Here is a 139,193-nt window from a genome sequence, read left to right on the forward strand (position 1 = left end):
CAACATCTCTTAAGCCCCTGCTGTACACAGGGCCCCTGCAGGCCTGCAACCTGAGGGTTTCATCCCACCCTGTGCCTCCCCTGGCTGCCTGGCACACACAGGCCATCTTTGGGTCTCAGACATGTCCCACCAACTCAGAAGCCTCAACCAGCGAAAGTTTTGTTTTGAACTAATGGTAGGGAGGGTTGGGTTTTTTTTTTTTTTAATTGTTGTTGTTGGCTGATTTTTTTTAGGTCTTTTTTTTCTATTCACCTTTTTTTTTTCTTGTCTTCACAAAGCCAGGCCATCAGGCCCCCTCTGGGCTTTTGCAGAAAGGTAAGTCTGAGTTGAGGAAAGAGGTTCTCTTTTGTTTGAGGGCTTGGGAGGTGGGGGGAGGAAAAAGGCAAAAGGGTGAAGGGGTGGGTCTTGGCTACTAGGTTTGTACCATGTGAATAAAAAGCCATTTCCAATTTCTCTTCCCTAGGCCTGAAGCCAGTCTTGCAGAGGGGTTGGAGTGGACATTGGATGACAGAACCCTGGGCCATGCAGGGCACTGGGGAGCCGGAGACTGGGAGTCTCGACTGTGGCCTATCAGGAGAAGCCCCTGGAGGCTAGTCTCCTCTGTTGATCATTGGTTGGAGGGGGTGCCCGCTGAGGTGAGGAAATGCAGCCGCCAATTCTTGGACAACCTTAAAACCTCACAAGCTTCAAGCCCCCAGAAGAATCTCCAAATCTCAGAAGCTCCCTGTCATTGCATCCTAGAATTTAAAACCTGAGACGACTGGGCTCAGGGAAACCTGGGGGTTTCAAAGGCCGCCACCAAGGAAGGCAGGGCCCCCACTCACCAACCCTGTGATCTTGGGCAAGTTGCTCGACTACTTCGCGCCTCTCTTTTCCCATCTGTATGATGGCCATGATGACAAGATGGACCTTAAAGGGCTGTGGTGAGGACTGAATGTGATCGTTTGTGAGAAGTGTTCAGCACTGTGTTTGACACATGGAAAATTCCAGATAAATAGCAGCTACGGGGATGATGGCGGATATTTGGAATCTTAAAACCTTGGAAACTGGGATTTTTTGAAGTAGAAAATCGCAAAGGCTGAGGGCCTCAGAAGAATCAGGCCATGGTGTCCCTGACTGTGAGAGGGTTGGGGTCCCAGTGGGTCTCTGGGCTTCGTGAGGATGGATGCATTAATCCTGGGGGCCTGGTTGGGACCTTCCCTGTCGGGTGGCCTTGGGGTTAGAGCTCTCAGGCACTCAGACATGATGAGGTGAGGCTTTTCTCCCTCTTCTCACTCAGTGATGTTCAGTGCATTCTGAGAGCCAGTGATACTCAGACTCTTCGATTCTGTGAATTGGGGGCGGGGGGACACTCCCTGGTTTTTTCTCCGTGAAGTAACTTCCATGCCCCTCACCCTCTGTGGGAAGATGGGTTGCAAGAGTGTCCAGAGCTCCCCCTCCCTGGCCAGTAAGAGCAGTGATGACCATATCAATTCCACCTAAGGGGAAACTGAGGCATGGTGCAGGGCAAAGCCTCTGGAAACTCGGCCCTATTCCGTGTCTTTCTCCGGTATTTCTCGTCCGCACATAGGGCCTCAGTGCTTCTCTTTCTTTCCCCAGAGACCCTCGAATATCCTTTCCCTCACAGAGTGGTGTCTTTGCCTGCCTGGGACGCCCCTGTGATTTATTTGAGTTCTTTTCCCTTGTTTTTTTTTTTTTTCTAACTCTACACACTTTTGTTTAAAAAACCTGTGGTTTCTCATGAGCCCTGTTATCTCATTGATACCTCTCACCTCTGTGGTGAGGGAAAGAAATCATATTTTCAGATGACTCGTAAAGGGCAAAGAAAAAACCCAAAATTTCAAAATTTCCGTTTAAGTCTCATAATCAAGAAGAGGAGAAACAGAGCGAGAGAGAGAGAGAGAGAGAGAAAACTATGAGAACCCCCCCACACCCTGTGATTATCAGCGCACACACTCATCGAAAAAAAAATTGGATTATTAGAAGAGAGAGGTCTGTGGCTTCCACACCGTGGTTTTTCTTCTCGGTATAAAAGCAAAGTTGTTTTTGATATGTGACAGTTTCCCACAAGCCAGGCTGATCCTTTTCTCTCAGTCCACTTCACTAAGGTGAGTGTCCCCGCTCTCCCCCACCAGATGCAGGTCCAGTGGAGGAGATGGCAGTGAGGTAGGTACTGGGCGGTCAGGGGCCCTCGAGCACAGTCCAGACGCACGCAGCTACTGTGGTCCCAGTCAGGTAAGGTATCTTTCACAATAATAATAGTAATAGTAAATGCCAGAAGACTGATAGGTAAAGTACTTAATCAATGCTTGGGCAAAGTTAAATAAATTGATTGAGATGTAGATGGGTAGGATTTTTAAAATATGTCAACTGCCAGTCTTTATTAATTTCAGAGCTTTGAACAACTTGAAACACTGCCCAGGTGTAACTGGAAATTTCAACTACATCTCTCGCATCTCTTCATCTCTTCTCTCAATATCTCCCATTCCTCTCTGCCTCTGTTCGCCCTGTCTCACTCTTTCCGTGTTTCTCTGCCCCTCTCTTTCCCTGTTTCCCTGGCACTCAGACTCTCCATCCCTCTGTCTTTCTCTGGCTCTGACCCTCTTCCCTCTCTCTTTCTCCTCCATCTTGACCACACTCTGTCTGTCTCCTTTCCCCCTCTTTCTCCCACGGTCTCTTCTGCTCTCTTGTCTCACCTTCCCCTCCTGCCTTCTCACCCAGCATCCAGCACAGAGCTTTACACACAGTTGGAGCTTAATAATAGTGTGTTGAGTAACGTCGATGAGGACATTTACATTTTACAAGAATGAGCATCAATTCTGTTTGCTCCAATTGAAGGAGGATTGTGAGCCGTTGGGTCAGGCTGAGCACTTAACTGAACTTGTGCTTGCACCACATGAGAGGAGACCCTTCTGGGGGCACTTCATGCCATTGTCAATCGTGGTTTAGCTGTGTGGTTATACCCACAAGACCTCGTGTGTGTGTGTGTGTGTGTGTGTGTGTGTGTGTGTGTGTGTGGCCAGGGTCCATGTCCAGGAACAGAGCAGGCCATTCAGGACTAGGGTGAGCTTGTCTCTGCAGGCTTAGTAAGTGCTCACTAAGTGCTGTTAGTATTTTTTTAACCGATAATGCTATCTATTGGTTTTGTTTCTGCTTTATTCAATTAGTAGGAGCATTTATGTAGATCAGTAAAAATTGTTTCAACATATGATCTTTCATGGATGTCAAGACTGTCCTCACATTGGCATGAACCATGATTGGTTCGAACCAAGTGCCAATTATTGGACATTCGGGTTGTTTCTAGTTTTTCCCCATAATCATCCCTAATTAGTTCCTTGGATTCCTGAAAATGGAGTTGATGGGGCAAAGGGTATGTGCATTTTTAAGGTTTCTGACCCTCTCTGCAAATTGTTCTTCCAAAAGGTTGTCCTGTTTTATGCTCCCTCTACTCAAGCTAACCCTGGGTGGGTATTACCATTTTTTAATCCTTTTTCAACAGGTAAGAAAAAATATTACCACATTGTGGAAATTTGCATTCTTTGATTACTTATATTGTTTATTGACCATTTGTGCTTTTTTTTTAGTTGTCTGATCACATGCTTAGTCCTAATAGGGTGTTCATCTTTTTTTCTTATTGATTTGTCACAGCTCTTTATTTAAAAGGATATTAACCTTCCATCAGCCATACATATAATAGCAGACATTTTCCCCCAATTCTTTATTTGCTTTTTCTATTTGTTTATGGTGTTTTGGGATGCTTATGATGTTTTTATATACTCAAATAGGTTTTTCTTTTCTTCTGTGGTTACTGTCTCTGGTTTTGTGCTTAGAAAGTCTTTTCCCACTTGAAAATGAGATAAATGTTCACCCATGTTGGCTTCTAATCTCTTTTATGGCTTCATTTTTTCCATTTACTGTAGAGGTTAAGAGTGTGGGTACTGGAGCCAGACTGTCTGGGACAAACCCAGCCTCACCCCAAGCCATCTGTGTGATTTTTAGCCAGGCTTTTAACCTCTCTGTACCTCCATTTCCTCGTATGTACTATGATGGTTATAATAGTACCTACTTAAAAGGGTGGTTGTAAGGATTAAATCTATTAACCATGTTAAGCGCTTAGCATAGGGCCTGACATATAATAAACCCAAGATCAATATTAGATATTATTATTTATCTCTTTAATGGATCTGGAATTTATTTTAGGGTATGTGATGATGGTGACATTTCAAACTGGGCAGGGAGGGGTTGGTGGGAAAATGGACTGATTATTCATTCAATAACTTTATTTTTCCCTTAATTATCCCAGAAACATTTGTTAAACAATCTATCTTCCCCCGTCCCCCGGATTGAAATGCCACATTCATCACAAACTCGACCGAGCTTTCTATTCTGCTCTGTTCCTCAGTGTCTGTTCTTGTACCAGGGCCACACTGCTTTGCTGATTGTTGCTTTGCAATACAATACAATACCCACCAGAGGCCCCGGGCATCCTGCCCTTTGTTATTCCTCGTTATTTCAAGCAGCATCGGTTCTTCCAGCCAGAGACCCACAACTGTTCTTATTTGGGGCATCTCTCTCTCTCTCTCTCTCTCTCTCTCAACCTGTGCTGTTGTTTCTGTCTCTTTTGTTCTTTCTCGTTTCTCTCATCTCTTTCTCCCTCTTTGTGTGTACTTCTATGACTTTCTGCTCCTATGGGTTCCTCTCCCCTCCCCACCCCCCCCCCCACCCCCATCACTGTCTCTCTCTCTCAGCATCTCTATCTCTCTCATTCTCTTTGTCACTCTGTGTGTGTCCATCTCTGTCCCACCTCATGTCTCTCCCATCCCTCTCTGTATCTCTTGTTCTCTGTGTCTCTCTGTTCCCCTATGTCTGTCTCTCTCTCTGTCTGTCTTTGTCTCTATATATCCCTGTCTCTCAGCCAGTCCCCTGGATAGAGGGGCAGTTGTCAACTTGAAGCCCTGCAGACACCTAACAACTCACCCAGACACAGAGCCAAAGGGCCCTGGCCCTCATCTAGTCCACACCTCTCCCCTCTCCAGTGTACAGAAGGGCAATTTGGGCCCAGAGGTGGCTGGGAGGGCCTCTCCCAAGGCCTCACAGAGTTGCAGTGGTGGAGTTGAGACCCAAGCTCAGATCTTAGGACTCTCGGTGGGACCCTGGCTCTGTCTCTCTCCCCATTGTGGGCCTCAGTTTACCCCTCCGCACCCATGAGGGGGACAGGGGGACCTGGGCTGCCCCGCAGCTGCTGCTGCCATCCCCACTTCTGCCTTCTCACAGGTTGGACCCTCACTCAGGCAGGAGGGTCCACAGTCACAGTGTAGGGCTCAGCCTCACAAGAGCTAGGCTGGGTGGGGTCCCAGGGCCCCATGGGTTAGCAGGCCTCATGGCCAGAGGGTGGTGACACTGGAGGGACATAAGTCAGTCTGTCTGTGGGTCTGGCTGTGGACAGAGCTCAGCTGTGTCCCCAGAGCTGGCACTGGTCCCTGGAAACCTCTATCCCAGGGCCCCTCCAGAGAGCCTGGTGCTGGGCTCTCTACTGGCAAAAGCTGGGGCTTGTCCTGCTCCCCGCCATGAGGCCCCAGCTAAAGGCACACTGGCCTCTACCTCCCCCTGCCTCCCTCCTCATCTCTGGCAGAGTGGCTGTGGGTTTGAGATCCTCGTCCCAGAATGGACAGAGATACCGAGGCCCTGCAGGTGTCCATTTGCCGATCACTGGCATTTTCTTAAGTGTTTCGTGTGCATTAACTTTGGAAGATGGGTACCGTTACTGTCCCAACGTACATATGAGCCTGAAGAGAGTTGCAGCTAGTGAGTGGCAGAGCCTGGCCCCAGGCTGGGAAAAGTAGGGGGGGTTCTGACCCTCCCGCCTTCGCAGAACTTAGGAGGGAGGCTGAGGGCAGGCTTGCTGCAATTCCAGGCCTGGTAGGCGAGAGGCACTATGAGTAGTGCGCTTCCTGTCCTTCAGGGAGTTCCAGTGAGTTTGGACACCAGGGACATTGGCCTTCACATACTGAGAAGTTGGACCCACGGACCCCACAGAGTCTGTGAGTTTGAGATTCTGGGATCCTTTGAATTTAAGAAATAATGTTCTATGATTCTGAGGTTCTGGCGTAGTACGATTTGAAGACCCTGAGGGTCCCAGTATCTGTGGGGTCTGCATGGCATTCCCCAAGCATCAAACCTTGGGCCTCTCCATGGCCCAAGAAGGGCCAGGTCTAGTCATGGTGGCCAGATGGACGTCACTCACCACATCCGCCAGCACCCACATCACCCCACCTGGGCCAAGCCGGCTGCAGGACGGGCCAGCCAATTCTCGGAACGAAACCTGTGGGGTGAGGCGTCTGCCTCCTTCTCTTCCTCCTTGGTGCCGATAAAGCCCAGCGCTTCCGGCCGCCATGACGTCAATGGCGGAAAAATCTGGGGAAGTCGGCGGCTGTGACAACAGGGCCCAGATGCAGACCCCGATAGGCAAACACAATCTGTGTCCCAGAAACATCCTCCATGCAGCTTCTGAGAAACAGTCAGAAAGGGACGCCCCAACAGACAGTGCAGGAAGCCAGCTGCCCAGCCCGGCCCTCCAGGTACCCCACCACCAGACAGACCATATCCACGTCCCCTTTCTGAGAATGTATCTATGCTTTCCTGAGTCAGGCTGTTCCAGATGTGTTTGAGGAGATTTCTTATAAGCTCTCGCCAAGTGTCCAGGCAGCTTCAGAAGTGACCACAGGCCAGACGTGTGGGCCAGGCCAGAGTGGTGGAAAACATCCACTCACTCACCAAAATCGGTCTCACTTTACTCAGGCTTCTGTAACAAAGTACCACAAACTGAGGGGTTTAAACAGCAGAAATTTCTTGTCTCACAATTCTGGAGGCCAGAAGCCCTACATCAAGGTGTCGGCAGGGTTGGTTTCTTCTAGTGCTGTGAGAGAGGATCTGTTCGTGCCTCTCTCCTAGCTTCTGATGGTTTGCTGGCAATCTTTGGCGTTCCCTGGCTTATAGAAACATCATCCCTATCTCCGCCTTCATTCATTCACTCACCTCCTCATGGTCATCGACATTCTCTCAGGCCCTTATTCTGAGCCTCCATAGACCTGGGCTACCCCCGAGAGACTGAGGGTTTAATACCTGGATTCTCACACTCTCCTCCCTCAGCAGGACAGCTCTGACAACCCCCATCAGCTGCCAGCAAAGAAAGGAAGGAGCATTGCTCCCCTAGAACCCTCCTTGTACTCCCCGGGGCTGCTATCAGCAGCCGTGTGTCCAACCCAGTGCTGTGGGGTGGGGTGGGGTGGGGAGTTACACACACACACACACACACACACACACAGCCCCACAGCAGGTGGCTTGTGAAATGTGCACACACGCACACTTTCTGGAGAAAGAAGTGGAGCTCTCAAGTCACCATGGGACTGTGCACCTGGGTTTCCCTTCAGTAAAATGGAGATTGGACTAAGCAGTCCCTTCCAGCTCTAGCTTCCCCTCAGGCTGGGATTACAGGATTCTGAGCAACCGAAGCCCTGCCGATTGGGGAGTGTAAGGTTCTAGAGCTCGGCAGAGGGGCCTGGAGCCATTATGTAGGGCTTTCTGGATAGGGGAAGAGGAAGAAGAGCAGGCATTCCAGGTAGGGCAAATAGCATGAGCAAAGGCTTGGAGTCAGGCTTGGGGAGCAGAGATTGGGGTGAACTCTGGTGGGGGCTGAGTCGAGGAGCTCCCACAGGCCCTGGCTCAAGAGCCTGTCTCTCTTCCTCTCTGGCACCTGCCATGCCAGCTCTGTGCAGGGCAGGAGCCCAGAAATGATCAGACCCTGCCCCTGTCTGAGCTTCAGACTCCTGTACTCAGCTGCCCACTTAGCATTTCCACTCGCATGTTTAACATCAGACTCTTCGTGTCCATCCACACCTGGATCATCACACCCAACTCTACTCCCCCCGTCTCCCCCATCTCAGGTCATGTCAGCTCTGTCCTTCCAGCTGCTCAGGTTAATACCCAGAAGTCACCTTGATCCTCCCTCTCTCACCCCCCACATCCAAGGTGCCAGCAAATTTTCCTGACTCCACCTTCAAAACACACTCAGAATCTACCTACTTCTCACCATCTCCACTGCCACCATCCTGGCCTGTGCCACCATCATCGCTTGCCTGAACTGTTACAGTAGGGTCCTCACTAGTCCCCCTGCTTCTGCCCTCACCCTCCTAGAGTCTGTCCCACTCACAGCAGCCGGAGGGAACTTTTGAGTCCATGCCCCCCTCCACTCCCAGATATGCCCAAGTCACTGAGGGAAAATAATGCTGCCAGGAGAGGCAGAGACCAGCCCCAGCGGAATCAGCAAAGGTTGTGTGGCCTATGCAGGGTACAGGGAGGACCGGAGTGCTGAGGCTTGGAGACAAGCCTCAAGTGGGTGGGGGGAAGAGCTGAGACCCGCTCCGGCTGAGGCCCTGCAAACCGCACTGAATTCCCCACTGCCCTCGTGGAGGACTCATCCCCACCAGGGCTGTACCCACATGCGGAGGCAAGCTATGTGCTGGACCCGTGCACATGTGCACATGGGGCATGCATGGAGACACATGCATACCTGTGTTGCTGACACCAATGTGTGTGTGCACACATACATGACTAGAGCTGGGGGTCCAGCTGTGGGGCTCTTTGGGACATGCCCCAGCCAATGCCTGCTCTGACCAGAGGGGGCATCCGAGTGGTTCAAGTGGTTGAGTATTTCGCACCCCCCCACCACCCCCAGTACATGTGTAACTCCTTCCCCCTATGTCCCCACAGCCTGCCCTCAGACAAGGACCCAATGCCCAACCCCAGGCCAGCCAAGCCCTCGGCCCCTTCCTTGGCACTTGGCCCAACACCAGGAACTTCGCCCAGCTGGAGAGCTGCACCGAAGGCCTCAGACCTGCTCGGGGCCAAGGGGCCAGGGGCAGCCTTCCAGGGTCGGGACCTCCGAGGTGGGGCCCATGCCTCCTCCTCTTCCTTGAACCCCATGCCACCATCACAGCTGCAGGTGAGGCCAAGGGCTCAGGATGGGGCAGACAGGGTGGGGTACCTGGGCCTACAGGTGCCGACCTTTACTGTGGCACCGGGCGGGGGGCCCAGCTGGGGCACAGGAAGTGGTTTTCTGGGTCCCAGGCAAGTCTGTGACTTATGCAGATGTCGCAGGGCCAAGAAAGTCCCCACTTAGCAGGTCTCAAAGATTCGAGGCTCTCCTCGACCTCCCAATCCGTCTCAGAAGAGTAGACCCTTTCATGGTCCCACAGGCATGGCCATGTGTCCCCATCCCCATGTGATGGAGGAGAGGAGTGGGGCCCAAGGAGGTGAGGTGACAGGGTTGAGGCCAGGTCTGCCACATATTAGCTGTTTACTCTTGGAAAAAATCACTCAATCTCCCTGAGCCTCAGTTTCCACATATGTAAAATGAGGATGGTCACAGTACCTACCACGTGGGGTTGTGATGAGGAGTGAATGAATTAAACATGTAGAACGGTGAGGATGAGGATGGCATCTCACCTGCCTGCCTTCTCCCCGCAGCTGCCCACAGTGCCCCTAGTCATGGTGGCACCCTCCGGAGCACGGCTGGGTCCCTCACCCCACCTGCAGGCACTCCTCCAGGACAGGCCACACTTCATGCACCAGGTACTGACCCTGAACAGGCAGGGAGGATGGAGCAGGTGGGAGAATGGGGGCGGGGGGGGGAGGCAGGCTGAACCATGGCCCCTATGTGCCCCCAGCTCTCAACGGTGGATGCCCATGCCCGGACCCCCGTGCTGCAGGTGCGCCCACTGGACAGCCCAGCTATGATCAGCCTCCCACCGCCCACTGCTGCCACTGGGGTCTTCTCCCTCAAGGCCCGGCCCGGCCTGCCACCTGGTAACACGACACCCCGCAGCTCCACAGAACCCCAAAGCCCCAAGTCCTTGAACGTGAGCAGTGTAGGCTGCTGAATCGCGGCCCTCAGGAGGTCAGAGGCGTCAGGTCTTATCATCTTGGAAACTCCAACCTCCAAAAAATGTCAGGCTCAGAGCCTTAAAGATGCAGAATGTCAACATCACAGAACTGCAGATCTTTGCAAAGTTAGTCGAAATGTCAGCACTAACAAATGGCAGTCTTTGAGCTGCTCCACCAGAAACCTTGGACGTTAGGGACAACAGAGCCCCCTGGGAGTCAGGGCCTGTGAGGCTCAGCGGGGTGGGAAGCTAAAAATGAGAGGCCTTGTGGACCGAGCTCCAGAGCCCGGCCCGCAGACCCCAGAGGTGCCCTGTCCCCATCTGCAGGGATCAACATGGCCAGCCTGGAGTGGGTGTCCAGGGAACCCACACTGCTCTGCACCTTCCCAAGCCCCAGTGCATCCAGGAAAGACAGGTCAGCGGGCAGGGCTGGGAAGGACCCTTGCCCTGCCATCCCCTCCCCTGACACCCTCTGTCCCCCCAGCACCCTTTCGACCACGCCCCAGGGCTCCTACTCATTGCTGGCAAATGGTGTCTGCAAGTGGCCTGGATGCGAGAAGGTCTTCGAGGAGCCAGAGGACTTCCTCAAGTGAGTGGCCCAAGCCCATTTAAGTCCAGGGGAGTCCCCAGTTTGTGGGAGATCTGGGGTGCAGGTCTCCATGCAGACCTCATTCTGATAGGTAGTAAGATGAAAGAGGCAAAAGCTGAGACTGCGGGTTCAAATCCCTGCTCTATCACTCACTGGCTGTGAGAACTTGGGCAAGTTACTTAGCTTCTCTGAGCCTCGGTTTCCTCATCTGTATAATGGGGCATAATAATCTTAGAGGTGTACTATTATTTACCTCCATTTTACAGACAAAGAAACTGAGGCCAAAGAGGTTAAGTGTCTTGATCAAGATCACCCAGTCCTAAGTGACAGAGCTGGGACTTGAACCCAGGCAACCAGGCTCTAGAATCCACACTCCTAACTGCTTTGCCCTGCTACCCCTCATGCCAACACACCAGCCTGATTCTACTGATCCCCAAAGTCCCAACTCCTCACAATGGCCATTGCTGCCTCCGCTCTGCCCCATGACACACACACACACAGAGACACACACACACAGAGACACACAGACACACACACACAGAGACACACAGACACACACACACACACACACACACACACACACACACTTCTCCAACCATGCCCAGCTATCAGTGGCAACTCAATGTAGCCTATCCTCTTCACCACCAGGCCTTTGCACAGGCTATCGCCTTTAACTGCAATGCCTTTCCTGCACTCACCTACCTGGCCCACTCTCAGCTCACCACCCTTAACAACATCTCCAGCACCCTGGCTAAGCTCAAGCAGTGAGCTCAGGCCTGGCGCACAGCAGACGCCAAGTAGCATGTGTTGAAGGAATGACACGTGCAAGAGGGAGACCGAGGTAGAGAGAGTGGAGGGAGGCTGAGACTCTGAGGAGGGACCTCCCAGAGTCAGGCCCTCCCCACTGGGAACACTGAGCCAAGAGGCCAGGCCCACCATGTTTGGACCCTTCCCCCTACTCAGGCACTGCCAGGCGGACCATCTCCTGGATGAGAAGGGCAGGGCACAGTGTCTCCTCCAGAGGGAGGTGGTGCAGTCTCTGGAGCAGCAGGTGATATGGTTGGGGGAGATGGTGGGTGAACCTTGTCCACCCTATGCCAGGGGCCAAGCTCACCTGGGATGGGGGTTGGCATAAAGGGAGGGAGGGGGCAGGGCACTCCCGGGAAGACCATAGCCTGGGCAAAAATGTGGCAGAGACAGGCCAGGCTGAGGCCTCACTTTGTGCCCGTCCTCACAGCTGGTGCTGGAGAAGGAGAAGCTGGGTGCTATGCAGGCCCACCTGGCCGGGAAGATGGCCCTGACCAAGGCTCCGTCTGCGGTGAGCCACCCCAGGCCTGTAGATGGCACAGACTACTGGTGGGCAGGGGAGAGGCCCTGCAGGGAGCAGGGGACCTATCCTGGCACCCAGGCCCTGGGATCTCTGGGCCCCTGTCCCCAGCTCCAAACACACCCAGACCTGGGAATCTGTCCCCCTCCACCTACAAACCCTCTGACCCTAAGATCTCGAAACATTGTGATCTTGAGTTTTCAAAGCAACAGCAAATAGCCCAAGACACTGAATGCAGACCATGTGCTGCTGGTAGGACCTGCTATGTAATGCACAGGGCCCAGTGCAAAATGAAAATGCAGGGCTCATATTTCAAGATAAGGTCCGCAGTGCATTAAACAAAGTGTGGGGCCCGGTGCAACTGCACAGGTCACACACCCATGAAGCCGGCCTGGGTGCCAGGCACCATTTCTGAGCACTTGGCTGGTGTTAATTTATTTAATCCTCATGATGCCACAGTGAGGTATTACTATCATCCCCAGTTCACAGATGAGGAAAATCAAGGCCAGGGAGGCTTAGGTGACTTTCCCAAGGTCACAGTTAGGTAGTAGAGGAGCCCAGTTCAGCCCCAGCTTGTGGCCGCAGCATCAGTACGCCACACAAGCTAGTGTCCACACCCACAGTCTAACAAATATGGCTTATGCTGCTTCGTGGGGTTCCACATCAGACTAGAATTGAGAACAGGGCACCCCTGCTTTTAAAAAGTTACTTATTTAAAATTACAGTGGAGGGGCCGGCCAGGTGGCGCAAGCGGTTAAGTGTGTGCGCTCTGCTGCGGCGGCCCGGGGTTCACCAGTTTGGATCCCGGGCGCGCACCGACACACTGCTTGGCAAGCCATGCTGTGGTGGCGTCCCATATAAACTAGAGGAAGATGGGCATGGATGTTAGCCCAGGGCCAGTCTTCCTCAGCAAAAAAAGAGGAGGATTGGCAGATGTTCGCTCAGGGCCAATCTTCCTCACAAAAAAAATAAATAAATAAAATAAAATTACAGTGGAAAGTTTAAGCCTCTGGGTCACCAGCCTCTCCCTCCTCCCGCAGGCATCATCTGACAAGGGCTCCTGTCGCATCGTGGCCACTGGCACCCCGGGCACCACCGTCCCAGCCTGGCCCGGCCCCCAGGAGGCCCCCGATGGCCTGTTTGCTGTGCGGAGGCACCTCTGGGGCAGCCATGGAAACAGCACCTTCCCGGGTAAGGATGGTCCAGGCACTACACGGTCCCCCCAAGCCCCTAATCCCCCTGAATGGCACTGGGTGGGGGGACAGAAAGGAGCTCCATACTGCTCTTCCCCACCTGCCACCCAGCCTTTGGGAAAACGCATCTGCTTGCAAAAGCTTCTTCTCAGGATTTCCCTGGCCTGCAAGCCCCCATTATGGTCTCAGCTGTTGACCCTATCTCCCCTGGGGTTTGGGGTTCATTCACCCCGGGCTTCGGCTATTCCATTTGGTCATCAGAAGGGAGGGAACTAGCTAAGTAATTCCCAGGGACTCTCCCTTCCCCCGCAGGTAAAGTAGGGTGATTCACCCGAGCTCACCAGTCCCCTACTACCTGCAAGGCCTGGCCTGTGGGCTTAACAGGGATCAGGACCCTCGAGTGTCATCCTGGCTCAGCCACTTAACCAGTTACATCCCTTTGGTGTGCAAGTTACTTCACTTCTTTTAAACTTTGGGGAGAATAAGCCCCATTTTGGTGGGAGAGGTGCAAAAAGTAAATGATACAATTTATGTCTAGTGCTCAGCAAACAGTACCCGTGACATGGAAACCGGTGTTAACAGTGGGATTTCAGGCGTGCAGACAGGATGTTGTAGAGCGGAGGGGAGGGGAGGGAGCAAGGAGTTCCCAGATGGGGCCTGATTCTCCCCCCGCCCCCACCAACAGAGTTCTTCCACAACATGGACTACTTCAAGTTCCACAACATGCGGCCCCCTTTCACCTATGCCACCCTCATCCGCTGGGTAAGCAGGGCAGCTCAGGCCGCGGAGAAGGAAGAGAAAGAGGGGGTGGGGACCTGCCTCCCAAACTCCCAGCCCCCCTCTGACCACCCCCCCAGGGCAGGCTCCTGCATGAACAAACCCATAGCTTCAGATGTGATCCCCCATGCTGGCTTTACCCTCCACCTGCCCCGGAACCCAAACCTAAACCACCATCCAGGCCAGTGCAAGCCAGATTCTGGCCCTAAACCCACCCCTTTCCTGATGTCCATCTCAACTTCATGCTTAACCCCCTCCTGGACCTATAAATAGCCCGAAAATGAACCTGATTTCTGCCCCTGGCCCTAAACCCACCTCAAGTATTACCCTAACTCCTTCCCCAGCATGTCAACACATCCCCCAGCTGGATCCCATCCCTAACTCCTTCCTTGTAACACCTGACCCTTAACCTCACCCCATCCCATCCCCTTCATCTGAATCTCCCTAATGCCTTCCCAGAACCTTCACCAGAGCCCGCCCGGACCTTCATCCTAGGCCCACACCTAATTCCTACACAATGCCACACATTCCCCTACCAAGGCCCACCCTGACCTGGAACCTCATTGCAGCCATAACCACTGACCTTGGACTTAACCCCAATCTTAAATTGAAATAGATCAAATTCCCTGACCCTTGGCCTCACTCCACACCTAACCCCCGCCGTGCCCCTTAACGACCACAAACAGCTAACCTTAACTTCACCACAACTAACCTCATTTTTGACCCTGAACCTAACCACATCCCTGACACATAAAGTAGCTAGATAACTAGGCCCATCTCTGACTCCTGAACTAATGCCATCTCATCCCTCGACCCTCAACTCACCCTAGTCCATCCCTAGCCTGACCTTTAACCAACCCCTTCCCTGACTTTGAACTCTGCCTGGCCCCTACCCCTTCCAAATCTATAACTTGATCCCACTCCTGGCCCTTAACCTTCCAAACCCTGAAACCTCATCCCTACAGAGACCCCCAACTCCAGCTCTATCCCAGACCTGTAACCTAACTCCAGCCCTAACCCTTAACCAGACCCCACTCCAACCTCAGCCCTGGTCCTTTACCTAACCCTATCCTGGCCCCACTCTCACCCCATTTCTAACCCTGTCTCTGACCCCACACCATCTCCCTCCCTCCCTTCCCCTGCCCCCACAATTCCACCCCATGTCAGATGGCCCAGGGCGGGATACTGCCCCTCTCATCCCGACTTTAGGGGAGCAGCCCCCTTACCCCCCCACCCCCTAACCTCCACGCCATCTTGGAGGCTCCTGAGAAGCAGCGGACACTCAACGAGATCTATCACTGGTTCACACGCATGTTTGCCTTCTTCAGAAACCACCCTGCCACCTGGAAGGTGAGCTCCTCTGTAGGTGGCTGTACCTAGGAGGGCCTCAGAGGCCTTCACGGTGCTGGGCCAAGCTGGGTGGGCCTGGAGCTGGGCTTGCAGGCATGCTGGGTAGGGGCAGGAGGTCAGTTTTTGGTGGGGACTGCTGACCTCAGAGGATGACTGCCTGCCCGCTTCCCCGCCCCGGCCTGGCTGGCTGGTCCTCCCTCCACAGAACGCCATCCGCCACAACCTGAGCCTGCACAAGTGCTTCGTGCGGGTGGAGAGTGAGAAGGGGGCTGTGTGGACCGTGGATGAGTTCGAGTTCCGCAAGAAGAGAAGCCAGAGGCCCAGCAGGTGTTCCAACCCCACACCTGGCCCCTGACCTCAAAACCAAGGAAAGAAGGAAGGACGGACAGGGGCCAAAACGGGGGGGTGGAAGTGGCCGGGGCAGGGGTGATAGGCCCTGGACATGCCCGCAGGGACCAAGAAGTGAGGTGTGCACTGTCTGGCCTGCCGGGGACCCTGCTCCCCAGCTGACCACCCTCCTGGATCATATGCTCTGCACCAAGGCTGCTCAGAGGGGCCCCAGCCCTGCACCCCCGGTCCAGCCCCCTGCAATGGGCTTTCCAGCCAAAGTGAGCTTTCACAACCAACCACACACACAGCCTGCCTCAGTCACTCTCACCGATGACCTTGGGAGTGGAAAAGACACACAGATGGTCACAATCCTGTCCCTTGGACTCAATACAAACCCCAAAACACAAAGAGCCTGCCTCAGTACACTCAGATGACCTCAAATCTGCATAGTCACACAGACAATCACACCCAAGCATAGTCTTGTCAACCCACATAGCCCAAAGCACACACCCCCAGCCAGCCTCTGGGCCCACAGGTGCAGTGTCACACGGGCCGTGCCCAGACACCTGCACAGAAGCAGCCTCAGTACCTTCAGGATCTCAGGTCCCAGAAAGCCACACAGACACATACCAGTCACGCACAGTCTCACACAGCTCCCAACACATACTGTCAGTCACACAGCCCTTTAGAACTCACCCGCGGATCTTGCACATACGCATACCCACACAGTGCCCCAGTGCATCTCCTGAGCCCCGGACGGACATGCATGGCCACACACACTGACTCGCCAAAACGCACCTGTGTCCCACCTGCCACCCACCCCTCGCCCCCACCCTGAGCCCTGTGCCCCCGTCCATGGCTCAGCTTAGACTGCAGTCAGAGTCCCTCATTTATTTGGGATCCAAGGCCCCAACCCCCAGTGCTCTCCCCAATAAACTGCAGCCGAGCTCCCACACTCTGGACGATCACCCCAGATAAGAGTTGGGGTCAGGTGGGTAGGAATCTGGTTTAAGGCCACAGCAGAAGAAACTGGACAGTAAATAGAATGGCTAGGGTAAGTGCTTGGCCATCGCCCGCAACATCCCAAATCCCTGTCTGAGCTGGGGGGAGACCTCTGCCGGGGGCTCCTCAGGCCTCACGGACCCGCCCCAGGAGGCCAGCGTTCTCCTGGCGAAGGGCTCGGTAGTCCTCGCGGATCTTCTCCAGGTTGCTGAGGGTCTTCTTGCCCATCTCTGTCTCGATCTAAGGCAGTGTAAAGCACGCCCCTTCAGCATGCAGGGCCCCTTTCCCAGCTCCTGCTGGCCACCTCCCTCCATTACAGCCACTCAGGGCCCCTCTGGTGCTCCTCCCACCCCCTCCAACAACAGCCTGCTCCATCCCACCACCAGGCCTTTGCACGTGTCATCCATCCACGTAAAGCATCCTTTGCTACATGGCAGGATTACCCACCGTATACTCAAGCTAATGCCTCTGCCAACGGCCCTGGGAGGCAGAGGGCCCTGTGAAGACCCTCAGGACGGAAGCTGGGGCTCAGAGTAGGCTACTGGCAGGTCACACACACAGCTACTAAGGGGCAGGGCTGAGACTCCAGCTGTAGGCTGTGTCTGGTTCCACAGCCTCTCTCGGCATAAACCAAGGAGCTGTCCCCTGGCCTACCTTGGTTTCCTCTCCTACCCCCAGGCCTCACCTGCTCCTCAAGGTCACGAACCTCCCGCATGATAGTGCCTGTGTCCTCGATGGTCTGGATGAGCTGGCTGCAGTTCTGGGGACAGCAGGAGCAGAAGGCTTGCACCCAACCCGGCCAGTCCCCAGCCAGCCCCTCGGCACGCTTCTCCCCTCACCTCATGCAAGGCAGCTAGATACTTGTAGGCCTTCCGAACAGCATCATCCTTCTTGGCATCCTGACCAGAGAGAGGGGACCTCAAAGGTATCAGTGGGCTGCCCTTGACCCGCTCCCCATACACACACAACCCCCAGGTCCCCACAATGCCACCCTCCCCCACTCCCCTGACTTCATCCTTCACGGTGCAAAGCTAGGGCTGAGCATTAGTGTACGCACAAGACTCACGCAGGACCTAGGCCCAAGCCAGCCCATGAGCAGATGGGCAGGCAGCAGCCCAGCCCCACCCCACCTCCCATCTGGCCCGGCCTGCCCCATACCTTGAACACGAGCTCATCAGTCACCGCAAACGTCCGGTCCAGCTTCCCAGACAGGGAGTTGATTTCCTTCTGAAGCTCCTTGGTGTCAGACAAGATCTGGCAGAGACCAGGGTAGCCATGAGCCCATGTCTGGGGCGGGGTGGCCAGCCAGCTGAGGGCTTTCATACATCCAGACAGGGCCTGTGTGTCACTGCATCAGGGGTGGCTGGAGTGGACCGTGTGGGACTGTTCTGTGTCAGGGTGTGGCCAGATAGCTCTGCCTTTCAGAGGGTGTAAGGTCCCCGTGTGGCCACGCTCCACACATCTGCCGCTTGGGCATGTCTGCCTGTATGACCCACCCTCCACAGCCACAATGGCGCACCTTAGTAATCTCTTCCTTCTGCTTCCGGATGTTGCCCACAATCTCCAGGATGCGCTGGGTGTAGGCCAGCCGGGACACGTCTCTGGGCAGGGTCTCCAGCTCCGATACCTAGGCAGGGACACAGCAGGCACTCCCCTAGGACCCACACCCCACCAGCTCCAAGCCACCCAAGGCCCCTGCACGGGCCTTACCAACTGCTTATAGATCTCCTCCTTCCTGCGAGCCTCTTCGGCAGCTGCCCGAACACTCTGGTGCAGCTCCTGGATCTCTGCCAGCCTTCGAGAAGATTCCAGCTGCCAGGACCCCACAGGTAGAGGACAGTGAGCAGAGCACAGGGATGACCACCTAGGGAGGGACCGAACCTGCCCCACCCACAGCCCAGGACCCCACAACCTACCTCTCTGCAATCCTGGAGCTTTCGGAGGTGGCGGTACTCAGCAAGGAGCGGGACTCGGTGTTTTTCCCACTGACCCGCCAAGTGGATGACCCGCTGGGCACTACTTTCTACCACGAGCTAGGGATGGTGGTAGGGAGGTACGTGTCACACAGGCTGGGCCCTTCCAACTCCAACCCTCCCTGCCCAGCCCCAGCGCCAGCCCCACCTGCAGCTTGGCGAGGTTGGCAGCCCCGTCGGGCAGCAGCTCCACCGCCCGGCTCTTCAGGCGCAGGCCCTGCTCACGCTCCACCATGCTGAGCTCACTCTGCCGACACTCAGTCTCCACCTGGCATCCGGGACCCCCACTCCCAGTCAGTGGGGGAGTCTGGCCACACACCACAGGCCCCCAGCCCTCGCTGAGCCTGGAAAGCTCTGGCCTAGCCCAAGCCCCCACAGATGACAGCCCACCCCTCTAGCTCCTATAGGCCCCTCGACCCCCTCTGATAGCGACAGAGACCTATAAGCAGTGGTGGGCACCCGCAGGCCCCTCTGAGCCCTCCATCTCCACATTGACCCCCAGGAGCCCTGAGAAGCCCCACAAGCCTCTGCCCATACAGACCCATCATGCCCTCACAGATGCCCACAGACACCCACAAGGCCCGACTGATGCCCATGGGTGCCTCTAAGCCCTACAGTTCCAAGCCCCACACCCTACATCCCCCTCTTACCCCCAACGAGTCCCCTGAACGCTTAAAAGCCCCACACGTCCCCAGTGGTCCCCACGAACCCTTCTGACATCTGCAGACCCCTACAGAGTACCTCTTAGCCCACTCAAGTCCCTCTAAACCCTCTAGGCCCGACTTGTGACCCAACCCCAGGTGAGCAGCCTCTCCCCTACCCCCATGCCCCACCTGCACAAGGCTGATTCCCAGCATCTTCATGTTGGCTTCAACCTCCTCAATGTTGTGGTTCACTCCCTCCAGCTGCTCCTGAAGGGACTCCAGCTCCTGCTCTTGAGCTGCCCACATGTCCTGGGAGGCACAGGCCAGTTAGGGTTGGGGGTGTCAGGCTCAGTAGACAGGCAAGGGCCCAGGGCACCCCCCTCTGCTCTGCTCACCTGTTCAGGCCGCCGGGAGGTGGCTGGCACATCTGACACCTGGGCTGCCTGGGCCTCGGGCTCCTGGGGAAGTGAGAAGGGAGCACCATGGCTGTCGGGGAAGGCCCTGCCCCTCATAGCCCAGCCCTCCCAGCACCAGACCCGTGCCCACTCAATGGCTAATGGCTGTCAAACTGTGAGTGTATGAGGGTTAAGGCACTATCTGCGACCTCAGACTAGAGTGTTTGCTCATAAAGAAACTTCCCTGACCCTGACAAGCTCCTGCCCACCTGCCCCATCTATGAAGCCCCAGCTGCCCACGAGAAGGATGAGGGTCCCTCTGGGTGACTATCCAAGGAGAGAAGATATGTCCAGAGGAAACTGCCTAGGGAAGGCTGGGGTTTTGCACAAAGAGCACCCCTCTACCCTTTCTCCACTAAAGTCCCTGAGAAGCCAGGGGACCCCTCCGGGTACCCACCCCGGGTGGGGAGAGGGCACGCCAGTGGCAACACAGGAACCTGTGTGGATAAAGTGTAGTGTCTGTACATAAAGCAACCCTCTGAGCCTGCCTCAGCCCCATCAGCATGCCTCATGTCCACTCAGGCCCACCCACCAGATGGAAGGTGAACTTCTCTGAATGCGTGAAGCGGGAGCCCTTGGGAACACCAGTCCTGGCCCCAGCACCCCAGGCCTGCAGCAGCTCTCCCAGGTCTCGAGCTTGTGGGGGGGCCCCTGGCCGGCCCCAGGTCTGGCGCAGATGCTCAGCCAGGTGCTTCTGCAGCCGCTGCCGCTGAGCCCGTGTATCTTCCTGGAAATGGGGCAGGGAGACGGGAGGGTGTAGAGGCCTGCTGGGCACCCAAGGCCCTGCCTCCTCCAGGGAGCTGCCTGACAAGGTGCTACTGACAAGTCACACCCACCCTCCAGCCTCTGCCACCAAGGGGTCCGGACCCACACTCCTGGCCCATCGGTCTGGGAGCTCTGTGAGGACGGAGTCTCCTCTTCCTCACAGCCACGCTACTCTCCACCCACTCACTCCCCGCACTGGAGGAGGCTGTGGGAAGGGAGCCCCCAAATCAGAGAGCAACACTGAGAGGATAGGGGCCCGCCCAGTGGCGCAAGTGGTTAAGTGTGCGCGCTCCGCTGTGGCAGCCCGGGGTCCGCCGGTTCGGATCCCGGGCGCGCACTGATGCACTGCTTGGCAAGCCATGCTGTGGCGGCGTCCCATATAAAGTGGAGGAAGATGGGCATGGATGTTAGCCCAGGGCCAGTCTTCCTCAGCAAAAAAAAGAGGAGGATTGGCAGATGTTAGCACAGGGCTGATCTCCTCACAAAAAAAAAAAAAAAAGAACACTGAGAGGATGTGGGGACAGAGAGAGACAGAGAGTCAGAGGTGCTGGGCAAAGAAGGAGGTGGAAGCAGAGAGTGGAACTGAGAGGGAGAGAGACAAGAACAGAGGCGGTCTGGAGACAACCGGGGAAATCTGATTATGAACTCAGTGTTAGACAGTATTAAGAGATCATTGTTAATTTTGTTAGGTGTGAAAATGGCCCAGGGGTTACATGAAAAAGTGAACACCCTTATGAGTTAAGAGATGTATACTTAAATATTTAGAGTTGAAATGACATGATGTCTGGGATTTGCTTTAAAATAATACAGAAAAAAAAGTTGGGGGAGAATAGAGGAAGACAGACTGGCAAAATGCTTATAGTTGACGGTGGGTGACAGGCACGTAGGATTCATGAGAATGTTCTCTCTACTTCTGTGTTTAAAAATTCCTATGAGTTTAAAAAAGAGAGACAGGTAAAGATGGAACAGATGGCAGTGGGGGAGGCAGGGGCAGACAGAGGAGACAGTTAGAGGTGGACAGAGAGGGGAGAGACAGAGCCTGGAAATGAAGACACAGAGAGGGGGGCGAGAAAGAGGGGCAGCAAAACCACAGAACGAGAAAGACAGTGGACAGAAGAGATGGTGCAGAGCTTGAGACAGAAAAGATGAGCATCGGTAACAATGGCAGAGACAAGGTGAGACATTCAGGGGCAGAAAGGTGGCAGAAAACGAGGAAGGGAGCAAATCCTGACTGCTCGGGTTGCTAGGAATGTCGTGCACGTTATTCAGTCGAATGCTACCCTGAGAGGAGAACACTGCCCCCACCCGTGTCTCCGAACAGGAAACCGAGGCTCTGAGGGGGGAGACTGACTTGTGCAAGGTCCATAGTCTTTCTGACTCCAATGTTCTTTCAGGTGGGGAGCCAGGGAGGTACATGCAGAAGGGAGACGATGAAGAGAGGGCCAAAGTGGGGAAAAGAAAGGGACAGAGGACCAACAGGAGACAAAATGGGAGCAGTAGTGAGCAGGGGCCTTGGCAGCAGGGAGCCAAGCACTGGGTGGTACCTGGGCAGGGAGGCGGGGTGCCCGGTGGACCCAGTCCTCGTCCCCAGGGTGGTCCCGGCCCATGTGCTGGCAGAGCTGGATGGCATGGCGTTCGAGGAGTGAGGCTGCCCTCCCAGCAGGCTGGGGCACCTGGGTGGGGGCTGGTAGCAGCAAGGGACTTGCCTGGAACTCCCGGGGCTCTGGAGGCAGAAACAGAGTCAACTAGCCCTCCCACCTCCCCGCACGGTCAGGCCCACCTCTACCCTTCTCCCCAGCCCCTCCCCACAGGCTCACGCTCACCTCCTCTGGAACTCAACTCAGGCATGACCAGCCTGCTGGCGTGGAAAGGCTTCTGGGGGGCTGAGCCCTGGTGGGAAAGCAGAATCAGAGCTTCCAGGATGAACTGTGATGGGGGGCATCGGTGGGAGGTGGCCAAAAACCTGAGCACCCAGATGGGGAAAAGGAAGGCAAACCACGGACAAGTAATATCGACATGAGTTGGAGGGTCCCACCTGGAGGTGCTGCAGCTTGGGAGTGCGCAGGAGTGGTGGGACCCAGGGCACGGCCAGCTGGTCACGGATTTGGCTCCCAATGGCCCGGAGAAGGATAGCTGAGTCACCTATGGGGGGTGGGGAGGGAGTGTCAATCAGGTCACAATGCCACAACTCCAAAAATGCATCCCTCACTCCTGACTCCCCTCCCAGAGATGCATATCTATCTAGCTACCATTCTCACACTCGGTCATTCAACACTTATTGAGCACCTACTATGTCCCAGTCACTATTCTAGACTCTCGAGATACCTCAGTGAACAAACTGATGAGTAGCCTTGCCCTCCTGGTGCTGGCCTTCTGGGAGAGCAGATCATGACTAAGATCATAAGGACAATACAGAAAACTGTCAGGTGGTGATCAGGAAAGGAGGATTGTTGAGAGGAGGATGTAATTTTAAATATGGCAGCCCAAGGAAGGCCTCCCTGAATGACATGTGAACAGGAACCTCCACGAGGTAAGGGAGTGAACCATAAGGATATCTGAGGGAAGAATAATCCAGCAAATATGAAGGCCTGGAGGCTGGAGTGGCCCGGCGTGTCTGAGGAGCATCAAGGAGGCTGGTGTGGTTGGAGTGGAGTGGGCGAGGAGGAGCAAGCAGGAGGTGAGGCAGAGAGGCCCCTCCCAGCACCGACTCACCACCTGGGTTGACCCTAGCCCTGGCCCCTTCCCCCTGCCCTGCATCCCCTCTCTCCCCGCCTAGCTCTCCAGAAGACACATACCTCCACACCTATCTGTCAATGTTTTCACCACCTCCACCTCTCTCAGCCTCTATAACACCCAGGAAGGCCACCCTCTGCCCTCACTCTCACCACGCCCCAGGCACCCCCATACCCGCAGGCTGGTCTGCATCCTCAGAGGCATCAGTGGGCAGACGCTCAGCCAAGAAGAGAAGCAGGTCCCGGAGGTCTGGCTCACTGGGGTAGAGGAAGTTCTGATAGCCAAGCTCCAAGGGATAGCCCAGGTCCTGGGGGTTGAGGAGGGGGCCCCTACCAGTCAGGCAGGCAGGATCCTCCTACCCTGGGAGCCCTGGACCTAGACCACAAACGCTCCCACTCTCTCACCAACCACCACCCTCTGAACCTCCCCTGGGCTCCCCAAGGCCTCTAGGCCTCTGCGGGGAGCCACAGAGGGGTTATAGTCAATGCTACAGATAGCAAGAAATAAGAGCAAAGCTCTGGCCTTTCTAACTATAACTTAAACTCCAGAGGCCATAAAAGAGAAGACGGGTATTTCTGAATACATGAAATGAAATAAAGATTTTAAAGAAAAAATATAAATGAGCAAATTCAAAAAAGAAAAAAGCTGAGAAAAAATAACTGGCGCTCATATCATAGGCAAATAGCGAATCTTCCTGGTATATAAAGAGTGCTTAAAACTAAACAAGTAAAAAAGACCAGCAATGTGACAGAAAAGTAGGCACAAGATAGGAACAGACAGTTCACAGAAAAAGAAATGAAAACGGCTCTTAAACATATGCAAATCTGTCCAATCTTGCCTACAAGAAAGACACGAATTGAAAGCACACCGAGAGACTGCACACAAGCATCACCGTCCCGGGACCACCTGACGGTCCATTCTCCTGAGGTTCACGTGCATGCGGGGAGGGAGATGCTATCATTCGTGTGGTGTTCCTGCCCCAAACCTGAATCTAATCATGAGAAACCAATCAGACCAATTCAAATTGTGGGGCACTCCATGAAACAGCCAGCCTGGACTCTTCAAAAACATTCATCGTGAAAGAAGCAAAAACAAGGGAGGACTGTTCCAAAGGTAAGATTAGAGTCGTAACAGTGAAAGAAAATGTCAGATCCTTGAGTGGACTCTGGTTCGAAAAAGAGCTATCAAGGATATTTTTGTGACAACTGGGGAAATTTGACCGTGTACTAGATATTAGATACTATTATTCTATCAATATTAAATTTCATGGGTGTGATCATGGTATTGTGGCTATGCTGGCGAAGGGCCTTTTACTGAGGAGAGGCACACTGAAGGTTTTAGGCGTGAAGTGTCAAGATGTCTGCCACTTTCAAATGGTTCAGCAAAAACGTGTGTGTGTGTGTGTGTGTGTGAATCTATAGAGAGAGAAGAGAACGGAGCAAAATGTTAACAATATAGGAAGCTAGGAGAAGGGTATACAGGTGTTCACTGTTCTATTTTCATTTTTCTCTAAATTTGAAAGTTTTTCAAAGTACAAACAGGGGAGGGGGGGAACTATACTGAAATACCACTCCTCATCTATTGAATGGGCAAAAATCTGACAATAACCTCAGTGGGTGAGGCTGTAGAGAAACAGGCACTCTCTCATACACTGTCACCGGAAAGGCAAAAATTAAACAATCCCAGCGAGGGCAATTTGGCAAAATCGAACAAAACTACATATGCATTTACCCTTCTACCTAGCAATCCTACTTCTAGGAGTTTACCACAAAGATATGCCTCCAACAATTCAAAAATACATACACACCAGATTATTCATTACAGCACTCTGCAAAATACTGGAAACTCCCTAAATGTCCAAGCATAGGAGAGTGGTTGAATAAATTATGGTACCTATATACAGTGGACTACGATGCAGCTGGAAAAAGGAAAAAATGATTTAAGATCTCTATTGTCTGATATGAAATGATTTCCAGGAGACATTGTTAGGGGAAAAAAAGGTAAGAAACTAGGTATATGCTTTCTTTTGTGTAAGAAAGGGAGGAAATAAGAATATACGTTCATATTTGCTTATATCTGCATTTAAAAAAATTGGAAAGATACACAAGAAACTCATCAGAGTAACTGTCTTATAGCAGACAGGTAAGAGTATGGGTGAATGGTGTGAAGTGCCAGTAAGACTTCTCAAGCTATCTTCTGTCATACCTTGGAGATCTCTTTCATTAAATAGTTGGTGGTTAAATAGTTAAATGGTAGTTAAATAGTTAACCACCTTTTACCTAGCTAACAATTCTTTATATTAAAATTTCCCTGTTCATATTACTGCTGGGGTTTCTGTCTCCAGACTGGACCCTGACTGGTAAAAATGACCTACTCAAAACAATAAGTTTTGTTTTTTTTTTAAAGAGACTACAAGCTTTGGAGTAAAAAAGATCAGGGTTGAAATCCAGCCCGTGCTACTTACTGGGTCAAAGGCCTTGGACCGGTTATTTAACCACCAGGAAGCTCAGCTTCCTAGCTGTAAAATGGGGCTGACGGTACTTTCCCCCTGTGGCTGCTTTAGGGATAAAAGGGCCCACTGGGGTTCTGGATGGGGACTGAGAAATGGGCCTAGAGAGAAAGAAAGCCTTTTTCTGCCAGAGTTGCTGTTGGTCTGGAGTTGCGTGGACTCTGAAAGCAGTCTTTCTGGATTTAAATCCAAGCCTTTTCTCAAACCAACTGTGTGACCTCGGGCAAATCACTTAACCTCTGTGTGCTTCACTTTCCTCATCTGAAAAAAGGGATACCAACAGTACCTTCCTCAGAAAGTTGTCATGAGAATTGAATGAGTTAACACCATGTTACCACAGTACCTGGCATAGAGTACACACTCAGAAAACATCATTATCATATGCATATGTGTGTATTGGGTCACACTGTAAGATATATTTATTTTGGAGTCAAAAAAGTGTGAAAACCACTGGCTTTTAAGCTACTTTACTTTGGGTTTTTTCCAACACCTGCAATCAAAGAGTTGTGACTGATACAGAAACTCATTCCAGGAGGGGGGTGTGTGAAGTGACAGACACCAAAAAATGGAGGCGGCTGAATTGCAGAAAGTGGTGCCAGGAGTAGGGCGCATGAAGAGGCAGACACCGGAAGGCGGCGGTACTGAGCTGATGTGGGCCACAGCGGCAGCACACAGCTGGGGTAAGAGACACACTTTCTGCCTCCTGCAGGAAAACTGAGGCTCTGGAGCCAGACAATCACATGAACCTCTTGATCACTGGAAAAGCCGTACTCTCTGCCCGACACTCAAGTCAGTGTGAGCAAAAGTAGGTCAACACCAGATCCAGTGGGAGACAGCACTGAGAGAAGAAAGCAACAGAGAACTGGGGGAGGCCCGAGCCCCAGCCCCTCCTCAACAGAGGACATAACTTCCCCCTTATAAAGTGCCATCCTTGACGATACAGCCCTGGGCCAGGGGACAGCCCCACACAGAAGAACCTGAGAACTCCTGAGAGGTAGGTGAGCCTGAGAGCTAAGGGATGGGCAGAGCTCTGAGGCCCATTGCTAAGAGACAGAAACTGCGCAAGCAAGGTACAAATTCAAGAAACTTGACCACCCTGTCCCCTGGGGCTAAACAGAAGTTTTCACTGTAGTTACTCTATTGTCCCTCTACCACCATATACTGGGTATGTTGGGCGTGTTTACATTCATTATGTAGCCACAGCTTGCTGGAATGCAAGCAGCCAGATAAGGCCTATCTAATAATAGTAATACCACTTACATAAAGCTTATTATATCCAGCTTTTCATATTATAACTTGTTTTCAATCCTCATAGCAACCCTACGTGGTAGGTACAATCCTTATGCCCATTTTACACATGAGGGAACTTAGGCCAAAAGAGCTTAAGAGACCGGCCCAAAGTCACAGAGATAGTGAGCCAGAGAAATGACATTACTCAGAGCCCTTGGATATAGTAACGACACAGCTCTGTACTGGGGAGGCGTGAGTGCTTTGTCAGAAGGCACTTTATCTGTGAGAGAGACAGTGTGGGAATCATTCTCATGAGAGGCGGGACATGTGTGGCTGCCACAGGGGGAATGCAGCAGAGACAGTGTTGTAGTTAACCAGCTTATCTTCCCCTGGGTAACCCTCTCTCCTCAACTCCATGTGATCCTGAAGGAGCAGCCAATCACAGGGCCCTGTAGGGATGATCATGTGATCCAGGCTGGGCCAATCAGAGTACATGGTGGTTAACTTAGGGGTGAGCATGTGAACCAAGAAGGGCCTTTTCTGGAACTGGTAAATGGATACTATAGGGGAAAAAATTCTTGGTGCTAAGCTTAAAATGTGGGAGCCAGGGGCAGCCCAGGCACAAACTGGATCAACTCATTTAATGCTCAGAGCAACTACTTTTATCATCTCGATTTCACAGATAAGGAAACTGAGGCCCAGAAGGGTTAGGGTCACCCAGTTAGCAAGTGGTGTAGCGAGCGTCTGAACTACTCAGGCAGTTTGGCCAGAGAGCCAGCAGCCTTAAATAATGACAACTAAGCCATAAGGGGAGGTGGCAGAGAGGAAAGGCAAGAGTTTCAAAAGAGCTTGGAGACTTTGTGAAGGAGGAAGGAAGAGGCTGTGTGTATTGGGAGGAGGAAACTCACCATGCAGGCCTGAGCCAGGCTCATGGCCAGGCGGAACCGGGCGGACATGGCAAGAGGCAGCAGGGGGCTGAGGCCAGAGCCCACAGCAGGGTTGATCACACGCAGGCAGCGAACCACAGCTTCTACGACCAGCTCAGTGGTGAAGGCTCGCAGGGTCTGCACATCTGGAGGAACTGCCCTGAAGAAGAAAGTGGCAGGCTCGACGGGGAGAGCAGTCAGGAAACAAGGATCAAGCTAGGCCGTGCCGCCTTCTGGAAGCCCTAGTACCAGGGTGGGGGTGGGGAGGATGGCCACAGTTCAGACAGGTCCTGGGTGTTGATGACTGTGCCTTCCATTTGGAAAACTAAGAACTGGAGAAGTCCTCGGGTCCTAACACCTTGGTGTAAAAGTGTGGTGTATAGAAGGGATCTGAGTTCAAAAAAAATCTCAAATTTCCCTATGTTTAAAAGCCCCAAATTTCTGGGGTCTGAGAAGAGCAAGAGGCCCAAGTGGCATGGTGTCTGGGTTTCTAGGTCCCCAGATATCATGTTCCCTGCATTTCAGGGGCCCCTAGACATTGAGCTGCTAGGGTTTTAAGACTAGATGTTGGGAGGCTGGAGTTTTCAGGAATTCCAAATGTCAGCATCCCTGGATGTCAAGATCCATGGATATCAAAACCTCCTAGATTCAAGCAATCCAGAAATCAGGCTCCCTAGATGTTGGCATCCTGGGTTTTTAGGGCCGTCAAATGCAGGAGTCCTTGTGTGTCAGGGTCACCAAGTGTTGAGGCCGCCAGAATTTAGGGTCATGGGGTTTTAAAAGCACCAGGTGTTGGGAAACTGGGTTTGAAGGTTCCCAACATTCAGTCCCAGGGTTTCTGGAGTCCCTGAGTGCCAAGGTCCTGGGGTTTTAAGTTCCCTGGTTCTCAGGATACAGGTATCGTAGGATCTCCAGATATCAAGGTCCCGGGGTATTGATATCAAGAGCCACAGATTTTAGGGTCCCGGGTCTTGAGGTTCCTAGGTTTTAAGGTCTGGAGGTGTCTGGGTCCTGGAGTTTGGGATTTCTCAAGTGTCGGGCTCAAACGGTTTGTGAGGCCCCTGATGTGTGGGGGGGTGAGAGGGGGAGGGGAGGGGGAGAGGGGAGAGAGTGTGTGTGTGTGTAAGGGGAAGAGGGGGTCTTAGGGTCCTGGAAGTTGAAGCCCTAGATGTCAAGGTCTGGGGTTTTAAGGTTCCCGGGTGACTGGGTCCTGAGTTTTCAAGTCCCAGATGTGGGCATTCCGGGGTAGGCGGGGGCTGTGTCCTTACGTGCCGGCCTGGCGCAGGGAATGGATGAGGATTCGGTCCGCCTCCTCCATGGTGGAGCCGTGTCCGAGGCCGGGGCTGGGTCCAGGGCCGGGTCCGAGCAAGAGAAGCGCAGCTGTTGAAATTCCGCTCAGCACCCGCCGTCCAAGGAGTGTCACGGGCTGCGCTGGGAGAGCCGGGAAGTGTAGTTCCGAGAGTGCGTGCAGCGCACGCCGGACGCCTGGTGTCCGGGTGCGAATGTGCACGCTCAAGCTTGAGCGCGCAATGGCTGCTGGGAGTTGTAGTTCTTCCGCCTGCAGTCCAGTGGGCTCTTCTAAGTGGGCAAAGGGGTATAAGGCGCGCACGCGCGTGCGTATGCGTGCGTGTGTGTGCGTGCATTAGGGGGAAGAGGAGGGTTGGAGAGTGGCTTGACTCATTCATTTAAGGCGGCATTCGTCTTCTAGATTGCAAAAGCGTACAAGTTAAGTGCAAGTTAAGGGCAAGGGCTTTAGCACAAAGCGGCTAGGGTTGAGTCTCAGCTCTTTAGCTCAAGTCTTTAACTCAAATTGCTAAATGTGCAGCCGTGGGCAGGTTACGTAACTTCCCTGCGTCTTAGTTTCCTCACCTATAAAATGAGACTATTAATAGTACCTGCTTCCTAGGATTAAAACAGGATTAATTCATGTAAAACACGTTGTACTATGTGCCTGACACATAATACAGTAAAAAAGCACTATGTAACTTGTAGTTACTAGTATTCAGGCATTCAATAAATGCTTTATTTTAATGTTATACATATGTGTAAACTCCAAAGAATAATTACATAGTAAACACTCATTTAACCACCATTCATTAAAAAGACCACTCTGTCTTCATTGCTCAGTAGTGCCACATTTGTCATAAATCACGTGTACATATATGTGGGGCTCAGTTTCTGAACTCTGTTCTTAATTACTGTAGCCTTATAACAAACCTTGATATCTGATGCGGCAAGTTCTCTCCTCTTATTCTTTTTCAAAATATCTTGGCTTTTCTAGGTCCCTTGTACATTGATATACATTTTAGAATCAGTTTGTCAAATTCCAAGGAAAAATCTTTTGAGATTTTGTTTGGGACTGTATTGAATCACTAGATTACTTTAGGAAGAATTGACATCTTCACAATATTGACTATTTCAATTAATAAATTTAATATATCTCTCCATTTATTTAGGTCTTCTTTAATCACTTGATAATTTTTTCCATGGAGATCTTGCACATATGTTAGATCTATTCCTATGTATTTCAAATTTCAGATACTGTTGGGAAATTATATCATTTTTCTTATTATAGTATCTGACTGTTTGGTGCTGGTATATATTTTGTACAAACATTTTTTAAAAATCAGTGCCTTTTCGGTTGCCAGGCTCTGGCCCACAAATGTCCCATCTTTGCCCCCGATCACCCTCCCATCCGACCCTGTTATGGCCCCACCCTGTGACCTTAATCCCTCCAAAGCTGGGGGAAGAGAGGGGGGCTGTGTGCAGATGGCTCTTCAACCTCGAAAGGAGGATGTCGGCATCTGAAGGCGGGAAAGGTGAGAGCAGCCTTCCACCCCTACAGACCCTTGGAGCAAGCCTGGGCTCTGCTCCACCCTCAGCCCCTCTGACCTGCCCACCACCCACTAGGACCCCACGCCGGAGAGCCTCTGGGGGACCAGAACCACATCACCCTGTTCCCATTCCAGCCAGCCTCAAACACAGCCTTACCACTACCGAAGCCTGACCCAGACACTGTCCACTGTGGCCTCCCAGCCCCACCCTCAGCCTTAGTTCCCAACTGAAACACAACCCCAATCCTGGCCCCAAGCCTTATCCTAGTGCCCACCCCAACTCCAACTCCAAATCCAGCCCCAAGCTTAATCCTAACACAAACCTTACCAACCAGAGGGCAAACCCCTGTTAGAGCCCAAACCCCAACGTAGATACAGACCTTACCGTGAGCTCTCAGGTCACCTAACCTCAACCCCAACCCCTGGATGTCAGTACTCTTAGGGAGTGGGTCTCTGACTTTCCAGAAAGAGCACAGATCCATTTTTAAGGACCGAAAAAATAAATAAGTAGAGATAGAACACACACTTGATGGTGGTAGTAGTTCATGAGGGCTTGGAGTCACAGACTGCCTGGGTTTGACTCCCAATTCAGCCTCTTCATCAAATCACTTAAACTCTTTGCATCAATTTCCTCACCTGCAAAATGGGAATAATACCATGTGCCAGACATTCTTCTGAATGCTGAATTCATTTAATCCTCACAACAGCTATAATATAGGTACTCCTCATCCCTTAATACAGATAGGGAAATTGAGGCTCAGAGAGCTTACCTAATTTGCTCAAGGCCACACACAGCCACCAAGTGGTAGAGTAAGTATTTAAACTCAGTTTGTTTCCTCCAAAGCTGGGGATCTTAACCAGGGTAACCTACTGGCCCTGGAGGCTGAAACAAGGCCATGGGAATGGCCTTAGCTGAAAACCCCAATGCAAAACTCAAATCCCACCCAAACTCAACTTCAACCCTAACCTTGATCCTAATTCTAATCCCAGCTCATTCAAATACCCAGTCCTAACCCTAAATCATATCTCAAGCACACTCCACTCCCACCTGTATTTAAACCCAACCCAAAATCCACCGCTCAAATTTAACCCTAAAATTGCCTCCAGCTATAAACTTAATCCTACCCCATGCCAATTTAAACTCTACCCTCAAGTCTAACACAAACCCTACTTCACTTGGAAGCATAATTTCACCCTCACTTCCCTATAAACTCTCATTCTACCCCCAATCAATTCCAGTACCAACTCTTACCCCCCAATCCTTAACTCAGGTACCCCCAACTCTCCCTAATTTTACGTGCTCTTCTCTCCTCTCAGACAGAGAGATGAGATCAGGTAGAAGGCAGCCATGATTGCCCCAATACCCTGTCCCTCCCTGACTCAGTTTCTCCACACAGACACCACCCCAGAGCCCAGTCCAGCCAATGGGGCAGGCCCTGGTCCTGAATGGGGGCTGTGCCCTGAGCCTCCAGCATCAGGGGGTGAAACTGGCGGGGCATCGGATCTGGGGACCCCTAAGCGAAGGACTCAGCACAGTAAGCACAAGACAGTGGCAGTGGCCGGTGCCCAGCGGTCACCCCGGGCGCTCTTCTGCCTCACCCTGGCAAACCCCCTGCGGCGGTCCTGCATCAGCATTGTGGAGTGGAAGCATCCTGGAAGGCAAGGGCAGGGTTCCAGGGTGATGGTCACCAGGGTACCAAGAGTCAAGGTTTGGGTCAGGGCTGGACTGGAGGAAGGGTGAGGTCACCAGGGATCAAGGGTCAAGAACTGGATTCAAGGGGGAGTTGAGAAAGGTGAAGGTTACCAGGGAGGATCAAGAGTCAAGGACTAAATCACAACAAGAGCTGAGGATGGCTAAGGTTTCCAGTGGGGTCAAAGTCAAGGCCTTGGTCAGGGCAAGGGTTAGGAATGTCAGAGCTGGTCACTTTGGGGTCAAGGGTCAACATTGGGTGAGGAGGGCCCCAAGAGAATGTGGAGGTTCTGAGACTACTCTGCCTGGGTCCTTGACTGTGTCCACCTGAGGCCCTTCGACATCCTCATCCTGCTGACCATCTTTGCCAACTGCGTGGCCCTGGGAGTCTACATCCCCTTCCCAGAAGATGACTCCAACACTGCCAACCACAACCTGGTGAGGCTCGCCCAGCCCCGCCCTGCTCCCAGCCAGGCCCTGCCCCTCTCTGACCCAGATGACCCTCTCCTGCCCAGCCCCACCCTCGGTCCGACTATACCCCATTCGCCTGGCGCCCACCCCCGTCAAACCCCACTGCCAAATAACTTCCCGATCTCCCGCCCTGCCCCCGGCTCCACCCCCAGGAGCAGGTGGAGTATGTATTCCTGGTGATTTTCACTGTGGAGACTGTGCTCAAGATCGTGGCCTACGGGCTGGTGCTCCATCCCAGCGCCTACATCCGCAATGGCTGGAACCTACTCGACTTCATCATCGTCGTGGTCGGGTGCGTTTCTGCGGGAAACATCCCCACACCCTAGTTCAACATCTCACCCCGGGTCTGCTGAATTCAGGGCTCAGGGAAGCAACCGCTTCAGACTGCCCCCATTGGGCAGCCAGAATCAGGAATATTAACATATTTTAAACCTATTTGCATTTCCAGTTACAGGGACTTGTGCTTTTCCAGGGAGAAGGGAGGGGTGGAGGAGGGGGCCCCAAGGCCTGATCCCCGCCTCCTCGTCCCGTGCTCCCCCATCAGGCTGTTCAGTGTGCTGCTAGAGCAGGGCCCCGGACGGCCGGGGGACGCTCCGCATACCGGGGGGAAGCCTGGGGGCTTCGATGTGAAGGCGTTGCGGGCGTTTCGGGTGCTGCGGCCACTGAGGCTGGTGTCTGGAGTCCCAAGTAAGTGGCACGGCCCCTGGGATTGGAGGTGGGGGAGGGAAGTGGGAGGGGGGGTGAGATGACCCCGCCCCTACTTCGCTCGCCCCTCGCTCCCCACAGGCCTGCACATAGTGCTTAATTCCATCATGAAGGCGCTGGTGCCGCTGCTGCACATTGCACTGCTCGTGCTCTTCGTCATCATCATTTATGCCATCATCGGACTTGAGCTGTTCCTTGGACGCATGCACAAGACGTGCTACTTCCTGGGATCTGGTCAGTCATCCCACCCCTCCAGGGACAGGACACTCTCCCTCCATTGGCTCCTAGGCCCCACCCTGTTCTCAAGGAAGCCCACTCAAATTCACAAGACTCTGCCCCCAGGTTCAAGCTCCACCCCCGGATAAACAAGCCCTACCCCTATATTCAAGCTCTGCCCTCCATCCCGGGCTACAATCGCCCCCCTTGCTAATAGCTCCGCCCTATCACGAGACTCCACCCACAGGCCAAGGCCCTGCTGGGCGCTTAAGACTCCGTCCTCCAGGACTGGCCCCATATACTCCGGCCCTTCATCCAGACCCCAGCCCAAGCCTTGCCCCCACCCTTTTTTCAAGAGACCCTCTCAAATTCACAAGACTCCACCCCCAGAATCGTGCTTCACTGCTCTTTACAAGACTCTGCTCCGAGATTTACAGTCCCACTCCTCTGATCCCTGTGGCTGGGACTCAGCTTCCCAGTGGTTCAGAATCACGACCCAACAGAGTCAGGGACTAAGGGATGCCCTTGATTTAGAAAAATCTAGAACCCTGAGTCGAACTTTCCAGGTGGGCGGGGCTCCAGGGTGGCAGCGACTGTGGGTGGGTGTGTTTCGGAGCCCAGAGCTCCAGTCTTCCCGCAGACGTGGAAGCGGAGGAGGACCCATCGCCCTGTGCGTCTTCGGGCGCGGGGCGTGCCTGCACACTGAACCAGACTGAGTGCCGTGGGCGCTGGGCAGGGCCCAATGGAGGCATCACCAACTTCGACAACTTCTTCTTTGCCATGCTGACGGTCTTCCAGTGTGTCACCATGGAAGGCTGGACTGACGTCCTCTACTGGGTGAGGTGAACGGTGGGCACACAGTGAGGTGGCTACACCTGCCTTTCCTCCCTGAGCTCAGATGGGAATGTCTGCGTACCCTGAGAGATGCATTCCCTCTCTCTCCCCAGATGCAGGATGCCATGGGGTATGAGCTTCCCTGGCTATATTTCGTGAGTCTTGTCATCTTTGGATCCTTTTTCGTCCTCAACCTTGTACTCGGCGTCCTGAGTGGGTGAGGAGCCTAGACACCCACCTCATCCTGCCCCTCAGGCCTGTCCCTTTTTTTTTGTTTCTGGCAAACTCCTAGGCATCCTTCAAAACCCATCTGAAATACCCTTTCATTCATTCAATCAACACTAAGCGTCTACCAAGGCGCCATTTTAGGAATGGAACAAGAGACAAAAATCCCTGCCTTCCTGGATACAACATTCTGGTGGGGAGAGACAGACAATAGCAACATACAGAATAAATAAGTGTATGTGTGTGTGTACATACACATGCACACACATATATATGTAGTGTTTTATGGAATATGTTCTATGGAAAGAAAGGAAGGATAAAGATAGGAATGGCGAGATCTTGCAGTTATAAATAGGGACAGTCAGGACTGGCCTCCTTGAGAAGGTGTTAACTGAGTAAAAATGTGAAAGAGATGAGGGAGTGAGCCATGTGGATATCTGAGGAAAAAGTGTTCCAAGGAAAGGGAACAGCCAGTGCAAAGGCTCCAAAGCTAGAATGTGCTTGGCATACTCAAAGAACAGCAGGGAGGCCAGTGCAGCTGGAATGATGCAGACGAGGGAGCCAGGGTGGTTCCCCCACCTAGCCCTCTACCCTCCTCCCTCAGGGAGTTCTCCAAGGAGAGGGAGAAGGCAAAAGCCAGAGGGGACTTCCAGAAGCTGCGGGAGAAGCAGCAGTTGGAGGAGGACCTGCGGGGCTACCTGGACTGGATCACACAGGCGGAGGAGCTGGACATCGAAGACCCCTCAGCTGATGGTTCTGTGGTTGAAGAGGGCCTGGCCGGCCATCGTAGGCAACCCCAGTCTGGCCCATTCCCCGCTCCCTGCATGCCTCAGATGTGGGCTGCTCTCCTGAGACCCAGCCCCAACCCGCAACAACTCTAGGCCCAGCCCCCAGTTATGGCCTAGGACATAGAACCCAGACCCAGACTCAGATACCCTTCCTGGACTGTACCCAGAACAAAGACTCCGAATAACGCTCCCCACACACCCTAACCTGCCCCAGGCCATGCTCCCCAACTGTCCTCCCTGTCCATGCAGGGCCGCAACTGGCAGAGCTGACCAATAGGAGACGAGGACGTCTGCGCTGGTTCAGTCACTCCACCCGCTCCACACACTCCACCAGCAGCCACGGTGGGTCCAGCCAGGTGGAGGAGGGAGGCGGGATGGGTAGGCAGAGGAGAAAAGCCAAGGGTGGAACTCTGGGGTCTTCATGCACTGACCTCTATTCCCACCCTGTCCACAGCCAGCCTCCCAGCCAGTGATACCGGCTCGATGGCAGAGACCCCAGGCAATGAGGAAGAGGAGGAGGGGGCTCTGGCCAGCTGTACACTTTGCCTGTAAGGACTCCCAGCCCTTGACCCCTGACCCAGTGCAGAACCCAGTCCAGAGCCTGACTCCAGTCCTGACTTTAGCCTCAAACTTTGACTTCAGCCACTGACCTCCGACCCCAGCCACTGACTGCCCTTCAGCCCCTTTTGACGCCAACCTCCCATCCCTCTCTTTTCCAGAAACAAGATCATGAAAACCAGGGTCTGGTGAGTTGGGAAAATTATGTGACACCTGGACCCCATGATTTTGTGAGCCCCACCTCCAAGGCCCCCATGACCGCCGGGCTCCCCCACCTGAGCCCCCCAAGGCAGGCTTAGGTAGGCAATCTCAGCCAGTGGGCTCCCCCTTCGCACCCTAGTCGCCGCCTCCGCCAAGCCAACCGGGGCCTACGGGCGCGCTGCCGGCGGGCTGTCAAGTCCAACGCCTGCTACTGGGCCGTGCTGCTGCTCGTCTTCCTCAACACGCTGACCATCGCCTCAGAGCACCACGGGCAGCCCATATGGCTCACCCAGACCCAGGGTGCGCCCCTCCGCCTGCCAGCCCTTTTCCCCAGCCCCCAATTCCCTCCACCCCTGAAACCCAAATCCAAGATTTCTAGGGTGCCTCAGACCCCCAGACGCTGCCTTCCCACCCAAATAAATGCATAAGCCTTAGCCTGTCCCATCCCACCTTGTAGCTTATGCTTCTGTAGTGCTCGTTGTGTGCGTCAAGCTGTTCTCAGCGCTTTACGCGTACTAACTCAACTTCTCTTCACCTCAACTTTCTGTGAATTAAGTACTAAAGCACAGAGTACTGAGCACCAAGGTACTGAAGAGTTAAGTGACTAATCCCAGGACTCAGCTAGTGAGTGGCAAACCCAGGCAGCCTGATTCCAGAGCCCAGGCTCTTAACACCACACTGTCTGGACAAGTTAACCCCCTCATGCCTCAATTTCCCCATCTACAAGATGGTGGTAGTAATAGTATCCACTTCATGGGGTGGTTGGGAAGATTAAATGAGTTAAAGTGAAAAGTGCTTATAACATTGCCTGGCCCAAATAAAGCTAACACTTGATAAGTGTTAGCTCCTAATATTATTCATTTTAACCTTAACCCCAACCTGAATTCTGAGCACACTTCTAACCCCAACCCTCAAACCAGCCCCAGTCCCAACTAAACTCCAGACTCTAACTCTACCATTGAATTGGAGTTCTTCTGGACTCAGAGGCTGACTGAGGCCCCCACACCAACTCTGTCCCTCACCCCAGCTCTAAGCCCCTCAAAACCTCGCCCACTCTGACCTACAAGCTCACTCCAATCCCTAACCCTAACCCCACCATCAGCCTGTGCCTGGTGCAATACCAGCTACCCCAGACCGCCCCATAGTCCCTACCTCCTCACATGTCACCACAGAAACTGGCTAGCCCAGTCACCTCTACCCCTCTCCCCACAGAGTATGCCAACAAAGTGTTGCTTTGTCTGTTCACGGTGGAGATGCTTCTCAAGTTGTACGGTCTAGGCCCCTCTACCTACGTCTCCTCCTTCTTCAACCGCTTTGACTGCTTCGTGGTTTGTGGGGGCATCCTGGAGACCACTCTGGTGGAGGTGGGCGCCATGCAGCCCCTGGGCATCTCGGTGCTCCGATGTGTGCGCCTCCTCAGGATCTTTAAGGTCACCAGGTGTGTGTGGGGGGGCGACTGGGACCCCCAAACACAGCCCCAACAGCCCACATCCCAGCTTCAATTATAGCTTAATCTGTATCACCTTTCATTTAGCAAATATCCATTGAATGCCTACTGTGTGCCAGGCACCCTCCCAGGCCCTAGGGAAACACCAAGGAATCAAAGCAGACACAAGTTCCTGCCTTCATGGAGATTAAAGTCCATTGGGGAGGATGTCTACTCCATTTCCATTCCCTTCCTCAACCTCAATCTTTGAACTCAACTCCATACTCATTCCCAACCCAAACCCCATCCCCAACCCCCAGTCATTACACCATCTCTAACCTCAACCCCCAACCACTCATCATCCACAAGCTCATTTACAGCCCCAACACCCAATCCCAAGCCCAACCCCATCTCCAATCTCATCCCTAACTTGCAGCCCCATCCCCATCACTAACCACAACCCCTACATCCCTAACTCCTAACCATTAGCCTATCTCCAACCACAACCCCATTCCCAGCCTCAGCCCCAGCCCCAGTCACATCCCCATCCCTTCCTCTGTTCCAACCTTCAACCACAACCTTATCCCCAATTCAGTCATCTACAACTCCCAATATTCCCCAATCCCTAACTCCAAACCCAGTCCCAGTCCCAATCTGAAACTCAATTCTAGCTTCACCAACTTCTATATAACCTCTATCCTAACCTCATCTCCCATTACACCCCTGATGCCAACCCTAACCCCAAACTCAACCTTCCCCTCATTTCTTATTCTCACCTCACCCCAACTCCAAAATCACTTCCAACCCTGACACCAAAGCTCATTTTAACCCAGCCTGCCCCGTTGCATCCCAACCTGGAGCCCTGCCCTGGCTCCTGACTCACCACTGGACATGTCAACCCTGCCCTCTCCATCTCTGCTGCAGGCACTGGGCATCTCTGAGCAATTTGGTGGCGTCCCTACTCAATTCAATGAAATCCATCGCATCCTTGCTGCTTCTCCTCTTCCTCTTTATCATCATCTTCTCCCTGCTTGGCATGCAGCTGTTTGGGGGCAAGTTCAACTTTGACCAGACCCACACCAAGCGAAGCACCTTTGACACCTTCCCTCAGGCCCTCCTCACTGTCTTTCAGGTGGGGCCTGGATATCACGGGATGAGTGGGTTGAGAGGACCCTAGGGTAGGGGGAGAGTCCCCAGAGCTTCACCGTGACCTCCCACCTCCAGATCCTGACGGGCGAGGACTGGAACGTGGTCATGTATGACGGTATCATGGCCTACGGTGGCCCTTTCTTCCCAGGGATGCTGGTGTGCGTCTATTTCATCATCCTCTTCATCTGTGGCAACTGTATCCTCAGAGCCTTGGGGGGCTGGATGGTGGCAGGGTGGGGAGTGGATAGGGGGACCTAAGTGGTCCACAGGCAGGCTGCTTCTCCATCCTTTGCAGCCTGAGCTCACCCCAGACATCCTGTTAAACGTGTTTCTCGCCATTGCTGTGGACAATCTAGCCAGCGGAGATACAGGCTCTGAAAAGCACAAGGGCAGGTAAGATCTGGCTCTGCCCTCAAGACAATATCTCCCTGGAATGCCTGACTGGGACCCCTCACACACATCCCATGGCACCAGAGATGCCTCGGTCACCCTAGCAATCCCTAGCCCCAGATCCAACCTGCCAGTCTTCATTCACTTGACATGCGTTTGTTGAGCACCTACTTTGCACCAGGCCCTGTTCTAGACACTGAGGAGACAGCAGGGGTCAAGATAGACATTCTAGTTGGGGAAGGCAAGCAAAACACAAACAAATGAATATATAATTAATTTAACTAACATATGCTAGTGATATGTAATGAAGAAAAAGAAAGAATAAAAGAATCGAAAGAAATGAAGATTGCTATTCGAGTGAGGGTCATCAAGGAAGGCATCTACCAGGGGGTGACAGTTGAACAGAGACCTGAATGAAGTGGGGGAGTGAGCCATGCAAATATCTGGGGGAAGAGTATTGAAGGCAAGGGGACAGCAAATGTAAAAGTCCTGAGGTGATAATATTCTTAGCACATTCAAAAAAACACCATGGAGACACCATGGAGTGGAGTGAGCAAGGAGAAGAGTGGTAGGAGGTGAGCTCAAATGGGCAGAATAAGGGGCCAGATTGAGGCAGGCATTCTGGGCCACAGTGAGGACTTTGGTCTTCGCTCTGAGTGAGTGGGAGCCATGGGAGGGGTGTGAGCAGAGAAAGGATGTGCCAGACTTAGGATTTAACAGGGTCCCCCTGGCTGCTGTGGGAAGAACAGACAGCGGAGACGAGGGCAGAAGCAGGGAGGTTCTAAGAAAAGTCTGTTCTGACTGCAATGCCCTCCTCAGCCTTGCTCATCTGCCGCAATCCTTAGCAATCACTCCCCATTTCCTCACACAGGGAGAAGAGCACTGAGGAGAACCCCCCACAGGAGAATGGAGAGTTGGTGAGTTAGAAGCCTGGGGACTGTCTATATCTCCCACTACCACCAATACCTGTCTGTGTGTGTTTGTCTTTAACCTCCATCCTCTATTAATTCCTTCATTATTGCATCCCTTCCGTGCCTCCCCTGTGTCCATCCCCTGGTGTCTCCCCCGCCATCGATGACCCCCATCTTCCTGTCCCCAGGTGCCTGGTGGAGAGAATGAGGAAGAGGAGGGTGCAAACAATGAAGGAGCAGGTAAGTGGGCAGGGCCAGGTGGAGGAGGTGTGGGACCTTAGGGACAGCACCCAGGCAGAGCCCTTGACCCCTGAGACCCTCTTCTCTGGGGAGCAGCCTTTCCTGAAATCATCTTGAAAATAATGGGCTTGGTGTGTGGCCAGCAACATTTGGGATGTTGCGATTAAGGAAGAGAAACACGTTTTGTTTTACTGCAGAACTTCTCAGAGCCTTTATTATAAGACGGTGTGTATATAATGGAGAGGATGGTGATATTCATTCAACAAGCATTTCCTGAGCTCCTATTCTGTCCCAGGCACTGTTCTAGAAGTGCTGGGGACACAACAGTGAACAAACAGACTAAAAGCCCTTCCCTGAGGAGCCGACATTCTAGCAGGGAGATGGGAAGAATATACTGTGTGACAGGAACTGTTCTAAATGCTTTACATACACTTTCTCAATTAATGCTCTCTCTTTTGATCTTCTTCTGGTGCCAGACATGGAGGAAGAGGAGGAGGAGGAGGAGGAAGAGGAACAGGAGGAAGGGGGTGCAGGGCGTGTGGAACTCCTGCAGGAAGTTGTACCCAAGGAGAAGGTGGTACCCATCCCTGAGGGCAGTGCCTTCTTTTGCCTCAGCCAAACCAACTCGTGAGTGCTGGGAGTGGGCGGGGGCCAAGGCAGGAGGGGCTGGGGCAGGTGGAGGGCCAGGGAGCAGCCAAGACTACCGGGTGCATGGCCTGATGCAACAGGGCCTGAGCTGTATCCCTCGGACTCCCCCAATCAACTCTGTGGTGCTGGGTTCTGACTGTGGCCCATTCCCTACTCCCCAGGCTGAGGAAGGCCTGCCATGCCCTCATCCACCATCATGTCTTCACCAATCTTATCCTGGTGTTCATCATCCTCAGCAGTGTGTCCCTGGCCGCTGAGGACCCCATCCGAGCCCACTCCTTCCGCAACCATGTGAGCCTTTGGCTGGTGGCTGGGAACTGGGGGGACACTCCCAGGGGTGTCCTACTGGGCACAAGCCCAGGCCAGGGTGGAAAGAGGGAGAAGAGCCCTGGCTGGGCAGAGAGAGAGGAGTAATAATGGCAGTTGCTGCAGGGCCAGCCTTTCCTGTGTATGCACCACACTTGAGGAAGCGCCATGGAGGGCAGCAGGATTTGAGGAGGAAACTGCACTCAGAGAAGTTGGGCAGGCTGAGGGCAGCCACGTAGCTGGGTAGAGGCAGACAAGCCCAGATTTGAACCCTAGTCTTCCTGATGGCCAAGCCTTGTGGCTTGTAGAGAAGTCCCTGATGGTGATGAAAGAGGGAGACAGAGAGAGAGGGAGGGAAGAAGGGAAGGAGGGACAGCAAAACTTACAGAGAGGTACACACGCATGTGCACACACACACACACACACCCAGGATCCCCTTCCACCATGACTCAGTGGCTCCCCCTCTTTCTCGCCCTCCAGATTCTGGGGTACTTCGATTATGCTTTCACCTCCATTTTCACTGTGGAGATTCTGCTAAAGGTGACTAATGGGCCCCTAGTCGTTCCTCCAGTTGCCCCAACCCACTCCCCACCCACCCTCACAGCCCACCTCCCCTGTTTTCATCCCCAGCTCCCCTCTCTATCCCCAGATCTGGGGTCTAGACTGATGTCCTCCTACCCCTCAGATGACGGTGTTTGGGGCCTTCCTGCACCGTGGCTCCTTCTGCCGTAACTGGTTCAATCTGTTGGATCTGCTGGTGGTCAGCGTGTCCCTCATCTCCTTTGGCATCCAGTGAGTGACCCTCTGCCCACCCCATTCCTCCCAGAACCAAAGCCAGGCCCAGGCCAGGGCCTGAGAACTGCCTCCTCCCCAGCTCCAGCGCCATCTCGGTGGTAAAGATTCTGAGAGTACTCCGAGTACTGCGTCCCCTCCGAGCCATCAACAGGGCCAAGGGACTCAAGGTAACCCCACTCTTCCCCACCCAAGCCCACAGGACCCCAGCCCTGTCCCGCCCCTGGGGCCAGGATCACCAATCAGACTGACCGTTTGTGCTGATGCTTGACCACACAGCCCGGACCCGACATGTAACCACATGTCCTTGGCCACTGGCCATGTGGCCTGATCCATGTTCCTTACAAATGACCACATATCCCTTACCAATGGCCACTTTTCTCTGGTCCGAGTCCCTGACATGTGGCCCCATATCCCTGCCTGGCAAACAGTTATTCCTGGCTGGTGCCCACACATCCCTGGCCCCTATCACGGCCCCTTGACCACATGTCCCTGACCACACATCCCTGACCCACGACCACATGTCCCCAGCCCAAGTCCCTGAGCTCCATCCACACCCAGAGTCCCTGCCCCGTGACCGCCGTGGCCTGTGGTGTCCATTAACCATATTTGTGGGTTCCCGCAGCATGTGGTGCAGTGTGTGTTCGTGGCCATCCGGACCATTGGGAATATCATGATCGTGACCACACTCCTGCAATTCATGTTTGCCTGCATTGGCGTGCAGCTCTTCAAGGTAGGAGGAAACACTGGAGGGAGGCCCAGGCATGAGTCAAAGTCGGGGGTAAAGGGTCAACTCGCTTAACAAATAGCCTTCCTGCAGGGGAAATTCTACAGTTGCACTGATGAGGCCAAACACACCCCCCAGGAATGCAAGTAAGTGCCTGAGACCCTGCTCTCCACGGAGTGCAGGACCCCTCCCAAAGGCCATAGAGACCCCTAATTCTCACCAAGGCCCCTAAAACCCCAGAGCTTCCTCCCAAGAACTGCAGAGATGCCCCAGATTTTATCAGGGCCCCCAAGATGCCCAGAACTCCCCAAGGCCCCAAGATTCACCCCCAGAAATCTCCCAAGAACTGCAAAGGCCCTCAGATCTCACCAAACCCTAAGAGGCCCCCAAGTACCTCCCCAACACCCCTCTCCACATCCCCCAGAGCTGCCTACATTCCACTCCGGATCCCCCAGCAATCCCCAGCCCCCTCCCCACCGCCCACTGCTCAGTACCTGTTTTCATCTTGAGACTCCTGTGGAGGGTAGTGGTTAAAAGTGTGGGCTTTGAAGTCAGACACTCCTGGTTCAAATCCATCTCATGAGACTTGGGTACATTTCTTAACCTTGCCTAGTCCCATTTTCCTCAACAGAAAAATAGGAATTAAAAAAAGTGTGGCTGGAGGCCAGCCCGGTGGTGTAGTGATTAAGTTCACGTGTTCCACTTCGGCGGCCCAGGGTTCACTGGTTCAGATCCTGGGCGCAGTCCTGCTCACCGCTCATCAAGCCATGCTGAGGTGGCATCCCACATAGAAGAGCTCCAACTCAACGACTATGCTACACAACTATGTACTGGGGCTTTGGAGAGAAAAAAGAAAAAAGAGGAAGATTGGCAACAGATGTCAGCGCAGGGCCAATCTTCCTCAAAAAAAAAGAAGTGTGGCTAGGGGCCGGCCTGATGGCTTAGTGGTTAAGTTCTTGTGCTCTGCTTTGGTGGCCCAGGGTTCACGGGTTCAGATCCCAGGGACGGACCTACGCACCACTTATCAAGCCATGCTGTGGCAGGAGTTCCACGTATAAAGTAGGGGAAGATGGGCACAGATGTTAGCCCAGGGCCAGTCTTCCTCAGCAAAGACAGGATTGGCAACAGATGTCAGCTCAGGGCTAGTCTTCCTCACAAAAAAAAGTGTGACTCACACAAGGTTGCTGTGAGGAGTAAATAAGTTACTACATGGAGAGTGTACTACAATGTAAAGGTACTACATGAAAGCCTAGCATAGTGCCTGGCATACACTTAGTGCTGATAATTGTTGGCCATTATTAGTATTACTTTTTCCTGGGTGGCAATGATAATGGTGATGATAGCTAATATATATGGTACCAACTATGTGCCAGACGCGATTCTCATTGACTGACTTAATTAATCCATGTAACAAGCCAGGAAATAGGTTCTGTTATTACCCTTATTTCCTAGATGGGGAAAACTGAAGCACAGAGAGATTAAATGCCCAAGTCACCCAACCAATAAGTGGAGGGGTAGGATTTGAACCCTGGCTATCCAGCTCCACCACTATGCCCTGCTGCCTCCATGCTGGAGGCAGTCCCAGTCCCCTTTCCACAGCTCCCCACCCCTCTTCACCCACCCAGCCTGTCTGCAACATCCACAGGGGCTCCTTCCTGGTCTACCCAGATGGAGATGTGTCACGGCCCCTGGTCCAGGAACGGCTCTGGGTCAACAGCGATTTCAACTTTGACAATGTCCTTTCAGCCATGATGGCCCTGTTCACCGTCTCTACCTTCGAAGGCTGGCCTGCGTGAGGGGCAGGGCCCCAGGGATGGGCAGGGGACTGGGCAGGAGTCTCTAGGGGATTAGCTTGGGATCTCCTGGGGATGGGCGGGAGGGTATCCTGGGATGTGATAAAGGTGTCTTGAGACTGAATAGAGTTTTCTGAGGACTGGTGGGCATATCAGAGGACTGGGTGGGGGGTCTCCCAGAAGTTAGATAGGGGTGCTTTGGGGACCTGGGAGATCTCCAAGTATTGGGTAGAGGTCTCTGAGGGACTAAGTGGAAGTCAAGAGAGGACTGGGTAGAATTTAGCGGAGACCAGGTAGAGTTCTGGGGGGACTGGGCAGGAGTCTCAGAGGAGATGGAGCTGGAGATTCAGGGGTTTCCAGAGAGCTGCACAAGTCTTTGGGGTACTGGTTGAAGATCTTCGGGGAGGATGGAGCAAGGAATTCAAGTTGATGGGACAGGAGATTTAGAGATCTTTGGGGGCTTGTAGGAGAGTTCTGGGGAGCTGCATGGGGATCTCCAGGTAGCTGGAGAAGGGGATTTGGGAGTCTGTTGGAACTTAAGGGATTTGGTGGTCTTGGAGAGCCTGGATGGGGATTCTTTGGAGGGCTGTATGGTGATCTCTGGGTCTCTGGTGGGCTGGGACAGGGGATTTGGGTGTCTTGGATGGCCTGGTGGGAGTCTCTTGAGGTATGTATGGAGGTCTCAGGTGATTAGGTCAGGGGATTTGAGGGTCTTTGAGATGCCAAGCAGGAGATTCTGAGGTGTCTTGTGATAAGGTGTTTGGGGGCAGGTCTGAGGGGGCTGGGATATCCCTTCACCTGCCCCCACCTGCTCCCCAGGCTACTATACAAGGCCATCGATGCACATGCAGAGGACAAGGGCCCCATCTATAATTACCGCGTGGAGATCTCAGTGTTCTTCATTGTCTACATCATCATCATTGCATTCTTCATGATGAACATCTTTGTAGGCTTTGTCATCATCACCTTCCGTGCCCAGGGCGAGCAGGAGTACCAAAACTGTGAGCTGGACAAGAATCAGGTGACCTCTGACCCCAATCCATGGTAACCCCCCACATCCTTGCCTTGGGACCCCACTTCTCACTCATGCCCTACACCCATATGCAGCGCCAGTGTGTGGAGTACGCCCTCAAAGCCCAGCCACTCCGTCGCTACATCCCCAAGAACCCACATCAGTATCGTGTGTGGGCCACTGTGAACTCTGCTGCCTTCGAGTATCTCATGTTCCTGCTCATCCTGCTCAACACAGTCGCTCTAGCCATGCAGGTCTGAGATTCCCACTCTAATCTCTTCCAGACACCTGACCCTTTTCTGCCCACACAATCCCTTGGGAAGCATTAGGAATTATTTAGGTTGCAAGTAGCAACCCACCCCCCCCGACTGACAGGGACTTAAGCTATAAAGATATTTGCCAGGATTTCTTCAAATCTAAGGCCAATAATTGTAAGTTGCATCCTGATTTCAGAGATGTAAGAATGTGAAAAAAATGGCATATGGCAACTGCAAGTTGCCATTGATGGTGAAATGCACCCCAATTTTAGAGATTCTAAAATGAGAAAAGATGGGCATCCTGGAGTCAATGAAATATGGCAGTTACCTCACATAACAGGAAGTGTAGACACAGGCTGTTTGCTCATTGCTCATCAGGGACCCAGGCTCTATCTTCTATCTGCTTCAATATTCTTGGCTAATTGGCTTTTGTTCTCATGATTGTTGCTTCATGGTCACAAGATGGCTGCCACAGCTCCAGGCATCAAAACCACATTCATCGTTCATAAATAGAAGATAAAAACAACAACAAACAAACACATAGAGAAAGAGATTGGATTGGGGGTTACCAGAGGGGAAGTGGGGAGGGAGGAGGGTGAAAGGAGTGATTAGGCACATGTGTATGGTGATGGATTGTAATTAATCTTTGGGTGGTGGACATGATGTAATCTACACAGAAATTGAAATATAATGATGTATACCCGAAATTTATATAATGTTACAAACCAGTGTTACTGCAATTAAAACACACACATTCAAGGCAGGAAAAAGGAAGGAAGGTTGCACCAGGGGGCTCTCCTCATCTGAGCTTTTTATTGGAAAGCAAAAATATTTTCCACAGAAGCCACTCAGACAGCAGTAGGTTTATGTTTCTGTCTCATTAGTCAGAACTAGCTGCAAGGAAAACTAGGAGATCAAGAGCTGGGATTTCCAATAAGCAAAATGGGAAGCAGACAGTGTGCGAGGTTTGGCCGACCCTTAGTGCTACCACATCCCCAGACTCACCTCAGTCCAAGCCAGAGAATATTTGGTTGGGAGTGGCGGGGGCAGGGGGTATTCTCTGCCTTAAGCTCTGTCCCACATCTGATTTCCTTCCCCAGCACTATGAGCAGACTGCTCCCTTCAACTACGCCATGGACATCCTCAACATGGTCTTCACTGGCCTCTTCACTGTTGAGATGGTGCTCAAAATCATCGCCTTCAAACCCAAGGTGCCCCCGAGCCCTAGATCCACCCACAGTGGGTTAATTCCTTGAGGCGGAGCTCATTGCAGAGCTTTCAGGGGGGCAGAAGCCAGGGAGTCATGAGACTAGGGAGTCTGAGGGATCCAGATGCAGGCCCATCATGTGGTCCAAGCCAGACCCTGCCTCCTCAATGCCCCCTACCACTACTGGCCCCCTACCCTAGCTTGCTAGCTCTGAGAAGACAGGGCACTGCTTTCCTTCTGCCTACAGCATTACTTTACCGACGCCTGGAACACGTTTGATGCTCTTATTGTTGTGGGCAGCATAGTGGACATTGCCGTCACTGAAGTCAACGTGAGGACTGGCCTCTCCACTAACCCACTCTCCCCCTACCAACCTTTCCCCACCTCAACCCCAGGGCATTCTTTCACATTGCTGGATGGCTCCCACTCACATCCACCCCAGTCCTGGAGACTCAGTACTCCTCATTCTAGCTCTATCTCTTCTGAGTCCCTCTTGGGTTCAGCCAAAGTCCCTCTCAACCAGCTTCCTTATTCCATTTGCAACCCTTCCTCTGGCTCCAGCACCTCCTAAAATGACTCTCCTGTTATTTCTATTATTTCCTTCATTGGCTTTACATCCTTCTCCATTGGCTCCATCATCTCCACCAACTCCTGCTTTGGCTCCATCATCTCTTCTGACTCCTTCGTTGGCTCCATTTCCTCCACTGACTCCATTGTCTCCGACACTGGGCCTTTCGTGGCTCTGTCATCACCACTGACTGCACTGTTGGCTCCATCATCTCCTCCACTGGGTACTACATGGTTCTGTCACCTCGACTGACAACGCTGCTGCTTCCATATCTCCATCACTGGCTTCTCCATTGGGTCCTCCATCGGTTCTCTCGTCTCCATCAACTCCACGAAACCACTGGCTCCATCACTTTCTCCATTGGCTCCAATATCTCTCCTCTATCATCTGCTGAACCCTCTCTTTTCCCTTCTACCCTCATTACCAACTTTTCCCACAACCATCTTGATCCACTACCACATAACCATCCCCATTGTCCCTTGCATAATGACTCTACCATCCATTATCTCCTATATCTGCTCCATCATTTATCCCCTTGTTCACTTGGGCCTGTGATCTCATCATCTCCTCTGTTACATCTGTCTTGGCCATACCTCCCTCCAGAATGGTGGCCACCTTGGCGAGGTAGCTCCCACCTCACAACAGGGATTCTCTGCTTACTTCCACACCCACCCTCCTTTCCTTTTTTCCTGAGCGTCCTTAGAAATGCTCCCTGACCACCCTGGGGCCTGAGTTCTGAGGAATTTGGGGGCTGGGAGGGCCATGGCATGAGACAGAAAGGTGGGTGGGGCAAATGTAAACTGAGCATACCCACCGCACTCCCAACCCCAGAGCTCTGAGGACAGTTCTCGCATTTCCATCACCTTCTTTCGCCTCTTCCGAGTCATGCGGCTGGTCAAGCTTCTCAGTAAGGGTGAAGGGATCCGCACATTGCTCTGGACATTCATCAAGTCCTTCCAGGTAACTCCCCCTCCCTTTGACTACCTGTTGCCCCCACCTCACACCTCTCAGCTTGCCCTTTTACCACTCCCAGAACTACATCTCCCAGCATGCCACACTTATCTGCAATTTACCATTTCCAGTTTTCTCTCTTTTCTAGGCCCTCAATTCCCAACATGCCTTGGCCTTACTGACCTTACTCTATTGTATTTAATACTGTGTCCACATTTGGGAGACACTGGTAGTCATAAGCACTTTGGGGAGGGACCACATCTCTCAGTAGGCCCAGGCTTGAGGCAGCAGTGCTTTCTGGGGATTATAGTTCTCTGCCTGGATCTGAGTATCTGTCCTCCTCTCCACCCCCATAGGCCTTGCCCTATGTGGCTCTTCTCATCGCGATGATATTCTTCATTTACGCAGTCATTGGGATGCAGGCAAGTGGGGAGCCTAGGGAGCATCCCTCAGGAACTCCTCTGCTGAGGGGGATTAGGTAGGAATAGCCCCACAGTAGAGGTGGTGGGTGGAAAAACAGACAGAGAAGCTGGATAACCCTGAGTCAGTCCACACATCTGTGAAATGGGATCAGCAGTGCCTGCTCGTCAGGGTTGTGAGGATCCTTTGGGTATTAGGAGTTGTGAAATGGGTGGGAACCTATGGGAGCACGGGTTCACCCCTCTGACACAGCCTCTGTGTGTCCCAGATGTTCGGCAAGGTGGCTCTTCAGGATGGCACACAGATCAACCGAAACAACAACTTCCAGACCTTTCCACAGGCTGTGCTGCTTCTGTTCAGGTGACATCTACCCCCTTCCCTGCCACTTCGGTCCCCCACACGCCTTCGGGTGCGCACACACCCTCTCTGGGCCTCAGACTGCCTGAGCTGTGGAAATAACAGGGTAGTATGAGGCTCCATATTGCCTGAGACCTTTTCTGGCTGTGATCTGAAGAGCCTTTTAGAATATTCTAGCCTCAGACATCCTTTTCCTGGCTGTAAGATGTATCCCCTTCTTAGGCCTCAGTGCCTCATCTGTAAAATGCAAACATGACTGTCATCAACGTGGCCACACCAGCTTTTAAAAATATTGAAATGCTATCTGTGCCAGATGTAGCTCCTGGCAAGAAGCGGATCATCTCCTCACCCCTCCAGCCCCCACAACACCACTTGCTATGACTTCATAGCCTCCTCTCCAGGATGGCACCCATGTGTGATCCTCAGGTGTGCCACTGGTGAGGCATGGCAGGAGATAATGCTTGCCAGCCTTCCCGGAAGTCGCTGTGACCCTGAGTCTGACTTCAGCCCTGGCGAGGAGTTTACCTGTGGCAGCAATTTTGCCATCGCCTATTTTATCAGCTTCTTCATGCTCTGTGCCTTCCTGGTGAGGATCATTTACCCACAACCACCACCACTGACATGGGGGCTGGCCCTGAGGGGTTCAGGGATGAGGTGGGTAGCCCAGATCTTCAGAGTGGGTGAAAGGGCTGGCTTGGCAACAAGGTCAACCCAGGGGCTCACAACCCAGTGACCATATGAGCTTACCTCAGCCTCCCACCAACCCCCCACACCTTGCTTTGCCCTTCATCTAACCACCCCACCCCCACTCACTGGCCCACAGATCATAAATCTCTTTGTGGCTGTGATCATGGACAACTTTGATTATCTAACCAGAGATTGGTCCATCCTGGGCCCCCATCACCTCGATGAATTCAAGAGGATCTGGTCTGAATATGACCCTGGGGCCAAGTATGCCCTCTAACCCCATACCTGGGATCCCAGGAGCCAGTGCACTGCCCCACACAGTCCTTCAGCCCCCAAACCTCTGACCAATGCCTCTCATTACCCAGTCAGTAGATGCCCCCAAGGTTCCCACTGCCCCTGTCCTCTGCCTCCCTCCACCCCAACTGCCCTGGCAGGCTCTGGGGTGTTGGTGGGAGGAGGTAGTGATGAGGTGGTGGGGCCTTGAGAAAGGGCTAGAGGGGGTTTCTCCAATCCAGTGGTGCCTCCCACCCACCCCCACCTGCCCCAGGGGCCACATCAAGCACCTGGATGTTGTTGCCCTGTTGAGACGCATCCAGCCCCCACTGGGATTCGGGAAGCTGTGCCCACACCGAGTGGCCTGTAAGGTCTGTGCACCTGCCCACCCTACCCCCTGCCTCTGAGAGGGCTGTCCACCACACAGCAGGGATGGGCAGGGACCCTGCCTTGGGTGGGGAGCGAGTGTTTGGTTGCATCCTCCAAGGTTTCTGCCCCCCGGCATTCGTGCCTGCATCCCTGGTATTAGCTCAAAGTGGGTTCCATGTCCCTGGTGTGCACAGAGACTTGTGGCGATGAATATGCCCCTCAACTCAGATGGGACGGTGACATTCAACGCCACACTCTTTGCCCTGGTTCGGACATCCCTGAAGATCAAGACAGAAGGTGTGTGGGAGGGATGGGGAAGGGGCAGGAGTGGGAGTGACCCTGGGGAGGGTACAGGGAGCAAACTCTTTGAGTCACGGACCCCACTCATAGCTCTGAATCTCAAAATGGGTGACTTTGGCTTCTCCAGGCCTGTTTTCCCATCTGTTCAATGGGGGCGGTGTGTGGCTGCCATAAAAGCTTGTGAAGCCCCCTCCAACGGTGAGGGAATGGCTGTGAAGGGCTCGTCCTATTGGTTCATGGCCCACATCCTCTCCCGATGCAGGGAACCTGGAGCAAGCCAATCAGGAGCTGCGGATTGTCATCAAAAAGATCTGGAAGCGGATGAAGCAGAAGCTGCTAGATGAGGTCATCCCCCCTGCTGACGGTGAGCCAGCCCCACCCCAATTCCTTGAGCCCGCCTCTGAATGTCAGATGATTGCTCTCATCACCACAAAACCAGCACTGGCTGAAGGGGAGGGGCAAAGGGGAGTCCATTCCGTGGGTAGGGTGGGGGAAACAGAAGACCCCTGTGTGACCTTGCCTCCTCTCACTTGCCCCCAGAGGAAGAGGTCACCGTGGGCAAGTTCTACGCCACATTTCTGATCCAGGACTATTTCCGCAAATTCCGGCGGAGGAAAGAAAAGGGGCTACTAGGGACTGAGGCCCCCCCAAGCACTTCCTCTGCCCTTCAGGTCTTCAGAGTGGGGCCTGGGGTGGGTGGGGATATTTGGGAGCACTGTGGCTGAGGCTGACCACCCTCTTAATCTCATGGAACCCATGTCACAGATGAGGAAACTGAGGCCCCAGGACCCACAGAGGGTCAGGGGTGGCTGAGGAGCCCCTTCCCCACCCCCGGCTCCTGCATGGGAAGCAGGCTCATGGATGGGGGCGTTTAGACACTGAGCTGTCCTGCTTCCTTATTTTTCCACCCCTCCCAGGCTGGTCTGAGGAGCCTACAGGACTTGGGTCCTGAGATCCGGCAGGCCCTCACCTGTGATACAGATGAGGAGGAGGAGGAAGAGGGACAGGAGGGAGAGGAGGAGGAAGATGAGAAGGACTCACAAATGTACAAAGTAAGGACAAGTTTTCACTCCCCAAGGAACTCTTGATTGTAAAATACTCCCTCAGTCCCCTGAAGGACTTCGACATTGCCTCTGGGGAGAAGCCCCCCTACAATAGACAAATGTTTATTTGGTACCTACCATCCACTGTTGGAAGGCAAGACTCAGAATCAGCCCCTGGGGAGCTCATTGGAGACACGCTATATGACCAAATGTCTTAGATATAACATGGATGCAACACTCAGTCCTGTGACTCCCACAGGCCGCAATGGGCTCCCAGCCCCCATCTCGCCGGAGCTCCATAATTTCTGTGTCTCTGCCTGCTGGGGACAGACTTCCAGATTCACTCTCCCTTGAGCCCAGTGATGACGATGCAGGGGCTCCCAACTCCAGACAGTCCAGTGTGCCCCAGGCTGGACCCCACGCTCACAGGTATGGTCAAGGGTCTGGGGGAAGACTGTGAAGGAAGGCAGGGACTAGCCACAGCATTGGGGTAATTCAGGGGGCATAGGAGGAGGGCCTAAGAGGGCTTCTGAGTGGAAATTTGGGAAGGATGGTGGGGATTCAAGGGCTCAGGTAGGAATAGAGGATAATAAGAAATTCATGTGAGAAAGGTAATGCAAAGGTTCAAGGCAAAAAGCACATGATGTGGAAGTAAATGGATTTAAGTTCAAATCCTGGCTCTGCTATTTGCTAAGTGACCTTGGGCTAGTCACTTACTTTCTGTGATCCTCAATTCCCTTGCCTGTGAAAGGGCGATGATAATGACACCTTACCACCCGGGGATGATGGAAGGATGAAATGAGGTCACACCTAGCTTTTACAGCCTCCTCCTCACCCCCCCATCACACCCCCAGTTCTTATGTTGAAGCTGTCTCTTCAACAGACCAACTTTGATTTTTTTGAAATGTTAGGTCCTCCCAATGAGAAAATTGACAAATTTAATTTTCTTCTATTAAAAGAAAGGCCACGGGCCGGCCCTGTGGCTTGGTGGTTAAGTGCGCGCGCTGCGATGCTGGTGGCCCGGGTTCGGATCCCGGGTGCGCATCAAGGCACCACTTCTCCGTTCATCCTGGGGCCGAGTCCCACATGCAGCAGCTAGAAGGATGTGCAGTTACGACACGCAACTATCCACTGGGGCTTTGGGGGGAAAAATAAAATAAATAAAATCTTTAAAAAAAAAAAAAAAAAAAGAAAGGCCAGGCCCGGTGGCGCAAGTGGTTAAGTGCGCATGCTCCACTGTGGCGGCCCGGGGTTCGCTGGTTCGGATCCCGGGCGGGCACCGACGGACCGCTTGTTAAGCCATGCTGTGGCGGCGTCCCACATAAAGTAGCGGAAGATGGGTGTGGATGTTAGCCTAGGGCCAGTCTTTCTCAGCAAAAAAGAGGAGGATTGGCATTCGATGTTAGCTCAGGGCTGGTCCTCCTCACAAAAAAAAAAAAAAAAAAAAGGCCAGGGCTGGCCCCGTGGCTTAGCGGTTAAGTGCGCGCGCTCCGCTACTGGCGGCCTGGGTTCGGATCCCAGGCACGCACCGACACACGGCTTCTCCGGCCATGCTGAGGCCGCATCCCACATACAGCAACTAGAAGGATGTGCAACTATGACATGCAACTATCTACTGGGGCTTTGGGGGAAAAAAAAAAGGAGGAGGATTGGCAATAGATGTTAGCTCAGGGCCGGTCTTCCTCAGCAAAAAGAGGAGGATTAGCATAGATGTTAGCTCAGGGCTGATCTTCCTCACAAAAAAAAATAAAAAAAATAAAAAAAAAAAAAGGCCATATCCACTTTAAAATGATGACAGCAGAAATTTCCCCAATAAAAGAAAAAAATAAAAGCCCAGTGTTTCTGTAGGAGATGGGGCATGGAACAAGAGAGAACCAGCAGCCCAGGGCCACATATTGGGGGGATCTGGTCTGCCTAACTTGCCTTACTTTCCCCAGGAGAGGCTCTGGGGTTCTCATTTTCACCATTCCAGAAGAAGAAAGTTCTCAGCCCAAGGAAACCAAAGGCCAGGAGAAGCAAGATGAGGAAGAGGAAGTCCCCAGCCAGTACTCTGGCCACGACACGTAGGATGAGCCCATGAGCCATGTGCGGGAGGGCAGGAATGATGGCACCCCATCGCTCATGCCCGGGCCTGAGCTCACCCCAGCCCTCCCTCCTGCACAGGCTCTCCTACCTAGATGAACAGGCGGGGACTCCCCCGCGCCCCATCCTTTTGCCACCTCACAGACCCCAGAGATATGTGGATGGGCACCACGTACCACGCCGCCGTCTGCTGCCCCCCACGCCTGCAGGTGAGAGCGGGTATGGGTCCTAGGGGCCCCCAAGGGTAGAGAGCTGGGAAGCACTGACATTCCTCTTTGCCCCCCGTGTTCTCCCCACCCCCAGGTCGGAAGCCATCCTTCACCATCCAGTGTCTGCGGCGCCAGGGCAGTTGTGAAGATTTACCTATCCCAGGCACCTATCATCGTGGGCGCAACTCAGGGCCCAGCAGGGTGCAGGTGAGGCGAGGGAGGGGGCGGGGCAGCCTAGGCTGAATTTATCAAACATACTACATGTCAGGCCCTTCTGAAGAACGGGGCACATAGGAATTCACACAATCCTCACTGTACCTGTGAGGGGGGTACTGTTATTAGCCCGAGTTTACAGATGAGGAAACTGAGGCCCAGAGAGGCTTACCCAAGATCACACAGCTAGGAAGTGGCAGAGTTGAGATTTAAGCCCAGTCTTCTATGCTCTTAAATAAACTCAAGTCTGATTTACACACATTCAGTTCAACTCCAGTTGTGTTTGAGGGGTAAGAGGTAGGCACAGGAGTGAGTCCTAGACCCTCACACCCCACCGATAAATCACTGCATCCATGATGTTTACTCTGGTCCAGGGTTCCTGGGCAACCCCTCCTCAGCGGGGGCGGCTCCTATATGCCCCACTGTTATTGGTGGAGGAGGGCGCAGCGGGGGAGGGATACCTCGGCAAATCCAGTGGTCCACTGCGCACCATCACCTGTCTGCACGTGCCTGGAACCCACTCGGACTCCAGCCATGGCAAAAGGGGCAGTGCTGACAGCCTGGTGGAGGCTGTGAGTCCTGAAGGGGCGTGGGCAAGAGGGATGCGGAAGAAGGGGAGGAGGTGGGAGCTTGGGAAGGAGGGACAAGGGTTCCCCAGTCTTGTGCATGTAGTGATCCCTTTGCTTTGCGACTTCTGCTCAGCATGATGTGTGCACCACCGGCCCCCCGCTAATTTGCCTGCGTGTCCTCATGGGTACATCATTTATTCACACTGACCTCTCTGTGCATGCTGCTTCGTCTCCATGCTGTGCCCTCTGTCAACACTGATCCCATCTGTGCCCCCAGGTGCTCATCTCCGAGGGCCTGGGCCTCTTTGCCCGAGACCCGCGTTTCGTGGCCCTGGCCAAGCAAGAGATTGCAGATGCGTGTCGTTTGACACTGGATGAGATGGACAGTGCCGCCAGTGACTTGCTGGCACAGGGGACAAGCTCACTTTATAGTGATGAGGAGTCCATCCTCTCCCGCTTCGATGAGGAGGACCTGGGAGATGAGATGGCCTGCGTCCATGCCCTCTGAATTCCCACCTCTCCCCAACTGCTCAATAAACCTCCTGCTCTCCCTTCCCCAGAGGAAGACAGGCATGGACCACACCTCTGGATTTCGGTGTCTTTGCACTGAGGGTCTGGGGCTGCCTGGAGGCCCCCATCTATCCATCCCCTGTTTCAGCCCTGAGCCACTGCCCACACGTGGGTATTTCCAGAAACCAGGACAGCCAGGCCTGATTACAGTATTCAGCGTCAGGGAAGGAGGGAGGAGGAGGAGGAAGAGACAGCAGCCAAAAGAAGCTGGAGACAGAGTGGAGGTGGGGGGGAAGGGGAGGGCACTGGACAGAGATGGATAAAAGAGGAGAGAGAGGATGTGTGAGGGCTTGGATGAGTAGTAGGGGAAAGTCAGAGATTCCACACGGGGTCAGTCAGGTCAGACTAAAGAAGGACAGATGGATGGGAAGGAAAGGATAAGGAAACCCAGAGGAGAGTCCTACCAATAGAAAGGCCTAGAGGTTGGAATTGGCCTGGTATGTGATGCATCTTAGGCAGAGGGGTCCTCTGATAGCATCAGGAATTTCAGGGAGGCTAAATTGGGATCACCCTGTCTCCCACCTTCTGCCTGAGAAACAGAAAATCTAAATCCACTGGTAGAAGACATGAGTGACAGCAAACAGTGAGGCTTCTAGCCTGGGGGAACCCACTCAGGGCCCACCTGGCTCTCCTGAGACCACTTAAGAGTACCTCACCCCCCTTGCACACAGATCCAGGGCTCCTCTTTCTGCTTCGTGCCCTACCCTTGGGGTCTCATTCATTCAGTGAAGGTTTATCATGCATTTACTTCCTGCCAGGTTCTGTTCTGGGTTTCTCTCAGAGCAAACTGATCTGGCTTAGACATGCGACAGGACTTGTCCAAAGTGGTAGTCAGCCCCACTACAAAGGAATTGGAGGCAGTGATGGCAGTGGTGTGGGATGGGGCCACCACTGGGGAGGGTCTGACTTAGGGTCTCCTCCCACCTCTCAGAGCAGGGGTTTCTCATATAATTTGTGTCAATTGAGCAAGGACTGAAATCTGAGAGAAGCCAGAATTGGAGACTAGGACTCAGAATATGGAGTTGCAGTAGGCCTTGAAAGAAAAGCTTGAAGTGGTTGGGCTAGTATATTATGGGAAAAGCAAGTCATGGGCAGCACATAGAGAGTGAAGGGAGACAGCCGATGGATGAGGTGGGAGAGGCCACCTGAAGCCAGATGAGGCACACCCTTGAATGTCAGGCCCCAAACCCTGGGATTTTTTCCTAAAAGCAGTGGTGAGCCATGGGAGGGATTTGAGAAGGGTAGTGACATAGTTAACTCTGCATTTTAAATAGATGCTCTGACGGCTGTGCTGAAAACAGAAGGGAGGGGGAAGAAACTGGAGATGCTAAAATTGGCAGGAACGATGGTCGCCTTAGCCAGGGGAGGTGGCAGAGGACATGGTGAGAAGTGAGTGGATTCCAGAGATGTGTAGGAGGTAAAACGAACCATTTATTTGGGCCCGTGCTAAGTGCATTACAGTGATTATCTTGTTTAATCAGTGCAACAACCCTATAGGTACCATTTTAAATTATCTTACATGTCCAAAGCCATACAGGAATAAATATTAAAGGTGGAATTCAAATTCAAACAATTGAATGCCAAAATCCATGCTCTTCCTCCAATAAGGCAATAACTGGGAAGTATCCATCACACATATGTGTGAATTTGAGTGTGTGTATGTGTGCGTGTGTTTTTAAAAAATGGGTATACATTCAGATGGTTCAAAATTCAAAAGGCACAAAGGAGTATAAAGTGAAAAGTTTCCCTTCCCTCTGAAGGCAACCAGTGTCATCAAATATCTTTTATACATGTATAGGATGCTGTACTGATAAGTTAACACAGTAGCTAAGAGTAACAGGTGCTGGGCCAGACTTCCTGGGTTCAAATCCTGGTTCCACCACTTACCAGCTGTGTGACCTTAAGAAAATTCCTTCAGGTCCAGCCCTGGTGGCCTATTGGTTAAGTTCGGCATGCTCCACTTTGGCGGCCCAGGTTCAGGTCCCAGGCGTGGACCTATACCACACGTCTGTCAGTGGCCACGCTGTGGCAGCGGCTCACATACAAAAAGAGGAAGATTGGCAGCAGATGTTAGCTCAGGGCTAATCCTCCTCAGCAAAATAGAAAATTCCTTCACCTCTCTGCACCTTAGTTTATTCAGCTGTAAAACAATAATAGTAGGACCTGCCTCACAGGGCTGCTGTGAGGATTTAAACGAGTGATATATGTGAAGCTTTCAGAATAGTGCTTGACACAGAACAGCCACAATTTAAAATGTTAGCTATTCTCTCTATAATTATGATATAATCCTTCCCTTCTCTTTGTACACAATTCCCACATGGTTTGGCATCTTGCATTTCTTACTTAACTAAATATCTTGGCGATCATTCCATAGCTCCATATTATTATTAATGACAGCTGCATAGTACTCCATTTTGTGGCTGTACCAGAGTTGATTTAAACAGGCCACCAGTAATGAGCATATAGGGAGTGTCCCACCTTTCTTATTATAAACAGTTGTGTAGTGTATGGTCTTATACATACATCTTTTAGCACATGTATGAATCTATCTGTAAGATAAATTCCTAGAAGTGTAAATGGTGAGCCAAACAGTATATGAATTCGTTAGTTTTCTAGATTTTGCCAAATTACCCTCTACAGAGGTTATACTAACTTAAGTTCCACTGGCAATTTATGAGAATGCCTGTTTCTGGCCAACCTGCCAATATTGAGCATTAGCAAGCTTTTTTATATACACCATCCTCGAAGATGAAAAACAGCATCTTAGTTTTTTTTTTTTTTAATTTTTATTCTTTTGTGTGTGTGTGTGAGAAAGATTAGCCCTGAGCTAACATCTGTTGCCAATCCTCCTCTTTTTTGCTCAGGAAGATTGGCCCTGGGCTAACATCCATGCCCATCTTGCTCTACTTTATATGGGACGCCACCTCAGCATGGCTTAATGAGTATGTCCGTGACCAGGATCCGAACCTGTGAACCCCGGGCCGCTTAAGTGGAACTCTCAAACTTAACCCCTACTCCACCGGGCCAGCCCCTTAGTTGTTTTTTGTTTTTTTTTAAAGTATAATTTCCATTTTGTTTTTTCCAGAAGACCATTTTTCTTCAGTCCTTAAGGACTTAGCTCATTACATGGGCTTTGGCGGAGGTCGTGGGGCAGCACTTGCAGGTCTGAATCTGGGTGGGGGTGTTTGGTCCTTCTGGGCTTCATGAGAATGATTCCTGACTGCCTTGCTGTGAATGGCACACTTCACACAGTAATGTAGTCTCACATAAAGCTTAGGAAGCACATAGGCGTGGAAGACACTCGCTTCAGAAGTGTCCCTGACGGTTGCTGCCTCCACTATGTTTCGAATGACAAATTTCTTAATGGCCTTGTCCTTGAGTACACATCAGGCACAGCTGGTGCAGCAAACAGGCTGTACGTGGCTGCAGCCCTTTTTGGCAAGACCTTTGTTCCTTCTTTTCTTGGTCACCTTGAGACGCGGACCCGGAAAAGCAGTATCTTAGTTTTTATAGGCATTTCATTAAAATGAGAGAGGTAGAGCATCTTAAGTTCCAACTGTATTTATCCATTGGATTTTTGCAACATGGCAATTGCCATTGACCTTGGTGGGCCTAGTTTTAGTAACATGAAGGAGGGTAGTCCAATTAAGAGAGGGCTGAGAAATAAACAGGGTGTAAAGTGTAGAGTTGAGGAAGGCAAGAATTTGGCTAAGAGGAAGAGAGAAATAGGGGAGATGGTCAGAGAGGAAAGGAAGGGGTTTTTAAGATGTGCTTAAAATGCAAATGAGACGAAACCCTCAAGACCCTTGAATTGCAGGGACCTTGGGCGCTGCCAATTAATAGCTGGGCGACCTTGTGCAAGTCACTTAACCTCTCTGGGGGTTCATTTTCCTCATCTGTAAAAATGGAGCTGATAGTCCCTACTACATAGGGCTGTTGTACGGATTAAATGAGTAAACACATTCAACGAACTCACTAAAGAGCCTGGAAAAATGTCATACTGTGGGACCGAACGGTGCACCTCTCCCCACACGTCTAGCTGTGTTTTCAGAAACAACAATCCTCCTACAGCGTTTTCACGGCTCCAACCTCTGCGCTGGAATGGCGGCCGGTGGAATTTAGGCACGGCCCGCTGTGCGCAGGCGCTAGCGGCGAGCGAGGCGGGAGGCGCAAGGGGTGGAGCTGTGGCTGCCTGGGCTGTTCCGACGACTGCGCGCCTCCCCCGCCGCGCCCCGCGCCCGCCCTTGCTAGCAGACGCCTCCCGCCCCCCGCATTGCTGATGCTGCTGCTGGCAGACATGGACGTGGTGAATCAGGTACGCATTCCAGCACCGCGGACAGAGCCCTCCGCTGCCCGGCCTCCCCGCCCAGGTCGCAGCGGATCCGCCGACTTCTAAGGGGTGGCGGCCAGGGTCCTGGCAGCCGACACCTGGTCCCCGGCGCTGGGGCTGGGGTCTGCGGCAGGCGAGGGGAGGAAGGGGGAGATGGAGAAAAGAAGGAACGCATCCTTTGCCGCAGCGAGGGCCGTCCTCACTGCCGCAGCGGGGGCTACCAGAAGCCCGGTTCCTTACAGGGGACCGCGAAGGGAGGAAGAGGGGTCTTAGGGCTGGGGTGCGGGCAAGGGGGGAGGGGAGAGGAAGGTGGAAGGAAGATGGGGGGTGCTGCGGATGAGCTAGGAAATAAAGCGACAGAAGGTGTGGGGGCAGGGGGAGGGGGGAGGGCTGACACCTGCCCCTCCCAAACAAAGACGGTACCCCAGTAGACAACCACTCATTCCCCCAGAGCCACCTAGGGAGCGATCCCGTTTTGCCTCTCCAAAACCCCTAGTCTCCCCTCCCCCAGCACATATCCAGTGAAGCCACGTCCTAGCCCTCCCCCACCTTAATCAGCCCAGACCCTCTCTGCTATCTCACTCTTCTTTGCCACCTCAGAAGCTCACCCTCTCTCTAACCAGTACCAACCGCTCCGCATCCTCATTGTCTCAGACCCCACACCACCACCATCTGACTCACCTTTACCATTGCAGACCCCTCCCCCACCCTAACCAACCTGACTCCCTCCCTGTTACGACTCACCTTCACCACCCAAGACCCCCTCCCCCACCCTAATGAACCCCGACTATTTCCTCACTCTCTCCACCTGATCCCCTTCGCCATCTGACTCACCTTCACCATTTCAGACCTTCTCCCCTTCCCTAACTAGTCCTGACTCCATTCCCATCTTCTTCACCCCTGACTCCCTCTGCCATCTATCTCACCATCTCCCCAGACCTCCCCACCAGTCCTGAACCCTGGGGGTCTTCTCTCAAAGACTCTGTGCTCACACCTTCCCTGAAGTGTCACTTTCTCCTTCTCACTCCCTCTCCAAACATCACTCTCTCCCTGAGATCACATGCCCTATCCCCAGGGGTCATTGCCTGATGGCCTTGGCCCTCACCTCCTTCTCCATCCCCAACAACTACACCCCCTCCCCATGGTTTCTCTCCTCAGCTGGTGGCTGGGGGTCAGTTCCGTGTGGTCAAGGAGCCCCTCGGCTTCGTGAAGGTGCTGCAATGGGTGAGTGTGGTCTGGGCCATGGAGAGAGGGAGGGAGTGGGGTCTGGAAGAGCAGGGGTGGAGTAGGGATGGGGAGCGAGTAATGGATGGGTGGATGGGGGAATTGGGCTCCATGGTGAAGTCCCGCAGGTTGGGGCCAGAAAATGGATAGGCTGTGAAGTGACGTTACATAAGGCCAAGGGTACCCCCATTGTGAACTGGAAGACTATGATGTCCTACCTCCTCTCCTGAACTGAGAGAGGGGCAGGGGAGGTGGAGCCTGAAGCTGGTTGCTATGGGAGAGACCCAAAGCCAGAGAAACCCAGAGACAGTAAAGGAGACAGAGATCATGAGAGACAGGGAATGATGGAGACAGAGATGGAAATACTGAGAAAAAAGAGATATAGAGATGAGACAGAGAGAGACAAACTGAAGGAGACAAAGAAAAGGGAGACAGAGAAAGAGATGCACAGAGAAATAGACACAGGAAGAGGGACAGAAAAATGGGGTGAGGGAGAGAAAGAGACAGAGAGAGAAAAAGAGACACTCAGAGAAAAGAGAAAATGATCCACAGAGAAAGAGAGGCACATGGGAGACAGAGAGAGCACCATAGAGAGACGGAGTGAGAGACAGAGCAGGGAGATAGAGAGAGACAGACTGAGAAACAGAAAGACACACAGAGACATACATTCACACAGAGAAAAAAGAGACAGAAAGAGACACACAGATACTAGACAGTCAGAGACAGAGAAAGAAACAGAGACACAGAGAGACAAAGAGACATCTGAGAAATACAAAGACATATATATAGAGAAACAGATACGGAGAGAAATAGAGACAGAGAACAACAGAAACAGGCAGAAATACAGAGAAAGACAAAGAAATAGAGAACTGAGACAGAAGAGAGAGAGAAGGAGCAGGAGTGGCCAGAGCATTGAGAGGTAGAGACCAAGAGAGATACTAGGAGAAAGACAAGAAGAGACAGCCACACCTCCATAATCAGCTTGTCCTGGGACCTGATGAGCCCTGATTAGGGGGTGGGGGTGGGGACTGGTCCATCTGCTGCTGCCTGTGTTGGGCCCAATCTGTCCAGAGGAGGGCACCCCCATCCCACATGCCCACAGGCTCACCGTGGCCATCCCCATCCCTGCTGCCCAAGGTCTTTGCCATCTTCGCCTTTGCCACGTGCGGCAGTTACAGTGGGGAGCTCCGGCTGAGCGTGGACTGTGCCAACAAGAGCAAGAGTGACCTCAACATCGAGGTGGAATTCGAGTACCCCTTCAGGTGTGCCCCCACCCTAGGCCACCCTTGGGATCCCAACAGATCTGGGAGAGGGCAGGCACGGGGGCGGGACCGGACAACATCTCCTCCCCAGTGGCTCCTGCCCAGCCCCTGCCTCAGGAAACCACACCCGCTCAGGTCACCCATGTGCTCAGCGCATGCACTGAGCACCTACCTTGTGCCTGGCACAGCTCTGGACATCTAGGACATGTGGTGAACAAAACAGGCATAGGCTGTTGACCTCTGGCTATGTTCTAGTGAAGGGGAGGGAGGAGACTGGCAATAAACAAGATTCAAAAGTAAAATATATATATATATATCCTTAATGCAGTAGGTGCTCAATTAATGTTAGCCAATATTATTATTTAATTCCCATTCATTCATTCCATACACATTTTTTGAGAACCTATTGTATGCCAGGTACTGCTCATAACAGTGAACAAAACAGACCAAGCTCCCTACCCTCATGGAGCCAACATAACAGATAAACAAATGAATAAAGAGGATAATTGCAGACTGGGAGAAATCCAAGGAGGGGATCCTCATGCAGGGTTTTATGATAGAGAATAATGAGGGGGTGCTGCTGAGCTAGAGGGGACGATGAAACCCAATGAAACAATGCTGCTATTTATTGAGCTCCTCCTGTGTGCCAGGTGCTGGGCACACGAGAGTGAGCACGAGCAGGCAAGGCTGCTGCACTTACGGAGATGCTCGCCTCCTGAGGAGTGGGGAGACACAGACCCACACTCACCGTTTCAATGGAGGCTCCTGAGGCTCCTCCGATACTTGGACAAATCACATAACTGCTGCGGGTCTCGACGTCCTCATCTGTAAAAGGGGACAATAACACCCACCTTCCAGGATTAGGATGAATATTAAATGAATTAATATTGTAAAATGCTTAGCACAGTGCTGGGCACACAATAAATGCTCTGTAAGTGCTTGTCATAATAAGTAAAATAAATACGTTTAACGGACTCAGGAAAAAGGTCAGGGATTGAGTTGGAAATTGGGGATTTTTGAGCGCTAAGAGTAAATGTAGGCTGAGGAGATCCAGGGGGAGAGGGAAGAGTGACAAGAGAAGACAGCTCAGCACAGGCCCTGAGCAATAACCAAAAGAACAGGAAGCGCCAGGGAGGTGTGGCCTGAGAGATAGTGGGGCAACCAGGGACCACCACCGCTCACAGAAGCCAGGAAAGAGAGTTTGGGGAAGGAGCAGGAGCTGGCAGTGTGGGATACTGCTGAGAGCAGGCCCTTTGGGAATCCGAAGACCACAAAAATCTCCTGTGAACACCCCCTCACCTCCCATGCCTAGGGCTTCGGGTCCTGAGGATCTGCCCTTTACCCACAAGTCTCCCAGGAAATAAGTCTTTGCCCTGAGTCTCTCTGACCAACCCCCCACAGCCCCAATACCCACGCCCCCCTGCCAAGGACTACTCATTCCCCCTGCATACTCTCTCTCCCAACCCAGCCCACTAGAAACCCAGAAATTCAAACCCAGATTCAACTCCTAGCTCATCATTTAGCAGCTGTACAACCTTGGATAAGTAACTTAACCTTGCTGAGCCTCTGTTTGTTCATCTGTAAAATGGGTATAATAATGCCTGCATTAGAGAATTGAGCGGGGAGGGTCATTAAATGAGGCAATTATGTAAAGTGCTTTGTAGGTGATCAATAAGTATAAACCTCTTCCCTGAGGACCTTTGCTACACAAGGGCACTGACACCATTTGCTCCGTCTCAGGATCCTGCCCCCTAATCTGAGGTCAGAGCTCTGGGACTCCACCCCAGTCCTTCTCCCCACACACATTTTCTCCCTATGACCCCTCCTCCATCACACCACAGGAAAAACCTTAGTTCCAGGACACCTTCTGAATGAATCTGCCCCTCCTCCCCTACATACACACATCCTATTCCAGGATCCCTTCTACCCTCCTGTCTGTCTGTCTGTCTCCTCCTATTTTGTAGTCTCTGGGCTCTCCTCTGCTATGCATACATTTCTTTCTCTCCGGGACCTGAAGTGGGGTGGAGAGAAAAGTCAACATGATGTAGGGAGAAAACACAGGGTTCAGATCCCAACTCTGCCATTCCCTCGCCAGCTGTGTGACTTCAGGCAAGTTAATGCACTTCTCTGAGCCCCTTTCCACTACTGTACATTTCATTTAATAAACATTTATTGAGCGCCTACTATGTGGCAACACTATTTCAGGCCCTAGGGATACAGCAATGAACCAAACAAAGGAAAAAGCCCTGCCCTCTTGTAGTTAGAGCAAAAATTAAGAAAAAAAAAAGTAAAAGACATGGTATGTCACATGGGGTATCACTGCTACAGAGAAAAATGGAGCAAGGAAGGGGGCTAAGGAGTGATGGGAGGGAATGGTTCGATCTCAATTTTAAATAGTGAGCTCAGGAAAGGCCTCCCTGAGAAGAGGACAGTTGAGAAAAACTTGAAGGAGATGAAGGGAGTAAGACATGAAGATATCTAGGAGAAGAGCATTCCAGTGCAAAGGTCCTGGGGTGGGAGGGTGCCTGGTATGTTCTACGAATGACCAAGAGGCCAAAGTGCCTGGGTTAGAGTGAGGGATGAATAAGACCTATTTCACTGGGATGCTGTGGGCAATCAATGAAATGTGACTGGTACACAGTAGGTGCTCTGTGAATGGGTGTTTCCTCCCCTTCCTGGGACCTTGTCAGAATCTGGGGGACCCATGACTGGGAAGAGGGGTCAGGGGAGGGGGTTCTTAGGGTCTGGGCCACACCTGCCCACCTCTCTCCGCAGGCTGCACCAAGTGTACTTTGATGCACCCACCTGTGGAGGGGGCACTACCAAAGTCTTCCTGGTGGGAGACTACTCCTCATCGGCCGAATTCTTTGTCACCGTGGCTGTGTTTGCTTTCCTCTACTCCATGGGAGCTCTGGCCACCTACATCTTCCTGCAGAATAAGTACCGGGAGAACAACAAAGGGCCCATGCTGGTGAGCCCCCACAGCCACTCGCACACAGGGGCTGGGGTACATGGGGCCTCGGGGACACAGCCATGTCCACAGGCCACACCAAATCCCAGACAGGCCCACATGCAAGCAGCCACCATAACAGCTGCACGTGTTGCTGCTGCTGCTGCTGCTGCTGCTCTGAGCACTCGCAGCCCACACAGAATCCCAGACAGGCCTACACCTGGAAACCTGCCACCTCTCACACAACCACACAGTCGAGATCAAAGAAAGGAGCACACAGAGGTTCACTGGGACAGTCATGCTTGTCATCATGCCACACAGAGACAGAGTCCTACACAGCCGTACTCACACACCCTCATCCCAGCCACAAAATGACACAATTTCCCACATTCAGACGAAAGTGGAAAAACATACTACTTTCCACAGATTCGGAAACCATCCCACAGAATCCCCCCCACACTCACCCACAAACCACAATCACACTCCCACGTCCTCTGTGTCACATACACACACACAAGGCCAAGCTAGGAGCGCCACCTTCAAGGGAGATTTGGGGGTTTCAGAGCTGAAAAGACTGGAGAGACAGGTGTCTTCTGGGACACTCCTCCCTCCCAGGAAAGCCTGTGATTTGAGGAGGCCCCACAGCCTGGCTTGAAGCAGCCCATTCACAGTTCTGTCTCCCTCTCCCCTGCCTGTCCTAGGACTTTCTGGCCACGGCAGTGTTTGCCTTCATGTGGCTTGTTAGCTCGTCGGCATGGGCCAAGGGGCTGTCGGACGTGAAGATGGCCACAGACCCAGAGAACATTATCAAGGAGATGTCTGTCTGCCACCAGGCAGGGAATACATGCAAGGAGCTGAGGGACCCTGTGACCTCTGGCCTCAACACCTCGGTGGTAAGCCCTGAGAAGCTGGCTGGGCCAGCCAGGGAGGGAGTTAGGAAACTTACAGTCTGGCATGAGGAGTAGTGGAAAGAGAGAGAGAATTCAGAGGAAATCCAAGAGGGCTCCCTGGAGGAAGCATGCCAACAACAGAGCTTTGAAGGATGAGATAGCAATCAAAACCATTGTGACACCACAGACTGTCCCCACGAGGGGAACATGAGACTTTCTGTTCAGTTAGGTTTAAGAGACCTGGATCCCAGGCCCAGCCTAGTCATGTAGAATCTCTGGCAACTCAGTACCCTCTGGGGACCTCAATTTCCTTATATGCAAAATGCAAGAATAACTTGAAATGTTTCCCACCTGGGCGCCCCCTACTGGCCGGAGTCAGAATGTCTGAGCTCAAATCCCAGCTCTGCCACTTGCATGCTCTGTGACCTGAAACTAGTTACTCAGCCACCCAGGCCTCAGTTTGAGCTTGTAAACTGAAAACTAATAATAGGTCATGCTCCAAAGTCGGGTATTGAACTAATATGAACTAATGCGAACTAATAACATACAGAGTGCTTAGAAAAGGGCCTGGCACATGGTAAGTTGTATACAAGTGTTACAGATGCTAAGATTCCAATTCTTTTTTTTCTGTCACTTGCTGGTTGTGAGACCTTGGACAACTTAGCCTCTCTGGGCCTTGGTTTCCCTCAACTGTAAAGTGGAGATATTACTTCTTGTCCCAAAATTGAATTATATTGTATATATTTATATAAATTCCATATATTTGTTTTCATATAAAAGTATACATTTATATACTTTATATTGACACATACATAATATATATTACGTATTTACACATATACACATATGTATATTTGTATATACATATGTGTATATATGCATCTATTAGTTGTATATCTACATATTTAATGTTTATGCTTAACATTTTACTATAAATATATTACAAATTTAGATATACATATATATGTGTATATGTAATATGTATATGTGCAAATATATAAATACTTATATATGTAATACCAATAGATCTCAACATCCCCGGGAATTTTGATTCTAACACGCCCTGCACAACCCCGCCCCCCCCAAGGTGATTTTTCTGCACATTGAAGTTCACCCACTGGGACTCGAAGGGTCTGGGTTTCAGAAACCACCACCCTTCGGGAGCCCGCGGGTCCATGCCCAACGCGCGTGGCCTCGATGTTCCCTGGGACCGCCAAGACAATGGGCGCAGGACGACAGCCGGGCTTTTTCTCTCCGCAGGTGTTCGGTTTCCTGAACCTGGTACTCTGGGTCGGCAACCTGTGGTTCGTGTTCAAGGAGACAGGCTGGGCCGCCCCATTCCTGCGCGCGCCTCCCGGCGCCCCCGAGAAGCAACCGGCGCCCGGGGACGCCTATGGCGAGGCGGGCTACGGGCAGGGCCCCGGCGGGTACGGACCCCAGGACTCCTACGGGCCCCAGGGCGGCTACCAGCCTGACTACGGACAGCCCTCCGGCGGCAGTGGCGGCGGCTACGGGCCTCAGGGCGACTATGGGCAGCAAGGCTACGGCCCTCAGGGTGCGCCCACCTCCTTCTCCAATCAGATGTAGTCTGGTGAGTGACGGGCGGGCGGTGCGGCCAAGGAGGGTACAGGAAAGGAGACGGGCGGGTCAGTGAACCAATAAGAGTCAGAAGTAAATGGTAGGGAGTTTGCCGGCCAAGTAAGGGTGGGAGTTTGAAGGAGCCAATAGAGAGGTGGAGCTACATGCTCAGAATGTAAAACTAGCCAATGAGTGGAGAGCAGGAGAGTGGTGCTTGAAGATGGGCAGAATGAAGAGCCAATCGGAGAGAGGTAGAAGTGCTGCTCAGAGGGAAGGGAGGGGAGAGAGAAGTGGGCAGAGCAACCAATGAAAGGAGGGAATAGCATGGGGACTTGCCTAGTGGAGAATCAGCTGAGCGCAGGAGCCACGGAGGGAAGAGGAGGTGGGTCTTAGAAGTGATTGATAAGCCAATAGGTTATGATAAGGCCAATAGATGGTGAGGGTAATCGGGCTTGGATCTTGAAGGTCAGACAAGCTCACCAATCCGAGAGGACGTGATAGATCCGATACCTCTCCCCAACCCTCGAGGTAAGAGAGGTAGTGTGGAATTTCAAAGAGAGAAAAGGGGCGGGGCGGGGGCATTGGAAAGACTGGCCGGCCTTCTTGCTGGGCCTGAAAGGAGAATTGACATTTCCCTCACATATGAGGAGGGAAGATGGGGATAAGAGGCAGGGGTATAGCGTGAGAGGGGAAAGGCAAGGAGGTGGCAACACGTGGTGGAAGTAGCTTCTGGCGCTTTGCAGGGAGGAGTTTGTTAGGCATCCTACATCTAATTAATCAAAAATCCTGTTGGCTCTTCCTTCAAAATATATCCATAACTTCCCACTTCTCACAGTCATCTCCCCTGGACATCTTCACAGGTTTTCACCCCCATTCTCTTTCTGTTCTACTCACAGCATTGGGAGAGATCTTGTTAAATCCTAAATTAGGCCACGGACCTCCTGTGCTCAGAGCTCTGCCGGGGCTCCCATCTCACTCAGATTAAAAGCCAAGCTTTCCTTATAGCCCACAAGGCCCTACACAATCTAGCCCCATCCCTCACTTTTCTGACCTCTCACCTCCTACCACTCCCTCCCCACTCTGCTCCAGGCACACTGGCCACTTCGATGTGCCAGGCACAGTCCAACTTCAGGGCCCTGGTGATTGCTTTCCCCCTGGAGTTTCACACCCACACACACAGATAACCTTACCTGGCCAGCTCCTTATCCGTCCCCTTTCTTATCTCTCTCATGGTATCCTGTGCTTTTCTTTATCACAGTCTGTAATTATGGGTCATTCCCTCAGCTCCTTAAGTCTTTATTCAATGTTACTTCTTTAACGAGGGCTTCTCTGACTACCCTACTTACTACAGTAACCATCCTTCCCCTACTGGCACTCCTAATCCCCTCACCCTGGTCTACTTTTTTTTTTCCATTTCACTTATTATCATCTTATGTCATACTAGATAATTCAGTTATACATGACGGTCATTGTTTGAATTCTGTCTCCCTGCCACAGTGTAAGCTCAACAAAGATAAAGATCTTTGTTTTGCTCAGTATACTTTATCACCAGTGACTAGAATAGTACCTGTTAACAGACTTTTTTGGGTTGAGGGAGGGGGAACCATAATTTCTTTGGTACCTAACCTAGTGGGAGCAAGGTATATCTTCCCAGTAGGTGCAGCTGGGATGAAGCTGACTCCAGGACTGAGTGAAGGAAGAAGGAAGAAAAGGCATGGCAGGCAGAGGGTAAAGCCAGGGTGGAGGCAGAGCAGCCCAGCCACTCCCTAAGGGCACCACCTGTGTCTGGACCCCCTCTCCTTTCTGTGTCTTTTCTCTCCACAGGTCAGTGCAGCCCGGGAGGACCCCATGGGTGGGCAAGAGCTCAGGAGAAGGCCTGCCCCCCTTCGCACCCCTACACCCCAGGTCTCCGTCCCTCACGTCAGGAGACTCTTAACTGTCTTTGCTGTTTATATATATATATATATATATATATATATATATATAATATATAAATATCTATTTATCTGTCTAAGCCCTGCCCCCACTCCACTCCCCTCTTGCATTAGGGGCCCGATCTTGAGTGGGCCCCTCGCTTACCCCTGCCCCTGTCCCTGCATCCCTTGGCCCTTCTCTCTTCCCTGGCCCTGTGCCCTGAGGTTGGGGGACTCTGAAAGGGAAACAGGGAGGAGACAGACCTCGGTTGTGTGGGGAGGGTGGGCATGACTTCGGACTCTCTCCCTTCTCTCCTTCCCCTCCTCCCAACTCTGGCCTTTATTCCTCCACCAATGCCTGAACAGGGGCCATTAAGAGAAATTCAACCCTGGGAGGGGAGAGGAGAATGGCAGAGACTGGGAGGACTTGGAACCCAAGGTGGTCTTAGAAAGGAGCTCTGGAGTGGAGGGGACTACTAAGCAGGGAGGTTGGGTTCCACACATACTGGATCTGGAGTCTAAAGAAAAGAGGTGCCCTAGAGCATTCCAGATTGGGCTGGGAAGGAGGCTGAGGGGGTGATTCTAGAAAGGGGCGGAGCTTTGAGTGAGGCGGCGCTTCGGCCCCAGAGTGGGCAGGGCTTGGAGTAGGAGAAGGTTCATGAAAGGGGTGTGACTTGGGGGCCTGGGGACAGGGATTGGAAGAACGCAGAGGGCGTGGCTGTAGAAGGAGGTGGGGCTTGAACCAGGCAGTGGGTGAGGCTCTAGAATGGCTGGGTCTTGGATTGGGTCTAGAGTCTCCGGATGGGGATGTGGCTTGGAACATTCGGGAGACTGAGACCGATTCTAAAGCGACAGATACTGCGCAAGGGAAGAAGTGGGATTCAGGAATGGGCCAAGCTTGACCAAGGTCGTGGTCAGGCTTCTAGATGAGGCGGAGATTAGTCGGGCCTGCATGGTGGTTTCTGAAGGGGCAGCCCCCCACCCCGCCCAATGGGGCAGTGAAGAAAATATGTTTGAGAGTAGGCGGGTTTGGCAGTGTGGTGGGAGGAGGCTTGGCTGCAGGATGGGTTTTGTTAGGAGTTGGGGGGGAGTATCTCTGGCCAAGTCTGGGAACTGAGGTGGCCTGGGAAGAGCTGGGAGGTATGGCTTGGAGGGTAAGGGGTGAGATTCACTACCCACAACAAACCCTTGCTCACCCCCGCGGCGGGACAGCTAGGTAATAAGAAGACAGAGCCAAGGGATCTGTGGGACCGACCAACCCTCTCTCCCTCCCTTCCCCTGCCTCCTCCCTCCCTTCACACCCCGACCCGTCCCGGAGTGGTTGGAGGCCCCGTCTGGAGCCCCTATCCTGCACCCTCTGCTGTGTCTGTGACGTCAGTAGTGCCTGTGATCGTGTGTTGCCATTTTGTCTGGCTGTGGCCCCTCGCCCTCCCCTCTAGACTCCCCCTCCCTTTCCCGCGCCCTTCGGTATTGTTTGTAGACCCCCTCCCCGAGGAAGAACAAATATGATTAATTCCCTTCCCCTAAATAAACTCCTCAACCACCTAGTCCACCCGGCTCTGGCTTCTCAGTGTGTCTTTTTTGTGGGGGACAAAGGGAGAGATGGGAGAGAAGAGGCGAGAGGAAGCTCCGCCCTGACCTGCTGGACGCTATTCATGTCACCCCACCATTTTAGGCCCAAAACAGTAATTTGACGAGACGCACCCTCTGTGAAGCCTCACCTGCTGATCATTCCAAGTCACTCTCTGAGTAGCCCTGACCATTGCCCCACTACTGGCCACCGATGCCCAGTCTTTCTAGGGTTCAGTTCTAATTCTGGTCCCTTAGCCATGCCCCTTCCCAGCCCCAGTGGAGCCCTATTCTCAAATCCCCCAAGGGCTTCGAATATGACCCCCATACTTCACAGGGAGACTTCCCTCTACCCACCTCCCTCGTATTCTTCAGACCCTGCTGTGTCTCCATTTCCTTATCTCCGCCCCAACTGGAGAACCGGGAAAGACCTGTCAGTCTGCAAAGCCCGGAGGCGGGGCGCCAGGGTGACTCGTTAGTTCATTCATTCTTTCCCTTTAACCCCTCCCTGGCTCCTCCCTGGGGCAAGGAGGGGCGGGAAGTGACAGAGATGTGCGTAATCGGGCGGGGGGGTGGGGGCGTCCCCGGCACCAACAATGAAAGGCCTGGCTGACCGCCGCCGCCGCCGCCGCCGTGTCAAATTAGAGACCCCGGCCGGGCGCCCGAGTTCTGACTTCGGGCTGGGGACCCCCTCCTCCCAGCCCCGAGGCACAGCGAAGCCTTGAGAGTGCGAAGAGATCCCAGCCCTGGGATCGAGTTCAGGGAAAGAGATATCTAACTGGAGAGAGAAAAATGAGAGCCGGGGAGGGAAGGCTTTAAGATCTATTTGTCGGGATTTAGGAGGCACGACAGCAGGGCCTGTAAGGAAGGGGGAGGGGGCGGGGAAGAGGACCTCGGAACCTGGCCAGTGACTTTAACCTCCTCCCCACAAATCTCAAATAATCCTGGCTCTGAAAGGGGATGGGAGCGGGGGCGTGAACGGGGTGTAAGATCTAGCTCTCTGATGGGGGCGGGCAAGGGAACACCAGCTGGGGCTGCGATGGAGTTGGGGACCATTCTTGCAGCATTCATCCAGGGGAAAGAGACTCTTGGAACATCACCAGCGGGGAGGGGGCCAAGAGGTGGCTTTAAATCCTCCCCCCAAAAAACATCCAAGATAAATCGACACGAAGCGTCAATACAAGTACTGTAGCACACCACCCCTGGCAGTTGGGTCGCCACTTCTAAGGCCCCCCTCCTCCAGTGCAGAACGCTCAAGTCCTAGAATGTCCTGTGAGAGGTCATCTGGTACCTTGGAATTTGGTGGCCGTGCCTTCTGAGGCCCCGCTCCCGCCCAGGGCAGGAGGGCAGGGGAGCTTTCGTGTACAGCGCTCCTGGGCTGTGTGCCCCTCACCTTTAGGCAGGGGGCGCCTTGGCCCCGAGAGACGACAGGCCCAGGGGCGGGCCCTGCAGGACGCGCTCCTCCCACGCCGGTGTCAGGTTTACGGAACAGAGCTCCCGGCCGGACGCGCGGTGGCCTGACTGCGACAAGGATTCCATTCGCCTGACCCGGCCCGGCTTGACCCTGCCCGGGCGCGCCATGTTCGCGCGTGGGTCCCGGAGGCGCCGCTCCGGGCGCGCGGTGAGCGAGATTCAGGGCAGCGGTGTGGGTCAGGGGTAAACTGAGGCCCGGGAGAGGCGGCAGGGGATAGGGATAGCTATGAGGAGGCGCTCCACAGAGTGTTTGGGAATCCCCATCCCCAGGATTCCCAGACCAGAGGAGCTGGGGCTGCTGGAAGCATGGCGATGAAGGAATGTGGAGCTCTGGTGGCCCATGCTCCCTAGTCACCTCTCCACGCACCCTAATCAGCACTCCAGAGACCTGGTGTGCTCCCTTCTCGTGTGAATATGGGAGAGGATTCTCAGGGCCAAAAGATTGGGTCCTGGATTGAGCAGGGACTCCGTGAGCTTCTGAGGGAAGGGACCTCCCCCTGTACCTTGGCAGAAGGTGGACTGAGGAGTGGGGTCCTGCACTCCTGGGGTGCCTGAATCCTGAGGGTCGAAGGATTGGGATTTGGGAGAAGAGGGCTTCCAGGCTTCCACTTGAGCCAAGGAGCTTTTGACTTCCTAGACAGAAGAGTCTCTCTCTTCCTTTGGAAGGGGTCTCTAGGTGGGGTCTGGGTTTGGTGGTCCAGAGAAGGAGTGAATAGCCCTAGGATATGAAGGGTAAGGGCCAAGGCTTCTTGGGGTGAGGGTTTCTGAATGGATCAGGGGCCTCCTGAGATCCTCGAGGAGGAACTCCAGTTCCTTGGGTATGAAAGAGTGAAGCCAGGGTTTGGGGGAGGTGCTCTTGAGCTTCTGAAAAGACCAGCAGTGTTCATGTGGGGATCCCAAGTAAGGATGAGGTCTCAGACTCCTACCCTGTGGAATTAGTGTGCCACTGGCCTGGGGTGGAGAAGGGCCCGAGATGAGGCCTGGGAAGAGACCCCCAGATTAGGGACTCTGCCCTTCGGTAGGAAGAGTGTACTCTGTGTTCTGGGGGAGGTGTCTGAGGCCTGGAGGAATCAGAAGCTGGTGGGAGGTGTTGAGACTGGGTAGGGGGAGTCCGCATCTGGCCTGGGGAGGGGAATTCCCTGAAAAGAGGGCTTACAGGGAGGTTGGCCTCAGCTGCCCCACCTCTACCTCAGTTGTGTCCCCCTCCCCCGCACTCCGGGCGCTGTCTCAGCCTGCCCAGCGCTGCCCTGGTGGGACAGGCCCCAGCGTGCGGTCGCGGGCCTTGGAGTGGAGAGGTGGGCGTTGACTTCTTCCTCCTCTCCACCACGCCTCGCCCGGTCCCGTGTCTACCCCTGCCCATACAGCCTCCAGAGGCAGAGGACCCAGACCGCGGCCAGCCCTGCAACTCCTGCAGGGAGCAGTGCCCTGGCTTTCTGCTGCATGGCTGGAGGTAGGTGACCATCCCAGGACCTAGCCTTCGTCAGGGCCCCGCCCTCAGGGGAACCCCCAGAGGCTTAGGCCACGCCCCTAGGCTTGAGCCTGGTCTACCCAGGGAGCTCAGTTCCAGAAAGAGCCTCATGCTCGGATTCAGAGCCCCGCCCCCTGACTCATTCCCAATTGTCCTGTTCCCAGGAGAGCTCCGCCCACTACACAGCCCCACCCCCGGAAGCTTCCTCCCCAAGCCTCTGAGTCTCATCCGGATGGAGATCCTCCGTCCTGGGTTCTAAGCATCGCCTACTGACCTCCATCCCCCCTCTTGGGCTCAGAACTCCTCTCCCAGACGCAGTTTCCTGTCCTCCTACTAGAGCCCTGTACCCAAAACGTCCCACAAAATACCACAGACAGAGCCCTACCTACAGGCTCAGAGCCCAACCTGCCCACAAGTTCAGAGCCTCAGCACAGGCTAGAGCCCGCCTCTAGGGAAAGTTCCCCCACAACGTCCAGAGCCAGTCCTGAGAGGAAGCCCCTAGATTTATAACTCCCATATTAGACTCAGAGCCCCACCCCTACTCAGATCTGCTGCTGGGAGAGTCTGACCCAAGTCCCAGAGCTGAAAGTCAGGGGATGGCCTTGAGACCCCACAGCCCCACCTCTTCACCTCCCGTGCCCAGCCAGGCCCTCTGCCCCTGCCTCACAGCCCTGCCCTCAGCTGGCCTCTCAGCCCCTCACAACCAGCGCCCACCCCCCACGGCGTCCAGCTCACAGCCCCACCTCCTCTCAGCCCCGCCCCCAGGCCTAGGGCCCTGTCCTGGCTCAGAATCCTTTGGTGGTGATAATCTGCATGTCCCTGCCCCTCAGTTGGACTTCCAAAGGCTGTCAAGGGGTCACAGTGGGCTATCCCTTAGTAATTGACCCCCATCCTGCTCCCCCCAGAAAGATCTGCCAGCACTGCAAATGCCCCAGGGAGGAGCATGCCGTGCATGGGGTGCCTGTGGACCTGGAACGCATCATGTGTCGGTTGATCTCAGACTTCCAGCACCACTCTATCTCCGACGATGACTCAGGCTGTGCCTCGGAGGAGTATGCCTGGGTGCCCCCTGGTCTCAAGCCCGAGCAGGTGACCAGAGACCACAACCCACTCTTGCTCTCTAGTGGGTGCACACACACACAAACACACACACACACTCAGGTGGGAACCTATTTCTGGGGCAATGCTAGGGTGTATGGTCAGATTGCATGTGTCTTTCTGACCCCTCCCTGATCTAGGGGTGGTCAGCCCCCTGTAACTCACAGGGAACCCTGAGTGATCACTGGGTGGTACCGCAGGGCCTGTTCACCCCACTCCCAGTGTACCCCTTACCTCAGGTCTTATCCCAGTACTTCATTCACCACATCTCCACCAACTGATTCAGTCAACACATAGTTTTTGGGCACCTACTGCATGTCAGACACTATTCTAGGCACTGAGGACACAGCAGTGAACAAAACACAGGAAAATATCTTCCCATGTGGAGGTTAGATTCCCAAAGGGAGCAACAGCCAATAAGCAAACCTGTTAAAATATGTCAGATGGTGTAAGGGCTATGGAATCAAAAAGCAGGGGCGGAGTGGAGAGAGATGTTTGAACTGTAAATAGGGTGCCCTGTTCAACCTCTGTGAGAATTTGATGTTCGAGCTTCCTGAAGGAGGTGAAGAGTGAGCCATGCAGATATCTGAGGTTAGAGCGATCCAGGCAAAGGGAATAGTTATGCAAAGGTCCTGAGTGTGCTTGGCGCATGGGAGGAACAGTGAGGAGACCCGTGCACTGGAGCAGAGTGAGCAACGAGGAGTGTGGTTGGAGGTGAGGTCAGAGAGGTGGCAGGGGGCCATGGAGAGGACTTTGACTTCTACTCTGAATGAGGGAGAAGCCTCAAGAGGGTTGTGAGCAGAAAAGGGATGCAATTTCTCTTAGGATTTAACAGGATCCCTCTGATTGCTAAGTGTAGGCGGGACTGCAGGAGTGAGGGTGGAAGCAGGGGACCAGTGAGAGGAGGCTACTGCAATAGTCCAGGGGGCTGATGACAGTGCTGGCAGTGGAAGTAGTGAATGGTGGTCATATTCTGGTTATATTTTGAAAGTAGAGCTGAGAGGATTTGCTTGTGGGTGTGAGAGAGAGAGGAGTCGAAGATGACACCAAGGATGGATGGACTAACTGATATGGCTCAGGCCAAGGCAGCAGCAAGTTTGAGGGCTAAGAGCATAAGTTTGGTTTTGGCCATCTGGAGTTTGAGATGCCTGTTAGATGTCTGAGTGGTCACATTGCCTAGAAGTTGAGGGAGAAGTCACAGGGCTGGAGGTATGCATTTGTGAGGCATTAGCCATGAGAAGGTATTTATAGACATGAGGTTGGATACGATTCCCAAGGGAGTGAAGGTAGACAGAGGCAGGAGGACCAAGGACTGAGCCTGAGGACCCTCCCACATTTAGGTGTCAGCTGGTTGAGGAGGAACCAAAAGAGGGGCAGAGAAGGAGCAGCCAATAAGTTAGGAGTAAACCCAGGGAACAGTGTTTCCAGGAAGACGGAGTGATCGGCTGTGTCCAGTGCTACTAATGGGTCAAGTTGGATGAGGACTGAGACCTGAACAATGACTTGAACATTGTGGACGTCACTGATGACTGTGACAGAAACAGCTTTGGAGGAGCGGCAGAGACAGAAGGGGCAAGGAATCCTGACTGAAGTGTGGTCTAGAGAAAACAGGAGGAGAGGAAGTGGAGACAGCAAGTGCACACAACTCTTTTGAGGGATTTTGCTGTAAAGGGAAGGAGAAAAGTAGAGCAGCAGCTGGAGGGAAAAGTGAGGTCAAGACATGAGGGGACTCTAAGCATGTCTGGGAGGTGATGGAAGTGATCCGGCCTGGAGGAAGGCGAGATGGAGGGAGTCAGTAGGAGTTCCCTTCTGATGACTTTAATCTTCTCAGAGAAATAGGGACCCACCATCCCAACTCACCCCTAGTCTCCATTGTTTTCTCCTCTCCCCCATGTCCTCCCAGGTATACCAGTTTTTCAGCTGCCTCCCAGAGGACAAGGTCCCCTACGTCAACAGTCCCGGGGAGAAATACAGGATCAAGCAGCTGCTGCACCAGCTGCCCCCACACGACAGTGAGGTAAGGAGAAAGAAGACAAGAAGGGCATGCCAGGTAGGGGGCACAGCCTGGGCAAATGCTGGGCAGCTGGAAAGAAATGGGCAGGGGCAGAGGAGGAAAGGTGAGCTGAAAGGTCTAGACAGGCAGGAGCAATCAGGGGACATTCTTTCACAAAACCACAGCTGGGCCTTGGGAGACAAGGTAAGGGGTGGGTATTTCAGGCAGGAAGCACCATTTATACAAAGGCCTAGAAGTAAACTTTTTGAGCATGGATGAAATTTGGAAGAGGGTCAGGGGGCAGGCATTAGGGGAGGAGCCTGGAAGACCCCTACTACCCCAGGCACAGTACTGCACAGCACTGGAAGAGGAGGAGAAGAAAGAGCTCAGAGCCTTCAGCCAGCAGCGGAAGCGGGAGAATCTGGGGCGTGGCACCGTGCGCATCTTCCCGGTGACCATCACTGGGGCCATCTGTGAGGAGGTGAGCCATGGAGGGCCTCGGCAAGTGAGCGATGCCTTTGCTCCAAGCCCTGGGGTGCAGGGCCCACCTTCCAGGCCCTGGGAAGATGAGGCCTGCCACTTAAGACCTAGGGGTCTTTCTCTAGTGTCCTCTCTAGTGGAGGGGTCTTGTCTTCACATCCCACTGTTAGGTAGGGACCATCTCTGAGGCCTCCCTAGCCAGGAAGGTTTGTCTGTAGGGCCCCAGGTGGACAGGGCCTCCCTCAGATCCCACTGTTGGGTGCAATCTGTCTCTAAGGAAGCCCTAGTGTACCCTCTCTATGGTTTCCTCCCCTCTACGCAGTGGACGTGAGACGTAACCTGTCTCTCTGGTCCTCTTGTGGTCGGGATTTGTCCTTAAGAACTGACCCACAGTAGCAGGGCCTGTCTCTAGAGCCCAGTGTGAGTGGAATTCATCTCCAAGGCCACCCCTGGTGGGTGGAGCCTGTTCTTAGATCCTATTGTTAGATGAGGTCTGTCGCTAAGGTCCAGGTGGGTGGAGACTATCTCTATGGTCCCCCACCGGGCCTGGCCTGTCTCTATGGGTTCCCCAACCCCTTAAGGGCAAGACTTGCCTTTAAGGCCACCCACTATGAGTAGGACTTGTCTCTATGGTTTCCCCCAGGAGCAAGGTCAGTCTCTAAGATGCCCCCCCATGTAGGCAGGGCCTGTCTCAACATTACCCCGTGGGTGGGGTCAGTCACAAAGCTCCACCATGAGGAAGGCCCAAGTGTCGCACACCTTGGCTGACCCCCATGCATGAGACCATCTCGGTCATGGTGACGGTGTCTATCTGTCATTTGGCAGTGTGGGAAGCAGATCGGAGGTGGGGATATCGCAGTCTTTGCCAGCCGCGCAGGCTTGGGTGCCTGCTGGCACCCACAGTGCTTTGTGTGCTCCACATGCCGGGAGCTGCTGGTGGACCTCATCTACTTCTACCATGCTGGCAAGGTCTACTGTGGTCGCCACCATGCTGAATGCCTGCGCCCGCGCTGCGAAGCCTGTGATGAGGTTTGTGCCTCTGCCCGGGGGTGGGAGTGGAGGGCGGGCAGGGCCAGGGGCAGGCCAATCTGACAGCCACAGATGGCCTGCTCCCCACAGATCATCTTCTCCCCTGAGTGCACGGAGGCCGAGGGCCGGCACTGGCACATGGGTCACTTCTGCTGCTTCGAGTGTGAAGCCTCGCTAGGAGGGCAGCGCTATGTCATGCGTCAGAGCCGCCCCCACTGCTGCGCCTGCTACGAGGCCCGCCACGCGGAGTACTGTGATGGCTGTGGGGAGCACATCGGTGGGTGAACATGGGACTGGACAGAGGGATGGATAGAGAGCTGGGCCACAGCCCCCTCCCCAGGATTCCTCCTGTTCTCCAAGCCTCATCCCCTGTTATATCCTATACTTTAATTCCAGCCCCAGCATCATACGCCTATACCCTTCACTGCAAGTCCCATCACCAATATCCATTATGCCATGCTTTCTAAACCCCACATACACAACGCTAGGCACCACTACACATCTAGGCCCACCTCCAGAGTGCTCTCTAATTCTCAGCCCCCCAGGGCCACCCTCCAACCCTCTCAGCCTAGCCCCTACTCCCCCAGGCTATGCCCTATTCTCTAAGACTCTCTTCCTCAGCCTAGGTACTCCTACCTTCTATGCCACACCCTACCCTTTCCCTCCAAGGCCACGCCCTGCATTCTAAGCCCTGCCCCCACCACTTAGGCCTTTTATTCAGGTCCACCTTACACTGTCCTTCCACCTGAAGACACCTCTTAATGTCTAAGCCTGACCCACATCTTAGAGTCCAATGCCCACCCCTACTCTGGGAGGGGGCACCCTGGGAACGAAAGGGAGGGGGAAGAGGAGATATTTACCAGCCAGTTTCCAAGAGAGAACAAGGATGAGGAACCCTGGGGTGAGGACCAAACTTGAGGTTTCTTGCTTTCTCCAGAGAAGGGCCCCATTATGGAGAAGTGGGAGGAGAAGGCAGCTCGGGGTACCCTGCCACAGATTCCCTGCCTCTTTCCGAGAAGGGCCCCATTTAGGAGGAGTGGAGATATGCCTGAGGGCACTGCCTCAGTTTTCCCCCTTGTGTCGGTCCCCGCAGGCCTGGACCAGGGCCAGATGGCTTATGAGGGCCAGCATTGGCACGCCTCAGACCGCTGCTTTTGCTGTAGTCGCTGTGGGCGAGCCCTGCTGGGCCGCCCTTTCCTGCCGCGCAGGGGCCTAATCTTCTGCTCGCGAGCCTGCAGCCTGGGGTCCGAACCCACGGCTCCGGGGCCTGGCCGCCGGAGCTGGAGCGCGGGCACGGTCTCCGCACCTCTCGCAGCCTCCACAGCCTCTTTCTCTGCTGTGGAGGGGGCGTCTGAGACCGCCACCAAAGGCACCAGCACCGAGCCAGCGCCTGGTGAGCTAACCCTCGAGCCACGCCCAGTCACTCCGCGTCCTCCCGCCTCAGCCCTAGCCCCTCCCCTTGGCTCGCCCAGGCCCATCACCTGGGGCCCAGGCATCCCGGGCCCCGCCCCCCTCAGCCCTGGCTTCTTCCCCAAACCATTCCAGGCCTAGTCTCCAGCCCAAAATACACCCCCTTATAAAACCTGGTTCCGCTCCCTTCTGTACAGGGTCCGTCCTCTACCTCAACTTGTCCCTGCTTGAGCCCAAGTTCCTCCTCCTTTCCTCCAAACCCTTGACTCTCCACCCTCTGCACCCAGGCCCCAACCCCATTCCATCCTAAACCTTCTCTGCTCCAGCCTATGCCACGCCCCTTCCATCAAGAGCCACGCCCCCGTTCCCTGGCCATGCCCACACGCCAATCCAGTCCTGCTGCGTCTGCGTTCCAACCTCCCTCTCGCCTTCACTCAGAGCCTGCCCTAGGCCTCATATCCCCCGGATTCCCCACCTCGCTGCCCGTCTCTGACCCCTGCTCCCACTTTCCCGGTCCTGATGGGGGAAAGGGGAGAGGAGAAGGCCCTTCCAAGGCCTCCCTTGGTTGGGGGCGGGGGTGTCAGATACAGGGAGTCGCTCTCTCTCTTTCCAGCTGCAGGCCCCGAAGAGCCCACCCGCTTTCTGAGAGGGGGCCCCCACCGCCACTCCATGCCGGAGCTGGGGCTCCGCAGTGCCCCCGAGCCCTCCCCGGGGCCCACTGGCCAGCCGGACCCGCTCCCGGAAGATGGTGCCTTCGGTCGCCAGAGCGCCCCGCGCGTCAGCTTCCGAGACCCCCTGGTGTCTGAGGGAGGCCCGCGGCGGACCTTGAGTGCACCTCCAGCCCAGCGCCGCAGGCCGCGCAGTCCCCCTCCCAAGGCCCCCACCCATCGCCGCCACCGCCACCACCACCATCACCACCACCATCACTGCCGCCACTCTGGCAGATGTCGCCACCATCAGTGTGACTTGGGATCCGGGTCAGACTCAGAATCCTGCGCCAGCTCGCCCTCCAGCCCCAGCTCCGAGTCCTCAGAGGACGACGGCTTCTTCCTAGGGGAACGCATCCCGCTGCCCCCGCACCTGTGCAGGCCCGTGCCTGCTCAGGACACTGCAACTGAGAACCCCAACTTCCAGACTCCACAGCTCCTCAGGAACTCGCGCCCAGGGATGCCTCGCCAGGCCAGAGAAAAGAACTGCATCGTGGCTTGAAGGCAAGGCAGTCCTGGGGGACTCCACTCAAATCAGTGTGGATGATGACATGCCCCCCAACCTAAGTCATAAATCCCCTCCTTCCTCTCTCCCTCGTCTGTTTGTATTATTGAAGTAATTTAACATGTGTTGTAAAACAGGCCTGGCTTCTTTACCTCTTTGTTCTAGCTCCCCCACCTCCCCAATTTGCCCCCTCCTAATGTTTGAGATTTATCCACATTTGATCAAAGGATTAATTTATTCATTATCATATGTTCTAACAATCTGTTTATTATTTATTTATCCCTCCATAGAGCCACCCCAAACACTGAGGAGGTTATTTGGAGTGGGTCACAACCTGGGGCCTGGAGTCTGAAATCTGAGGCGCCTTCCTCCCTCATTTTGTGGCTTAGGTGGGGGCATAGTCCAGGCAGAACTGGTGTCTCCTTTTGGATACTGCAGAAGGAAGGGGGACCTAGGTTCACCAGTCAAGGTGGCCACACCCAGGAGGATTGATTGGCAAGCGGAGAGACAGATTCTCCCAATAAAGGCACTTTTACCTCAATAGGGGGCTGGGAGCTGGCTGGGCGTGTTGTAGGGGTGGGAGGAGTTATTTTGATAGAGGTGTTAGTTGCAGGTTGCAGAGAGCAATGAAGGGAGTCCACCTACACCGGGCCATCTGCAGGGTCTGCAAGTGAGGAAAAGAGAGAAAGCATTGGCTGGATCCATATGCCCATTCTACAGACAAGAATACGGAAGCTTATGTTATTTATTGCCACTAAAGCCATAAGTACCAATAAGGGACAGAGTTGGCATTCATGCCCTTGGGAGACCCCTTTTCTTCTCTCCTCAACACCCTCCCCCCCCGAAACACACACACACACACTTACCAGTAGGGGCTGCTGAATGTCTTTGCTGCCGCAAGGGGAAGGTGACATATGCATCATAGCTAAAGAGGCACACAGCGATTAGGCCCAGTACCTGGGGGTGGAGATGGGAGTGAAGGGGGTTGGATTAAGCTAGTCAGCCTACTCAGCCTCTTACCTCTTTGTATCCACCACCTCCAGTGACTGCCCCCTGCAGGGATGGTGACTAAAGCCCCAGGTCGGGAAGCCAGAGAGCCAGAGAGAAAGGCCAGGAGACTGGACTCTGTCCCAGCCTCCCTCCTCCTAGTACCTCTTAAAACAGGGCAGACACACGGTGGCCCCACATACAGGAGATACCATTAATACTGTACATTTGAGACAGATTCTAGCAGATGGTAGTCTAGTGTGTTGACAAAGGGGCCACCTCTTTGTGCTTCCCACAGAGGTCCCTGTTTCAGACATGGGATGGCCCTTTACAGCAAATGATGATCTCAGGAGGAAAACCAGTGCCTGGGCCAGACTTTCCTTCAGGCCCTGAGAACAAGTGTGGCCTGCTGTTGGTCACACACTTTCTGCCAGAGGCAGAAATGACCCCTGGATCCTCAAACCCCTCTATGCTTTGGAGCTGCCTCCACGGCCTTTACCCCTCCGACGGTTTTGGAGTGGCTTCCTGGCGCAGCAAGGACGACAATGGAGGTGATCAGGTAGAGGATGGCCGCTATGAGGGTTCGGAAGAAATCCTGGGAGGGGTAGGGAGAAGAGGAAAGTCAGCATCCAGAGTTCCCCAGACAATCCCAACTGCCCAGGCCCCTCCTTAGCCTCGCCATTTTCGGCCCCTTTCTCACACTCCAAGGCCAGTTGATGATCTGTATTTTGTTGTGCAGGTCACACATGTAGATGACAAAGAAGACAGCAGCAAGGATCATCTCGATCACCGACAGGGAGGAGAATGCTGCCGTCGAGGCACTGAAGCAGATCAGAATCACCAGGCACAACACCTGGAAGGATAACACAGGAAAGGGGCCTCGATCAGCTCCCATGGCTGAGGGGATTGGTTTAAGTTGGGAGTCTCAGATGCCTACCAGGACTAGGAAAATGACAATAGCTAAACACTTATTGTGTGCTCACTGTGTTCGAAATATTGTTTTAAGAGCTGTACAAGAATTAATTCACTTAATCATCACGACAACCTCATGAGCTGGATACTATTACTAGTATCTTTATTTTATTATTTTTGTGTGTGTGAGGAAGATCAGCCCTGAGCTAACATCCATGCCAAGCCTCCTCTTTTTGCTGAGGAAGACCGGCCCTGAGCTAACATCCACGTGGATCTTCCTCCACTTTATATGGGATGCCGCCACAGCATGGCCTGTCAAGCGGTGTGTCGTGGGCGCCCGGGATCTGAACCCGGGGCCGCCAGCAGCAGAGCTGGTGCACTTAACCGCTATGCCAGGGGGCCCCTAGTATCTTTATTTTATAGATGAGAAAAGTGAGGCACAGAGAGGTTAAGTGACTTTCCCACGGTCACTCAGCTAGTGAGGGGTAGAGTTGGGTGCCTCAGTTTCCCCCCTTTTCCCTTCTAAGACAGGGGTGGCCTGAGAGGAGTGGCGCTGCCAGGCGTTTTGCGAGCACTGCTGGGGCCAGCTGCATGGCCTTGACGGGGCGGGACGTGCGGTTCCCCCGGCAACCCCTTTGGGAAGCGGTGAGAGCGACACTGGAGGGACAGGGCTCCGTTAAAGGCGCCGCACCCCTTTTACAAGTGACTCAAAGGCGGCGCCCACTTTGAGGAGGGCGAGAATTCGAGGCTGCCGAGCGGCCAGGACAGCTTAAGGACCTCCCGCCCTACCACCGGAGGGCGAGGAAGAACTGGCGGAGGGCGGGGCACCCTACCCCACGGGACAAGCGCGCAGGGCCCCACCCCAAGAGGCCCCGCCCCTGGGCGCGCTGCCAGCCCGCCCGCCAGTGCCCAGGCCGCGCCACGCCCTGCCACGGAAGGCTCCCACCTCCCAGCCCCTTGGGACCCCTCTGATGAGTCCACAGATGAGTCCACGCAGTCTCCTTCCATGGGGCCCCCCCATATGCTCTATGGGCCTCTTGCCTCACCCCGTGGGCCAGCAGCTCCCGACCACCTTCTCCAAACCCGACTGACTCGCCCTGCGCCCCTGGTTTCTGGCCTCCGCCACTAACCCACCCACCTGCGCCCCACTGCTGAGCGCCCCCGGCCACGCGCCTACCTCACCTGGGGCCTCCCGGCTCTGCGTGGTCCAGCCATCCCACCCCGCCTTTGCCCACCCGCCTGTCCCGGGACGCTCACGATTTCAGCAAACAGGATAATTCCTTTTCGGGTGCACCAGAAGTTGGTGCAGGCTGCCCAGCAGCCGGGGGCCGAGAGGCGCTCGGAATCCGCCATGGCGTGGGCCGGAGTCCCTAGGAGCTCGGAGGATCTGCTTGCTTGCTCACGGGTTCGAGGACGCTGCACACCCAATCGTCTTGCCCGCCGTCTGGCCGGGAAGGTGGCCCCGGGGCGAAGGAGGGAGTGAATCACCGCACCAAGCAGAAGCGGGCGGGGCCGGAGGGGGCCGGACCAGGTGTCTGCCGCCCCGGAAGCCCCCTCGCCCCGCCCGCCAAGGATATTCCCCTCCCGGCGCACGGCCCCCGGGGCGCCCCATCTCCCGGGGCGCCAGCCTTTGAGGCTTGGCAGTTTGGAGTACCAATGCGCGGTAATGGCGAGACCCTTCGCACTTTTAGAATACAAATACTCCCGGGGCTGCCTCAACTCAGAACCGCGGAGATCTCGCTTTGGGAGAGAGTGACTCAGTTTCCTTAGCTGTAAAAACGGTGGCCGAGGCCATGGTTAAACCCAGGAATGTTTCCAGAATTTGGAATATTTCGAATTTTAGAAAGTTTTCCCGGTTCCTATACCGTGCATTACTTAACACCCTCAGCGGGGTCTGAGGCTGCCCCATTTAAAAAAAAAAACACCTTAATACTTCCTCAAGGAAAGATGTGGATGTTCACAGTAAGTGGGATAAGCCAGGACTGAAAATTGCTCCTGGTTAAGTCAGGTCAGGTTTTGGAACCATATGATGCCCAATTTGTGGGAAAACTGTTGGTTTCCAGAGCTTTTTGGACTTCAGAATTTTAGATAAAATATCGTGGACTGTGGAATAAACCTCCTAGCCGTGATGGAAACGAGACGATGCCAGTGCACAGGCTGAGAGAGAACAGGGCCCGGTGAGCATCAATCTGCTCATTGTAAATGGGGGTGAACATTATTAAGAGAATCAGAGCCCAGGGTCTGCAATCCTGAGGAAGTCCCAGTCTTAAGTGCTGGGCCTCCATTTCCTGGTTCTAAGGAGAGGGGCTGTGAGCCCAACCCTAGATGAAGAATGGGGAAGAAGCACAGGTTTATTGATTGCTGGGAGCTTGGCAAAATGAGGGGAAGGCTCCTGAGGGGCCAGGCTGGGTGACAAGGCCAACAACATTTGAAGAGTGTGTTATCCTGAACAAGCAACTTCTAACTCAGCCTTGATTTCTGCATCTGAGATATGCACCTGGTCACGGGAATCAGAATCTCCCCCGAGATGTGCTGAGGGGCATGCTTTCCAGACTGGATGTTGGTTTTATTCTCATCTCATTTGAGGAGGGGCGAGTCATGGCTGGAAGGCCAGGATGTTTCAAGCCAAGGGCCTGCCTGCTACCCCCGCAACCCAGAGCCCCTCCAAACCAAGGAAGCTGCTCCCCTCTTCCATCCCAGGTTGCCAAAAGAGTAATTGGATAGTGGAAGAGATGAAACATATTTTTCCCAGTGCTGTGTGTGCTTTCCACCTCTGTGAGGACATGCCTGAGTTTCTAGAACAAAATAAACTCTGCCTTGCATCAGGGCCTTTGCACTTGCTGTTCCCACTGCTGTCAATGCCCTTCCCCCAGCTCTTCATACATCTGGCTTCTGGTCATTCGGGTATCAGCTCAAATGTTATGTCTTCAAAGAGGCCAGCAGCCCACCATCATTACCTCCCCTAACATAACCTCCTTTTGCTATCTTCATAACTCTCACCTCTGAAATTATCTTTTATTTACGCATTTTCTTGTATTTTCTGACATCTGTCTACCCCCACACACACATCAGCTACACAAGGATAGAAATCTTTGTTCCTTCCCCCAGCATCTCCCCACCGCCTATCACAGTGCAAGGTAAACAGTTGGGGCTCAATTAATACTTGTCAAATGCAGGTGAGATTAAGGGGACAGGTTTGGGAATTGAGCCTTGATTAAATCTTGTTTCAAACTCCCTCCCTCAAGCTACTTATACTCTCTGGGCCTCACTTCCCTCCTCTGTTTAAAATGGACATATCAGGATTATTGAGTAGATGTGTAACCAGATGAAAATAGACACTGCAAGTAGAGCCAGTAGCAGGGATAAGGCTAAGTAAATGGTGGCTGGGGTTACTAATATTAGTCTCCCAGGTGTGACTGTGTTTATAGTACTAGGGCTCTGGAGCCCTTTCCTGACTTCTGTGGGGCCACACCTCCACCAGGGTCTGAGTCAGGGGCAGCTAGAAGCCCCAGCGCCCTCCCCCACAACGTCTACAGTGCTAACCCTTCAAGGGTTCACCTCTTCACCTCTTCATACCCTAACTCCCAGCCTGGATTTGCAGTCCCTCTCTGCTCCCCAACAGCCACCCTGGACACTCACACTCCAGTCTTTTAATTTCTCTAACCTGTCCCCGGCCCCTCCCTGTAGGGGTAAGAGTTGCCCATTCTGGCCTGACCACAGCTTCCTTCGTTGGGTGTATGGGGACAAGTGTTCACGATGTGGTGACAGCAGAGGTGACTGGACATTTCTGGCCTTGGCCAGTGCCTGCTTCGGGGCTACCCCAGCTGGAGTCCCACTGGCCATATAAGCCCCGGGTTTGAGCTCTGTTCCCAGGATGGAGGAAACTCTGGCCTCTCCCAGGACTGGGAACGCCCAGCATGTGGCGTGTGCACACAAGCCCGGTTGCAGTTTGTCACCATCTATGGAAGAGGGGGGTGCGGCCCAAAGGTTGTAACAGCCTTTTTTAGCCCGGCCAGCTGACTCACACCTTCCTGGCTCCGCCCTAAAGGGGGCTCCAGGGCCCCAGCCCATGCCCTGAGGGTGGCAGTCTACGTGCCAGAGAAAGCTGGCCAACCAGACCAGAAGTGAGAGACTGCAGGCTCCTGGCGAAGGAAGCCGCCGTGGTTCTAGCCTTGCTATCGGGCCATCAGATGAGTGTCTGGACGATTCCGGGCCAAGGCTCTTTGTATACTGGTGCACTCCCGCCATCACAGGCCCACCTCTACATTTCACACGCCACGCGCAATAATTATCTGTGAGCCCTGAACACCTCCCAACAAGTGAAATGAACGCATGGGGAGAGAAGCAGAAGTTTGCTAAGAGAAACGGAATGGGGAGAAAGCACGCTGGGCTGAGGCCGGCAGAAGCAAGGACCCCTCTAGAGGCATGAAAGAAATAACACGAAGTAAGCTTGTCAATGGTTGCAAGAAGAAACCAGATCGACCCACACCCTCTTTACCAGGTGGACTCGGGAGCCTCACCGGGCCAGTAGCCCCTGGAAAGTCAAGACTGGATCAAACCATTTTATTACCTCCCCCGCCCGAAACAAGAAGCGCAGGGCTGGCCCGTCCGGGAGGGCTGTGCCACTGACGCCGCGAGGGGAGCACGGGCTGGTCGACTGCGCAGCAGGAGGGTGAACAAGACCAAGTGGAAGCTCTCCCCGCCACGCTAGTGCGCGGCCGGCGGAGCAAGCCAGATCCAGGTTGGGCAGTACCAAGTAAGCACCAAGCCGCCCGATGCATGCTCAGTGCCTCCGCCTGCCGGCTGCCATCTCCAGGGCGAGCTGCGCGGCCCCCGGGACCCCTAGGGCACGCGAGAGCCGTTCCTCGCTGGGCACCAGCCAGGGTCCCGGGGAACCCGGAGTTCGGTCGTGAGGGTCCTCCGTGCGGCGCTCAGGACGCCGCTCAGGAGGCCGCTCAGGAGGAGGAACCGCGGGGCTGTCGGCCGCTCGCTCTGGGCTACGCTCCGGGCTGCCCCGGGTTTGGGGCGTCTTATGGGATCGAGGGTGCTGAAGTAGGGAGGGGCTGGCGCTGCGAGACTTCATCACCTCTGGTCCCCCAGAATCTGGGCTGCGATCTGGGGATGGCAAGACTGCGGGTTAGATTGGGCGATAGGGTGGGGAACAGAGAGCGGGGCGCCTTGGCCCAGGGTGGCTGGGAGACTGCAAAGGCAGGGATCCTGCTCCTTAGAGAAATCTCCCTTCAAGGCCTGGACACGCCCTTCAGGAACCACCACCACTCCTTAAGACCCCTGACACCTCCTTTCCCAAGACCCCTCCCCTACTGGATCCAGAACACACCCCTCAGAAATCATTTCCCACAATCTCCAAAGGAAATCAAACCCTGACCTTGACCTCGAGATGCCAAATCCCTCCCATCTAGGACCTCAGACTCTCCCCTTGCTCAACCCACCTCCCTCGACCCCGACTTTTTCCCTTATGGACCCCTCCTCTTTCAGAATGAGACCCCCTACCCTCTAGATCCCCATCCCATCTCCTCCCCACCCTGACCCACTCTGCCTTCCCATCCGAGGACCATGACTCTTCCTTCTGAACACCCTCTTTTACCCTAGACCCCTTCCCTCCTCTCCTGGCCCAGTACCTAGAAAGTCTCCCCTCAGAAGTCCACCTTTATTCCTATCCCGACACCCTACTCCCTGCCCAGCTCCCCGCCCCCCGCGGTTTTGGAGAATACCATGACCCTTCACAGACATCAACCACCGACCCTCCCCACTGAGACCACCAAACCCTTCCCGCCCAGGACCCCAGCCTCTCCACTCTGCCACTCTCTCCTTCCCTTCACAGATCCCTGACACCTCTTCCCTAAGAAACCCACCATCGCCTTTCTGGGGCCCTCCCACCCCCTCAAGTTTGCCGGGGTGGGTCTCAAGAGGGTTGGTTAGCACCAGACGGAGCCGGGGTCCGCCTGCGCGAATCCGCTCCACGACCTGGGCATGGGTGAGGCCCTGAGTTGACTCTCCGTTGATGTAGAGCACGAGGTCACCAGCCTGCAAGAGTGGAAGGCAGAGGTGCTGGAGGAAGGGCAGATGAAGAGCACCCCGACAAAGGGCAAGGACCAGGCTAGCACCATCGAATGGAGTGGTGCTTTATGGCTCACCTGCAAACGACCGCAGCGCTCTGCCGGCCCGTCCTTCAGCAGCCCGCGCACTGCCAGCGGAGCGTCTCCAGCTGCATCTCGGCCTCCATTTAACGTGAGGCCAAAGCCCATGGGACCACGAACCAGTTCCACACAGAACCGACCAGAAGCCTGGGGCGGCTTCGAAGCACGACGTGCCATACCCTGGGTCGCTTGGGACACCGTGGTACATGTACCCAAGGTTTCTGACCGACGATGCTGGAGTAAGAACACAAGTGTACATACACTGCCAGTCTCAAGACAAGGGGCCTCCAATAGGAGGACAAAGTGGTACCTGGGGCCGGTGTTCTACGAAAGCGGCATTAGGCAGGCGACTGTCGGTGACCTCTATGTCCGCAGAATCCTGCACGCTAACGACTAGGGGAATGAAAGAGGCAGTGGGAGGAGACTCAATGGAAACCACCTAGGACCTGATCCCTAAGTTAACATTCTAGCCTCATCTCATTTCCTTGCCTCTAAATGCACAGACACGCCCACTTATTTAACTAGTCTCCACCCACAGGAATAACTGTCCTGATTCGCCTTCTTAACTAATAATCCTGGGCCCGGCTATTTGAATAACCCTCCAGACCTTCCCACCTCCCTCTAATAACACGCAGACCTCGACCCTCAAACGACACCCTTAGGCCCATCCTGGAGGGCGCTACTCCCGGGGTTGGGCTCCTGAACATTCTGGGACCCGCCCCCTAATTAGCCTATAAACCTCAACACATTCCTCACATCTAGGCCCCGCCCCCATGAGCTTATAGGCTCCACCCCCTTGACTAGCATTCCAGGCCCGACCCTTAGCTAAGTGCCCGTCCCAGCACTCTCCAGGCCCCGCCCCCTCAGAAACGCCATTCGAAGCCTTACTTGCAACTAATCTTGCAACGTTCACCTGCTGCAATAACCCTGCCGCTGTCACCTCCTAGAGGAATATTCTAGGATAACCCCAAGGCCCCGCCCCCTCGAATTACCCTCCGAGCCCTGCCCTCCCAGCTCACACCATTGGCCCCACCCAGGGCAGTAACTAACAATCTCGGGCCCGCCATTTCAGAACTCAGCTCCACCCCGGCCCCGCCCCCTGAGAGGCCCCGCCCCCACCACGCACCCTCCTTGGGGCACAGGCGCAATGTGGCGCCGGCCCTGCGCACCAGCGCCGCCACGTCGGCCGCAGCTTGGGCCGCCAGGGGGCGCGCGTCCAGCCGGGCCAGGAGCTGCCGGGCGCTAGGGCCCGCGGACGGGGTACGGCCGCGGCCTGCGCGGGTGAAAAGAACAGGTCAGCGCCCACCCCGAGCCTCGGCGAACCCCCACGCTCCCCGACGTCCGAAGACCTAGAATGCCCCTCAAGAGCCCCAGAGACCCCTGACCACGCCCTTGATAGTGCTGGAGGTCGCCGATGTCCCTCTCATCTCCCGCGACCCCCGACCACCGCGAGTACGCCCGCGGACCCCGCCTGCCCCCACGGTATCCCTGGAGATAGGTCTGTGACCGCAATGTTTCTGGACACCTCCAAACACCCTGTGGATATCTCTGGAGGTCTCCGACTGGACCTTCACAACCCCAGATTCCAAACTCTTCCCCCACAATATCCAGAGGGACCCCGATTCCCCCGGACGTCCCAACAGAACACAGTCTGCCCCCCGGTGGCCCTGGGACCTCCGGTTCCCCCTCCAGATGTCCTAGGCAACCCTGATGGCCCACATAGCCTCAGATTGCCCCTCCACATATCCCCAGAGGCCCCCACCTAGCCCCCCACAATTCACCGCAGCCCCTGAGTGCCCAGGTGTCCTCCAGTGACCCCGGGCAGACCCCTCCGGCACATCTCCCGGGAAACTCCTGAGAGCCCCGGGATCTGGTGCGGGCCCCGCGGCGCGGGTGCCGGTGCAGGTGCGGGTGCAGGGAGGGGACCTCGAGCCCAGCCGCAGTCGCTGGGCCCCTGCCCGCTGCCGCCGCTGCTTGGGCGCCAAGGCTGCCTTGTTTACTACCTGTCGGGAGGAAAAGGTGAGCAACAGGCAGGCGGGGCGATGGGGGCAGGGGACTCGCCCACTCCCTGCATCGCGTACCTCCTCTGCTCCCGCTAGGGTCCGTGGCGCTCCCCGCGCGCGGCTCCATGACCTGTAGTCCGTCGGGTGGACGCACGGCCTCCAGCGACGCGTTTTGAGCACCGGGGTGCGCTCACCTGGCGGCCCGCCCAGGCCTGGACGCGGCTGAGACCGGCCGGTCCCGTGCCTGGCGCCCCGACCCACGCGGTGACCTACCTGGCGGCCGGCAAGGAGGCCTGGCTGCGCGAGCCGGCGCGAGCGCCTGATCTGGCTCTGCCTCAGGCGCCGCCTCTCTTATCCCGGGACCCTGGGCTGGGCCCCTCTTGCCCCCCAGGGAATGCTGTTACTCCGCGTGTGAGAAGGGGAAGTCGAGGCCCAGCGAAGTTAAGGGCCCCATTTGAGCTCTGACAACTAGACACGGGGAGGCAGAACTGGAGCGCAAGTTTACCGGGGAACTCGGCAGCCTCCAACACAGCTTGGCACATGGTAGGCACTCAGTAAATTCGCAGGGAATGCTTGCCTAAGCCGGTCCCTACTGGGGAACTGGGAGAGTCTGGTGGGCTGGGGAGGGGGACGCCCTTGGAGCCTTGGGGGCCATGGGAGAGTTTAGGGCCCTGAGCATGGTGGGGTTGGGGGACTCAAAGAGCAGGGAAGGACAGGTCCCTTGGAGAGCGGAGGCGGCTTTGAAGACACCCGGGTGGGAGGGGATGCTAGCCAAGAAGAAGGGAGAAATGAGGCCCCTCCTAGGTTTGAAAAGGGAAGGGTTCTGGGGACACAGGCCCCGAGGGGGGAGCACTTGGACACAGTGCTACTGTAGTGGAAGGAGGAGTGGCGAGCAGTGAGAGACGGCCTGTGACCACCACTTGGTGGAGGAAGAAACTGAGGGCAGGAGGGGCTCACACACCTGCCGAGGGGGTCCGTAGCCAGCCAGCAGTGGCGCCGGTCCCAGGCAGCTTACGCCCAACACTCACTTGGTCCGTAACTGTTGCACTATGGGCTGTGGGAGCACTGTGTCCCGACGTCCATTCTGGCTGGCTGGGTTAGGGGACAGGGCCTTAATAGGTTCTATGGAGAGTCGCTAACTGCTTTCTTAGCCTCTTCCATCGGCCAGCCATTAGTGTGCTAGACATTAAGGACCATAACATCATGGAGATAATGTGAAGATCCCTTGCAAATCCCACGCAGAGTTCCTAGCAGGGCAAATACAGTAAGGTATGAACAACCTTAGATACTTTTGTGGAGCATGAATGTTCCATGGCGCTGGAGACTTTTTTTTTTTTTGAGGAAGATCAGCCCTGAGCTAACATCCATGCCAATCTTCTTCTTCTTTTTTTTTTTTTGCAGAGGAAGACTGGCCCTGAGCTGACATCCGTGCCCATCTTCCTCAGCTTTATGTGGGATCCACCACAGCACAGCCTGACGAGCAGTGCGTCCGTGCGCACCCGCCCAGGATCCAAACCCAGACGGCCAGCAGCAGAGCGCGCACTTAATGTCTAGCCACAGGGCCAGCCCCTGGAGACTTCTTAATGAACCTTGGAGGCAGGGATTGAGGAGAGAGTGGTGAAGGCGGATGGGAGCTGCAGGAGAGCACTGGACAGGGCCAGGCTGAGAATCTAGCACAAGTCCTGAGTCAATATAGAGAACTGGGTAAGACCCCACTCTCTGGCGCCAGGTAGCCTGTGTGAAATGTGACTCTGTTATTACCAGCTTCCTGACCTTTGGTATGTTATTTAATCTCGTTGTGAAAAGGTTAGCTATTCAAATATAAAATTAGCATACTTTAAGAATCAGAACAAAAAAGTCACAACCGTGTAGTCTATATTTCCCTGAGACTACCTCCTCTTTCTGACTTTGAAAATTTGTAGAAACGTGATTTGTTTGAAATACACGAGATCATGGAGAATGTATTGCAACCTTTTAGTAACTTTTTAACAACTAAATTGAGATAATATTATATCTAATTCACCTACGACACAATTCACTCATTCAAAGTGTATGCTTCGCTTGTTTTTAGTATATTCATAGGGTTGTGCAATTGTTGACACAAATCAATAACCAATCTATAGGTAAGCAAGCTAGAGTGATATTTATTGATGTCTATTGAGCCAATGCTGAGGACTAGCCGGGAAGTGTTATCGTCCCCAGGGAAGAAAGCACTCCGGAGAAGCGTGGTGTACAGCATGGTTGTATACCATTTCAGAACAAAGAACATACACCAAGCATGACAGGAATAGAGTTTTTTTCCCCAAAGTCACAAGGAGATGTTTTGCTGCAGTTTAGTGCATACACAGCAGGCCAACCTGACCTTGGTTCTCTGGGAAGAAAAGCTTATCTTCAAGGAAGTACTGGTATTGGCGTCAGAGAAAGGGGGGCATTACATCCCTATCTTTAAAGAGTGCATTCTTTGCTTTGGGAAAATGTTGGAAGCATATGTACAATGCGTGTTTGGTGGCCCATAAGTCAGGCTTCTCTGGGAAAAACAAGTTTTAGGCCAAATAAGATTTAAACCAGAATGGCTTCCCCCTATACCTCAATATGTGGAAACATTATTATTCTTATTATTTTCATCACAATCATCACCCCAATGAACATTTAGAATATTTTTATCTCCCTGAAAGAAAGCTCATAACTTTTGGCAGTCACTCTCCATTCTCCAGCTCCACCCCTCAAGCCCTAGGCAACCACCAATGTACTTTGTCTCTCGAGATGTGCTTATCTTATTTCCTAAAAATGGAATGATACAATATATGGTCTTTTGTGACTGGCTTCCTTCACCAAGCCTAATGTTTTCAAGGTTCTATGATGTAGCATATGCCAATACCTCATTCCTTATTATTGCCAATTAATATTCCATTAAAGGAATATACCGTATTTATTTATCCATCAGTAGATGGACATTAGGGTTGTTTCCACTTTTTGGCTATTACAAATAATGCTGCTATCAACATTTGTGGACAAATTTTTGAGTGATTGCATGTTTTCATTTCTCTTGGGTATATACGTAGGAATGGAATTGTTGGGTCATATGGTAACTCTAAGTTTTATATTTTGAGGAACTGTGAAACTGTATTCCAAAGCCATTGCACAGTTTTACAATCTCACCAGCAGTGTATGAGGCTTCTAATTTCTCCACATCCTCTCCAACACTTGTTATTGTCCATCTTTTTTTATTATAGGCATCCTAGAGGGTGTGAAATTTTATCTCATTATGGTTTTGATTTGCATTTCCCTAATAGATAACTATGTTTTGATAGGCAGAATAATGGGCCTCCCAAGATGTCCACCTCCTAATCCTCAGAACCTGTGAATACATTACCTTATACAGCAACAGACACTTTGCAAATGTGATCAAATTAAAGATCTTGAGATGGGGAGATTATCTTGGATTATGGGGGGAGTAACATAATCAAAAGGGTCCTTAAAAGTGAAAGTACAGGAGAATCAGAGAAGGAAATGTGATGACAGAAGCATGGGTGAGAGTAAGAGATTTGAAGATGCTGCATTGCTGGCTTTGAAGATGGAGGAAGGGGCCGCAAGTCAAGGAATGCAGGCAGCCTCTAGAAGCTGGAAAAGGCAAGGAAAGGGATTCTCCCTTAGGGCCTCCAAAAGGAAAGCAGCTCTGCTGACACCTTGATGTTTTTGCCTTACAGAACTGTGAGATAATAAATTTGTTTTTTTTTTTAAGCCAGTAAATTTGTGGTAATTTGTTACAGCGGCAATGGGAAACTAATACAGATTTTAAGCATCTTTTCACGTGCTTATTGGTCATTTGTATATCTTCATTGGAGAAATGTATGTTCAGATTCTTTACAGATTTTTAAAGTTGTGTTATTTATGTTTTCATCACTGAGTTGTATGTTCTTTATATATTCTGGATACAAGTCCCTTATCATATATATGATTTGTAAATATATTATCCCATTCTGTTGGTTGTCTCTTCACTTTCTTCCTAGTGCCTTTAAAGCACAAAAGTTTTAATTTTAATGAAGTTCAATTTATCTGTTTTTTCTTTTGTTGTTTTTACTTTTGATGTCTTATCTGAAAAACCATTGCCTAACCTAAGATCATGAAGATTTACTCCTATGTATTCTAAGAGTTTTATAGTTCTAGCTCTTACTTTAGATCTATGATTCATTTTGAGTTAATTTTTATGTAGAGTTTGAGGGATGGGTCCAACTTCATTCTTTTGCCTGTGGATGTCTGGTTGTCCCAGCACCACTTGTTGAAAAGACTATTCTTTCCCCATTGAATTTTCTTGGCACCTTTGTTGAAAATCAATTGACCATAAATGTAAGGGTTTATTTTAGAGTCTTAATTCAGTTTATTCATATAAATAGATACATACATACATATAGATATAGATAAAGATATATCTCATTATGCCAAACCACACTGTCTTGATTACTGTAGCTTTGTAGTAAGTTTTGAAATTGCGAACTGTGAGTCCTCCAACTCTGTTGTATTTTGTCAAAATTGTTTTGGCTCTTCTGGATTCCTTGAATTTCCATATGAATTTTAGGATCAGTTTGTCAATTTTTCCAGTTTTTACTTTTTCCTTTCCAATCTGTATGCTTTTTATTTGTTTTTCTTGCCTAATTGCTCTGGCTAGAACTTCAAGTACAATACTGAATAGAAGTAGCAAGAAGAGACATTGTTGTTTTGTTCCTGATCTTTGGTGGGAGGTATTCAGTCTTTCACCATTAAGTATGAACTTAGCTGTCTCCTGGACTCCATTGTTTCTGATGAGAAGTCAGCTAGTAATCTTATTGGGGGGGCCAGCCCCGTGGCTTAGCAGTTAAGTGCATGCGCTCTGCTACTGGCGGCCTGGGTTCGGATCCCGGGTGTGTACCGACGCACCGCTTCTCCACCCATGCTGAGGCCGCGTCCCACATACAGCAACTAGAAGGATGTGCAACTATGACGTACAACTATCTACTGGGGATTTGGGGAAAAAAAAACATATTAAAAAAAATCTTATTGGGGTTACCTTGCATGTGATGAGTCATTTTTCTCTTTGTTCCTGCAAGATTTTCTCTTTGGATTTCAACATTTTGACTATGATGTGTCTGGTTGTGGATCTCTTTGCATTTATCTTACTTGGAGTTCATCAAGCTTCTTGGGTGCATAAAGTTTCTTCATCAAATTTAGAACATTTTTGGCTGTTATTTCTTTGAATATTTCTTCTGCTCCTCTCTTTCTTTCCATTTCTTATGGTACTCCTGTTATTCATTGGTTGATCCACCTAATGGTGTCCCATATTTCTCTGATGCTTTGTTCATTTTTCTTGATTCCTTTTACCGTTTCTTCTTCAGATTGCATAATCTGTATTGATCTCTCTTCTAGTCTGCTAATTCTTTCTTCTGCCAGCTCAAATCTACTGTTAGCCTCTCTGGTGATTTTTTTGGCTATCGTGCTTTTCAATTCTGGGATTTCCATTTGGTCCTTTTTTGTAATTTTATTTCTTTACTGATCTCTATTTGATGAGATATTGTCATCATACCTTCCATTAAGTCTTTATACGTGATTTCTTTTACTTCTTTGAAGAAATTTACAATAGGTGTTTTGAGGACTTTATCTGCTAGGTCCAAAATTTGGGCCCTCTAACAGGCAGTTTCTGTTTCCTGCTCCCCCACCACCACCACCATGGATGGTTCACACTTTCTTATTTCTTTGCATGTACCTTAAATTTTGTTGAAAATTGGACATTTTAGATAATATATTGTAGCAACTCTGTATACTGATCTGCCCATTTTTGTTATCATTTGCTTTTTATTTGTTTAGTGACTTGGCTGGACTAAGTTAGTCAAATGTATTTCCATCTCATGTCACTCTTCAGAGAGTTTCAGCCTTGGGCATGAGCACAGTCACTCTGGGATGACCTTGCTTTTGTCCAGGCTCTCTTTGTTTCTTTCCCTGATCTCCTGGTTACACTTCTGGCTGGTCTGCCTGTATTGATATCACACCCAGCTGTTAATCTCCACTAATTTTTTTTGTGTGTGTGTGTGTGAGGAAGATCAGCCCTGAGCTAACATCCATGCCAATCCTCCTCTTTTTGTTAAGGAAGACTGGCCCTGGGCTAACATCTGTGCCTATCTTCCTCCACTTTATATGGGACACCGCCACAGCATGGCCTGACAAGTGGTGCATCAGTGCCCTTCGGGATCCGAACCCAGGCCACCAGCAGTGGAGCGCACGCACTTAACTGCTACGCCACAGGGCCGGCCCCAATCTCGACTAATTTTTGACAATGCCCTGGGGAATAATTTGTTCATAGTTTTATCCAATTTAAGTCAGGCCCCTTGGAGGGGTATTCTTTGAGGGCAGTCTGTGGCTTCCTCTGACCCCAGAAGGGCTCTTAGCTGTTTCCTTCCCTGTTTCACTTGCTGCTATCATAGAAATACCAGCCTCCTCTTAACTGCTCACAACTCCCTTTAACTTCTTGATTTTCTGTTCCAAATAAAGTCAATCCCCTTATGGAGAGCTACTGAATTCTCTGTTCTTTGCATTCCTTCTCAGGAGCTGGGGCTAGAGACAGAGACCCACCTCCCTCTCCTTCTCTCTCTCTCTCTCTAACTTACACAGTTGTTAATACTGATAAAGTAAGCTTTTTGTGTGTGTGTGTGAGGAAGATCAGCCCTGAGCTAACATCCACGCCAATCCTTTTCTTTTTGCTGAGGAAGACTGGCCCTGAGCTAACATCTGTGCCCATCTTCCTCTACTTTATATGGGACACCGCCACAGCATGGCCTGACAAATGGTGTCCGTACACGCCTGGGATCCGAACCTGGGCAGCCAGCAGCAGAGCATGTGCACTTAACCGCTATGCCATGGGGCCAGCCCCGGATAAAGTAAGCTTTTTATGCATTATTTGTGATAATTCATCAAACTATATGCTTATAAGTGAATGTAAGTTATGCTGGAGTGACATCTCCCTCTATAAGCAGGGTACTAGGAAGGTTACATCCCTTAGTATTATCTGCTTGTCTTTCCTAGTGTGGAACCTCCACCCTACCAGTAAGCTGTGGAGAGGGCAATTGGGGCCCAGTATTCTTGGTCTGCCACCCTGGGGGTAGAGCTTCTACCCTATGAATAGGGTCTGGGTAGTGGAAGGGAAACCCAGACCTCTCAGTCATACCTTCCCAGAGTAGAGCTTCTGCAACACAGGGCTGGAGGAGATGAGAAATGTTGGTGGCCTGCCCCTCCTGAGGAGAAACCACTGCCCTAGACTGGGAGCTCGGGGGTAGAGGGAGCCCCGTGTTCTGGGCCACACCCTCCTGGAGTTGAGCTTCTGTTACACTGAGTTGGGGTGCAGGGAGGGAGAAAATCACAGCTCAAGTGTGAGACTCTTAGTGTTCTCACGGTGATTTAGTAGGTTTTCTTGAACAGATGTTTCTCCATTTGCTGTATGTCCTTATGCAATTCCAAGATAATTTAAATAGTTGTTTTTTAAGTAGTTTTCATCAGTTATGGTTACTTTGTTGAGGATAAGGTCCATCAAGCTCCTTGTGCTACAATCTTGGAGGTGCGTCTCTATTTTTTTAAATAGTGAAATACACCTAATAGAGAAGAACATGCATACAACATACATGAACAGTTTGACAAATTGTAAAATTAATACCTGTGTAACTCTCACCATGTTACATAAGAGAACGTGACTAATTCCCCAGAAGTTCCCTACACACTCTTCAAATTGTTTTTTCCACTTAACAAAATATTGTAGCTATTGTTCCATGCCAAGCCATGAAGAATTTTTAAACCTTTTTTTTTTAGTGAGGAAGGTCAGCCCTGAGCTAACATCCGATGCCAATCCTCCTCTTTTATTTATTTTTATTTATTTATTTTTTTTTTGCTGAGGAAGATTGGACTGGGCTAACATCCGTGCCCATCTTGCTCTACTTTACATGGGACACCGCCACAGCATGGCTTGACAAGTGCTGCATCGGTGCGTGCCTGGGATCCGAACCTGCAAACCCCAGGCTGCCGAAGTGGAGCGCACGCACTTAACCGCTGCGCCACCGGGCTGGCCCCTAAACCTTTCTAATCAAAGTATAACATACATTTATTCATAAGCATGTACTTTGATGAATTGTCACAAACAATACATAAAAGCTTACTTTATCAATATTAACAACTGTGTAAATTAGAGAGAGAGGGAAGGGGAGGGAAAGAGAGTGGAGGGGAGAGAATTGAGTTAGGTGGGAACCAGGACCTATAAGTGGGCATTTAGATTGTCTCCAGTATTTTTTTAAATTGAAAAAAAAAACCCTAGACTAAACATTCTTGAAAAAAATTCTGCCCAAATTTTCCATTCTTTCTTTCATATCCATTCTTGGATATGGAATCATCGGGTCAGAGAAGGTATACATAGTATGATACTGCCTCTGATAAGTGTTGAATCAATTTGTGCCCCTATCAGCAGTGCATGAAAGTGTCCATTTTCTTCCATCATTAGTAACTCTGGACATCATCCACAGTACTTACTGTTTGAGATCTTGGCCAACTCAATTAGCCTCTCTGGGCCACAGTTCCCTCATCTGTAAAATGGATTTAAAAATAGTTCCTATCTCAGAGTCCTTTGGAGGACTAAATGAGTGCTTAGATGGGTGATTGACGTAGAGGACCTACCCCTGAAGTCTTTGCTGGTTTTACTTTTGGTCTTTACCCATGAGTTAAATGAAGAACAGCATTTCATTACTCATTTATTTGCATTACTTTGATTATTAGTGAGGTTGAGATTCTTCATGTGTGCTTAATAGCTATTTGTACTTCCCATTTTGTGAACCACCTAATGATGTCCATTGCCCATGTTTCAGTAGGGGGTTGCTTGCCTTTTATAGTTATTGAACTGCTGGAGCTCTTTGTGTTTTGAGTATATTGACCCTATGTCTTGTATATATATTACTTTTTTAAAAACACAAATTTTGTCATGTCACATAATCTTCTCATGACTTCCTAATCACCTCTAGCAGAAAGTGCTAAGCCTCGAATTCCCTGCCATCCATGACCTAACCTAGCCCCTGCACATCACTCCAGCTTCACTTCCTGCCATCCTCCAGAATGCTTTTTCAATCTTCAGCCCCTCTTTTTTTTTGTGAGGGAGATTAGCCCTGAGCTAACATCCATGCCAATCCTCCTCTTTTTGCTGAGGAAGACTGGCCCTGAGCTAACATCTGTGCCCATCTTCCTCCACTTTATTTGGGACGCCGCCACAGCATGGCCTGTCAAGCGGTGCATTGGTGCATGCCTGGGATCCGAACCCGGGCCGCCAGCAGCAGAGTGTGTGCACTTAAGCGCTGTGCCACGGGGCTGGCCCTTCAGCCCCTCTTGGAAGTAGTACTGTATACAACTAATCCCCTTCTGTCTTCTCAACCACCCCTCCCCACAGCCGTGTATGTCTGCAGTCTTAACGACACTTGTAGTCATTGATTTTCCCACCATCCCATATGGTGGGAAACCTTGGGGGCAGGGCCTGTAACAAAGTAGATGCTCAATTAATGTTTATTGAATGAACAAAAGAAAAAAAGGTTGAATTTGCAAAACTTGCATATAGTCTTCCTTAACTGCATGGCAAGAAAATACTTTTCTCAGTGTTCATAAATAGAAAAATTCCTGATCTTGTTCGTAGGATGAAGGAAAGACAAGAAAAAAGTGTCTTGATTTGCATTTCCCTAATAATTAGTGATGTTGAACATCTTTTTGTGCGCCTGTTGGCCATCTGTATATCTTCTTTGGAAAAATATCTGTTCGTATCCTCTGCTCATTTTTTTGATCAGGTTGTTCATTTTTTGTTGAGTTGTATGAGTTCTTTATATATTTTGGAAATTAACCCCTATTGGATATATGATTTGCAAATATTTTCTCCCAGTTGGTGGGTTATCTTTTCATTTTGTTGATGGTTTCCTTTGCTGTGCAGAAGCTTTTTAGTTTGATGTAGTCCCATTTGTTTATCTTTTCTTTTGTTTCTCTTGCCTAAGGAGACACAGTATTCAAAATATACTGCTAAGATTGATGTCAAAGCACGTACTGCCTAGGTTTTCTTTTAGGAGTTTCACGGTTTCCACACCCATTGGAATGGCTATTATTAAAAAGACGAGAAATAACAAGTGTTGGAGAGGGGTGTAGAAAAGGGAACCCTCATACACTGCTGTTGGGAATGAAAACTGGTGCAGCCACGATGGAAAACAGTATAGAGACTTCTCAGAAAATTAAAAATAGAAATACCGGGAGAGAAGTCAAGATGGCGGTGTAAGCAGACTCTGAACTCACCTCCTTCCGCAGACACAGCCAATTTACAACTACTCGTGGAAAAATTACCCCTGAGACAGAACTGAAAACTGGATAAGAGAAACTCCTGCAACAATGGACAATCCTAATTGAGGTAGAAGAGGCAGAAACTTCCTTTTGGAGAGGAAAAACGCCAACTTCACAAGCCGCAGTGCCTCACGGCCACCAGGGAGCAGCCCAAACGTACGCAGCCTCCCTGGAGGAGCGGGGTCCTGAGCCGGGGAGTGCCCCCGCTGTGGGCATTTTGTGGACCCAGCACAATCGAGACGAGTGGCGTAATATCTGACTTTGCCTGCTACTAAAACATTGGGGAGTACCCCCAGAAAAGCTGGTTCACAAAGAAATTAAAACCGGCTCTTAAAGGGCCCACGCGCAAACTCACCCATTTCAGAAAGCAACCTAAAATCAGCAGAAAGAAAGGTGCACAGTGGTTTGGTGAAAAGAGACTCACCTAATGGGCCCCGAGTGCATCTCGGTGAGAGGTGAGACCTCTCCAGGGACTGGGACATTGGCGGCGGCCATTGTTGTGGCCTGGTGTGGGCGTGCTGACACAGACGCCATTGGAGTTCTCCCTGAGGACTGCTAGCCCAGGGTCTGCCCCACCAGCTAGAGCACCGATTTAATCCAGCTCAGCCAGGGCAGGCAGCCCACCCTAGAGATTGGCCCCACCCAACAACAAGCCCTCAGGCAACTTGTGGGCCTGCATAGATTGGTGACTGGATTCTCTGCAGCCTGGCAACTGACCTGACTTCAGTGGGGCAGGGCAGGGTGTGCACAAGGAGCGGGTGGAGAGTGTGGGGCAGTGGTGGAGCGTGTGGAGCTCCCGCTGTGGAGAGACTGAGTCTGCTTCAGGAGGTCGGGGCGTGCACACGGGGCAGGACTGTGTTGACTGTGTGTGCGGACCTGTGGGCAGCAGGGCTTGTAAGCTGCAGAAGACTTGTGCTTCGCAAAGACCCACATAGGGGGTTTGCCCCACCTTCCAAAGCTTGAAACAATTGGGTGCTCCCATGCCTCAGGCCAGCCCCACCCAGCTGCAATCCTCAGAGAGCTGACAAGAGACTTAAAGGCTGGAGGCTTATAGCAATTGTAAGGCCCTGAGCCTAACAACCTGCCACGCTGGGGGCCTACTCACTTAAAAGAAATACTGCAACACAAATGTGGTATTAGAACTTACAGCCAACTGTGCTGGGGCTCCCCACAGCTGATAAAGAGACTGAAGGGCCCACAACAACTACAAGCAGCTGAGCATTACAACAGCTGGCCAGGAGCATAACTCAGCCTCCCTGGGCGCCTATAGGGAGAGCTAACACGCCACAATAGAAGGACACATGTAGCCCACATAGGGGCCACCCCTGGAACATTGAGAACTGAGGGAAGCACACTGCAGGCTTCCTAAGGCATCATTTACATAAGGTCACCTATCCAAGAGCAGGAGACGTAGCTGACCTACCTAACACGTAGACACAAGCACAGGGAAAGAGGCAAAATGAGGAGGGAAAGGAATACATTCCAAGTAAGGGAACAGGACAAAACCCCAGAAAAGGAACTAAGTGAAACAGAAATGAGCAACCTACCCGACAGAGAGTTCAAACTAAGAGTGTTAAGGATGATCACTGATCTGGGGAGAAGAATAGATGAACTCAGTGAGAATGTCAACAAAGAAATGGAAGATACAAAAAAGAACCAATCAGAAATGAAGAATACAATACTGGAAATGAAAAATTCACTAGAGGGACTCAAAAGCAGAGTAGAGGATACAGAAGAACGGATCTGCGAGCTGGACGAAAGACTAGAAGAAATTACCCAAGCTGAACAGGTAAAAGAGAAAAGAATTAAAAAGAGTGAGGACAGTCTAAGGGACCTCTGGTACAACATCAAGTGCACTAACATCCGTGTTATAGGTGTCCCGGAAGGAGAAGAGCGAGACAAAGGGGCAGAGAATCTATTTCAAGAAATAATAGATGAAAACTTCCCTAACCTAAGGAAGGAAACAGACATCCAGGTACAGGAAGCACAGAGAGCCCCAAACAAGATAAACCCAAAGAGGCCCACACCAAGACACATCATAATCAAAATGTCCAGAATTAAAGATAAAGAGAGAATCCTAAAAGCTGCAAGAGAAAGTCAAGTTACATACAAAGGAAACCCCATAAGGCTATCAGCTGACTTCACAGCAGAAACCTTACAGGCTAGAAGAGAGAGGCACGATATATTTAAAGTGCTAAAAGGAAAAAACTTACAGCCAAGAATACTCTACCCAGCAAGGTTATCATTCAAAATGGAAGGAGGGATCAAAAATTTCCCAGACAAGAAATGCAAATCAAAACAACACTAAGATACCACCTCACGCCCGTTAGAATGGCTATAATCACCAAGACAAAAAACAACAAATGTTGGAGAGGATGTGGAGAAACAGGAACCCTCATACACAGCTGGTGGGAATGCAAATTGGTGCAGCCTTTATGGAAAACGGTATGGAGATTCCTCAGAGAATTAAAAATAGAGATCCCCTATGATCCAGCCATCCCACTACTGGGAATCTATCCAACGAACCTGAAATCAACAATCCAAAGAGGCTTATACACCCCTATGTTCATTGCAGCATTACTCACCATAGCCAAGAAGTGGAAGCAACCTAAGTGTCCCTCGACTGACGATTGGATTAAGAAAATGTGGTATATATATACAATGGAATACTACTCAGCCATCAAAAAAGACAAAATCGTCCCGTTTGCAACAACATGGATGGGCCTGGAGCGTATTATGTTAAGTGAAATAAGCCAGAAAGAGAAAGACAAACATTGTATGATCTCACTCATATGTGGAATATAAACCAACACATGGACAGAGAAAAGTGGACTGTAGTTACCAGGGGCAGTAGGGATGGGGGGAGGGGAGGGGGGGGGGGGGGGGAGGGAACAAGGGGTGAAGGGAGTCATATATATGGTGATGGACAAACAAAAATGTACAACCCAAAATTTCACAATGTTAGAAACCATTAAAACATCAATAAAAAAAAAAATTTCCCAGACAAGCAAAAATTAAAGGAGTTCATCAGCAAGAAACCAGTGCTACAAGAAATGTTGAAGGGACTGATTGAGGGGAAAAAAGAAGACCACAAATAGGAAAAATTATCTATTTCCATGATAAGTGGGTAATGGATACAAATGCACAAAAAAGAGTTTACATATGATATCAAAAACATAAAAGGAGGGAGGAGGGGAGCTAAAGAGTAGAGCTTTCAGACAGAGGTCAAATTAAAGAGACCATCAATTCTGTATAGAAGAAGAAAGGAACAGAGAAGGACTACTAAAACACTGAGAAAAAAAAAAGTTAAAAAATGGCAGTAAGTACATACTTATCAATAGCTACTTTAAACGTCAATGGACTAAATGCTCCAATTAAAAGGCAAAGGGTGGCTGACTGGATAAAAAAAAAACAAGACCCATATATATGCTGCATACAAGAGACACACTTCAGACCTAAAGACACTCACAAACTGAAAGTGAAGGGATGGAAAAAGATACTCCATGCAAATGGCAATGAAAAGAAAGCTGGGGTAGCAGTACTCATACCAGACAAAATAGACTTTAAAACAAAAACTGTAAAAAGCGACAAAGAAGGGCATTACATAATGATCAAGGGAACAATCCAACAAGAGGATATAACACTTGTAAATATCTATGCACCCAAGGTAGGTGCACCTAAATATATAAAGCAATTATTAACAGACATAAAAACAGAAATAGCCAGTAACATAATAATAGTAGGGGGCTTTAACACTCCACTTACACCAACAGATAGATCATCCAAACAGAAGATCAATAAGGAAACATTGGCTTTAAATGACATACTAGAACAGATGGACCTAATAGATATATACCGAGCATTCCATCCAAAAACTGAAGAATACACGTTCTTTTCAAATGCACATGGAACATTCTCTAGGATTGATCACATATTAGGCCACAAAACTAGTCTCCATAAATTTAAGAAGATTGAAATAATACCAAGCATCTTTTCTGACCACAACGGTATGAAACTAGAAATCAACAATAGGAAGAAAATCAGAAAAGCCACAAATACATGGAGATTAAACAAAATGCTACTGAACAAAGACTGGGTCAATGAAGAAATCAAAGAAGAAATCAAAAAATACCTGGAGACAAAGGAAAATGAAAATACGACATGCCAGAATTTATGGGATACAGCAAAAGCAGCTCTAAGAGGGAAGTTTATAGCAATACAGGCCTATCTCAACAAACAAGAAAAATCTCAAATAAACAATCTAACAATGCACCTAAAGGAACTGGAAAAAGAAGAACAAACAAAGCCCAAAATCAGTAGAAGAAGGGAAATAATAAAAATCAGAGCAGAAATAAATGAAATAGAGACAAAAAAAACAATAGAAAAAATTAATAAAACCAAGAGCTGGTTCTTCCAAAAGATAAAGAAATTTGACAAACCTTTAGCTAGACTCACCAAGAAAAAAAGAGAGAAGGCACACATAAGTAAAATCAGAAATGAAAAAGGAGAAATTACAACAGACACCTCAGAAATACAAAAGATTATAAGAGAATACTATGAAAAGCTATATGCCAACCAATTCGACAATCTGGAAGAAATGGATAAATTCTTAGAATCATTCAACCTTCCAAAACTGGATCAAGAAGAAGTAGAGAATTTGAATAGACCAATCACCAGTAAGGAGATCGAAACAGTAATCACAAACCTCCCCAAAAATAAAAGTCCAGGACCAGACGGCTTCCCTGGTAAATTCTACCAAACATTCAAAGAAGACTTAATACCTATCCTCCTCAAACTCTTCCAAAAAATTGAGGAGGGCGGGAAGCTCCCTAACTCATTCTACGAAGCTGACATTACCCTGATACCAAAACCAGACAAGGACAACACAAAAAAACAAAATTACGGACCAATATCACTGATGAACATTGACGCAAAAATCCTCAAGAAAATAGTAGCAAATCTCATACAACAATACGTTAAAAAGATTATACACCATGATCAAGTGGGATTTATTCCAGGTATGCAGGGATGGTTCAACATTCGCAAATCAATCAACGTAATACACCACGTTAATAAAATGAACAATAAAAATCACATGATCATCTCAATAGATGCAGAGAAAGCATTTGACAAGATACAGCATCCATTTATGATAAAAACTCTGAATAAAATGGGTACAGAAGGAAAGTACTTCCACATGATAAAGGCCATATATGAGAAACCCACAGCTAATATCATCCTCAATGGTGAAAAACTGAAAGCTATCCCTCTAAGAACAGGAACCAGACAAGGATGCCCACTGTCACCACTCCTATTTAACATAGTACTGGAAGCCCTAGCCAGAGCAATCAGGCAAGAGAAAGATATAAAAGGGATCCAAATTGGAAAGGAAGAAGTGAAACTGTCACTATTTGCAGATGACATGATTTTATATATAGAAACCCCTAAAGAATCCACCAGAAAACTTTTAGAAGTAATAAACGAATATGGTAAAGTTGCAGGATACAAAATCAACATACAAAAATCAGTTGCATTTCTATACACTAACAACGAAGTAGCAGAAAGAGAAATTAAGAATACCATCCCATTTACAATTGCAACAAAAAGAATAAAATTCCTAGGAATAAATTTAACCAAAGAGGTGAAAGAGCTGTACACAGAAAACTATAAAACATTGCTGAAAGATATTGAAGAAGACACAAAGAAATGGAAAGATATTCCGTGCTCTTGGATTGGAAGCATTAACATAGTTAAGATGTCCATACTTCCTAAAGCAATCTATAGATTCAATGTAATCCCTATCAAAGTGCCAACAACATTTTTCACAGAAATAGAACAAAGAATCCTAAAATTTATATGGAACAACAAAAGACCCCGAATAGATAAAGGAATCCTGAGAAAAAAGAACAAAGCTGGAGGTATCACACTCCCTGATTTCAAAATATACTACAAAACTATAGTAACCAAAACAGCATGGTACTGGCACAAAAACAGACACACAGATCAATGGAATAGAATCGAAAGCCCAGAAATAAATCCGCACATCTATGGACAGCTAATCTTTGACAAAGGAGCCAAGAACATACAATGGAGAAAAGAAAGTCTCTTCAACAAATGGTGTTGGGAAAACTGGATAGCCACATGCAAAAAAATGAAAGTAGACCCTTACCTTACACCATACACAAAAATTAACTCCAAATGGATTAAAGACTTGAATGTAAGACCTGAAACCATGAAACTTCTAGAAGAAACATAGGCAGTACACTCTTCGACATCAGTCTCAGCAACATCTTTTCAAGCACCATGTCTGACCGGGCAAGAGAAACAATAGAAAAAATAAACAAATGGGACTACATCAAACTAAAAAGCTTCTGCACAGCAAAGGAAACAATCAACAAAATGAAAAGACAGCATAACAATTGGGAAAAGATATTTTCAAACCATACATCTGATAAGGGGTTAATCTCCAAAATATATAAAGAACTCATGCATCTCAACAACGAAAAAACTACCAACCCAATTAAAAAATGGGCAAAAGACCTGAACAGACATTTCTCCAAAGATATACAGATGGACAACAGACACATGAAAAGATGTTCAAAATCATTAACTATCATGGAAATGCAAATCAAAACTACAATGAGATATCACCTCACGCCTGTCAGAATGGCTATAATTAACAAGACAGGAAACAACATGTGTTGGAGAGGATGTGGAGAGAAGGGAACTCTCATACACTGCTGGTGGGAGTGCAAACTGGTGCAGCCACTATGGAAAACAGTATGCAGATTCCTCAAAAAAATCAAGGATAGAACTACCATATGATCCAGCTATTCCACTGCTGGGTATTTATCCAAAGAACTTGAAAACACCAATGCGTAAAGATACATGCACCCCTGTGTTCATTGCAGCTTTATTCACAATAGCCAAGACTTGGAAGCAACCTAAGTGCCCATCAAGGGACGAATGGATAAAGAAGCTGTGGTATATATACACAATGGAATACTACTCAGACATAAGAAACGATGAAATCCAGCCATTTGTGACAACATGGATGGACATTGAGGGTATTATGCAAAGTGAAATAAGTCAGAGGGAGAAGGTCAAATACCGTATGATTTCCTTCATTAAGTAGTAGATAATAACAACAATAAACACATAGAGACAGAGATTGGATTGGTGGTTACCAGAGGGGAAAGGGGGAGGGAGGAGGGTGAAATGGATAATTCGGCACATGTGTGTGGTGATGGGTTGTAATTAGTATTTGGGTGGTGAACATGATGTAATCTATGCAGAAATAGAAGTATAATGATGTACACCTGAAATTTATACAATGTTATAAACCAATGTTACTGCAATAAACAAAAAATTTAAAACAAAAAAACATGACATCTCAAAAAAATTGGCATGAATTACATTTAATAAGTACATAGATGATACTTTTAAAACCACTAAATATGTTAAAAATAGTATCAGTTCCTGAGAGACTGCTGGTTGAACATAGTCTCCAAAGCAAGTCTGCTGTAATAGTTTTCCTTCTGCTCCACTCATCACCCACACTTCAGTAAGACATGCTTTGTCATGTGCTTGGCATATTTTATGGTGGTGTTCCTCAAGCACTGTCATGAACTAATGAATCTTCATAATGGCTTACGTTGATACGAGGAATAAATCTTGTGGTGAATTTCAGGATGCCTAAAGAGGTCAGGTTGAGATATGCAAGGACTGCAGGCTCTTGAGAGCTGTGTCAGAGAAAGCCCAGGTGATCAAGACATTTTTGTGGCTGTGCAGGCGGGACTGAGGCTGTGGCCATTTTGTCCAACAAAGGACAGGTATGGGAGGAGGCAGGTATTCAGATCCAGAGTTACTCCACTGCAAAGCATCTTGGACAGTCAGCCCGGCTTGGCACCCAGATCTGTTTTATAAATTAGCATGTTTTTATTTTTCTCTATGTTGATTTCATGACTGACTATCTCTTGCTTCTGGCATATCTATTGTATTCATTACATTTCTGGAATTTTTAAAGGAGTCCTGATAAAGACTTGCAATTCTTCCTGGCTGGTAGTGACAACTTTTGAAGTTACCAGCAAGCTGTTTTTCCACCACTGGGAGTATTTACTTTACTGTTCATTGACTGACTGACAGACTTACAGAAGAATCTTGAGCTTAAAGGGGACCATCAAGAATAAATCATTAAACAAAACTTTTGGAAAGCCTATTATGCTCCAGATCTCATTTTCCATGCCTTGGAGATTACCTTCCTCAGTAGTGGCACTCAAACTTCAGTGTGAATCAGGATCACCTGGAAAGCTCGTTAAACACAGATTGCTGGGCCCTACCAGAGTTTCTGATTCAGTAGGTCTTGGGTAGGGCCTGAGGATTTGCATTTCTAAGGAGTTCCCAGGTGCTGCTACTGCTGCTCTAGAAAACCACTGCTCCAGAGTAGCTCTGTGCAATAGACATTTAATAAGAGCTACAAATGTGAGCCGCATACGTAATTTTAAGTTTTCTAGAAGCCATAGTAAGAAAAAGAAACAGGTGAAATCAATTTTAATTACATGTCATTTGACCCAATAGATCCAAAATATAGTCATATACTGCGTAACGATGTTTCCGTCAATGACGGATCTCACATACGATGGTGGTCCCATAAGATTAGTACCGTATAGCTTAAGTGTGTAGTCAGCCATACCATCTAGGTTTGTGTAAGTACACTCTATGATGTTCACACAATGACAATATCACCTAACCACACATTTCTCAGAATGTATCCCTATCGTTAGGCAACGCATGACTGTATTATCATTTCAACATTTAATCAGTATTACAAAAGTTATTAATGACTTATTTTATTATCTTTTTGGAGGATTAAATCTTCAAAATCTAAAAAAAAAAAAAAAGAAAAAAGAAATACCATATGATCCAGCTATTCCACATCTGGGTATTTATCCAAAGAACATGAAAACACTAATTCAAAAGGTATATGCACCCCTATGTTCATTGCAGCATTATTCACAATAGCCAAGACGTGAAAGCAATCCAAGTGCCCATCAATGGATGAATGAATAAAGATGTGGTATATATGTACAATGGAATACTACTCAACCATAAAAAAGATGAAATCCTGCCATTTGCAACAACATGGATGGACCTTGAAGGTATTATGCTAAGCAAAATAAGTCAGACAGAGAAAGACAAACACCGTATGATTTCATTCATATGGGGAAGATCAACACATAGACAAGGAGAGCAGATTGGTGGTTACCAGAGGGGAAGGGGGTAGGGGGAGGGCAAAGGGAGTACAGGGGCACATGTGTATGGTGATGGATGGAAACTAGACTTTTGGTGGTGAACACCATGCAGCTATACAGAAGCCAAAATATAATGATGTACACCTGAAATTTACACAGTGTTATAAACCAATGTGACCTCAATAAAATAATACATTACAATAAAAAAGTGTCTTTTCTCCCATTGCATTTTCACCACAAAGTTTTGCATCAACCCAGGGTAGCTTGGCGTGATCTCCGAGGTATATGTCAGGAGCGAGCCAGAGACCAGGTGTGAACCAGCGGAGAAGGCAAGACTCTTTCAGGGACCTCTGGCCCCAGCCTGTGTAAGCCTGTATTGTGCACACTGCCTCAGGTGGCTGCTTCAGGAAGTGGGTATCACTTCAGCCATGGACAGTTTGCCTCCCAGGCAATGTTCACATCATTAGTAGTAAGATATAACGTCATGAACCGCCTGATATGATGTGATGAGAAGAGCACATCACCTCTGTGGCATTATTGCCAAAAATCCATAACCTCAGTCTAATCGTGAGGAATCATCAGATAAGCCCAAATTGAGAGACATTCTACAAAATAACTGAACTGTACTTTACAAAAGTGTTAAGGTCATGGAAGACAAGGAAAGACTGAGGAACTGTCACAGACTAGAGGAGACTAAGGAGGCATTACAATTACATGTAATGTGTAATCCTAGATTAAATCCTGGAACGGATAATGGTCTATAGTTTAGCTAATAGTATTGCACCAATGTTAATTTTCTGATTTTGATAATTATACTATTGTTATAGAAAATGTTTAGGAGGATCTGGATAAAGGATATACAGGAACTCTCCATACTATTTTTGCAACATTTCTTTAAGTCTACATTTATTTCAAAATAAATATTTAAAGATTTTTGGTTTTGTCGTTGTATATTGAAAACCACAGTGGCTTCACCTTTGAGATTCCAGGGCCCATCCCAGGATGCCTCCCGGGATGCTAGGGACTTCCAAGCCTGGAAACATGGCCATGAGATTGACTGAATATTGGGCTTCCCGTGTTCAAGACCATCCTCTGACCCACCATACTACTCTACTTTCCAAACATTATGACTATGTCCCCATTTCGTTTAATTATATTTATAGCTTCACATTTATTTATTTATTTATTTATTTATTTATTTATTGTGTGTGAGGAAGATCAGCCCTGAGCTAACATTCAATCCCAATCCTCCTCTTTTTTTTTTTTTTGCTGAGGAAGATTGGCCCTGAGCTAACATCCATGCCCATCTTCCTATACTTTTATATGGGATGCCGCCACAGCATGGCTTGACAAGCGGTGCATCGGTGCGCGCCCAGGATCCGAACTTGCGAACCCCTGGCCGCCGCAGCGGAGCCTGCGCACTTAACTGCTTGCACCACCGGGCCAGCCACAATAGCTTCACATTTAAAGGCTCTAGGAGGGCCGGCCCAGTGGCTTAGCGGTTAGGTGCGCACGCTCTGCTGCTGGCTGCCTGGGTTTGGATCCCGGGCGTGCACCGACGCACCGCTTCTCTAGCCATGCTGAGGCGGCGTCCCACATACAGCAACTAGAAGGATGTGCAGCTATGACATACAAGTATCTGCTGGAGCCTTGGGGGAAAAAAAAAAAAAGGCTCTAGGGGCCGGCGGGTGGTGAAAACGGTGAAGTGCGGACGCTCCGCTGCGGCGGCCAGGAGTTCGCAGGTTCGGATCCCGGGCGTGCACTGACGCACCGCTTGCTAAGCCATGCTGTGGCGGTGTCCCATATAAAGTAGAGGAAGATGGTCACAGATGTTAGCTCAGGGCCAATCTTCCTCAAGAAAAAAGGGGAGGATTGGCATCAGATGTTAGCTCAGGGCTAGTCCTCCTCACACAAAAAAATTAAAAATAAAAAAATAAAGGCTCTAGTATATTCGTTCCATCCAAGGCATGTGCTATAATTAATTTACCCTACTCCCTTCTGTTGTTCATTTAAGTGGTCTTCAAGCTTTTCCTACTATAAATAATACTATGATGAATCTCATATAAAAATCTTTTTGCACATATTCAATGATTTCTTTGGGATAAATTTTTAGCAGATTTGTAGTATCCTTTTTTATGACTATTTGTTTAAGTATCAATCTTCTACTTTACAAAGTCCCGAGTAGTGGGGACTACAGGCGCGTGCCACCGCACGTGGCTTTACAAACTCTTAAGGTCTTACACAAGAGGAATCTGTCTCAGTAATCTTTTGAAGCCTTAGAACCTGGATCTCACAACATATTTAATATCAGTAGGAAATATTTTTTAAAAAATATTCTTTTAAGTGTCATTGTTTCCCATTGGACTCCAAGCTTCTAGAGAGGAGGAGGTCTATTTTATTAATATTTGAACCCAGAGCTTGTTGAGTATTAAATGTAGCATCGGTAGGCACCATTTATATGTCTATTATTTATTATTGTACACAAACTAGCACTCACAGATTTTTTCCTTACTGATTTATTTTACCTACACTTCCCACATCAGTAGGGCACGGTAACGTGTACACAGTAGGCGATCAATAAATACTTGTCAAACGCCTACACGAAGGAATGAATACCTGGCAAGAATGAATCCACCTACCACGCCTACCTCCCTGAAGAACTACATTTCCCTGTACGCTTGGCGCGACGCGCTCCTACGAATTAAAAAGAGCGACAATTACTTCCTACCGACCCCTATCTGCCTCCGCCTGCCGATGCCGCAGTGTTTTATGGGAAAGGTAGTTCTAGCACGCGTTGTCCGCCCCCGGAAAACTGAGCCCAAACTAAACTTCCCAGCAAGCAGCGGGCCGGCCTGGGAAGAGGGGAAAGATGGCAGACGCCGAGGAAGGAGTTTTGCGGCTGGCGGGAGCCTCCACTGCCCCAATTTCATTCAGCTTCAGTCGCACGTCCGCCCGGAGACGGCTGGCGGACCCGGGAGATGGCGCAGGTGCAACTCCGGAGGAGAAGGATTTCTTGAAGACCGTGGAAGGGAGGGAGCTGCAAAGGTGAAGTGCCGGGTCTTTCATCCTTTGGAAATCCGTGCGGTGGGTGCAAGCAGGAAGGTGGAATCTGAGTTGATTGTGTTGGTGACAGTGACCTGAAAAGGCTGAAGCACAGCCTGAGGAAATTCGTGGAGGCAAGAAGGCGAGAGGGAAGGAGAGGTGGGGAAATATAGCCTGATGGCCTTGGGGATTGAGAAGAGAGAATGTATTCTTGAGGAGTGTCTTTAGGACATGGGGACCCTGAGGTGTGTGCGTTCTGAGAGCAGGAAAGGAGGGGAGAATGACAGGACCCCAGCGTCTCAACTGAAGTGGTGCTTCTCCGATAGGGGGAACGGGACGGAGCAGCAGATTCAGGTTGGGGGAGTCCATCATCAGCTTAGTTCGGGAAGGAGAATCTGAGGGAGGTACTTCCAGAAGAGAATCAACCATCCAGGAGGCTGGCGTGGAGTCTGGAGCTGGGGAGAGAGTCTGGGCTGAAGATGGTGATTTGTGGGTCATTGTGGAAGCCATGGAAGTGGGTCTTGGGAGGAACAGAAGGTCCAGGACTGAGGACTGATTCCTCAAAAGCACTGACATTTAAGAGTTGGAGATGGGGAAGAGAATCTGAAGAAAGCACCATCAGAGATGTAACTGGAGAGCCAGACAGGAGAACGGAGGGTGTGGTCCATGGGGTTGGGGGTGAGTTTGGTTCTTGTGTTTTCTCTGAGTGAAGCGGTGTGGCTCAGAACCTACTGACAATGCTACTCTCCCAACTTCACCCCTCTGTGTCCACGTCAGTGTGAAGCCTTCAGAAGCCCCCAAGGAACTCATCATCCCTTTGATCCAGAATGGCCATCGCAGGCAGCCACCGACCCAGACCCCTAGGCCATCCACAGATACTGAGGCCTTGGTGGATGGGGTGCTGTCCCAGGCTGTGAAGGAGCTCATTGAGGGTGAGTGATCTCCCCTTTGCCTTGCCCCAGTGAAGGAAGAAGGGGAGGAAAATGGAAGGATAGAGTGAGACCTCATTGCTCCCTCCCATTCTTCCTTAGAATCCAAGAAGTCTCTGGAGGAGAGAGAGAATGCGGGTGTCGACCCCACGCTCGCTATCCCCATGATCCAGAAAGGATGCACCCCCAACGGGGAAGAGGCAGACGGCGAACCCCGGGCTGAGACAGTGAGCTGGCCCCAACCCCTCTCCTGCCTCAGCCTTTCTTTGCCCTGTCTGCCAGGCTTGCCTCCCTGCACACAGCAGGGAAAGTCTGTGTGTACTAGCCACCTGCTGCCTATCCCCTCCTCCTTCCATCTTTTTTGGAAGCATTAACAAATGAATCCAAATACTGAGGCGTGAAAAAGTAGTTGGATTCTGGGATTATCTGAATGAGATGAGGAGTAAAGGAAACAGGAAATATAAAGACCCTGAGGATAGACTCTTCCTGGGGTGTTTGAGGAACACCAAGGAGACAAGTGTAGTTGGAGTGGAATGAGTGAGGAAGAGGAGGAGTAGATGAGGTCAGAAGTGGGGGGCTAAACCAGGCAGGGCATTGTGGGCCATGGTGAGGACTTTGGCTTTTACTCTGAATGAGATGAGAGCCATGGGAGGGCTCTGAGCTGAGAAGAGATGAGACTTATGATTTGACAGGATCTCTCTGGCTGCTGTGAGCAGGACAGACTAGTAAGCAGAAGTGGAAGCAAGGAGACCAGTAGTCCAGGCTAGAGATGGTGGTGACTCAGACCACAGTGGTAGGAGTCAGGCCTGGAAGGACAGGTAGGGTTTAGTGAGACAGGGAAGAGCAGGATGAGTACTCCTAATGGCAGCGATGACCCAAACAATGGTATGGTGGCAGGAAATCAGTGTGGTGTGTGTCTGTCAGTGAGGCAACTTGTGGTGTGTCTGGAGGGACTAGAAAGAATTGAGGGAGTGATGATGGGAGGTGATAACCGGAGAGGTGAGGGGTGTGTCTACAGAAGTAACCAAGTCTGTCTTGCATACCCATAGACCCCACTTTCACCTCTTCACTCACAATCTTTTTGCAGTGCTTCTTTGGAGCCCAGTTCTATAGCCCCAGACCACCTTCTCTTTCAACTGAATTGTTTTCATCAGCCTTCAGATGTCCTCTGGTTTCTTTTATCTGAAAAAAAAAAGACTTGCACTTCACTCTCCATTCTGTTCCAGTTTGGTCTCATTTCTCTGATCTTCCCTCCTCTCGCAGCCTTCCACATCTGAATTGATCACAGTTCCAGCCACCCTTCCCCTCACTCAGCCTAAAACCTTAGAGTCACCCTTGACTCCCCTGTTTATTTTATACCCCATAGACAACCTGTCAGCAAAATCCTATTATCTCCCTTTTCAAAATACATCCAGAATCTGACCACTTCTCACCATCAGCACCACCACCACTCTGGTCTGAGCCACCAGCATCTCTCATCTGGACTCTTGAAGTTACTTCCTCACTCGTCCGCCTTGTGGCTGCCACCCTCTTGTGGCTCCTGCCCAGCTCTCCTGATTAACCTCTTACCACCCCTCTCTGCCTCCACATCTCTGTTTCAGTCAGGTTGACTTGCGGGATGCTCTTCATACATACCAGATCTTGTCCTCCTTTAGGGCCTTTGCTATTACTGTTCTCTCTGCATGGAACACTCTTCCTTCTCATATCCTCGGGCTCCCTCTGTCATCTCCTTCTGCTCTCTGCTCAGATATCAACTCAGTGACACTCCCTTCTTCATCCCTCTGCGTGCCCTTAAGCTGCATTATTTTTCTTCATATAACTCACCACTACCTGACGTATCGTGTTTTATGTCTTTTGTTTATTGTGTGTCTCCATGCCTAGAACATAAGCCCCATGAGGGCAGGAATGCTTCTCTTTTTTGTCCAGTGCGGTACCTGGCACAGAATAGGTGCTTCATAAATATTTGTTGAAGGACTGAACATGGAGTAGTAAAGTGAGGGATAGCAAGAGGAAATCAAAACTCACCCTTGAGCTGACTGGAAATGAGGCGTTGAGGGTCACCCAGCAGGTGATAGCAAGGGCACTTCAGGGGGCCCACCATAAGCCAAGCCTGACCGTCCTTCCTCTGCCTCAACCCGTAGGTGCCCGAGGAGGCCGATTACGAGGCAGTCCCTGTGGAGGCCTACGGGCTGGCCATGCTGCGAGGCATGGGCTGGAAACCTGGCGAGGGCATTGGTCGCACCTTCAATCAGTGAGTTCTGGGGTAGGGGCAAGGGGACAGCAGATGGGGCAGTGAACAAGACCCTGGTTACCACCCACCCAGAACCATCCAGGCAAAGAGAGGGCACATTACCACCCTAAGTAATTCAGTAGCCCCTTCCACTGCTGTTTCAGCCTCCTATTTGTGCTTTGAAACTCCATGACAGGATCCCATTTATGTAAAGATGGCCTCTCTGGGCATCAACTTCCTCATCTGAAAAATGGGGATAATAACAGTACTGACTCTCCGGGTCTGTCGTGAGAATTAAGTGAAATTATACACATAAAGCACTCACAGCAGGCCCTGGCCCCAAGTAAGCATGGACTAAACTTTTGCTGTTATCACACGGCCTTCCAGTCCCTTCTCTGCAGTTGTCAACTCCAAAGAATTCTGAAAACCAAACTTTTTTTTCATAAACCATTTGGCAGCCAAACATGACCTGAATTGACATTGAGTATTTTATAGTCTGTCTTTCCTGCTTGGTGTGAATATTTGTATGATTTCCCCTGTAGAAATATTAGTGTATTTGTTTACACTGTAGATACTATGTAATGGGTGGTACGTGCAGCATGTTATTAGCTTGAACCAAATGAAATTGCTATTTCTCTAGGTCAAAAACAGTCCTAATATGAGATCGGGAAGGATATTCTTGAGCATATTGATAGGGTGGGATTTGGGCATTCAAGACGGTTGTATCCCTCCCCAACAAGCCCATCCTCTCTGCTCCCTGCAGAGTGGTGAAGCCCCGTGTCAACTCACTGAGGCCCAAGGGGTTAGGTCTGGGTGCCAACTTGACTGAGGTCCAGGCCCTGGCCCCCACTGGCCCCCATCGCCTGTCCAGGCCAGATGAGGAGCACGAGAAGGATAAGGAAGACCAGCCCCAAGGACTGGTGCCTGGAGGAGCTGTGGTGGTTCTTTCTGGCCCTCACCGAGGCCTCTATGGGAAGGTAAGGAACCTGGAGCCCAAGACAGGCAGCAGGGAGCATTGATGTGTGGGTCAGAGGGAGGAAGAATTGGGTTTGGGGTGGAAAGGCTAGAAGTCCTTGTCTTTCAGGCCTGCCTGGCCTGTTGCCTCATTCGGTAACTCAGGACCACTTGCTGGGCCTTTCTGAGCCTCAGTTTCCAACTAAAAGGAAGAGAATGCCATATACTACAAGTCCCTGAGGATTAAATGCTTAAAATATCTCTGTGCCCCACAGTCTGGTGGGGGAGGCACAGGGACCAGGCTTATTGGAGGTAAGGGTGGACAGCTTGGTCCTAGGGCTGTGGCTGGAGTCCACTCAACCCTTGCCTACCTTCTTCCCCCCACACTTGAGGTGGAAGGCCTCGATCCTGACAATGTCCGGGCCGTGGTTCGTCTGGCCGTGGGGAGCCGCGTGGTGACGGTCAGTGAGTACCACCTGCAACCTGTCTCCCAGCAGGAGTTCGACAAGAACTCCTTGGATCTCAGTGAGTGAGCCTCTTACCTGGCTGGGGGAGTTGGAGAAGCATTCCTGACCATGGGAGGGCCTGTCTCATCGGGAGGAGTTAGGTCTGCCCAGCAGATGTAACTTCTGGTCGGAGGTCAGGTCAGAGTGAACATAAGTGATTTATTCTGTTTGATTGAAGAAAGGGTGATCTCATAACCCTGAGTCTTTAGCCTCTTTCTGAGGGGAAGAAACAGGTATGGAAACAAATTCCTACCCTTAGGAAGTCTTTGTCTATTTGGGGCAATGAACCTCCCTTTTGCTAGGGAGTGAGAGCAGCTAGGACCAGGGCATGACCAGGGAGGAAGGCATTCTAGGCATGTCGGTAGGATGGGGCAGTTTGGCAGATGGGAGATGGGTGCCAACAGAGCTCTCCAGGACTCTCTCGCCCACACTAGGCAGTTGACTCAGGTAAGCACTGTCAGCACGGGCTGGGTGGTTGAGGAAGGCTTCCTGACGGAGGCCAAGATGGTCGAGAGGAAGAGGAGAGCATTCTAATCGCCCAGGCAGAGTGGTTATGGTGAGAGGGGGCACTTTGGCAGATGGGAGGTGTCTCGAGGCAGAGGTGTGGCCTGAAAGGAGAGAGAGTGAGACACTGAGGCTCTGTCCTGGTTCTCCCCACACCTCTTGAATAGGCCGGGGGAGCAAAAGTTCCCTAGCGCAACAGAATGGAACAGCCTCATCATGGAAGGCCCTCCGAGATCAGGACCTCCACATCCAGCAGGAGGACTCAGAGAGGAAGCGGAAACACCTTCTGGACCGGTGGGACCCTGGGCATCTGGGATGGGGGAAGAGGGCAGGGTGTGGGGAGGCTCCAGCAGTCAGAAAGCTTCCAGGGCGGGCCGGCCCTGTGGCTTAGCGGTTAAGTGCGCGCGCTCCGCTGCTGGCGGCCCGGGTTTGGATCCCAGGCGCGCACGGACGCACCGCTTCTCCAGCCATGCTGAGGCCGCGTCCCACACACAGCAACTAGAAGGATGTGCAGCTATGACACACAACTATCTACTGGGGCTTTGGGGGAAAAAATAAATAAATAAAATCTTTTAAAAAAATAAAAGAAAGCTTCCAGGGCAAGGCAGGTGCATAGAAGGAAGTAGGAATGGCATTATGGGTGGGTTTCACAGCATCGGCAAAGATGGGGCGACCAGAACACACATCTGACTAAGCCCGGTGTCGACCCGCTCTCCACAGACAGGGTGGGCCTGCAGCCAAGAGTGAGAAGGCAGCCCCCAGGCGTCAGCACTGGTTGCACAGGGACCTGCGCGTGCGGTTTGTGGACAAGCTGCACAAGGGTGGCCAGTATTACAACACCAAGGTAGGAGCCCTGCAGCCTGGGGCCCCTTCCTCCCCCAGGGACTGGGCCCCCTTAACTCTAACATTCTCACGTCCCCTGACCCTCTCCCCAGATGACAATCGAAGATGTCCTGAGCCCAAATACCTGTGTGTGTCGGACAGATGAAGGCCAGGTGTTGGAAGGTGAGTCTGAGCAATGGCCACTGGGTTGTTATCATCCTGGAGGCTGACCAAGAAGGCTGTCTTAGGCCAAGAATCTGGCCCAGGCAAAGGCTGGGAGGTTGGGCAGAGTTCAGGTGTTTTGCAAGGCCTAGCATCCTCTAACAGAACATTAGACGACTCTCTGATGGTGATTATCTGAGCCCCTCTTTCCCCATCTGCAAATCAGCATGCAAAGGACCGATTTCTCCCTCTTGTGACGGGTGCCTTCTAGGGATGTGTATTGAACTCCCAGTGCAGGGCAGGGCTTATGACATGCCCACAATAAACAGTGTCTGTTATCGCCACCACCCCTCATCATCCTACCTAAATGCGCCCTTTATAACAGTTAGTGCGGGAACTGCTCCTTAGGTTTCCTCATCTGTGAAATGGGTATGGTGGGACTCCCAGCTGTCAGCAGGGTGCAGAGTGCTCCAGGGAATACAGGAAAGGCCCTTCTGACAGGACCCTGGCTGGGCTGGCCCTTGCTGCAGGCCTCACTCCCCTCTCCTCGTCTGCAGGGCTGAGGGAAGACATGCTGGAGACCCTGGTCCCCAAGGTCGAGGGCAACCGGGTGATGGTGGTGCTGGGGCCACAGGCTGGAAGGGTGAGTCCCAGACCTGCGAATGGAGGGTTGGGGCCTGCAGGGGATGTCCTGGGGTCCGGATTGGCCTTGGTGACTCTACCGGTCCATACCCTAGGTGGGCCGTCTGCTGGGCCGAGACAGAGAGCGGAGCCGGGCTCTGGTGCAGCTGCGGAGAGAGGATCGGCTGGTGGAGCTTCACTTTGATGCTGTCTGCCAATACATGGGCCCCAGTGACTCAGAGGAAGACTGACCTCTGGACCTACTCCCGTCCCCCAGGCTGTTACCAGTTCTGTACAGTGTGAAAAGCCTGCCTTTGTGAAGGTGGGGAGGTCATTGTCTGCCCACACTTGCAGTGCAGCCCTGGGGCAGAGACAGGGCACGAGATGGATGGACCAGAAGGGAGGCTAGAAACAAACCCCATATTTACCAGAAGTTAGTATATAATAAAACCCATTTCAAATACTTAGTAAAAGGAAGATATCATAGATGGTGTGCTGAGCCGTGAGTGGAGGTGGGAGCTGCGCTGATGGGGGTGGGAACCATTCCATTGGTCAGCCCAACCTCCCTGCTCGGGCTGCCAGACAAGTTAAAGGATCCATTTGCTCACAAGCTCACCCTCGGAATGCAGAAGCTGTGAAATCTGTCCCCTGGGCAGATACTAAGGAGTCTGGAACGCCACATCACTGGAAAACTTTCTGAGCAAGAGTCCTGGCAGTGCTTTTACACTTGGTCCAGAGCAGACCCCCAGAGGATGTCTTGAGCCGGTGACAGGAGTCAAGAGGAAGGGAGGCTTCTTCCCACAAATGGGATGTGTTAGCACTACTTTCCAGAGAAGTCAGTTAATTTGGGGACCCCTGTTTTAGTCCCAAAACTTTGGCTTGAAGGTAAAAAGGTTTTGTCTGTCTTGGGTAGAATTTCTCTGGTTGCTCCAGGTAACTGGATTCTCAAAAAAGTTATTGTTAGAGAATCCTCAAACTTTTTCCTGTTTAATGGCCTGAGATACAAAATCAATGAGAAAAGTCAGAGCTTTAGGCACAATTGTTTCTAAATCATCCCCAATCACTAAGTTGTTGATATAATAAGTGGTATTTGAGTTGGATCTAGGTCACTGATACAAACTCCTGGTGCATCAGAACATGGCACAGGGATGGAGAATTTAAACCCTTACCCCTGGAGCAGGATGATGGAGGTTAGCTGCTGTCCTTGCCAAGCAGAGGCAGACTGCTGTTTAGAGCCAAGATGAGCAGGTACAGAAAAACGAGTTGGCCAGATCAGTGGTCGTATGCCCAGTAAGGTATGGGGTGTTCAGAAAATCTTCCAATATAGTAACCCCAACATGAAGTACACTTCCATGGACTGATTTACTTCTTTGTCATCCCTAATTCCAGAACTCATCTGTTTTCAAGATTAGCTAAACAGGGTTGTTAAGGCAGATGGAGGTTCCTCCAGTTTTTGAGTCATCATTGTGATTGCACACATTGCCCCCCAAATTCCTGGCTGGGTTCCATTATTAACCTTGGGGGGAAGAGTTGGGAGTTCTAGAGGTTCCCAATCTGGCATGTCCAGTAGTCAGTTTCCTATGCTGTATGTGCTTCACCCAGTCAAGAAGGCCTCCTCCTTTCTCCAATCATAGTAAATCCATCTTGGTAACACCCTTGAGAAGGCCTGAAAGCTCCCCGGGGAGTGGCACTGGTCCGCTGTGTCTGCCTGCAACATGGCATAACCTGGCAGTTTCAGACAATCCTTCCATCTCCTCCATGCGCCACAATACTTAAAATAGATCTTTCATCAGATTCTGATTTCCTGGAGTTCATGTTTCTCCCAAGCCTGCCTTTGGAAATGGGACCTGAAGTTTTTGAATATGGCTCTGTGTCGAGAACGCCTAATCCTAGGCAGAGGGCCTGGTCCCCCTCAACAGACCATCGGGGCTTTTTGTGCTTTCCCTGAGAGGATGCCTCCTGATCCCTCAGTTTGAGGACAGGGCTCCTTACATTCCAAGAAGTGTGGACAGTATCAGGAGGCTTTCCCAATCTGCTCCTTGTTCATTGGATATAAACAAAGACTTGTTTCTACAGACTCTCTGCGTCTGCGCAGTTGTCTCTCGGCGTGCTGCCTGCCATTTGCCTGCTACCAAGGTTGCCCTTTTGGCCACGGTCACTGCAGCAACAGCTTCTGGGAGCCCATGAATTCTCCACGGACCACTCAGGCTGGGGACCATGACCTGTACAATTTGTCCAGACTGGCTTCTTCCACATCACAGTGACTGAGCAAGATGTGGGTGAAAAAGCATCTGCCTCTTCTGCCAAGTCTCCAGAAGTTTCCCTGGCAGGATGCTGCATCTGTTAAAAACTGTCCAGACACTGAGCCAGGAATTTGTGGCAGCAGACTCAAGAAGCAGCTTCTTTGCGTTTCAGAGAGAAGTGAATTATTTGGGTGATTGGGACTGCTGCCTGTGGCTGAGCTTAGTGGCGAATATATACAGGTCCCCTCTGTTTTCTCACATTCCTTCCTCAGTGGGGGGAATGCTCCCCTCCACTCCCATGTTGGGGCCTCTTAACCTCCACGTTTGTAGCACCAGGCAGAGGGATAAGATATCCAACAACCTGGAAACTCCGTGAGGGGGAGTGAGACCTCACCAACTGTCCTTCTTGCCCCAATTCATTCTACAAGCATCTGTTGAGCTGCTACTGTATGCCAGGTACTGTTTTGCGTGCTAGGGATACAATCGAGAGTAAATCATTCATTCAACAAACATTGAGTCTCTACTATATGCCAGCATGATTCTAGGTACTTGGGATACAGCCATGAGCAAAACAAAGATCCTTGCCCTCGTGGAGCTTCATCCAGTGGGGCTGAGAGATGATAAGCAATAAGCATAAGAAGTAAATTATCTAGTATGTTAGGAGGTGTTAAGAACCAAGGGGGAGAAAACAGGGTAAAAGGAATCTGGTGTGGGCAGATGGCAGGATTCATAGGATGGCCAGGGGAGGCTTTACTGCAGAGGTGACATTTGAGCAAAGATAAGGAAGGAAGAGAGTCATGCAGCTCTCTGGAGACAGTGGTCCAGGCAGGGGGAACAGGAAGTGCAAAGGCCCTACGGGGGCACCATTGCTGGTGTGTTTGAGGAATAGCGTGGAGGCCACCGCGGCTGCAGGGGAGTAAATGAGAGAGGGAGGTAGAAGGTCAGGTCGGAGAGGTACTGTAGTGCTTCGAGGGCCACACTCAGTGTTCTGACTGAGGCGAGAATCACAAGAAGCATCCATGCAGCCACTGCCAAAGAGCACCTGCTGATGCCCCACCACCACCAGGCACACGGCCACACTAAATACACTTGCCCCTCTAGTGCTTTTGTCAGGCTGGCTGATTTCCACTGTTGGGAACTGATTCTCCCGCTGGCTGTCCAGTGGGGCTGCTAGAACTGCCTGGAAGGCTTACCTCTCCATCAATGCCAGTCAGGGTAATTGCCTCAAACTTGGGAAGCATCGCCCTTCCCAGGCCTCAGAGGCATCCTCAGCACCAGACTTTCAGGCACCTTTGACCTTTTACCACTTCTCTGGGAAAGTTATCATTGCCTGAAGATCACCAGACACCACCAGCTAAAGGGAGAAGCACTAAATGTATCCCCGTTTCCCCACAGCATCTCAAAAGAAGACTAAACGCCACAACTTTCCTCACTAATCTTTCGGAAGTTCTGATTTTCCTCATCACCTCATCCCATCCTTGTCTCCAAAAGTGCTTTAAGTCATTAGGGAATTGCAAATTAAAATGAGTTACCACTACACACCTATGAGCATGGCAAAAATCCAACACACTGACGACACTAAATGCTGACAAGGATGTGAAGCAAAAGCAACTCTCATTTATTGCTGGGGAGAATGTAAAATGATATAGCCACTCTAGAAGACAGGCTGGCTGTTTCCTACAAAACTGAACATACTCTCACCATATGATCCAGCACTCATGCTCCTTAGTATTTACCCAAAGGAGTTGAGAACTTATGTCCACACAAAAACCTGCACACAGATGTTTATAGCAGCTTTATTCATAATTGCCAAAACTTGGAAGCCACCAAGATGTCCTTCAGGAGGTGAATAGATAAATAAACTGTGGTTCATCCAGACAGTGGAATATTATTCAGTGCTAAAAAGAAATGAGCTATCAAGCCATGGAAAGATATGGAGGAACTTTAAATGCCTACTAACAAGTGAAATAGGTCAATCTGAAAAGGCTACATACTGGATGATTCCAACTATGGTGTTCTAGAAAGGGCAAAACTATGGAGATAGTAAAAAGTGGTTGCCAGGAGTTAGGTGGGAGGGAGGGATGAACAGGCAGAGCACAGAGGACTTTAGGGCAATGAAACTATTTTGTATGATATTATAATGGTGGATACATGTCATTATACATTTGTCCAAACCCATAGAATGTACAACACCAAGAGTGACCCCTAATGTAAACTGTGGACTTTGGATGACAATGATGTGCCATTGTCAATGAATGTAGGTTCATTGATTGTAACAAATGTACAACTGTGGTGCAGGATGTCATAGTGGGGAAGATGTGTATGGGGAGGAGGGGAGCAGGAATATATTTTCCACTCCGTTTTGCTATAAATCTAAAACTGCTCTAAAAAATAAAGCCTATTCTTTTATTTATTTATTATTTTGTGTGTGTGTGTGTGAGGAAGATCAGCCCTGAGCTAACATCTGCCAATCTTCCCCTTTTTGATGAGGAAGACTGGCCCTGAGCTAACATCCGGCCAATCTTCCTCCACTTTATGTGGGACACTGCCACAGCATGTCCTGACACGCGTTGTGAAGGTGCGTGCCCGGGATGGAATCCGAAACCGGCTGCCAGCAGCGGAGCGCATGCACTTAACCGCTACACCACAGGGCCAGCCCAAGTCTATTCTTTTAAAAAGTGCTTTAAGAATGTTACTGCAATAAACAAAAAATTTTTTAAAAAAAGAATCTTTATGAGGGGCCGGCCCCATGGCGTAGCATTTAAGTGCGCGCGCTCCGCTACCGGCGGCCCAGGTTCGGATCCCGGGCGCGCACCGACGCACCGCTTCTCCGGCCATGCTGAGGCCGCGTCCCACATACAGCAACTAGAAGGATGTGCAGCTATGACATACAACTATCTACTGGGGCTTTGGGGGGGGAAAAAGGAATCTTTATGAAAATTAGAGATACACGCCCCCTTTGCCTGTGCCATGTCCTATTGATAGATTGTTTTCAAAAAGCAATAAGACAAAGATTTAGAGTATCAACAGAAATGAAACAGTCAACAAAGTTGCCTGTGGACATCCAAAGGCATAAGGCATTCTGATCCATTTTTATAACCTAGGTGGCTGAAAACCATGATATCCATAACTTTTCATATTTGGAGCCCTAAGAGATGACTTTTTATGCTCTGTCTCGGAAATATCACAAAGTGACATGCACGTGGAAAGCAATGGTGGTGGCCTATGAAGGCAGAAGAGAGGGGTTGTATTATTTCTAAAATAATATATGTATACACCCATGAAACCATCCCCACAATCATGATAGTGAACATATCATCCCCCTCAAAAGTTTCCTCTGCCCCTTTGTAATCCCTTCCTCTTGCCCTGGCCCCATCCCCAAGCAACCACTAATCTGCTTTTCATCACTATAGTTTAGTTTGCATTTTCTAGAGTTCTCTATAAATGAATCATTGAGTATGTACTCTTTTCTGTTGGACATACTTCACAAAATTATTGGAGATTCATCCATGTAGTTCCATGTATCAATAAGTCATTCCATTTTTTTTGTAAGATAAAATTCACATACCATAGAATCCACCTCTTTAAAGTGTAAAATTCAGTGGTTTTTAGTACATTTACAAGGTTATGCAACCATCACCACTATCTAATTCCAGAACATTTCTAAAAGAAACTCCATACCCATCAGCAGTCACTCTCTATTTTCCCCTCCCACAGCCCCTGACAACCATTAATCTATTTTCTGTCTCTATGAATTTGCCTACTCTGGATATTTCATATAAATGAACCATACAATATACGGCCTTTGTGTCTGGCTTCTTTCACTTAGCATAATGTTTTCAAGGTTCACGCATGTTATAGCATGTATCAGTACTTCATTCTTTTTTATGACTGAATAATATTCCATTGCATGGATATACCACCTGTTGTTTATCTACTCATCTGTTGATGGAGATTAGTGTACAAGTCTTTGTATGGACATATATTTCCTTTTCTTGTGGGTAAACACCCAGGAATGGAATGACTGGATCATATAACAAGTATACATTTAATGTTTTAAGAAACTGCCAAGGGCCAGCCCCGTGGCTTAGCAGTTAAGTGCACGTGCTCTGCTACTGGCGGCCCGGGTTCGGATCCCGGGCGCGCACCCACGCACCGCTTCTCCGGCCATGCTGATGCCACGACCCACATACAGCAACTAAAAGGATGTGCAGCTATGACATACAACTATCTACTGGGGCTTTGGGGAGAAAAAGGGGAAAACACGGAGGAGGATTGGCAATAGATGTTAGCTCAGGGCCGGTCTTCCTCAGCAAAAAGAGGAGGATTAGCATGGATGTTAGCTCAGGGCTAATCTTCCTCACAAAAAAAAAAAGAAACTGCCAATATCCCAAGTGTCTAGCACAGTATGCAGCGTATAGTAAGCTTTTAGTGAATAATTGTTGTAGAAAGAATAATTGACTTTATGACCAAAAAAACCCTGCCAAACTGTCTCCAAAAGTGGTTGTACAATTTTATGTTCCTAACAGCAGTGTATGAAAGTTCTAGTTCCTCCACGTCCTTGCCAATTCTTGATATGGTCAGTCATTTTGATTTTATCCGTTTAATATGTTTCTGGTATTTTGTTGTGGTTTTAATTTTCATCTCCCTAATGACCAACGATATCGAGCATCTTTTCATGTGTTTATTTGCCACATGTGTATCTTCTCTGGTGAAGAATGTTAAAATTCTTTACCTATTTTGTTTTAGTGGGCCATTTGTTTTCTCATTGAGTTTTGAGAGTTCTCTATATATTCTGGATACAGATACTTTATCAGATATATGCTTTGCAAGTATTTTCTCCTAGTCTGTGTCTTGTCTTTTCATCCTCTTAACAATGTCTTTTGCAGGGCTGGCCCAGTGGCACAGGCGGTTAAGTGCACACGCTCCGCTGCAGTGGCCCAGGGTTCGCAGGTTCGGATCCTGGGCGCGCACTGACGCACTGCTTGTTGAGCCATGCTGTGGTGGCGTCCCATATAAAGTAGAGGAAGATAGGCATGGATGTTAGTCCAGGGCCAGTCTTCCTCAGCAAAAAAAGAGGAGGATTGGCAAATGTTAGTTCAGGGCCGATCTTCCTCACAAAAAGGAAGAAAGAAAAAACAATGTCTTTTGAAAAGCAGAAATCTTCAATTTTGATGAAGTCAAATTTATCAACTTGTTCTTTTTGGATTGTCCTTTTCATGTTATATCTAAGAAATCTTTGCCTAATCCAAGGTCACAAAGGTTTTCTAGAAGTTTTATAGTTTTAGGTGATACATTTAAGTCTTTGATCCATTCTAATTAATTTTTGTGTATGGTGGGAGGGATGGATCCAGGGTCATTCTTTTGCATATGGCTATCCAACAGTTCCAGCGCCATTTGTTGAAAAGACGATCCTTCCTCCACTGCATTGCTTCGTGCCTTTATCAAAAATCAATTATCCACCACAATGAAAAGAAAAAAATCAGTTGTCCATATATGTATGGATTTATTTCTCAACTCTATTCTGTTGTAGTGATATATTTGCCTATCTGTATGCCAATATCATGCTCTATTGATAACTGTAGCTTTGTAATGATTCTTGAAATCAGGTTGGGTTAGCCCTGCAACTTTGTTATTCTTTTGCAGAGTTGCTTTGGCTATTCTTGGTCTTTTACATTTCCATATAAATTTTAGAATCTGATTATCAATTTCTACAGCAAAAGAGCCTACTGGGACTGGATCAATCCACAGATCAATTTGGGAAGAATTGACATGTAATAATATTTAGCTTTCCAACCCACAAACAAGTTCTATTTATATGCCTTCTTTAATTTCCCTCAGCAGTTTTTGTAGTCTTCAGTGTATAGGTCTTGCACATCTTTTGTCAGATTTATCCCTAAGTATTTCATATTTCTTGATATTATTGTACACAGTATGTTAAAATTTCAATTGCCAATTGTTCATTGCTCATGTATAGAAATAAAGTTGATTTTTGTACATTGGTCTTGTATCCTGCAACCTTGCTAAATTAACATGAATTTTATTAGCTTTTTAAATAAATTCCATTGGGTTTTCTACTAGATAATCATGTATCTGCAAATAAAGACAGTTTTACTTCTTCCATTCCAATCCATGTTCCTTTTTCTTGCCTTGATGCACTGGCTAGAATCTTCAGTACAATATAAAATAGCAGTGGTGAGGGTAGATATCCATCTTCTTCCTGGTTTTAGGGGGAAAGCTTTCAGTCTTTCACCATTAAGTATAATGTTAGCTGTAGGGTTTTTTTTTTCCCTCTCCAACATACCTGTCATTTATTAAACAAAAATTTATTACCAAGCAGGCTCAACACATCCTAATCATAAGCCTGTTTGTAAATTCAGCAAAGTCCCAGCTTCCTGTCCTTCTAGGGACTCTGGCCTTACCTGAATCAATGGTTCCCTTGAGGCAGATGAGCCATACTCCAGGGGCAGAGTTCTGTTATTTGGTAGTATCAGACAACCAGTGATTCTCAAATTGTGGACCCCAGACCAGCAGCATCAGCATCACCTAGAAACAGGGTAGAAACACAAGTTCTCAGGCTTCTCCTGGGCCTAATGAATTTGACATTCTGTGGGTGGGGACCAGCACTGTGTTATAATGATGGGCTTATGATGTGAGCTCCAATTAAGAACCGCTCTTCCAAAAAAATGACAGAAGTAGATCTGTTTCAGGGTCAAGCCTTGGGCAATGCCTCTGAGGACAAAGGCCACAAGTCACAACTAGACTCTCATGCCTGTTCATGCAACATGGAGAGGGCTCCAAAAATAGTTTAGCCAATCCACATATCATTTTTTTTCTTTCAAGGAGCTTTTATTAATTTTTTTATTTTATTGTTGTAAGAACACAACATGAGATCTACCCTCTTCACAAATCTCGTGTGCAATACATTATTGTTGACTATAGGTACAATGTTGTACAGCAGATCTCTATGTTTAATCATCTTACTTAACTGAAACTTTATGCCTGTTCATTATTAACTTCCCATTTACCCCTCCTCCCAGCCCCTCATAACTACCATTCCAGTCTTTGATTTTATGAATTTGACTATTTTAGATACCTAGGTGGAATCATGCATCTTTCTCTGTCTGGCTTATTTCGCTTAGTAAAATGTCCTCAAGGTCCATCCATGTTGTTGCATATTGCCGTATTTCCTTCTTTCTTTAAGGCTAAGTAGTATTTCATTGTATGCATATACCACATTTTCCTTATCCATTTATCTGTTGTTGGACATTTAGGTTGTTTCCACATCTTAGCTGTTGTGAATAGTGCTGCAATGAACAGGAGAGTGCTAATATCTCTTCAAGATCCTGATTTCAATTCCTTTTGATATATACCCAGAAGTGGGATTGCCGGATCATATGGTATTATATTTTTAATTTTTTGAGGAACGTCCATACTGTTTTCCACAGCAGCTCCATCATTTTGCATTCCCACCGATAGTTAGCAAGGGTGTTCCAATTTCTCCACATCCTCACCAACACTGGTTGTCTTTTGTTTTGTTTTTTTTTGATAATAGCCATCCTGACAGGTGTGAGGTGATATTTCATTGTGGTATTGATTTGCATTTCTCTGATGATTAGTGGGAGTGAGCATTTTTTCATGTACCTGTCGCATAGATGCTCTTCATCACGTTGAGGAAGTTTTTGTTCTTTTGTGGGTTTTTTTGTGAGGAAGATCAGCCCTGAGCTAACATCATGCCAATCCTCCTCTTTTTGCTGAGGAAGACAGGCCCTGAGCTAACATCCGTGCTGATCTTCCTCCACTTTATGTGGGACACCACCGCAGCATGGCCTGACAAGCAGTGCGTCGGTGCGTGCCCCAGGTTCCGAACCCAGGCCGCCAGCAGCGGAGCGCATGCACTTAACCGCTACTCATGGGGCCGGCCCAGGTTGAGGAAGGTTTCTATTCCTACTTTCCTGAGAGTCTTATCAGGAAATCATGTTTAATTTTATCAACTTCTTTTTCTGCATCTATTGAGATGATCATATGGTTTCTTTTCTTCTGCTATTTATTAGTATGGGAAGTTACATTGAGTGATTTTTTAATATTAAAGCAACCCTGCATTCCTGGGATAAACTCCACTTTGTCATGATGTATTATCTTTTGTTTTTTGTTTTTTGTATTTTGTGAGGAGATCGGCCCTGAGCTAACATCTGCCAATCCCCCTCTTTTTTTGCTGAGGAAGACTGGCCCTGGGCTAACATCCATGCCCATCTTCCTCCTCTTTATATGGGACACCGCCACAGCATGGTCTGACAAGCGGTGCATCAGTGCGCGCCCGGGATCCGAACTGGCAAACCCCAGGCCACTGCAGCGGAGCGCGTGCACTTAATGGCTTTTGCCACCAGGCCATCCCCTGATATATTATCTTTTTAATACATTGTTGGAATCAATTTGCTAAAATTATGTTTAGAATTTTTGCATCTGTGTTCATAAGGAATATTGGTCTTTTCTTTTTCTGTAACATCTTTATCTGGTTTTGGTATCAGAGTAATGCTGGTCCCATAGAACGGCTGAGAAGTATTCAAACTTTTGGAAGGGTTTGTGTAGAGTTGATATGATTTCTTACTTAAATGCTTGATAGAATTCACCAGTGACACCATATACACCTGGAGTTTTCTTTGTAGGAAGAGTTTTAACTACAAAGTCAATTTCTGTAATAGGTATAGAGCTATTCAGGTATCTATTTCCTTTTTTTAAATTGTGGTAAAATACACATAACATAAAGTTTATCATCTTAGCCATTTTTAAGTGTACAGTTCAGTGGCACTAAGTATATTCACATTGTTGTGCAACCATCATCACCATCCATCTCCAGAACTCTTTTCATCCTGTAAAATTGAAATTCTGTATGCACTAAAAAATTACTCCCCATTCTTTGCTCTCACCAGCCCCTAGCAACTATCTAATTCTTCTTCAGTGAGCTTTGGTAATTTGTGTCTTTCAAGGAATTTGTACATTTCAACTAAGTTGTGGAATTTATCGGTAATTTTATTTATAATATTCCTTTATCCTTTATAGTACGTGTAGAATCTGTAGCGATGTCACCTCTCTCATTCCTGATATTGGTAAGTTGTGTCTTCTCTTTTTTTTCTTGTAAATCTTCATGTTTATCAATTTTATTAATCTCAATTAACCAGCTTTTGGTTTCATTAATTTTCTCCATTGTTTTTCTCTTTTCTATTTCCATTGATCTGCACTTTGATTTTTATTATTTCCTTTCTTCTGCTTACCTTAGGTTTATTTTGCCCTTCTTTTTCTAGTTTCTTATGGTAGAAGCTGAGGTAATTGGTTTTAGACCTTTCTTATTTAGTCCTTCCCTCTTTTCTAATATTGGCATTTAATGCTATAAATTCACGCCCAAGTACTGCTTTAGTGGCATCCCACAAACACTAATATGTTGAGTTTTCAGTTTCATTCAGTTCAAAATGTTTTCTAGTTTCCATTTTGATTTCTTCTTTGATCCATGAGTTATTTCCAAGTGTGTTATTTAGTTTCCAAATATTTGGAGATTTACCAGCGATCTTCCTGTTATTGATTTCTAATTTAGTTCTGTTGTGGTCAGAGAAAATACTTTGTATAACCTGAATTCTTTTGCATTTATTGAGACTAATTTCATGGCCCAGAATAAAGTCTATCTTGGTAATGTAGGGGAACTGCTTCACGCTGATGCCCTGATGACTTTGCATATATCCACATAGTTCATGTAGGCAAGGCTTAACCACAGTTGATCTATCTAGGCCTTGGCAGAAGCCTTGTGACCCTCTCAGAACATTAGAGCGTGGGAAGCTTGTGAGGAGCTGCTACAAGGCCATTTCCCGCTCACTTTCCTATATTTGAGGAAAGCTGTCATGAGACAGTTTCTCATCGCCTTCCAAGCTCTGATGAGGTATGAGGCTTTCTGTCTTACGCCGCCCCCACCCTTACGGTACAACTGCAGGCTATAAACGTGCTTAGCTGAAGCATGAAATCAGCTCCTCAGCACCAGGGTATTCCACCACTTGTATTGCAGCTATCTAGCCCCTTTTGGTGTCATCCTCTGGGACAAGGGATATGGGGAGATGGTACCTTTGCTACTCTTTTTTTTTTTTTGGTGAGGAAGATTGGCCCTGAGCTAACAGCTGTGCCAATCTTCCTCTATTTTGTATATGGGACACCACCACAGCATGGCTTGATGAGCGGTGTGTAGGTCTGCGCCCAGGATCCGAACCCACAAACCCTGGACCACTGAAGTAGAGTGCTCTGAACTTAACCACTATGCCACTGGGCCAGTCCCTTGCTACTCTTATTTTTACTATCTATATAAGTAATAATCTGTCTGAATCTAGCAAAGGCTTGTTGTTTCTTGACTGGCCAAATATTTCAGCCTTGCTTGACAGGTAAAAGCTCTGTATGCATTTGAGAAGAGTGTTATTCTGCTGTTGCTGGATGGAATGTCTTATAAATATCAATCAGATAAAGTTGGTTGCTACTATTGTTTTAAGTCTACTATATTTCTGCTAATTTCCTGCCTACTTTTTCTATGAATAATGTAGATAGGAATAAGGAAATCTGCAACCATAATTGTGGATTTGCCCAGTTCTCCTTGTAGTTCTATCAATTTTTGCTTCATGTACTTTGAATCTCTGTTAATAGGTGCATAAATGTTTAATATTGTAATTTTTTCTTGATAAATTGATCCCTTTGTCATTATGAAATAGCCTTCTTTATCCCTAGTAATATTCTTTGCTCTGAAACCTACTTTGTCTGATATCAATATAGCAATTCCACCTTTCTTTTAACTAGTGTTAACATGGTATATCTTCGTCCATCCTTTTGTTTTTAACCTATTTGTGCCTTTATAGTTAAAGTGTGTTCCTTATAGGCAGCATATAGTTGGGTCTTGCTTTTTATCCAGTCTGACAATCTTTGACTTTCACCTGGGATATTTAGGTCATTTACCTTTAATGTGATTAATGTGATAATGTGATATGATAAAGTTTGAGGGTATCATCTTGCTATTTATTTTCTGTTTGTTCCATCTCTTCTTTGGTCCCCTTTTCCACTTTTTCTGCCTTCTTTTAGATTAATCAAGTATTTTTAATGATTCCTTTTTATCTCTTGTGTTAGTTTGTTATCTATAACTCAGATTTGTTATTTTATTGGTTGCTTTAGCATTTGTAGTATACACCTTTAACTTATAGTATATCTCTTTAACTGATATTATACCACTTCATGTATAACCTAAGGACCTTACAGAAGTAAGTTTCTATTTGTTCCTTCCTGACCTTTTTGCTATTGTTTCATGCATTTTATTTTTACACGGGTTATAAACACCACAAAATGTTGTTATCTTTTATTAAATGGCCAATTATCTCTTAAAAAGATGTAAATAATAAGAAAAATAGCTTATATATTTATTTATCTAGTTACCATCTCCAGGGCTTTTTATTCCATTGTGTAGATCCAGATTTCTATCAGGTATCATTTTCCTTCTGGCTGAAGGATGTCCTTTAACACTTCTTGTAGTGCAGATCCAGTGGGATTGAATTCCTTAAGCTCTTTCATGACTGAAAATATCTTTATTTTGCCTTTGTTTTCTGCAAGACATTTTTGCTAGGTATAGAATTCTAGGTTGACAGTTTCTTTTTCAGCACTTTGAATATGTCATCCCACTGTCTTCTGGCCTTCGTGGTTTCTGGTGAGAAACCAACGATAAATCTTATTGAGGATCACTTGTATGTGCTGCTTTTAAGATTCTATCCCTTGATGCTTTCAATATTCTTTTTCTTTGTTTTTTCAAATTTTGATTATAATTTGCCCAGGTGTGGATCTCCTTAAACTTATCCTACTTAAAGCTTTTTAATTTCTTGTATGTGTAGATTAATGTTTTTCATCAATTTGGAAAGATTTGGCTGTTATTTCTTCTGATCCTTTCTCTCTCTCCTTCTGGGACTCCCATTATGCAATATATAGGTACATTTGATGGTGTCCCACGGGTGTCTGAGGCTCTATTCATTTTTTTCATCCTTTTTTATTTCTGTGTCTCAAACTGGATAGTCTCAATTGATCAATCTTCAAATTAAATGATTCTTTCCTCTGCTAGCTCAAATCTGCTGTTGTGCTTGTCTAGTGAATTTTCATTTCAATTATTTCATATTTATTTTCTTTTTCATATATATTGTTTTCATGTTCAATTATTTTAAGTCCTGAATTTCTGTTTGACTCTTTTTTATAATTTCTGTGTTTTTATTGATATTCTCTATTTGGTGAGACATTGTTATTATACTTCACTTCAGTTCTTTAGACATAGTTTCCTTTAGTTCTTTGAGCATATTTATACTAGTAATTTAAAATCTTTTTCTAAAACGCCACATGATTTCACTCATATGTGGAAGATAAACTAACGCACACAGAGAGACCAGTTTGGTGATTACCAGGGGGAAGAGGAATGGGGGGTGGGCACCAGGGGTGAAGGGACGCATTTACATGGTGACTGACAATAATGCACGACTAAAAGTTCACAATGTTATAAACTATTATGACATCAATTTAAAAAAAAGACACATAAAAAATATTTGTCTAGTTTGTCCAATGCCTGGGCTTCCTTAGGGACAATTTATATTTACTGCTTTTTTTTCCTGTATGGTCCATACTTTCTGGTTTCTTTGCAATTTTTTAATCTGGACATTTAAAATAATGTGGCAACTCTGGAATTCAGATTCTCTCCTCCCTAGGCTTTGTTGAGCTTATTGTTTGTTGTTTTTGTTGCTGTTGTTTATTTAGTGCCTTTTCTGAACTAATTCTGTAAAGTCTGTATTCTTTGTTGTGTGTGGTCACCAAAGTCTCTGCTTCATTAGCTTAGTGGTCAGCTACTGGTTAGACAGAGATTCCCTTAAATGCTTTGAACCAGTAATTTTTCAGCCTTTTGCCTAGGGTTTCTGTGTGGGTTAGAGCATGCTTTGAACACTCCAGCAGGTAGTTTACAACTCCGCCTTAGGCTTCACTTTTGCTTGCACAGAGCCTCAAGGTCACCCAGAGGTGAGAGCTTAGGGCCTTCTCAGCTCTTTCATAGGCATGCTCACAGCCCTGTGCATGCACATGCACATGACCTTCCAGATTCCCAGGAATATGTCAGAGCTTTTCAAAGCCCCATATGGACATCTTATTCCACAGCTTTTCCTTCCATGTTTTTGGGTCAACTTCTTTTTTACTCTAACTGTTATCACCACCTCAGGCATCTGTAATGTTAAACAATTGACATTGATTGTTTTTGAAAGGCTATTCAAACTGAGAAAGGTCTGAGTCAGGTCAAATAAACACAAGCCCTGTTAAGTGAGGGTTTCCAGGGAACTTCCATACATGTCAAGAATGACAATTCTCACATCCATTAGGATAGCTACAACTTAAAAAAAAAGAAAATAACAAGTGTTGGTGAGGATGTAGAGAAATTGGAACACTTGTGCACTATTGGTAGAAATATAAAATGGTGCAGCTGCTATGGAAAACAGTACGGCAGTTTCCAAAAAAATTAAAAACAAAATTACCATATGATCCAGCCATTCTAGCTCTAGATATATATCCAAAAGAATTGAAAGCACAGTATTGAAGAGATTTTGCACACCCATGTTCACAGCAGCATATTCACAATACCCAAAAGGTGGAAGCAACCCAAGTGTCCATTGATGAATGAATTGATACACAAAATGTAGTATATACATACAATGGAATATTATTCAGCCTTAAAAAGGAAGGAAATTCTGACACAGGCTACAACATGGATGAACCTCGAAAGCATTATGATAAGTAAAATAAGCCCATCACAGAGACAAATATTGTATGATTTCACTTATATCACATATCTAGAGCAGTCAAATTCATAGAAACAGAAAGTGGAATGGTGGTTGCCAGGGGCTGGGGGGAGGGGGAAATGGGGAGTTGTTGTTTAATGGATATAGAGTTTCAGTTTTACAAGATGAAAAAGTTTTGGAGATCTGTTTCACAACAATGTGAATATACTTAACACTACTGAACCGTACATTTAAAAACAGTTAAGATGGTAAATTTTATGGTCTGTATTTTTTACCCATAATAAAAAAAAATTAAAAAGTTAAGATGGTAAATTTTATGTTATGTGTATTTTACGATATTGAAAAGTATAGAAACACCTACTATGTGCCTAGCCTTCTGGTTCATCTTCATACGTCCAGTGCCTGCACAGAGTGGGTGCTCCTCATCTTTCCCTCTCAGTAACATTTGGCAGCTTATGGCTTCCTTCTTGAAATGCTTTTTCATTTGGCTTCCGGAAATCCTTTCTTGATTCTGCTCCTGCCTCACTGGCTGTTCCTGCTCAGTCTTTGGTGGGTTCCTCCTCATTCTCCTGACCTCTGTACCTTGGAAAGGCCCCAGAGGGGCCTTCGACCCCTTAGTCCTCTGACCTGCTCATCTACATTCACTTCCTAGGTGATTTCCTCTAGTCTCATGGCTTTAAATAACATTGATATTCTGATGACTCCTAAATTTCTATCTCCAGCCTGTACCTCTCTCCTGATCTTCAGTCATCTCCAACAACCTACTCAACATTTCTATGTGATATCTCGTAAGCATTTCAGACTTCACAAAAACAAAACCAAACTCCCAATTTCCCCTCTCAAATCTGTTCCTCCAGCTGACTCACACCTTAATTAAAATCTTTTGAATCATTCTTAACTCCTATCTTTCCCACACTCTATATCCAATCCATCAACATATCCCTTCAGCTCTACCTTCAAAATAATTCCAGAATACTTCTTATATCCTCCACTGCCCAGTGTCCAAGCCGCCAAAAACCATTGCCTGATTTACTGCAATAGCCTCCTAACTGCCCTCCTTGCTTCCCCTGCTGCCACCTTGGTCTACACATAGCAGCCAGTGCTCTTTTGAAAAGGCAGTTCTCGTCATGTCTCTCTCCTCTGCTCCAAACCCCCCAAATGGCTCTCTGTCTCACTCAGAATAGGAGCCAAACCCTTTAAAATGGCCTACAAGGTCCTGCATGATCTGTCCCTACCCCATACCTCTGTGAGCTGCTCAAGCTGCATTGATATCCTTGCTGTTCCTTCTGCCTGCAATGCTCTTCCCCAAAATTTCCACATGACTCATCCTCTCTCTTCCTTCAGATATCTGCTCAAGTGTCATCTTATCACAGAAGCTTCTCTGACTACCCCAAATAAAATAGCAACTCTTACCTCTACCCCAGCCCTTTCTATCTGCTAATCCTTTTTCTCTCTATAGTACTTATATATATATTCATCACCTTTCTCCTCTGAGGACAAGGACATTGTTCTGCTTACTGTTCTAGTCCCAACACTTAGTACAGTGTGCCTGATGTGTTGTAGGCACTCAATAAATGTTGAATAAATGAATGAATGAATGTTCAATGATTAGTTGTTAAATGAAGGCACATGGAAATCAGGCTGCTACTTTTCGAAACATCAGAGTAAAACAATTCCTCAATCCACAAACAAGCCATTTTCCAGGATGCATTAGAGAAAGGAGATTAACTCAGTGAGTCACATCCACAAAAGAAAGTGAAATGTTCCAGGGAGGGACTCTAATATTAAAGTTGGCCCAACTGGGTCTGAGTAGAGTCATGTTTAGCTTCAAGATTCATGCTTTGAGAAAGATTTTGACTGAGATGTAGATACTTACAACTCATTCCCACAAATATGGAATGCCTAAATGTTCATCCAAGTTTGGATTTCTTCAACAGGTTACTCAGTCATTGGAAGTTGGTCCTTTTCAATCCTGACACTCTTCCTCACAACAACTTTGTATGACAGGAATATGCATCGTTCTTCATTCTCAGGTGACTGTCCTATTAATATATAGCA

At 50.2% G+C, this 139,193-nt stretch overlaps 8 protein-coding genes and 1 pseudogene across 11 annotated transcripts; 5 read left to right on the forward strand and 4 right to left on the reverse strand.

The window, feature by feature from the left end:
- Positions 1-8,751: 8,751 nt before the first annotated feature.
- Positions 8,752-15,553, forward strand: FOXP3 (forkhead box P3). The gene is made up of 10 exons (XM_014790972.2): positions 8,752-9,001; positions 9,526-9,630; positions 9,726-9,864; positions 10,269-10,530; positions 11,494-11,581; positions 11,768-11,848; positions 12,898-13,048; positions 13,736-13,812; positions 15,076-15,177; positions 15,383-15,553. The coding sequence occupies exons 1-10, from the start codon at positions 8,792-8,794 to the stop codon at positions 15,530-15,532; spliced, it is 1,365 nt and encodes a 454-aa protein (XP_014646458.2). The 5' UTR covers positions 8,752-8,791; the 3' UTR covers positions 15,533-15,553.
- Positions 15,554-16,378: 825 nt separating this feature from the next.
- On the reverse strand, positions 16,379-29,121 carry CCDC22 (CCC complex scaffolding subunit CCDC22). The gene is made up of 17 exons (XM_004434918.3): positions 29,013-29,121; positions 27,727-27,904; positions 23,254-23,386; positions 22,382-22,488; positions 22,170-22,236; positions 21,891-22,069; positions 20,114-20,308; positions 19,522-19,584; positions 19,316-19,435; positions 18,631-18,750; positions 18,426-18,542; positions 18,220-18,321; positions 18,029-18,136; positions 17,668-17,763; positions 17,349-17,408; positions 17,195-17,269; positions 16,379-16,749 (listed from the first exon to the last, which is right to left on the reverse strand). The coding sequence occupies exons 1-17, from the start codon at positions 29,060-29,062 to the stop codon at positions 16,636-16,638; spliced, it is 1,884 nt and encodes a 627-aa protein (XP_004434975.1). The 5' UTR covers positions 29,063-29,121; the 3' UTR covers positions 16,379-16,635.
- A 1,417-nt stretch (positions 29,122-30,538) lies between these two features.
- On the forward strand, positions 30,539-55,872 carry CACNA1F (calcium voltage-gated channel subunit alpha1 F). Its single transcript, XM_087426437.1, has 47 exons — positions 30,539-30,563; positions 31,976-32,225; positions 32,601-32,706; positions 32,892-33,031; positions 33,284-33,426; positions 33,526-33,678; positions 34,301-34,497; positions 34,608-34,711; positions 35,324-35,472; positions 35,757-35,849; positions 35,962-36,055; positions 36,227-36,253; positions 36,406-36,566; positions 37,479-37,704; positions 38,617-38,824; positions 38,917-39,037; positions 39,153-39,234; positions 40,103-40,148; positions 40,331-40,382; positions 40,859-41,009; positions 41,192-41,321; positions 41,817-41,876; positions 42,022-42,128; positions 42,211-42,298; positions 42,754-42,861; positions 42,949-43,001; positions 44,501-44,647; positions 45,468-45,669; positions 45,756-45,914; positions 47,018-47,128; positions 47,372-47,455; positions 48,524-48,652; positions 49,000-49,065; positions 49,332-49,423; positions 49,847-50,006; positions 50,244-50,371; positions 50,655-50,751; positions 50,944-51,046; positions 51,312-51,413; positions 51,590-51,720; positions 51,967-52,101; positions 52,352-52,521; positions 54,030-54,155; positions 54,256-54,383; positions 54,478-54,590; positions 54,971-55,168; positions 55,443-55,872. The coding sequence occupies exons 1-47, from the start codon at positions 30,539-30,541 to the stop codon at positions 55,671-55,673; spliced, it is 5,886 nt and encodes a 1,961-aa protein (XP_087282563.1). The 3' UTR covers positions 55,674-55,872.
- Positions 55,873-58,765: 2,893 nt separating this feature from the next.
- LOC101396914 (small ribosomal subunit protein eS26-like) lies at positions 58,766-60,009 on the reverse strand (annotated as a pseudogene).
- Positions 59,839-71,439, forward strand: SYP (synaptophysin). Its single transcript, XM_004434923.3, has 7 exons — positions 59,839-60,050; positions 61,224-61,289; positions 62,427-62,551; positions 65,327-65,522; positions 66,203-66,394; positions 67,652-67,982; positions 69,794-71,439. Exons 1-6 carry the CDS (start codon positions 60,015-60,017, stop codon positions 67,976-67,978), a joined length of 942 nt encoding a protein of 313 aa, XP_004434980.1. The 5' UTR covers positions 59,839-60,014; the 3' UTR covers positions 67,979-67,982; positions 69,794-71,439.
- A 1,415-nt stretch (positions 71,440-72,854) lies between these two features.
- PRICKLE3 (prickle planar cell polarity protein 3) lies at positions 72,855-81,751 on the forward strand. 3 transcript variants are annotated; one of them, XM_004434924.3, is made up of 9 exons: positions 72,950-73,072; positions 74,289-74,374; positions 75,298-75,481; positions 77,394-77,507; positions 77,827-77,964; positions 78,789-78,992; positions 79,083-79,269; positions 80,086-80,385; positions 81,016-81,751. In XM_004434924.3, exons 1-9 carry the CDS (start codon positions 73,031-73,033, stop codon positions 81,609-81,611), a joined length of 1,851 nt encoding a protein of 616 aa, XP_004434981.1. In that variant the 5' UTR covers positions 72,950-73,030; the 3' UTR covers positions 81,612-81,751. The 3 variants fall into 3 exon arrangements, with proteins under 3 accessions (XP_087282996.1, XP_004434981.1, XP_087282997.1); XM_087426870.1 differs by lacking the exon at positions 77,827-77,964 and having other exon boundaries at positions 72,855-73,072; XM_087426871.1 differs by lacking the exon at positions 80,086-80,385 and having other exon boundaries at positions 72,951-73,072.
- A 110-nt stretch (positions 81,752-81,861) lies between these two features.
- Positions 81,862-84,991, reverse strand: PLP2 (proteolipid protein 2). Its single transcript, XM_004434926.3, has 5 exons — positions 84,771-84,991; positions 83,302-83,454; positions 83,101-83,196; positions 82,481-82,571; positions 81,862-82,278 (listed from the first exon to the last, which is right to left on the reverse strand). Exons 1-5 carry the CDS (start codon positions 84,864-84,866, stop codon positions 82,256-82,258), a joined length of 459 nt encoding a protein of 152 aa, XP_004434983.1. The 5' UTR covers positions 84,867-84,991; the 3' UTR covers positions 81,862-82,255.
- A 3,070-nt stretch (positions 84,992-88,061) lies between these two features.
- On the reverse strand, positions 88,062-91,822 carry MAGIX (MAGI family member, X-linked). Of its 2 annotated transcripts, XM_087426872.1 has the most exons (7): positions 91,753-91,822; positions 91,453-91,674; positions 90,798-90,944; positions 89,982-90,064; positions 89,669-89,905; positions 89,387-89,558; positions 88,062-88,628 (listed from the first exon to the last, which is right to left on the reverse strand). In XM_087426872.1, the coding sequence occupies exons 1-7, from the start codon at positions 91,799-91,801 to the stop codon at positions 88,297-88,299; spliced, it is 1,242 nt and encodes a 413-aa protein (XP_087282998.1). In that variant the 5' UTR covers positions 91,802-91,822; the 3' UTR covers positions 88,062-88,296. The 2 variants fall into 2 exon arrangements, with proteins under 2 accessions (XP_087282998.1, XP_087282999.1); XM_087426873.1 differs by lacking the exon at positions 91,453-91,674 and having other exon boundaries at positions 91,753-91,820.
- A 22,302-nt stretch (positions 91,823-114,124) lies between these two features.
- GPKOW (G-patch domain and KOW motifs) lies at positions 114,125-125,719 on the forward strand. Its single transcript, XM_004434930.3, has 11 exons — positions 114,125-114,338; positions 115,113-115,267; positions 115,367-115,491; positions 117,406-117,515; positions 118,258-118,471; positions 118,841-118,973; positions 119,626-119,752; positions 120,179-120,302; positions 120,394-120,463; positions 121,000-121,085; positions 121,180-125,719. Exons 1-11 carry the CDS (start codon positions 114,163-114,165, stop codon positions 121,312-121,314), a joined length of 1,455 nt encoding a protein of 484 aa, XP_004434987.1. The 5' UTR covers positions 114,125-114,162; the 3' UTR covers positions 121,315-125,719.
- Positions 125,720-139,193: the final 13,474 nt, after the last annotated feature.

Source organism: Ceratotherium simum, chromosome X (genome assembly GCF_057802395.1).
Source record: "Ceratotherium simum simum isolate JZ-2026a chromosome X, ASM5780239v1, whole genome shotgun sequence".
In the NCBI taxonomy this organism is placed as follows: Eukaryota; Metazoa; Chordata; class Mammalia; order Perissodactyla; family Rhinocerotidae; genus Ceratotherium; species Ceratotherium simum.

Bases quoted from the DNA above. Each gene is read 5' to 3' on its own strand.
- PRICKLE3 (XM_004434924.3), top strand. From the start codon at position 73,031: ATGTTCGCGCGTGGGTCCCGGAGGCGCCGCTCCGGGCGCGCG. The intron at 73,073-74,288 runs GTGAGCGAGATT...CTGCCCATACAG, and splicing joins GGCGCCGCTCCGGGCGCGCG to CCTCCAGAGGCAGAGGACCC. The intron at 77,508-77,826 runs GTAAGGAGAAAG...CTACTACCCCAG, and splicing joins TGCCCCCACACGACAGTGAG to GCACAGTACTGCACAGCACT.
- GPKOW (XM_004434930.3), top strand. From the start codon at position 114,163: ATGGCAGACGCCGAGGAAGGAGTTTTGCGGCTGGCGGGAGCCTCCACT. The intron at 120,303-120,393 runs GTAGGAGCCCTG...CCCTCTCCCCAG, and splicing joins GCCAGTATTACAACACCAAG to ATGACAATCGAAGATGTCCT. The intron at 120,464-120,999 runs GTGAGTCTGAGC...CCTCGTCTGCAG, and splicing joins TGAAGGCCAGGTGTTGGAAG to GGCTGAGGGAAGACATGCTG.
- FOXP3 (XM_014790972.2), top strand. From the start codon at position 8,792: ATGCCCAACCCCAGGCCAGCCAAGCCCTCGGCCCCTTCCTTGGCACTT. The intron at 9,865-10,268 runs GTAACACGACAC...CCCCATCTGCAG, and splicing joins CCGGCCCGGCCTGCCACCTG to GGATCAACATGGCCAGCCTG. The intron at 13,813-15,075 runs GTAAGCAGGGCA...CCTAACCTCCAC, and splicing joins ATGCCACCCTCATCCGCTGG to GCCATCTTGGAGGCTCCTGA.
- MAGIX (XM_087426872.1), bottom strand. From the start codon at position 91,801: ATGGAGCCGCGCGCGGGGAGCGCCACGGACCCTAGCGGGAGCAGAGGA. The intron at 91,675-91,752 runs GTACGCGATGCA...TCCTCCCGACAG, and splicing joins CCCTAGCGGGAGCAGAGGAG to GTAGTAAACAAGGCAGCCTT. The intron at 89,906-89,981 runs GTACCACTTTGT...TTCTTACTCCAG, and splicing joins TCGTAGAACACCGGCCCCAG to CATCGTCGGTCAGAAACCTT.
- SYP (XM_004434923.3), top strand. From the start codon at position 60,015: ATGCTGCTGCTGGCAGACATGGACGTGGTGAATCAG. The intron at 61,290-62,426 runs GTGAGTGTGGTC...CTGCTGCCCAAG, and splicing joins TCGTGAAGGTGCTGCAATGG to GTCTTTGCCATCTTCGCCTT. The intron at 62,552-65,326 runs GTGTGCCCCCAC...CTCTCTCCGCAG, and splicing joins GAATTCGAGTACCCCTTCAG to GCTGCACCAAGTGTACTTTG.
- CCDC22 (XM_004434918.3), bottom strand. From the start codon at position 29,062: ATGGAGGAGGCGGACCGAATCCTCATCCATTCCCTGCGCCAGGCCGGC. The intron at 23,387-27,726 runs GTGAGTTTCCTC...CTCAACCCCCAG, and splicing joins GCCTGGCTCAGGCCTGCATG to GACCTGGGCTATCCCTTGGA. The intron at 18,751-19,315 runs GTGGGGCATGGG...CCCGGATGCCAG, and splicing joins TGGGAATCAGCCTTGTGCAG to GTGGAGACTGAGTGTCGGCA.
- PLP2 (XM_004434926.3), bottom strand. From the start codon at position 84,866: ATGGCGGATTCCGAGCGCCTCTCGGCCCCCGGCTGCTGGGCAGCCTGC. The intron at 83,197-83,301 runs GTGAGAAAGGGG...TACCCCTCCCAG, and splicing joins TCATCAACTGGCCTTGGAGT to GATTTCTTCCGAACCCTCAT. The intron at 82,572-83,100 runs GTAAAGGCCGTG...CTCCACCCCCAG, and splicing joins ACTCCAAAACCGTCGGAGGG to GTACTGGGCCTAATCGCTGT.
- CACNA1F (XM_087426437.1), top strand. From the start codon at position 30,539: ATGTCGGCATCTGAAGGCGGGAAAG. The intron at 49,424-49,846 runs GTGACATCTACC...TGTGATCCTCAG, and splicing joins GCTGTGCTGCTTCTGTTCAG to GTGTGCCACTGGTGAGGCAT. The intron at 54,156-54,255 runs GTAGGATGAGCC...CCTCCTGCACAG, and splicing joins CAGTACTCTGGCCACGACAC to GCTCTCCTACCTAGATGAAC.